The sequence below is a fragment of the Lepidochelys olivacea genome (assembly GCF_965140295.1).
Source record: "Lepidochelys olivacea isolate rLepOli2 genome assembly, chromosome: 25".
Lineage (NCBI taxonomy): Eukaryota > Metazoa > Chordata > Testudines > Cheloniidae > Lepidochelys > Lepidochelys olivacea.
The window spans coordinates 17,225,059-17,346,954 of NC_140435.1; the positions used below are offsets into that span (position 1 = coordinate 17,225,059).

Below are 121,896 nucleotides of genomic sequence, written 5' to 3' on the forward strand. Positions count from 1 at the left end.
AGAGTGGGGTGGGGGGGATCCCGCTGTGCCGCTGCAATCCGTTCCCCGCTGCCAGCTGAAATGCCATTAGCCGTCTATTTGTTTTGCTTTGCTACGTCCCTGAGTCTCATTATGCTCCTGGCAGTGAGATCGCATGTGAAAAATGAAGTGCCCGGCCCCTTGTTTAATTTGCAATCAGAATTACATTCCCAGGGGGAGGACGCTGGGGAAGTGGGGGGCTCCAGCCCACAGGGGGCGGCAGTGTCTCTTCATAAAGGAGATGGAAGAGCATGGGGCTACCTTGGGGTCAAAGCCAGGCCCAGGGGGGGTGGGAGGGGGCAAAGATCCTTGGCGAGGCTGGGAGAGCTGGAGAGGGAAAGGCCTTAGAATGGCTAGTCAGGGATTCTCCCTCTGCTGGGGGGCCCAGCTGCCAGGATCCTCAGCTGTGCCCCCCCCACCACCTAGTCATCATCCTGCTCTGCCCCAGTGGCCACCAGCCCCCTCATCTCACTCTGCCCTGGCTCCCTTTCCTCACCTTGGCCCCCCAACCCCTTGCTCTGGCCTGGCCATGCTGCAGCCCGGCCTCCTGGCAGGTTGGTTGTGTTTGAAATAGCAACACCCAGGGGCCCCCAAATAACCCCTTGCCCCCCAGTAATGGGACCCTAGAACTGACCCTGGATGAGGGCCCCTCTCTTTGGTCCTGCTCCTCAGGGGCTCTGTCCAAGCCCTTCTCTGGTGCGTTGGGGCTAAGCCTCCCCGCCCGGCTCCATTCCTTGGTGCTGCCAGGGAGCCAGCTGAAGTAACGGACAAGGACAAGCCCCTGGCCGGTGAACAGTCTAGATCCATCCTCTTTGGAACCCCCTTTCAGACAGTTGAAAGCAGCTGTCAAATCCCCCCTCACTCTTTTCTTCTGCAGACTAAATAACCCCAGTTCCCTCAGCCTCTCCTCCATTTCCATGAGGACACCAGGGAAGGCCCCACTCCCACTGCAGCAGCTGTTCACTGCGGCTGCAAAGCAAGGAAGCAGGGCAGGGATTTAAAGGGGGAGCAGCTCCTCGCCGAGCTGGAATGGGGATTTTTCATGGCGTCGGGAAATCTGCAGCAGAGGCAAAATGCGCCCTGGAAAGGAGCCGAGTGGGCAGTTGCCAGCACGCTGGGGGTCGCAGGCAGGGACACGAGCAGTGCAGCCGCATGGTATGGGGCAGGGGGCCTGGACCCCAGGATAACACACACACACATGCTGCAGCTGATCCAGAGCTGCTCCAGGCCGGGTCCCCCTGCACAGACATCACTGAGCAGGTTTGCTAGGGGAGCAGGACTGGCCCAGCCCTTGTTTTTCTTGGCTCCAATTCCCCAGGCTCCAGAGAGCGCGTGGCGGGAGGGGTTCTAATATCAGGGGTCCTCCGAGGGGATCGCGCCCTCAAACTCTTGGTCTCTTTTACATGGTGCAGAGGACACGAAAGGCGTGGGAATAACCCTGGGGCCGTCTCTGCATGACTATCTGCTGCTGCTGTGCCTGGTCGCTGGGATCCCCCTCCTGCTCCGTTGCCTGGTGCAGAGCCCACCTTTGTGCACCTCGGGTGCCCTCCATCAGCAGACTGGATACCGCATGAGGCTACCAGAAGCTCAGAGTGAATTTCCCCACCTCACATATGGGGAAACTGAGGCACAGAGAGGTGATGGGACTGACCCCAGGGGACCCAGAGACACATGATCAGGACAGTTCTCCCCCAGCCTCTAGGATCCCAGGAGCATCTGCCCTGTGCGGATGTGCTAGTCCAGATTGTAACTTGTGGTCCCAGTAGGAGAGAGCCCTGCCAAGAACCGGGGATGATCAGCCCAGGGATGGGGCAGCGGTGCTGGCAAAATGCACACTCACCGAGATCCCATTATCCATCCCAGGCTCGTTAATTGCGCTGTTGGCTCTGCCGGTGCCCGTAGGCAGAATAGCATCTCCAGTTAGCAAAGCAAGCGGTCATTAATGGTCAAGGATACACTGACATCTGCTCAGAATTGGAGCTTTTGTCCTTCATTGCCGTGCTGTGCTCCAAGTATCCCCAGACTGCTGGCAACTTAGGCTAGTGCCAAGGAACACCATCCTGCTCGGGGAACCAGCCACCCACTGCCGATGGGGCCCGCTGCGTGATAGAGACACGGGCCTGCTAGGGGAACCAGTCACCCGCTGCCCATGGGGCCCGCTGAGTGATAGAGACACGAGCCTGCTAGGGGAACTAGCCATTCGCTGCCGATGGGACCCGCTGCGTGACAGAGATACGGGCTTGCTAGGGGAACTAGCCATTCGCTGCTGATGGGACCCGCTGCATGACAGAGATACGGGCTTGCTAGGGGAACTAGCCACCCACTGTCGATGGGGCCCGCTGCGTGATAGAGACACGAGCCTGCTAGGGGAACTAGCCATTCGCTGCTGATGGGACCCGCTGCATGACAGAGATACGGGCCTGCTAGGGGAACTAGCCATTCACTGCCCATGGGGCCCGCTGCGTGATAGAGACACGGGCCTGCTAGGGGAACTAGCCATTCACTGCCCATGGGGCCCGCTGCGTGATAGAGACACGGGCCTGTGCTGCACAGTCTGGCTCTACAGCCAGGTCTCAGCTTTCCCAGGCTCCCTTCTCCCGCACATTAAATAGGAACATGGGACTTGCCAGATGGGATCAGCAACAGGGTCCAACCCAGGCCAGCCCAGTATTCTGTCTCTAACAGTGGCTGGCACCAGCTGTTCCAGGGGATGGTGCAAGGGGCCCTGCCATGACGGGACAACCTGCCCCTGGGGGAAGACCTCTCCTGATCCCTCAATCAGAGACTGAAGTAGGAGGCTTCATATCCCTTGTGGGGGGAAACTCCTGGCCCCAGGAAGCCCATGGGATTCTTGCCCTTAATTTCTCTGGGGCCAGGATTTCACCCTGGGGGGTGTTACACTGAGTTCTGACTCTGCATGATCACGCTATGTAAATGTCAGAACTCTTTGACGAATCCTGCTGAGCGAATCCCCTTGGCCTCAGCGCTACCTTGTGACAGTGAGTTCCACAGGCCAACTGTGCGCTGTGCTGAAAAAGAACATCCCTACATCGGTTTGAAATTAGCCACCTGTCCGTCTTATTACACTCCCCATTTTGCGCCCTGTGGTGAGATCCAGCCATCATGGGCTGAAGGGAACATCCTTCCCAGCTCAGCTGTGTCTGGGCTGGAGCAATCCGACTGGCAAGAGTGAGCCCATTCTCTGCCTCACCCCACTAGAAGAGACTGGTTTGTGGCCTTAGTTGCACGGTTCTAATCATAGAATCATAGAATATCAGGGTTGGAAGGGACCTCAGGAGGTCATCTAGTCCAACCCCCTGCTCAAAGCAGGACCAATCCCCAACTAAATCATCCCAGCCAGGGCTTTGTCAAGCCTGACCTTAAAAACTTCTAAGGAAGGAGATTCCCCCACCTCCCTAGGTAATGCATTCCAGTGCTTCACCGCCCTCCTAGTGAAAAAGTTTTTCCCAATATCCAACCTAGACCTCCCCCACTGCAACTTGAGACCATTACTCCTCGTTCTGTCATCTGCTACCACTGAGAACAGTCTAGATCCATCCTCTTTGGAACCCCCTTTCTGATAGTTGAAAGCAGCTATCAAATCCCCCCTCATTCTTCTCTTCTGCAGACTAAACAATCCCAGTTCCCTCAGCCTCTCCTCATAACTCATGTGTTCCAGTCCCCTAACCATTTTTGTTGCCCTCTGCTGGACTCTTTCCAATTTTTCCACATCCTTCTTGTAGTGTGGGTCCCAAACTGGACACAGTACTCCAGATGAGGCCTCACCAATGTTGAACAGAGGGGAACGATCACGTCCCTCGATCTGCTGGCAATGCCCCTACTTATACAGCCCAAAATGCCATTGGCCTTCTTGGCAACAAGGGCACACTGTTGACTCATATCCAGCTTCTCGTCCACTGTAATCCCTAGGTCCTTTTCTGCAGAACTGCTGCCGAGCCATTCGGTCCCTAGTCTGTAGCGGTGCATGGGATTCTTCCGTCCTAAGTGCAGGACTCTGCACTTGGCCTTGTTGAACCTCCTCAGATTAATAAGATAATTATAATGATATCCCCTAATCTGTCTCTTTCCAGGGGGAGATATTAGTCTCTGCTCTAGAGAGCTCCTTCCCAGCACAGAGAGCTGCTTGTGAAATGCCGCCGCATTATTACTATGATCATCCTATTTAGCAAAGATCATTAATTACGGAACTGCGTTCCCTAGCGGCTCCATGATGACTGGTCAGCGGGCACGGAAGGCAGTGAATCCTGCCCGGTCTGCGCCCCCCAAAGCATCTTGTCCCCGAGATTGATACCCCAAGTTTGGCAATGGCAGAGGGACAGTCCTGCTGGGATAATTGCGGGGAGAAAGGAGCAAGGGGGTCAGGGCAGGGCATGGGGTCGAAGGATGCCAGCACTGCTGTGATGCGACTGCTCTGGGCAGTGCCAGTCTGCCCCTGTTGAGCAGTACTTGTCTGCATGGTGCTTTGCAAACAGAAGCTGAATAATTCTCCCCGTTTCCCTGGGTGGGGGGTCTTGCTGTCATCAATCTCTCTATCACAGGGCTGCCTCAAGGCCCTGACTGAGATTGGGGCCTGGCTGCTCTGGGGGCTGCACCGACAGGATGAGAGACAGCGCCTGCCCCAGAAAGCACGTTACCGACCGTCCTCTAAGTATTGCTACAGATGGGGAAATTGAGGCACATAATGACCATAAGAACGGCCACACTGGGTCAGACCAAAGGTCCATCTGACCCAGGATCCTATCTTCTGACAATGGCTGGTGCCAGGTGCTTTGGAGGGAATGAAGAGAACAGGGCAATTATTGAGTGACCCATCCTCTGGTGTCCAGTCCCAGCTCCTGGCAATTGTTAAGTGCCTTGCCTAGGGTCTCCTGGGGAGGCAGTGGTGGGATCGGGATTAGAACACAGGGGCTCCTGGCTCCCAGCCCTGTGCTCTGGCCATTAGAATGGGCTCCAGGATTCCCCTGATCCCCTCAGGGTGGCTGAGCCATGTCTGCTTTGGTGGGAGCCAGGAGACCCCTTGTGTCAGGGGGCTTGAACACCAGAAACCGTGGGGGGTTTTCTGACCGTGGAGCCACCAGTTGCTGTCACTGGCCCAGGGCAGCACCGGGCATGTGGCCTCCCCTGCAGTCCCATCCGCTCCATGACGCTGACAGTGACACTGTGGAATAGAGCTGAAGGGAGCAGGTGCAGGACCCAGGGAGAGGAAGCTCTGGCCCAGATCTGAGTTTACTGGGGTGGGGAGACTCCAGTTTAACCCTCCCTGAAATCCCGGCTGTGAGGCTGAAGGCTCATTTTCTTGTGGCTGGCGACTGGGTTAACTGAGTGAGTCCAGTGCAGCATCTGGCCACCTCTCCCCTGACACAGCATCACTTCCCCCCGCCCACACCCTGCCCACGCCCTGCCCTCCGCCCCCAGGGCATGCGCTGTCTCTTCCGTCATGAATCACATCCCTGGGCATGGTTTGACCACGTCCCCCACAATGCACTGCAGCCCCCGCGACAGGTCAGCTGCTTCCTCAGTCTGCCAGTGCGGCCCAGAAAATCAAGGCGAAGGGCCAGTTTGCAGAGGCCCTGTCCCTTTGAGGGAGGAGGTTCTGAACAGCCCCTGTGCTGCGGTCAGCTCTCCCCTTCAGTGTTTACAGCTAATTAATCGAAAAGGGCACAACACCCACGTCTGGTTTGGAAACCGCTCGCTGCGCCAGCCCGGGGGTTGCCCAGCAAAGCTCAGGCATTGAGACCCCGGCACACAGAAGACACCGGTGCTGGCTTCCTGGGCACTCGGCTTCCCGGTCAATAGTTAGCCCCCATCAGCTCCCTTCCAGCAAAGAAAAGCCTCTTGAGCTGCCTGCACAGCCGCCCCTAAGCAACGCGGATTCCTGGGGCTGGGGGGTGGGGCTTTTTGTGTTATCGGCACTATTGTTCCTCACATATGGACTGGATCCTGCCAGGTGCTGGGCACCCTCCCACTGACTTCAATGAGAGCTCAGAGCTCTTGCGGCCTTGAAGGATTAGGTCCTTCCAGAATGGTTTCAGTGTCCTTACCAGGATGGAGATGCTAAGCACCGATCTTGCAGGTGCACCCGGGCCCCACGGACCTAGCAACAGAACCCCAGCCAGCTCCTTGTTAAACACCAGCTTTTCTATTAGCTGTTTTATAAAATGAAAACTACCCCCCGACGGGCTGCTAAGTGCCGGGCTGGAACGCAGCCTGGAATCCCTGCCACAGGAGCCTCTCTGTTCACTTTCAACCGCCTTTTGAGCGGCTCTCGCTGGAGGAGAAAACTAAGCAGCTGCATTTACTGTCCGCATTGTTCCTAGAGAGCACCGAGCTGGAGCGAGACTTCCTGGAAATGGGGATGATTAGCACAGAGAAAATAGCTGTTTGCAAACATGACTTAGCCCTCCCCAGCCACTCTGAACGAGGCGGGGTGGGGTGGGGCCTCAGTATCGTCTTCTGGGGTTGCCAACTCTGCCTGAAGCTATTCCAGGAGATTTCCCCCCCAGAAAACTGACGTAAAGCTGTTTTCTTAAAATATCCTATTAAAATCTCCCGGTTGCTTTCAATAGTCGCTGGGAGATGGATGCCGATTCCGGGAGACTCCAGCCCAAACCTGGAGTGTTGGCAACCCTATTGTCTTCCTGGTTTTACAGGTGGGGACAGGGAGGCCTGGAGTGGAGAAATGGCTTGGCCAAAGCCACAAAAGGACTCAGGGGTGGAACTGGGACAAGAGCTGCAGAATTCTTAGCTCCACGCCTGCCAGGAGCACAAAGAGAGCAAAGATCTAATTCACGGGTGCCCCGCACAATGTAAAATGATGCAGCCCATAGTAACATGGGTGCCAGTTGTTGCCATTCTGATCTGGCACAGGGTGACGGTGCCCTGGGTTCTCTGGTGACAGGGAATTGGCTACGTGGAATTCAGTGTTTTGGGCCCATTCAATCCTTCGTCTCTCTGGGTATGCCTACACTGCTTACTAAGCCTGGGCCTGTGGGACCCGGGCTTGTGGGCTTGGTGTTTCCAAGCCCATGCTTGGGTGTCCTGGGTTTACAATGCTGGACCCGGGTCTCAGAACTGCGCTAACATGTCTGCACTGCATTAGGCAGACCTTCTGGCTTGGGCCTGCGGCTAGACCTGCATCCACACTACACGATGACAGGGCTTGGACCCAAGTCACGGCAGGACTTAGACTCTGACCCACCCTTCTAGCAGGGGTCTAGGACCTGGGTACTGACCGCTTAGTGACTTGAGTCAGATTGATTGGTATGTGCATGGAATGGGGGTGCGGACTCAAACCAGAGTCAGAGCCTGCACTTAGTGTGCAGTGTAGACATCCCCTCTGTCAATCAGTGCCAGCTTCAATAGTGGCAGAACAGAGACCTAGCAAACTCATCTCACCCAGGCCACTGATACAGCCACTGGCAGGACTGAGAATTCTCTCTCTCAGCTGCTTGGCTGGCTGCTGCTTGCTCACTCAGGGGCTAACTGATCACCAGATGCGGGGCCCGGAAGGAATTTGCCCCCAGGTCAGGTTGGCAGGAACCGTGGGGTGTTTTCACCTTTCTTTTTAGCATGGGGTGGGTATTGCCTGCTGTGGTCACCTGGGCATATCTCACCTAAGCAGTTCCCTGCCATGTGCTGTGGCAGGGCCCTCAGGCATTGGCAGCACCGTGGTCCCTCCCGTTCTTTGCCTGTGGTGTGGGTCTCCTGAGGGCTGTAATTCTTTGGCCCTATTCTGGTTGTTGGCTTGGGGCAGGGATGCTGGGTGTGGCGGTGGCTGGTGATACATAGGTGAGATGATCTGCTGGTCCCGTCTGCCCTTAAACTCAGACTCTGTGACAGAAACAACTTTCATCCAGATGATCCACCGCTCCCCACGTGGGGGAGTTTTCTCCCTGCAAAAGGAGATGTACCTCACCCCCACCCACGGGGCCTTGCAGCAGTCATGGTGCTGGGACGTTGCTTTCCCTGCAATCAGCATCAGAGGGGTAATTTTCTCCTGCAGGCAAAAAATAGATTTGCATGGCAATCCTGGGGCTGACAGCTCTGTGTCTGCATACAGACAGCCTGTAAAACACTGGGGGAACAGCCATCTGCCTGTAAATGTCCATCATAAAATGCTGTGTTGTCCATAAAAAATAGTCCCTGGGAAGCAGAGCTGCTTTCTGGCTGCTCTCTCCGGCTTTTATTGGGCGCAGGGTGTTGGGTTCCGTTATCCTTTTTAGTTTATAGCAGGGGAAACAGTAACATGGGATGTAGGTGTGAAATTGACTAGGAACTTTGCCCTCCTTTTATTAAGGGCCCAACCCAGCGCCCACTGAAGGCAAGGAAAAGTCCTGTGTCATTTTCAAGTGGCTTTGAGGAAGGCTCTAGGATCCAGACCCTGGTTTCAGGTTTTCCTTGATGTCTTTGCTTTTTATGCCAACAAAGCATTGTCAAAAAATAACGTAAACGGTGGGTGTCTGGAGCAATGCGGCAGCCACTCATCACTGGATTGTTTGTCTCTAGCTTGGCAGCTCCAGATAATAAGCATTGAATGTGATATTTTTTGTGCACAGCTTTGAATTTGCCATTGCAGGCACTGGCCATCCCCAGTTTCCAGATGCCAGGTTGGGAGATGTCTATTTATCGTGAGCACTCTCTAAACTGGTCAGAATAACAGATAATTTGCTGAGAAGGCTTTGGAGAGGAAATTACTGGCGGGTGAAAGGCACCAGGGTGATGGAAGACCTTGGTTCTTTTTTTCCTTCCCCTTTTGCCTCAGTGTTTAAGTGAAGCTCACGCTGGATCAGAAAAATGACAGGGAGCCCCCAGAAAACCCAGAGCAGAAGTTAAAATGCCGGGGCTGCAGCAAAGACACAATAGATCAGACGGACTGTCTGTGAAGGGGCTGCTGGCTATTTAAAAAGTTAATTTCACCTGCCTTTCCCAGCAGAGATATCGGTGGGAGGAACCGCGGGCTGCCACTCAGATAGGGCCAAGGATGGGGCTCCAGAGGTAGCAGACCCAGCCCCAGTGTGTGATTAGCCGAGCTACAGTTAAGATGCTTTCCCTTCGACCCAGCTTCCAAAGCAAAATAAGGGGGAGGGCGGATGAAGAGTTACAAGGAGCATCGTCTACTGCTGAGACCAGCTTACCCTGGGGGAGCGACACTGCCCAGAGTGGCTTGGCCCAGGGTAGGTAACGACCAGCTCAGCCCTGCGGGAGATGATGCCCAGCCCAGCCCATTGCTGCTCCTTCCAGTTCACCCCCAGGCAGGCTGTGCTGGGCAGCTGGAGCCTACGGCCCATGGCCGTCCCATGCAGCGTTCTGGTGAAAGCAATGGGCTAGCTATGTAAGCAGCAAGTCCTGGATGCAGACTAGGGGCTGTGCTAATGGACTGAGCCCCACAGCAGGGTCAGGGCCAGAACGGGCAAATACACCAGAGCAGACTGTCTAAGGGGCTGTAGGGATGCACCCACTCCTAAGCTCTAAGTGGGAGCTGTGCTCTATGCACAGGATGAGTACAGTCTGGGCAGAGCCAGGGCAAGCGTCCCGCAAGCATTGTCCATTAGGTGCCTCAGCCTCTATGGGCCACAAGGGTGCACCCCCTGGATGGTCCATTCAGACCTTGGTGGGTCTGCCACGTGAACCCCAGAACACCAGGAGCTGGGCTGAGAGCCACCAAACCCAGTTCAAGTTGGCCATGAAATGGCAGTGAGCGATTTCCAGCCATTACTGACCCTAGCTGAATTGGAACAGAGTCTCGGGTCTAAACTTAAACCAGGAATCTGGAGCTGTTCACCCACCACTTGACAGGCAGGGAAGATGGTCTGGGGCTTTGGAGCCCTGGGCTGGAGTCCTGGTGCTGCACAGACTCACTGTTCGTTAATTTCTCTGAGCCTCAATAATGCTTTTTGTCTGTTTTGTTTGTGAGCTTTTGGAGGGCAGGCCTGTCCCTTGATGTGTATCTGCAGTACCCAGCACAATGGGACTCTGATCTGGGTCAGGGTAGGGACTGTCTCTCGCCGTGTGTATCTGCAGAACCCAGCACAATGAGGCTCTGATCTCTGTCAGAGTCTGGAGGTGCTACCATGCCACAGCGATAAGAGGGGTCCTGGGGCTGGCTCACAGCAATTGAGCTTGCCAGTCAGAAGACCTGACCACTGCTCGGTGCCAATACGTTTGCCATAAAGGCACTGTTATTGTTAAAGACTTCTTTTTGCTTCTGCAAGAATGTTTTCTTTTAAAAGGAACCTGAGCCAAATGAGCCCTTAATTACCAGCATATTAAGAGCTGCCTCCTAAAGGAGGAAGAGAATAAAAAGGCAACCTTCCATTCTGCACAGTTGTCATAGAAAAAACGAGGACAAAACACACATCAGAAGTGGCTCAATTAGCAATCTCTAGGAGCTGGGTGGGGTTTTTTTCCTCCGCTGCACTCCAAGCTGCTGACATGATGGATAAATAGTCCTGAAAAGTTGCTAATTGAACAGATTTCAAACATGATTGCCAGATATTTTGCAACTCCCAGGCCTTCATTACTATGCAAATTCTGCTCGCTTGGCGCTGGGGATTGGGCGGAGGGGGGGGGTGTGAATCACCAGGGAGAAGGGACAATGTCTCTCAGTGGGGGATGGGCAGCAGGGAAGAAGGAAAGAAGGTAGTAAAATTAGGGGGAAGGTTTATAACAGATCCTGGGAAATTTAAGGAAATTGCTCCAGCACCTGGCTAAAGCCCCTTTACTACACTCTGGCAGCATAAAGGGGAGAATCCCCCCTGCGCAGCGCTCTGCTCCCAGTCCCTGGCCAAGCAGGGCCCTGGGCATGGCCAGAGGGCACTGCACTCTGGCTATTCTCTGCATCTCAGCAGCCATGGGGAGTGGAGTGCAAGGCAGAGTAGCCCTGAGGTGGCTCTAACTGATACCAGAAGCCAGGCAGGGCCCTGCAGTGCCCCAGAACGTGGGCAGCACAAAGTCCCACTCCAAGCCCAGGGAAAAGGGAACAGAGAATCAGCCCCCCACCCCACCCCAGCTGGAATCTGGTCCGTAGCCCCATGAAGCTTCCCCTCCTGCCATTGCATGCACGTCTCCCCAGCGAGGCCCCGTGGGAGCTGGGATTGGCCGCGCCAGGGACTGGCTGCCGACGGCTCAGGCAGCAGGTTTCTCACCTTCCCCGTCCTGGCTCAGGGGGCAGGAATCCCACAGCCAGCGAGCGCCCTCTAATCTGAGCCGACAGACGCTGCCCCGAGCAACCGTCTCTCCCCATTAGCCTCTGCTGAGGGACACGAGCACGGGCTCGGGAGTGGCACTCTGTGGCGGTTTCCCTTAAGCGGCTGGGAAGGGGCCCTGGCTCTGCTGTGTGTATGTGTGTGTGCGAGTGGGGGGTTACACCAGCTTTAGGGGAAGTAAACACCGCCCTAGGTGAGCATGGGGAGAGCTGGGCTGGAAGGGCCGATCTCCCCTCTGGCAGCAGAGTGTCCGGGAGGCACGTGTGCTCTGGCAGAGGGGTGATGCCTGAGCTGGGGGTCCGATCGAAGGACTGGGCGCTCCTGAGCCCGAAGCCTGGCTCTGCCACCAGCTCCCCCTGTGGCTCAGAATGTGCCCGGGCCCCCTTCTTGCTCAGCCAGGCCTCCCCGGGAAGAGCCCTTTCTCTTGGCCTGGGCACTACCCCAGGCACTTTTGCCTCCCGCACGCGCCAGAGAGCCAGAGCCCCAGTGGCTTCAAGTTCTTGTAATCGTGGAGAAAAGCTTGAAAATGGATCCCCTAAAGACTCTACACCCCAAAGGCAAACGAAAAAGACCCAGCGTTTAGTATGGTTAAAGTCTCATGATTTGATTTTGGGGGGACTTCTGATATTTGCAAGCTTGGAGCTGGCTGGCACAGCAACAGAGCGGCGGTAAAGCTGTGGCCCATGGGAGAACACGGTGCGTAGGGTGTCGGATCCCAATCTGCGAAACAGGGAGCAGCTTTCCTCCTGCTCGGCAAGGCTGGGGCCGAGTCAGGGGCTTGGGAGCCCGTGCTCGGTATTGCTGTTCGTTCATTAAATTCATCTGAATTTAAAATTTTGCTTCGCAGATTGGAACAAAGTGGCACATTCCAGGGTTAATAATTCACCTAGCACAGAAATCCATCCCCCCCCCCCCCCGGCAAAACCAGCTGGGTTAACCCCCTGGGACACGCTCCTGTCCATCCCAATAAGACCCCTAGCAGGCCGGTGCAGAGCGCCCATCCTTGCTTGTCTCAGATGTCGGCAGTGCTGCACATTGCTTGACAAGCCCTTGGCCTGGCTGCCGAACTTTGCTAACTCAGAGATCGTTAAGCTGAATAAACTTGATTGCTGCTTCCCTCTCATCAAGCATGTTTTTTTCTTTTTTCTCCTTGATCTGACATGAACCTCATTCTCAGCCCTCAGCTCTCCCCTGCTGGGGCCACCTTCAAAATTCCTCCAGATGCTCTGTCCATTCTCCACTGCCGGCCACTCCTCCGCAGCCTGGCTCAGGGAGGGGAAAGGAACTGAGGCCCAAGGACTCACAGTCTTTAATGATCTCGGGGATGTTAACCTTGGTGTCCTTCCCCACCCCCACTCCAGCTCCCTGCTGCAGTGTCAAGCGGATGCAATTCTCCTCTTTTTCAGCCCTAAGCGGCTGTTTTGTTAAGCCCAGGCAGGCCGCACCCCAAGGTGGCTATGGGTACCTTGCATGCAGGTATATGCAATCGATAAACACTTTGGGATCTTTGGGGATGAAAGACATTATAACCCTGTAAGCCAGCATTGCCTCTCTCCTCATGGGCAGGGGCACATCGGCCTCCCCTGGGCATCCCAGCTGCCATCTTGCAGCTCCCCTGGGCCGCAGCACTCCCACAGCTGCTTGAATCGATGCCACAGGCCTGGCTTGACTGATGCATTTTGCCATCACCCTGCACTGTGAACTCTGCTTCCCCCAGAAGACACCCCCAGTCCAGCATCTGTGGCCTCAGCTCTCCAGACCAGCTGTCTGCTCCCGCCGGGGAGGGGCCATCAGAGCACCCTGAGTGGGCAGCAGTATTCATCACTGGATCTGGGGGTACGTAAAACTGTTCCCCCCAACTCCAGCCCAGGTGGCTGGGGACTGGCTCCATTATCAGCTGGTGCTGTTGGGTGGCCTTTGTGAAATGGGGGGGCTGGGCCCACTTCAGTTCCCAACTCCCCTGACAAATTGGCTGTGACCACCTTCCTCATTAGCAGCCTCAGTCCATGGACCAGAGGCTGGCTCGCCGTGCTTCGGACTTGAAGCCCGTTGGTTGAGCAGTGGTGTGAATGGGCGCCTGTGTGTGTGTGCACGCCACTGGGAGTGTGCACGTGAGGCTCTGTGCATATGTATGCGTGCACCTGTGTACGTTTGTATGTGGGTCTGTGCGTGCATGCGTGTGTGTACAAGCCTGCACCACCCACGCCCTGCTGCACTGTCTGATGGTCCCTGGCTGGCTCATCCGGCTCCTGTAAGCAGTGGGAAGATGATGCCTAACAAACCAAGCATGGACGCAGCACCAGGGGCTGACAGGGGATCTGGGGTATCGGTTACTGCTGCATTCGACGCAGTGCTGCACAAGAGGCTCACCAGAGAGTCCAGTCATGGGTGAGCAGCTCTGGCAAGGATGTGCCTGGCCCAGCCATGGCAGGCAGTGGGCAGCTCCACAGGGGTTGGGCTTGGGTCTGATTTAGCTCATTCCACACGTCAGTGACCTGGAAGAAAGGAGCAGGCAGGACAGGGCTGCCGGGGAAGGGGGGGCGGAGTGAGCGCTAAGTGCCGGGGGCAGACAGGGGGCTCCCGGACACAGACATGCCCTGTGTGTCTCTTGAGCTGGGCACCTGTATCCGCCACTAACACCGAAGGCTCAGCATTGCTGTGGGTTTGGCCTCCTGAGAGGTGCTGTGGAAGCATAAGACTGTCGGTCTGTGCGTCTGTCAGTGCTACGCTCTGGGGAATGATGTCTCCACGGCTGCATTCCCCTGGCTCCAACTGAGAGGCAGCATAGCCCAATGGGCAGGGCATGGGCTGGGGGCTCCGGAGAACTGAGGTCTAATCCCCTCTCTGCTGCAGGAGGACCTCGGGCAAGTCTGTCGCCCCCTCCAAGCCTCTGTCTATTTAAATTGTCCGTTCTGGGTCTGAGCAGCACCGGGCACTGCAGGGCCTCTGGGTGCTACTGTAATACGTGTGCCAGCAGTTCTCAGTGGCTGTGGGCAGGCAGCACCCCAGGATCAAAGCTGAGCAGGAAGTACCAAGGCAGCTGTGATGTCTTGGGCCTGGCTGGCTCCTTGGGCAGGAGATTCCATTGCCCCAGCTGTTACCAGGTCATGGTCAATGCTGAGCAGAGCTGAGAATCCCAGCTAGGCCTGTAAGAGATCCCCTCCCTACCTTACGGCTGTGAAGTTGCTGGGGGTGGGGGGCGGTTATCCTCTCCAATTAGCAGCAAGTCTGTGGCCGAGGGTCAGCGATCCTCATGGACTGGTGCTGCTCCTGCAGTCTGGTTAATTATTCCACCGCTCATTAACTGTGCGGCTTTCTTGCTTTGTTAATTTGCTCACTGCCAGTGACTAGGTGCATGGCACATTGGCCACCAGATGACGTCCATTTAGTGCCCTGTGCTGTGTTGTCGTCGTCCCCACCTCTTCCCCCCGTGCAGGGCACTGCCTAGTGTCTGTGCTCCCTGGCTCAGCGAGCTAGAGCCATCTCCCTGCAGTGCCCCAGGGCTGGCTGGAGAGGGCACAGGCCAGCTTGCCAAACACCATGGGGGCGTGGTCCAAAGCACAGGGCCGATGCACCAGCCTGGGAAGCAAGACTTCAGTCAGACTTAGGCCCCATGCTGGCTCGGTGCAGAAAAGGCCCTGACCAGCCGTTGTCCCTCACCGAGGGCCGCCAACGCTGGAGATGCACAGCCCCTGACTTGTGTCAGAGGCTGGGCCCTTCCAGACGCGTTGTGTCAGGACAATTCAGTGCTGGAGCCCCGAGATGGGACACGATGGAAGTGAGCTGTGGGAGTCAGAGGTGGCTGGGAGCTGGGGAGCAGGCTGAGCCTGCTAGGAGCCCACTTGCCCCCTGGCTCCCCATTGCAGCCCTGCAGGCCCTAGGCCACGTGTGACATACCACGGACCACACCCAGCTCCCACGTCAGCCAGCCACTGAGTCCTGTTGCAGAATGGGGACGGTGACCGGGATTTGGATTGGGCAGAGCTCAAGCACTTGTGATTTTCAAGAGCGGACCCTGAGTAGGGAGGCCTCCAGTTTCTCTGAGCCCAGCGTGAGCTGTCTGATTTTTCTGAGGCACTGTGTGTGTGTGCGTGTACACACACGTGTGTGGGGGGACTCCAGTTGTGGTCACCGGGGACCCAAGGGTGATTGCCCCAGACCCCAAGCCCTGGACTCAGCCTTGGCCTGGGTCCATTCGTGCTGATCACACGAGGAGGAAAGCTTTGGGGTGGGGGTCGATTTGCTTTTTGCTTTTCAGCAAGCCCAGGCAGGCTGCGTGCACTCAGAGCGTGACTCATCCAGACACAGCGACGGGGGGGGGAAACCTGGAGGCTCGGGAGTGCTGCGGATAATGCGTTTGGGTTTGGTTTTGATTTCCTCTCGCAGCGCGTCGGCTGGGAAGATTGCCTAAGGCAGGGGGGTTCTGGGGACTGGCGATCAAGTGCCTGGAGCTGACTCATTGTATTCCAAGGGCGCCTCTGCAAAGCTGCAGGTAAATTGGAGAAGTGAGAATGCACCATATGCCAGGGAAGGTTAATTTTAGACAGCTGCTGCTGGTGCCTGTGTGTAAGCGTGTGTGTGGGGTGATTATTTCTCTCTTTCGCAGTTGTTCCCTGCTTCTCCGCCACCGCTGGCTGCTCTGCCCCGGCAGGTCCCAGTTTAATAATGTGCAGCAGCGAACTGGGGCAAATCCAGGTGTTGCCTCCAGATGTGGCTGCGCTTTTGTTGGCTGAGATGCAGCCAGACAGAGGAAGAAAAGGGGCCGGGCAATTACCTGGCCTGCTGGCTTTTCTCTGCTGTGGGCCACCAGTGCCACCTACTGCCCAGGCCCAGCCTGTGGCCAACCCGTCCCTAGCAGGCCCTGCGGTTCAAAGGCCGAATTCCTGCCTCCCCAGGTTCAGATCTGTGCTGGTGTGATCCCACTGAAGTAAGTGGATGAATTCGGGCTCGGGGGGAATAGGAGAGGCATGGTGCCTCTGTTTGGTGAATACTTCGAGCCAGGTGAGAGCCTGCAGTGCTCCTGCTTGAGAGTGAGGGGAGGCAGGTGTCGGTCCCGAGGGCTCTCGAGAAGTTTCTGTATCTAGAATATTTGAATAAAGAGGAGGGGTCCCATGCAATGCCCCACAACCACGAGTTCTTGGCAGGGACTGAACCGGTGCTAAAAACAGGGCCTCCAGCACTTTAGCAGAAGGAGAGACTCTATTAGCCGCTCCCAGTAGTAGGCTGTAATCCTCATAGGAGGACCAGCCTCTAAGGGGTGACCAGCAATGAGCATAGAACCAGTGGGTTACACTGGCTTTGCCTTTCTCTGGATAAGGGTTGGCGCAGGGTGGGGGGTATTTGATGCGGTCTGATTGCTCTTCAGGGAGGTGCTGGGGGCTCTTTGCTGGGTTCCTGTGGGACCAGACATTTAGCCTGACCCCTCCCCATGGCAAGGTATTGGGGACCCCTCCCTCCATTCAGCCCTGACATTTGAATCCAGTGGTTGCCTGCTGCCCCTGACCTGGCAGTCCTGCAAACCTGAGCTGGCTGGCTGAGGTTGGTGGGGCCGGACGGTGAGATCTATGCACCGGTGATGAGGGCAGCTCACAGCTTAGGAAAGGGAAAACCTTCGAACTCCCCTCTCTGTCTGGGCTCCTGGGGCCTCGGAGGGCAGAGCCGGAGCATTTCCTGCTCAGATTGCACCAGCAGCCGGCAGGGCACATGCCCCAGATGTGATGGCAAAGATGGCGTGGGATGAGGTGAGTTGTAAAGGCTTGAGGTAGTAGTGCTGATTGTCATGGGCACACATCACCAATATACGTGCAAACTCCCATTCACAAACATATGCACACACCCTCCCTCTACTCCCCCGCATGGCAGTACACAAACACACACACACACTTACCCTGGTGCACACTCCGCAAGCCACTGGCAGCCACTGGCCCCACCACGTGGTTCAAAGGAAGTGACATGCAGCCACCTATTTCCAAGGAGTGCCGCGCCTCCCGCACCGTCCAGACAAGACTGTTGTGGATCGGTTCTGAGCCCGTCTCAGTCTCCGGTGACTGGGTTGCAGCGAGAGCTTAGCGGGGTCTTGGCCATGTAATTCCCAGTGTAACAAACGCTCAATGGGTGCCATTTCCCCCCAGGTTCTCCCCCAGCCCTTGGCTCACAGCAATCCAGGGTGCCCGTTTGCGTGTCGGGACGCAGCTCCACATCCTGGATTGTTGATGCTCAGCTTCCCCGGTGCTCAATCAACTTGTGCCTCCAGCTTCGATTTCCCATTGGCTAACAGGCAATTTGACCAGCTGGCCCAGGCCCTGGCAGCGCCTCCCCCAGTGGAGACCACTCCGGCCTCATCTCGTTGGCCAGCCCTCGCGTGCAAGTGGCAGGTGTTGGCAGAACTCCACATTGTCCCTCGCTGGCAGCACCACTTGGGAACCTTCTGCTGAGGAAGAGGAATTCCCCTGTGGTTGGGCTGGGAATCAGGAGAGCTGGGGTCGGTTTCTGGCTCTGCCACAGAACCCTCGGTCAAGTCACTGGGCCTTGCTCCAGGTGTGAAACGGGATAATAATCCTTCCTTCGTCCCAGACATCAGGGGCTGGGTTCCCCAGTCTGCTGAGTGAACCTGCACTGGCTGGCAGTTGCCATTGGGAAATTCTGGTAGAAGTGGCTCTTCTGGAACCCCCATAGGGAGGAGGGGGTGTGTGGCGGGGAGAGAACCCTTTATCCGTGGCATAAATTAAATCTGTCCCCTGCAGGACGATCTGGTGGGACAGAGTTTGGGGAGCACTGGAATGGAAACATCCTCCAGGATCAATCTCTGCCTCTCAGTTCTGCTTCTGTCTTTGGCTCTCTGGTCATTCATTCCTGTGCAACCGAGTCCTTAGTGCCTGAGGGATCTGTCGGGAATGCTGGCTGCACAGACCCCTTTTGATCAGCTCTAGGAAGGATATTTCCTCCCCTCCCCTCCTGTTCTCCTTACTCCAACCATCCTGGAGTGTTGAGGGGGGCCCTGGTGTGGAGGGTGGGAGTGCTTAGACAGTGACAGTGCTTAGAGTGGCAGGATGAGGGATGCTGCAAAATAAGAGGTTGTATTTGCAACATTAAGTGACACCCGACAAATGTCTAACCTGGGAACTGAAGGAACTGGGACATTCCTTGATTGGCTGGGGTCATTATGTTCAAGCAATTTCCAGATCATCATTTCAATTTGTTTAATTCCTTCCCTGATTGTTCTGCTCTGAGTAATTCCCCTGCCATCATGCTGCATGTAATGGGCCATTACAGAGCCTTCCCCAGGAGGCTGGTGTACACTTCCACAATCACTGGGTGGCTGCGTGGAACAGGATTACACTCCGGGAGCTGGCCCCAGAAGTCAGAAAGCAGCCAGTGAGATGAGCCCTGTGTGCATTCTCCCCCGGCGCAGCACCAGGAACCCCCAAAGCTGTGCAATAGTAACCATAAACATTCCTGAGCTCTGCAGACAGAGGAAGAGGGCTCTGCCATGAGCCACATTTGGAGCCCTTTCTTTGCAGCTGTAAGCACTAGAGACCATTAAGGGGTTGTAAAATTAAATTTGACTTCGACTTAAAGTGATGGGCCAAAGCACTGGAAAGACAATCTAGCTGCTCATAAACCACCCGCCCTGGCTCTGTCTGACACCTGCCGTCATGATCACAAACATGTTTAGGAAAAACTGCCCCGGTGCCTGTTTAATGCGGAGCAAAAATGTTTCCATTTTTCCCCACTTTGTTCCTCCAAAATGTCCCATGTGTCTGGTCACCCAGGCTGGGATTGGCTGCTCAGGGCGAGGACAGGGCACAGGAAGAAATGCACCGGCTTCCCCGGGATTTCTCCCTTCTTGTTCACCTTCTGTGGGATTGCATCCGCCCGCACACACCGCACGCCTGGGGTCTCGGTCGTGCACGCGCAGCGAGCTGTGCTCAGACACTTTCCAGCGCGTGGCGGGCACGGGCGCCAGGGGCCCCTCCACTCACAGGCGGAGAGGCCTTGCGGTAGCTGCATTTCGCAAGGCGCTTTCTGGCGGGCAGGGAGTTGCGCAGCTTGGGGCTGACGGTGAAACGCTTCCAGGGCAACGTTTGCAGCCTTCAGCCAGAGGCCGCTTTCTCACGACACTCGCGTCCTCCTCTTGCATCCAGTCTGCTCCGGCCCTGGCCCGGTTCGGTGAGCTTTCCAGGCGTGGCAGCGTCTTGTCACCTTCTTCTGCGCGCCGGGGGAGCAGCATTACCCCCATTTAAGTCAGGGACACAGGCTGGTTCAAGCCAGAAGTGGGAAGTCGGGACTGCTGAAGACCACCCTTTGCTGCTCTAAGCACCAGTCCACACTCCATCCCAAAGGCAGGCACAGAACCCAGGAGTCCTGGCACCAAGCCCCCCCACACACACACGCCCTTTAATAGCTTTCTCACAGTGGCGTCCTGGAGGCAATGAAATGGTCCTGGAGGATTCGCATATGACATTGAGGGTCCCCTGCAGGGCTTAGTTTGCGCCAGGGCCTGCCAGGGCTGAGCCCCGGCACCTTTGGGCTTGGCGGTTCGCGGCCCCCCGGCACCTCTGGGTTTGCTGCATGTTATGAAAGCAAAAAAATTCCGTGGCCCAGCACCTCTTTCGTTACAAAGTCAGCTGGGTCCCGGCTTGCTCCGGCTGCGCTAGGGACAGCCTGGTACTAGGTGAGCTGTGAGCGGTCTAATGCCTAAAGCGGGGGCGGTGACCCGGGAGTCTCGGGTTCTCCGCCCACCTCTGACAGCCTGGCCCTTTTGGCCGGGGTAGGAGGACTGAGAGCCAGGACGCCTGGGTTCCTTTGCTAGCCTTGACAGGGGAGTGGGCACTGGGACGGCCCGGAGGGGGCTTGGAGTCCTGTGTGCTCCAAACTAGCTGCGTGACCGTGGCGGAGTCACCGGCCGCCCCCTCCCAGCGGGAAGGCAGGGTTGGAGCCCCCCATCCGGAGGCGGGGACAGAGGGGCCCGAACCGGCGCAGCGCTCCCCACGGGGCTGTGTCTCTTTAAGAGTCCCCGGCAGCCCCAGGAAGCAGTTCAGGGCTTCCTGAGCAGCCCCGCCCCGGCCGGCGTGCGCCTCCCTCCGGTAGCCGGCCCATTTCCCCGGGGCGCACGGCGAGGGCGCAGCCTGCAGCGCGCTCGGGAGCCGGGGTAGGTCCGCGGGAGGCCAGGGGGCGCTTCCTTCTCTAATCCCGGGTTCTGCCTTGGAGCTGGGCGGGGGGCTTTGGTGACCCCCTGAGCGCTGAGCTGGGACGGGGGCGCACAGCGTCTGAGGCCAGAGACCATTGGGGTCAGCTCCTCCTGGGGCCCCAGCCTTTCCCCCAGAGCTAGGGTGAGGAGACAGCAAATGTGAAAAATCGGGATGGGGGTGGGGGGTAATAGAAGCCTATATAAGAAAAAGACTCCAAAATCGGGACTGTCCCTGTAAAATCGGGACATCTGGTCACCCTACCCGGAGCTGATCTTTTAGGAAAACATCCCGTGCGATTTAAGCATTGGCCGTGATGGAGAATGCAGCCCCCCGCCCTTGGTAAATTCCACTGGTTAATTTACTGCCCGCCCCCTTAGCCGCCTGCGGCTATGTCTACACTATCACTTTTGTCAATCGGGGTGTGAATAAACACCCCCGAGGGACGTACGTTTCACCGACAGACACGCCCGAGTGGGCAGCGCAATGTAGGCGGGAGACGCTGTCCTGTGGATGTAGCTGGGGCCGCTCATTGGGGTGGTTTAATGTAAGTGGAGCCCTCTCCCACCGCCAGGGAGCGGCTACATGGGAGACCTCACAGCGATGGAGCTGTAAGGTCTGTAGTGGAGACATATCTTGCTTCAACTTCCCGCCCTTTTTTCCTGTGTTAGATCTTTCCCTGCTAGACTGAAGAGCCCCTTATTAAATGTTTGTTCCTCAGGTAGATAATGACACACTGGGACCAACACCCCCCTTCACCTTCTCTGTTAAGCTAAATAGACTGAGCTCCAGTGGAGTCTATCGCTCTAAGGCAGGTTTTCTAACCCTTTAATCTCTCTTGTGACTCTTCTCTGAGCCCTCTCCAATGTGTCACTATCCTTCCTGAATTTGTGGGCACCGGAACTGGACACAGGATTCCAGCCCTGGTTGCACCAGCACCAAATACAGAGACAAAAATATCCTCTCTCCTCCTACTCCAGAGTCCCCTGTTTGTGTATCCCAGGATCGCATTCGCTCTTATACCCACAGTGGCAGGGCAGGAATCCGTGTTCAGCTGACTATTCACCATGACCCTCAGATCTTTTTCAGCATCCTTGCTTCCCGGGATAGACTCCCGCCCCCCCTTAGGCTTGTTATTGATTTTACGCAGAAGGGCTCAGAGGCTGCGGTGGATAAAACCCAAGTACGTGATGCTAAACCCCTGGGGACGCTCTCAGCATGGCTGCGCTAGGAGCTGGCATTTTCCAGTTTTGGTCTGAGCCTGAAAGTGGATTTTTTTGGGGGGGGCGGGGGATTATTAGGGTACATTACATTGGTGCCCAGAGGTGCCAACTAAGAGAGAGCGTGGGGGTGGGGGGAGGTAGGTATGGAAAAGATCGTTCCAGCATTTTATTGAGTTCATTGAGTTAAATGAACACCGGGATGGAAATCCTCCAGTTCTCTGCTTGGCGGAAATAGCTGGGCGGTGTTTTGTGCATGGATTGTTAATGTTCTCAGGGTGATTTCTTTGCCCGAGAGGTGCCGGGTTTTCAGCCTCTGTTTGTTTTCGTGCTGCCTCCTCTTGTTTGCACGCAGTCCGTGATTAACTGTTTTGTTTGGGTGATGTTTTAATCTTATTTCTGTTTGGGGGTTGCAGATGGTGGGTTGGATCAAAATAGGATCTAGGCAAGTGCTTCACATGGGCCCCAATCTCTGCAGGTGGGCTCCTGTACCTGCTTGCAGCCCCACTGACTTCAGGTTCTGCCCTGTGCAGGACTGGGGTCGTGGTACTGACCCAGGGTGGGGCAGCCTCTGCAGTGACCCACACGGTACCGCACATCGTTCCCGACCCCCCAGCCAAGGCACGGCTGGCTGGCTAAGGCTACTGTGTGCATAGTGCTACCTGTCTCCTGGAGACTCTGCAACTGATTCTGGGGAGTGTTTCCTTCATTTCAGGACCCGGGTTCTGTGACGTTACCAGAGCAGCAAACAGAGCAGGGCAGAGAACGGATTCTCTTTCCCGTCTGAACCCCGCAACTCTGCTGCGGCCCCATTATCAGGCGCCCCTCCATCGCAGGCTGCACCTAGGTGCTTTGGCACCGAACCTCATCAGTGGCGTGTGCTGGAGAGGAGCGATACTTCCAGCAGCGCCATGCCCACGGCACCCTTGATCTGCAGTGAGACTGTGAGCAGGTGAGTTTTCCTTTCTGCCTCCCGAAGAACCCACTGCCCTGAATTTTTCCATGCTGTAGTGAACTTGTCCTTGGTGGACGAGTCAGAGTAGGGGGGGGGCGCGGGAAGGTAAATCCCGCCAGCCTCTGAGAAAGTGAACTCTCGGGGGGCTGGTTTCCCCTGGTGTACCTGTCAGCCCTGGGTCAGAGCACTCACGGATTATGGCTTATTTGTTAATGCCAGCAGCTGGCTACGCTCTCCACACACAGATCTGAAGCCCAGAGGAGCTAAAGGACTTGGAGAGGCTCTTGTTGTTACCACCTGGTGGCTCTCTGCTGCTCTGAGTGAACCAAGCTTGATGGCTCTCAGCCTCGTTCCTGCTCAGCGAATGCTCCTGAAGCCGCTTGTTATCGGGGTCGGCAGAGACGGGTGGCTCCTGAACTCCCCTTCCCGCCCTCGGAGGGGCTCTGAAGGGTCCGTGTTGTGGGGGACGGGGGTCCGGGGCAGCTTGTTCTGCTGTCAGCATTGCACCTGCTCTGTGGGATTCAGGCTCTGGGGCTGCGTAGTTGGCACCTTTCCCAAACACCTGGCTCCATCCCAGAGGGGTTTGTTCTGCCTGGTCTTGTTGGTGCAGAGCCCGTTGTTCTAGACGGTCTCCTGAGAAGCTTGGCCTTGTGTCTGTGGATACCAGGGCTCACCGTGGGAGTGGGGCGCTCTCTGTACTGGGCATCAGAGCCCCGTCCCCTAGCATCACCCCTCGCGAGTCTGGTTTCTGTCCCTGCAGAGTGAGCTCCGTGCTCAACCGGGACACCAAGCAGTTCGGGAAGAAGCACATGTTCGACGCGAGCGAGGAGACCTGCTGGAACTCGGACCAGGTGAGCTGCACGGATGACCCCCTGTGCTTGCTCTGTCAGGGCAACCATGGGAAATGGAGTGACGGCACGTCCCCCCGCTGGAGCAGACGTCCCGTCTGAGAATCAGGGAAGGGAGTTCTACCGGCCCAGCTTACGTGGGGGCTATTGCTGAGCACGGAATGGCTGCCAGGCTTGCCTCCCCGGGCTCTGCCGCTGTGGCATTGCTGTCTTAAGCACTCCACTGCGCTGGGTACATGCTGTACTGCGCTCTGCTGTGCCCTAGCTCTGCCCCGGGGACTAACCATGGCGGGGGGCACTTTAACCGGTGCTCACTCCCACCTTTATGGGCCTTACAGGGCTCCCTGCGGAATCCGCCCGTGCTGGGTGTAACAGGGTGGCCCCTATGGAAGCTGACTGTAACCTGTGCTCCCATTTCATTCCTGGCTCCAGGGCTCCTCCCAGTGGGTGATGCTGGAATTTCCACAGACTGTCAAGGTGTCCCAACTCCAGATTCAGTTCCAGGGTGGATTTGCAAGCCAGCTGTGTACACTGGAAGGTAAAGAGCCTCCCCCGCTGGGGAACAACGTGTGGCATTCTGTGCCATTCATCATGTCGATTGCAGGGTCACTCATCTTTCAGGAATTGGAAGGGCTCTAATTACAGGATAGAGGCAGACTGGGGCTCAGACAATGTTCTACTGATGCTGCGGTCATGCCAGATGAACTGAACAACAACTAATCCAGAGAAAGATCTGTGGCCGATGCACTATAATTATTTTCTGTTGTGAATGCACTTTTCTGGTGCCTTTCATGTGAAAGCACCTTCCCAAAGAGTCTGCGACACACTGGATCGCAAATCCACAGCACGGCGTGTTCACTTCTGCAGCTCAGTTCCTGGCAGTATATCCAGATGCAGAGGATTGCATTGAACTAGATGTTACAGTATCGACTGTATTTAATTCAGCGTACATCTCTGTGTGGAATGTCTTTCCCCAGTGCTGGTGTGTGGGAGAACTTTGGTTCAATTTTTGAATTCACAGGGCTAGGCTGGTTGCATTTTATAACCAGGAAAACAGAAGCAACTTGTCTAGGCAAGAGTAATGAGGGCTATACGGGTACCTGGACAGATAGCACTGGAGAGATTAAGTGGCAGAACGAGGACTGAAACCCAGTTCTTGGCCTGACCCCCAGTCCTGAACTAAAGCTATAGGGGTGGGATTTTTCAGAAGCACCAAAGACACTTGGACATCCAGTTCCCAGCGTAGATCCAGTGATCATGCTAATCTAACTCTGCAACCAGCACAGACATTTCCATCCTCTCCTCTTGCTTCTTAGGTGGCAGAAAAGGTGAAGAACTTGTGAAGATATCAGACTTCTACCCTGAAGACATCAATGCCCTGCAGATATCCTTTCATTCTCACTGGGGGCTAGGTCTTCTAAGCGTATGCACCACGTGTCACAGGTGGCATGTGACCAGGATTCGTCACCAGATTTGGTCTGTTAGTCGGATCGTTAGCGTCCCTGGCTAGGGCAATGTGAATCCTGATCCCTGGGAACCCCTGGGGGCTAGGTTAGAATGGCTCTTCCATAGAAGAAAGCACCACTGTCATCACTTGGTCTGACTTCCTGTGTGGCACAGGCCACAAGACTTGGAGAATCTACCGCAGCCCTGCGGGAGTTATTTCAATGCTGCACAACGTCAATAGGGCAGGGTCTGTCTAACACGGGCCTGGCGAGAGGCAGGTGGCCTTAAATCTGTTGGAGCAGTTGCTGGATGGAATCCTTGCACTCTGTGCAGTGTGCAGGAGGGTAGCAGGGAAGCTGGGGGATGTGAAGTGAACCCCAGTTTTGGTGAGAATATAGCGCGTGCCCTAGCTCCCTACCTGCATTGATTGGGTTGTGCTGGGTGAGTGACTCTCTTGCTGTACTGGAAGTTGTGTGTGTGTCATGTACCCCATTGCCCTTGTTTCTTCCTTTACTGCTCCATCCACAGCTTCAGGACAGAAGAAACAATGCTGGATAAATTGAAAATCACCTTTGAGAACAGCACGGATTTCTTTGGGAGAATCATCGTGTATCACCTCAGCGTCCTCGGGGAAAAGCTCTAACTTGGGACAGGAATGGCAGAACTGCAGCTCATCACCCCGAATGGATTTGTTCCCCTGGTGTTTGATCAGCCGGCACTCTGCCTTCCCACCCTGTCCAATAGGGCCCAGTGGCATGAACTGGCACGAGGTGGCATATTTGCCTTGGCAGACAGCGCCTCTTATGAGGGAGGAGAGATGCCAGACTTGTTCTGCAATTGAAATGTAGCCACTTGGAAGTAAACCAGGGAACGCTCAGACAGAAAACAGCGCTGGGCATTAACAGAACAAGGCTGAGATCCTGCCCTCTCCCCACCCAGCTGCGGCCTCTCAGCGGGATCTAAAGCCCCTGGGCGCACACCGTGGTGCTCATGGGCTGCCAGAATAGTGCAGACCAGTGCATGACAATCCACATGCTGTAATCTAGTGGCTTATCACGTGATGAAGCTCATGTTTAATGGCTGAATAAATGCTTCCCGCCTCCCGGACCACACTGGATTTGGGGCAAGCGAGTGGTTCTGTTCTGTAGAGATTAAACTAATCACATACTGAATTTGGAAACTGCCTCCTTCCCCCCAGCTCGGGCCCACTCTGCCCGTCCAGTGGGGTCACAGAGGTGGCAGCTCCAGGCTTTGTTCAGGAAGTGGTGTTGAAGAGCTGGGAAGTGGATGTTCCCCCAGGAACACCTGCTTCCTCAGGGTTCCTGCTCTCAGGGTGCAGCCCATGCAGCCTGGTGAGTTTCAGACCCTTGTCAGGCGTGAGAATTCCACTCTGCTCTTTCCTGGTAGGGTGAGGGCTCAGCTGCTCCAGCAAACTGATCAGCCTTTGGCCCAGGTGGGGAGGGTGGCAGGTGCCAGGGGACAGCTGGGATCATGCACTCAAGGGCTTTCAGAGAGAGTGGGGATAATCCTGCTCCTATAGGAAAGAGAACTAAGAAATATCACGGGGCTGCTTCCTACATGGTAGGACTAATGGCACCTGTCATGGCTCGCCTCAAGCCTCTAACACTCAGCTGTGATGGAGAATGGGGCTAGCTGCCCTCATCTCTGCAGGGGGCGAGATAAGACTAGCAGTAAATTTACCAGAGGGCCTGTGCCCAGTTGTCCAAAATATCATGAGTACTTCCATAAAAACACAATCAGCCACCATTCAACTCTCTCCAGGCCTTTTACTCGTGGGGAATGGCATATGGGGGAAACAATGCCACTGAGCCCAATGATCAAGGCTGCCTGCCCCAGAGCGTCCTGTGTCAGCATTGGGGCAATGCACGATCTGCTGAATGCCTGCAGTACCTCAGCCCATCTGCATGCAGCCTCTGTGCTGTTTGGTAAAGGGCCCGAGCAACAATGAGTGTAAGTAGCAGAAGATTCCCCCGTTGGGGTTTTTTTTTTTTCTTTTGGGCGGGGGAGGAGGGGTCCTGATTCTGGTACTGAGCCCAGCCCCCATCACAGAGGCCAGATTCCCTTAGAGCTCGTTTCTAATCGAAATCCATTTATACCAATCACCCTAAGCCAACCCGTTCCCACTTAGGACACTCTCCAGTTCTCTCTCTGAAATGGGTCGTTTCTGTTATTTTGTTTTTAAACACGACGACAATCCCATTTCTCTAAAGCCGCTCTCCCCAAAGCCTCATCGTGTAACTTCAGCACTCGCAGGAAAAGCGATAAACAAGCCACCACAACCAGGTAGATTAGCCGGGTTCTGGTTCGTTTGGTTTTGCCGTTATTCGACACTGTAGTCCCTTGGTTAAGTGAGGCAGCGTGCTAGTTATGTGCAAGAAGCTTTCCTGTCTAATACAAGTTAGGTTTCTTTGGGTTCAAAGCTAATGGCTTTGCATATAAGTCAGGTGGTTTTTCTTCTAACTGAAGTCCTGGCTTCAACTGCAGCTGGCAGAGGGTGGCGTTGCACACAAGCATGGACCAGGCCATGGCTACCTATTGACGCGTCTACAGCACCTTCAACGGTCTCATGCCACTTATGTGATGCAGGGGCTGGTGCAGATGGGCTGGGGGAGGTTTCCTCGCAGCAATGGACACTGAAGGAGAAAATGCGGGAGCTCAGCTTGGACCATGTGGACTTCAACGCTGGTGGCTGGATGCTGTCGATGAGCAGACAGAGCTGTGCGCAGAGATGAGCCAACTGGACGGATGGAGGCGGCATGGAGCTGTCTGCAGAGGGAGCCCTAGAGGGCCTGCACTGAGAACTAAAGAGGGAGGTACCTCTGACCCCAGCACTGAAAGGGATGAATGGAAAAAGGAAGACAGCTGGTGGGGAAGAGTCAAGAGGATGGTGTTTGATGGGGGAAGCTAAAATAGGAATGCAGAAAGGGGTGGAAGTGGGGGGTGGTGGTGGCAGGGACAGGTGGGGAGGTTGCAGGTGATGAACAGGAAAGGACCCTCAGTGTGGGGGGCTGGGAGCATGTGTTGATCGTGTCCGGGAGGAAGCTGCGGGGGGAAGGAAGTCTGCTCCCTGGGGAAGCTCTGAACAATGCTGCGAAGATGCAGCTTGGTCGCTGGAGGGGGCCAGGCCGAAACCGCGGCTAACGCTTCCTGCAACGTGCATGGGGTGGCCAACGGTCCAGCAGCGCGTGCACTGGTCCCAGCGGTCCGACGCAGCAGCTGCCGGAAGGAGAGATGGTGGCTTGCTCACCGGGGCTGCCATGCAGGCCAGGACAGAACAGCGGCTCAGGGCTTCCCTGGGATCACACAGGGACGCCTTGTTTTAATCACAGTTGAACTAGAGCGGATAACTGGCCCTTCAAAGAGGTGAGATTTGACACACATGCAGCCTTGGCGAGGGCTGGGGGTGTGTGTGTGATCTAACCATCTACTAACATGTCAAGGGCATAAACCTCAATCAGTGTCATGGGGGGGGGGGACTGGCCCTTTAAGGGGATTTGCAGCCCCACTTGTAACTAATTAGCTGCCTCCCAGCTGATGCTGCAAGGTCCGAAGATACAAGCAGCATGTTTCTCTCCTCCAAAGATACAACAGCTGCCAGGGAGGAACCTGCGTGAAGAACAGTTGCTGGGTGTAGCTGTATTTCTCCCCAAGCACCATGGGGGAGGGAAGCCCCTAGCCCGCCGGGGCTGCTAGTGGGACAAGACTCCCAGGGCTGCTGCCTGTTCTGTCCACGCTGGGCGTGATGGTAAGTGCAGCAGGGAGTTGTTGATGAACAGCTGGTATGAACAGCAAGGTGGGCGAGGGCTTTGGTTAGAGCAGCTAACAGAGTTTCACCCAGGGAGGTAGGGAATTGTTGAGCAGTCTCCCCCCCAACCTGCTTCCACCAGAGCTGGATGCAGTGTGATCAGCATGCTGTGCCCTGACCTGAACTCTCCCTAAGCCACTGCAAGAAGCATGGTCACTGGCTGGGGCGTGGGCCGGGGGAAGAGGGCTGCTCCAGCAGGGCAGACTTTATGGCCTCCCTTTCGAAGGCGGCATGGTTCATCCTCGCCCCATCTGAGGAACAGGCAGCATCCCCGAGAGCATTTCACTGGGCAAGCCCCAGTTCCCAGCACAACCCCCACCCCGCGGCTATCGCATTCAGGCAGAGCTGCTTTAGGCAACGTTTACTACACACACAGAGGGGGCAGAGGGAGGCGGCTTGCAGTCTTGTTTGCAGCAGAAATGCAGCTACCTGGACAATTCAGTGTCTCGCTGTGTGTGGGATGCTTCTCCTTTACGCCCGGCCTGGAGAGTAAATAGCTCCTCATCAGGGATTTCCTCCCAGCCCGGCTTCTAAAGCTCCCTCCACGCCGGCTCGGCCAGATCTGCTGCAGGAGCGTCAGCCCTTGGAAAGAGACAGCGCATCTGGCCACCTTGTTCCCATGCAGCATCCGGAGAGCTGACCGAGAGAGCAAAGCCCTGGTTCCTTCAGCCAGGGAGCACGAGCCAGCGTCACTCCGGTTTCTTGGTCTGAAACAGCTTGAGGATGTGGTTCTCAATAACCTGTTGAACTAACGGGCACAAAGAGAAGAGACACCAGTAAAGTTTCAAACAGGCACGGCTGGAGTGCGGCCAGCTTATATGGCAGCAACCACTGGGGTTCGGTTTCCAGTATCCCCTTGGAAGTTGGCAATTTAGACTTGTTTCTGTTTGGCTGACCACTTACAGCACCCAACCCCTCCCTGGCTTGGCCCCTGTGAGCAGCTGGGTGTGAGCTGTGTCCCATTAACGCCCTCTCTAGAGAATCTGATTTTCTGGGCCAAATTCAGCAAGCAGCAAAGTGGGACGAGCCTGTGTCCGTGCAGATTAGGGAACGCCCCGGGTGGCACTCAGCACTGAGGAACCGCACTGGAGCGGAGCAGGGTTCAGTTCCAACCCCCACATTCTAGACAGTCCGAAGGGCAGGACACTTGCCTTTCTTGTGTCCCAATGCCACAGCCAGATCCATGGGGGTGTAGCCAGAGTCTGCTTCCGTTGTCAGATCAGCACCGCGAGCTGAAAGCAGACAGGAGCACGTGCTCAGGGGTTGATCCCTCTCTACACAGACAACTCAACTAACTCTAGTGGGCAACGGGCTCTAGGGCCGGCCTGGATGCTTTGATCTGCCCCGGATGGGGCTGGGCGACCACTCCGGGGAAACAGCAGGACCATTGTATATGCTCGGAGTTTAGATGCCAGGGCTGAATGACTTGGCGAGTGACACCCAGGCTTTGCCTATCTTGGCCATTCCATGCAGAGACCCAGGACAAGGAGCAAGCAATGGAAAGCTGCTGCAGCTTTGGATCTCAGGAGCTCTGGCTTTGGCCCATCTGTCATGTGTTACTATTTGTCCAGGGATCCACATCACCTTCTGATATCCAAATAACTCCATGCCTCTCCCCACGTCAGCTGCCCCAGGTTAGCACTTCCAGGCAGAGTTAGCAGTGAACAGTTACTTAAAAACCAGCATGTGAAAGTCTGTCTCATTACCTAGTAAAGCCTCGACACACTTCACATGGTTGCCACGCACAGCATACAGCAATGGGGTGCCTCCGTTCTGCAGGGAGACAGGAGAAGGCAGCCCTGAGCGCGCCCCCCAAATTTCACCTGGATGCCAAACACTCAGATACCTTCAGAACTCGAAGTTTCACAGGGTGTCATGCGGCAGCAGCTGTGGGGTGGGCTCAGCTGGCCAGCCAGCTCCCACCACCCACCCGCCATACCAGCGCCCCGAGCAAGTCGCACCAGAAGAACTGTGTAAACGAAGCACTCGATTCTGCTGCTCTTCAGGCTGAGCGGGGAGCTCTGTCTGAGGGGGTGAGATCTCAGAGGCATACCAGGCCTGCCCTTGGGCCACGTCTCTTGGTTGTGACTCGCTGGGCTGGCTGGAGTTTTGATTTTTCAAGGCTCTGCATTCTCTGGAGCTTTAGGTGGATTAGAAGTTTACTTTAAAAGTCATTTTATTTCTAAATGCTTTGGCTTGTAGTTTGTAAAACCTCCCCAGAGAATGAGCAATTTGCCTGTCTGAAGAGGCCACTTTAAAGTCTCCCTAAGTTCCCCAGGACGGGCAGTTCATGTCTTTAAAGAACTCTCTCCACCAGACAAATTATTTTGGCTGGTCCCTCCAGGGGGCATTCAAGACACTACTGTCCTGTGTGGAATCTTAACTGAAAACAGACCAACAGGCTTGATAGGGGCCAATGAATTTCTCCCCAGCTTGGCAATGGTGTTTCTTTTTAAAATTAATTTCTTTAACCTCAGTCATAAGCAGTATATAGATATTTTTTTAAAGCCAACCTTTAGCAACAGCAAAAGCCCAGGATGGCTGTTACAGAGAGTGATATTGGCAATAAGCAACAGTGCATTTACCCAGTCATATATATTGATATCTACGTCTCTTTCCAGCAGCATGATCACGATGTCAGTGTATCCTCCGGTGCTGGCCAGCGACAAAGCGCTCTCCCGCTCCTTTGCCAGTACATGGGGGTCAGCGCCCTAGGAACAGGACAAGGGGTAAACCAGCAATGCAGAAGAAAGCAGGTCACACACAAGGGCACTGGGATGGTCAACACTCTGTTTGCTCACGGTTTCCACTGCGTGATGTGCCACTTCGCCAGCACGCGCATGCCCAGGCTTATCCGCTCACCTGGGCGGCTCCAATTCACAGGTGTGTTGTCTGAACTCTGAGATCAGACTGAACCGGCTGGGCATTGCTTCCCAGCATGCCGGATTCTTTTCTGTAGGGCAGAAACGACGAGGGCTTCCCATCCCACTTAAAGAAACTGGATATTGGAAAAGCCCCACGCAGCTACCGAGACCGTCTCCCTATAGTATAGGTCATTCGTAGATTCATAAATTCCAAGGCCCGAAGGACCACCATGATCACCTAGTCTGAGCTCCTGGACAGCATGGGTCAGAGAACGTCTCCAAAATAATTCCGAGAGCAGATCTTTTAGAAAAACATCCAATCTTGACTGAAAACATGTCCGTACCAGAGAACCCATCACGACCTCAGTAAGTTGTTCCAATGGTTAATTACCCTCCCTGTCAAAAATGTATGCCTGATTTCCAGTCTGAATTTGTCTAGCTTCTACTTCCAGCCACTGGATGGTGTTTGACCTTTCTCTGCTCCATTAAAGAGCCCATTATGAAATACAATAAAAGCGGTGTTATCCAGCCCTGTACCAACCGGAAAGCTCTATAAACCGGAATTTCTAATCTCCGTAGAAAGTCTGGTTTATAGTCCCGGTTGGAGCGGAGCCGCCAGGCTCCCTGCCTGGCTCCACATGACGCCCTGGAAACAGCGACATGTCCCTGCTGCTCCTAGGCAGAGGAACGGCCATGAGGGGTTTGGAGTGCAGGAGGACGCGCGGGGTTAGGGTGTTGGATCCGGGGTGCGCTTACCTTGGGCAGCTCCCCGCAAGCAGTGATGTGTCCCGGCTGCTGCTAGGCGGAGGTGTGGCAGGCGGCTCTGCCCCAAGTGCTGGCTCAGCAGCTCCCATTGGCCAGGAACTGCGGCCAATGGGAGCTGCGGGGGTGGCGCCTGCGGGTGGAGGCAGCATGCAGACCTGCCTGCCGCACCTCCGCCTAGGAGCAGCCGGGACAGGTCGCCGCTTGCAGGGAGCCGCCCAAGGTGAGCGCCCCGCGGATCCAGCACCCTGAGACCCCTCCTATGCCCCAACCCCCTACCCCAAGCCCCATCCCTCACCCAAATTCCCACCCCCTCCCATGCCCCAACCCACTGCCCCACACCCAAACTCCCTCCCTCTTAGTTAACCGGGACTTTTCACTTATCAGCACCGCCCATTCCCCCAACATGCTGAATAAAACAGCTTTTACTGTATTTGTTTCCGGGGTAGATACTTAGACTGTGATCAAGTCACTTCTTAACCTTCTTTTTGTTAAAATAAATATATTGAGCTCCTGGAGTCTGTCACTATCAGGCAGGTTTTCTAATCCTTTAACCATTCTTGTGGCTCTTCTCTGAACCCTCTCCAATTTATCAACCAACTTCTGGGGTGGCAGTTTCCCCCTGGATTAAACACCCCATGCAGCAAGGAATTTTGCTTTATCCAAAAGCTAGCAATAAACCCTCCACTGCTTCAGGAACGTAACTGACAAATTTCTAAAACGCCCCAATCACATGGGGGTGCAGCCCAAGGACAATGCAGCACGGAGTTTATTAAACGTAAAAATACTGGTGGATTATGCAGCCCAGTGATAAGGCGGATCTCAAATTACCAATATGCAGATCTTTAATTACAAACAGCTATTGCGAGTCACAAGATAAGGCTCTTTACGCTCCTGACTTAGCCCACAGATGGCCTGAGCAGAACTCTCAGATAACAGAGGTTACGTTAACCTGGCAAAATTGTTTTTCTATCCGTTTTGTTCCCCTGGAAAAAAATCAGCTGATAAATCCATCAGTAAAAACCACCCTTCTGTGAAGACCTGAGAGGGAGATGGCATGGCCGGCTGCCTGGCTGGCCGTCTGTCTGTCTGTCTGAATTGCCCTGGGGTCGGCAGAGGCTTTTCAGCTACAATGATCTTGCTGTCAGATTGATACCATAACTAGCGCAATGGGAAGAGATGTTGGGGGGGGGGGGGAGATGGGTGCTCAAAGTGTAGGAGCAAGTTTTGTTACCAGCTTTCCAGGGTTAAGTACAACAGAGGTGGCCCCTTCCACCCAGAGCGGGTGGGGGAGAGCAAGGGAAAGCACTTTGCTTTGTTCCATCAAAACATGGCTGACTACGCCCAGCGGTTGCCAGGCGCATCTACACACTGTGCTTTGTGGCCAGGAGAGGTCAGCGCAGGGCACTCAATTTTGGGAGAAATCCAGAGGGGCATCTTTGCCCAACCACCGGCCAATACAACCCCCCAGGCTGGCGCTGGGCTCTTACCCGGTCTAGCAGATGACGGACTGTTTCAATCTCCCCGAAGGCAGAGGCCCAGATCAGAGGAGTGAAGCCTCTCTCATCAGGTTTGTTCACCAAGTTCTCCCCTGAACAGACAAGAACACAGAGCCTTGTACATATGTACCATCCACCATTTGCTCCCGTGGTTACAAGAACTCGGCCTTCCAGAGGGCTTTGCAGTCATAAGAATATTCCTCTCCACCCCCTGGATGTGGTTCAGTAGCATTAGCTGCATTTCGCACATGGGGAAACTGAGGCACGGACCAGCAGAGTGACTTGCTCAAGGTCACAGAGCAGGAGAAGAGGTCAGAGGGGTTCCTGGCTGCCACTCCTATGCTCAGGCCACATGTCACCTGTCCCCCACTGCTCCCCGGGGAGCATTTGTGTCCTTAAAAAAATTCAGGGCTTCCAAAGAGAGAGGCGTTTCCCAGTTCGATCATGTACCACTCTGTCTATTGCTCTCTTGGGCCTGGAACACTGGCTCAGAGCCTGGCCCCAGGAAGGAAGAGAACAACAAGGCTCCAGGAGGGATATGGGGGAAGGAAAACAAATTGAGAAGCAAGAAGATAATGAAGGGAAAATACAAAATGAATTTTAGAGAAGAATTGGTGCTACAAAGTAGGGGAGCACTACCTGATCCCTGGGGAAGAAGGGGTTAATCTCAGCCTCCCCTTAGCCTGCCTCTGTGCAAGGCTATCTACTGGCTACTTGAAAGATGGGTCGTTATCAGTGGGGGAGAAGAATACTACCCTGCTGATGCTCCAACCAGAGGAGTCCGGGGTTCTGTGAACTGGGCTTGGCTTCCAGTTAGAATGAGCCTCCCTTGAGGAAAACCTGTGATGGCACCTGGGGTTTGTTCCTGCTAAATTCTCACACCAGGTATTCAGTGCAATAAACGCAAAGGGAGGGCTGGAGCTGGGGAGAGGCTCTGACCTTGCAGCTCCCGCTGTGGCCTCCTTTGGCAGTCTGACCATTTGCCATGTCTCTAGCCTCTCACTCAGAGTCAAACTTCACAAGGCAGCTCCCTTGTGATTGATGTGCTATAGCGTGTCTCACGCTTCACTACTCCAGGAGAGGCCTCTTGAAGCAATGGGGGAGAGCCAGCCAGGTACGTGCTTAGGACTCTGTGCAGCCATTAAAGTTCTACATCAAAAACTTAAATTGTCCCTAAAAACCAGGATAAAGTGGGGGAAGGAGACTGAGAGACAGACTTGCAGTTCGATGCACACACCTTTTCTGAGATACTCTTTCAGCTGACTGAGTTCACCCTGAGCCGCCAACTGGTGGATGGACAAAGCTAGCGTTGGAAAGGAAACAAAATCTTAGAATTACATGTTCCCCTGACTGCTTAGTATTTGCTGTCTGGAGATACAGGTAAGTACGTGGTACAGCCTATGCAAGATCATAGCTGTCCTAAGCAGGATGTTGCATTATGGCTTCACATTCTGTGCTCTGGTGGGAGTGCGAGGTAGAATCAACTGAGCCAAAATGGATGAATTAGGAGTTGGGGTTTTTTTTCTCCTCACTAATCCTGCTCAGAAAACTTGCTCTCACTGAAACGGGATCTTATAATAAACATTATTGGGATAAAGATCACATCTTTAAAAACAACAACAACAAAAACCCCTTTACTTATTAATAGCTCTACTCCCGGCCATCACAACAAAAATAATTCTGAGATCCCATTGTAGGGCCACGTGCTGCAGATGCCAATGCCCCCATGTGTAACTTCCCACTGAGTCACTGCAACTATTCATGCATATTAGTTACACACGTGTCTAAATGTCCGCAGGACTGAGGCCTGGCCTTTTACCACCAGTGCTGCTGCTTGGCATCAATTTGCACAATTTGCCCCAAACTGATTGTCTTTAGCTAGTTTTGCATTCACGTCCCTCTGTACTAGCTTTACCCTGCAATGGCTGGGGTGCAGAAACCGCAGGGATGTTCACCTCTGAACAAAAACAATCATGGATTTTTGTTTTTTAGTTTCATACAAACATTTCTATGTTGACATTTCAGTTTTATAAACATGTTGTTTTTAAAAATTTATCTGTTCAACCTAATCTTTAACTAGCGGAGTGGCCCATTAATAAGAGGCAAATACAAACAACACAAATACAATAAAATATCAGACCCGATCTTGTCTGAAAGATTTACAACGATGTTCACAGCTACTGGGGAGCTATAAAAACATGGGGAAATGGCTCTTTTTTCCTACCATCACTTACCAGGCTAGTTGTTTTAAAACTACCTTGCTAATTGTTAACTAGTGCAGGCGAGGAGCGCTGACATATAATTAAAACAAATGGGACACAGTAAAAATGCTCTGGGAACAATTTCACTGTAAGAAGGAAATGCAAGGACAGTGTTCTGCTGGATGCCCTGATTAATACCCCATTGTGGAAACACTGGTAGTTCCCCATGTGACTTGCAGGAGAACAAGGAGGAAGAGTGGACATCTACTGGTATCTTAGCCGCCAAAGCTTCTCTCTCCTCTGCCCTGGCTGAAAAACTCAAAGCTCCCCCACAGGGCTGAGGGGACAGCCTAGCGCGGTGTTTCTCAGTGACCGGTCTTTGGACCGGTGCCGGTCCCCGAGATCTCCCTGACACAGTTTAGGAAGGCAGCAAGCTGGTCCCTGGTATCAAAAAAGGTTGAGAGACACTGGCCTTAGCACACAAGCGTCTTTCCCGTTGGAAGCGGCACCTCTGAGTGTGTGATCTTGCAGCCCTGGGATACTCACTGTCAAGAGTTGCTGGGAGGGCAGAAATCTCGTTGCCTCTCTGTCTGTTTGTCAGGGTGGTCGAGTGCTTCAGCGATGTACCTGCCTCATTTCAAAAAAAAAAAAAGAGTTGAAGTGGTGACATGTTGCAGAGCAGAACTGGGGTTAGCTCCACCTGAGGGAGATTTCACCAACAAGGGGCAGATAGCACAAAAATCTATCCCGCAGGATTCTGGGATGGTCACTGTGAGGCCTACTCAGCGTGAAGCGAGGGAAGCAGCTACAAGCGTGACGGAGGACTCTGTGTTCGGAATATCGCAGGGTCAATCGTCCGTGGGGCTCGCGGTTTGTTATCACCCAGGAAGTTCTCAGCCATTCTGACTTTACAGAAGACACTGGGGGCGGCATGGGTGTTCAGCCACAGTAAAGCATGTGTCCATGCCAAAGCAGGAGACCTAGACCATTGTGATATCAGAGGTAACCATATTGTGAGGCAGCCACCTAGCCTGAGAGATGGACGCAGGTGTTGAGGGGGCAGGGAGGCACGAGGAGTCCAAGGGGGAAGACTAGACTGGCTAGACGAGGAGACTGGACTGGGGGGGGGGGGAGGGCGAAGAGGGGACAGGGACAAGCTGGACGGGACAGAGGCAGAAGGCTTTGTGTCCATTACAGCACATTCCCCTCTAGACCATGGAAGTTCCCTGGCTCTCAATGTTCCTTTGCTGTTAGCAAACAGCTGTGATTCCCAGGGTATTTTTTCCACAGGCCCCCGGCCTTATTTACTGCATAGGCTGGATGTACTTGGGTTGTGCAGAGGAGGCTGTTGTCTGCAAGGCCCCTGTCTCATTTGTTGCAGAAGCTGGCAAGTGGGCAGTGAAGGAGGCAGGGGACTGCAGGAAGAGCGTGCAGGGTCTCATGGTTCAGGCGGTTGAATGCAGCCCTGGAGAACTGGATTCTACCACCACCTCTGCCACAGAGTTCCCGTGTGATGCTGGATAAGTCACTTACATCAGACTTTACACAGGTGGCCACTTATTGTGCCCGCCTCGTTTCCTGGGAGCCCACTCTGAGCCCCTGGGGTCTGTCACACCGAAGAGCGGAACCCTCACAGCTCCAATTGAAGTCAATGGGTGCAGTTCTTTGAATGTCTGAAATGTTCTTTAATGCTAAGGACTCTGAAAAATCAGCCCTAGCCATTTCAGTTTGGGCACCCACAATTATTGGATCTTATTCTCTCTCTGCTTCAGTTCCCCGCCTGTAATACGGTAACAACAAACCCCTCAGCTCACAGGGGTGTTATGAAGCCCAATTCATTAAGGTTTGTAAAACACTCCAATACCATAGTGAACAGAACTGCAGGTAATATTGCAGAAAAGCCCATGAGGAAATTATTATTCTGTATTCAGAGCAGGGTTAGAATAGTGTGCAGTAAATAAGGCCTGGGGCCACACACCGAACAGCGAGAAGAAAGCAGAATATTGAATAGCTGCTCATTTGCTTAGCAACAGCCATCCTGAGCACTGCATGAGGCAGGGTTTCTATGTTAAAATAGCATGTGACCATGTAATTAAATACTGTGTCATAATGCACATGCACACAGCAGGCACTTCCTAACTTCTGAAAGCTTGAATTTCTAACCTGAATGTTTATTTACCATATTTTAATGCAATTTCCTAAGGTCTTTAAAAAGGAAAACTTGGAAAAATAAACATACCACCCAAAAAAATCCATGATCTTTGGATTCACAGCATTGTCCTCTACTCTGTGAGCTAATGGAGTAACTGGCAGCACTAGAAAGCTATTATCTTCTATGTGGCCCTGCCCCTAGAGGGGGACAAGACACACCTTTTGTTAGTGGGATTCACAGTTATTTGCTGAACACCAAAGAAATGCCAAGACTACGGAGTCTTGGATCACTGCCTTTCACAGCAGACATTGTGCCTCTGAGTTTGAGATCTTGAAGACCTGCAATACTCACTGTCGAGGGTTGCTGGGAGGGCAGAGACCTCGTTGCCTCTCTGTCTGTTTGTCAGGGTGGTCGAGTGCTTCAGGGAAACACCTGCTTTGTTTAAAAAAAAAAAAAAGTTAAACACTGGTTGAGAATGGGAGGGAGAGTTTTCTTGTTGAAGAACAGAATCTGGGCTAGTGATGTTTCCCAAAAAGGGACTGATAGTATATAACATAATGCAATGACCAAGATTACACAGCACCCATTTTCCAAGCACTACACGTTTACTAGCTAGCCCTTAGGGAATAAATACATCTTCCTCCCTGTTTTACAGAGAGGAACCAGACTGGAGTTTAAGGCCCAAATCTTCAAAAGTAGCTGTTGGCTTTTGGGTGCCCAGCTTGAGATACTGGGGCCTGTGTTTTCCATCAGTGCCACTCCCTTAGAAGTCAATGAAGGCTGCACCGGTAAATGCCAGGCCTGAGGGGTCTCAAACAAAAACCCACAAACTGTGACATTCACAAATCCATGACCACTTTTGCTACCTTTGACCTGAGTGACTTGGTCAAGGCTGCACAGAGCTACGATTAGAATTCAGGAGCTTCGAGTTCCCAGTCCTATGTTCACTCCTCTAATAACATAACCCAGATGTCCTGACCCCCACGCTCCTGCTCCAACCACGGTAGACTTTGCTGCTGCTTCTCACTTGTACCTTTGTGGAACAGCTGTCCCAGAGGCGGAGGGTCCTTTGGGTGTTACTTGTGCACTGCTTGTACGAAGGCACCACTTACTATCAATTTGTTCCTCTGTTATTTGAATTCTAGAAGTGGGTTTAGTTCACAGCTGCTGGCCAGAGTCCCCCTGGGGTGGGCTTTATAAGCCCAGGAAGTATGTAAAGGGATGGGTTAATAAAGTGGCATAGAGATTTCCAGACAAAATTCTTCCTTCACTCCCTCTTCTTCTCTCCTAAGAGCACAGTGAGGGATTTTCCTCCGCTGCTGGGTTTATCTCCCACTCATGGTGCCCAGTGACTACCAGCTTCTGGATTCATTCCTCCCAGCCAATTCCCACCCTACCAACCCCAAGGAACTAACCAGTTTGTGCAGCAAGGCCTTGGTCAAGATCTGGATTGGAATCATCCTGAGTGCCTGGATACAAATGTAGATGCACTGTCGCTGAGCTGTTCTCATCCCCACCAGCAGCCTTGTCCAGATCTCTTGGTGGGATATCTTCCATCGTTATGTTCCTTCAGGCACTTAGCAGTGCTTCTGCTGCTTACAGAGCCCTCCACAGAGGGGTTGGTGACGGTTTTTTCGCCTTCCCCGGATACAGCTGCTGTTACTTTCCAGTCCTTAATATTTCCTTATGTAACAGACAAAATATCTTTTACAGAGATGGACGTAGGCCTATGTATGCACACTCCTACCAGGGAATGGGCTTCCGAAGAGCTTGACCAGAGTGAAACTCCCCGTGTAACTAATAACTTATTAAAGCAGGAACCCAGCTGGAGATTGCAGGGTATGTGCTGCAAATACAGTTAAAAGTGGATCTGTTCTGCAGAGCCTGTCTGTGGGCATAATCCGGAGCCAATTGAAATCAAGAGGAGTTCTGGCACTGGGTTAAAGGGGATTAGGATTGGGAAAAATCAGAGATTTGTGCCCGCACACTCGCTGGTGCACTTCTCCAGGCCAAATCACTTGCTCTCAGCGCTGAGTCTTGAGCAAGTCAGTGTAGTTCAGAAACTCGGGAGTTCATTTGTGAAGTCCTATTATGCCAATTACTAACTACACGTAGTGGTAGCTGTGTGGCTCCCAGGGTATTAGAGAGACAAGGTGGGGGAGACCATATCTTATCTTATAGTTGGTCCAATTAAAGATATGACCTCACCCACCCTGGCTCTCTAGTTACTCTCCGAGATACTTATATGGCACCCATTACTACAGTATGTGAGCACCTCACCATCTTTAAATGCAGTTTGTCCCCCCTCCCCCTTCTGTAAAGGCATGCAATTCATCCCATTATACAGATGGGAAAACTGAGGCACAGAGAAGCCAAGTGACTTGCCCAATGCCATGCAGGAAGTCTTTGACAGAACTAGGAATTGAACCTGGGGCTCCCAAGTCCCAGGAGTCAGTACCCAAAAATTGGACTCTCAGGATTTCCAGCTCCAACCATCAGACTCACTTTGGCCTCTTGCACGGAAGAGTTTACATTAACGTCCCCAGGCCCCTGTAGAAATGCTTCTAGGTCAACACAAGAAATCGCCAAGGGAAGGAAAAACCTTCCAGTGGCAACAGTTGAGTTTAACGGCACTTCACTAGCAAAGCGCCCAAGTTGTGCAAAGCCTGGACCCCAATCCTAACCCCTCCCCTGGGCCAGCCCCAGGCTGCATCTTAGGCCCACATCAGGCGTGCAGAGGACACTAGTCAGCGAGTCCCAGCCCCTTGGGGAGGCGACTCCCAGCCCAGATTGGCTCAGTGCTTGCTGGCTGGGGCCATGGGGAGCTGCTGGCTCCAGACCCTCCATTGCAGTAACTTGCAAAGCCTGGCCACGCAGCCAATCCATCTGCCAGAGGGCAAGGACTCCGCTAATGGGTATGGTCCCCTTGGGCATGTGGGCACCTGTTGGCACCTCCCACTGCAAGGGGGAAGGCAGGGCCTAGCGGAGCTGAAGGCAGCATGGGCATCGCCCCCTTCCTGCCCCCAAGCCACAACCTGGCGAGCTGCACCAACTTCTCTCTTTGCATCCGCTCCCCACGCCCCCCAGCGACCCTTCCCCGCCTGCTGCACTGTCTACCCGCTTCTCGCGCCCAGACCGAGCCCCGCGCTGCCCTCGCGGCTGGAGGGCACCCACCGCCTCCTTGCACCCGGCCGGGCCAGCGCAGCTCCCCCGGGCCCCCCTCTTTCCCCTTCCTCACTCCGAACTGAAAGTAACTTTTGTTGTCCCACAATGCACCTGAGCCCCGCGGCGGCGGCTGCTGGTGCAGAGCCGGAGCCCGCCTGGCCCTTTAAGAGTTCCGGTGGGGCTGCAATGGGGAGAGCAGCTCTGAGTGGGGCGCGTGCATTGCCAAACCGGGGTGCGGGGGAGAAGGCTGCTCTGCACCGGCTTGGCACCCCTATCAGCTGACCCGGTGTGGGAAGGGCTTCGCACGCAGCCTGGCTTTAAAGGGACAGTCCCTCTCTTTCGGACCTTGCCATGCAGCCCCGTAGCAAGGGGTGACAGCGGGGTTGCCATCCGGCTGGAGATGCACAGATGTCAAGGGTGTGTGTGTGTGTGTGTGTGGTGTTTATACTGACAGTAGCCAGACTCGCTTTCCCCGTTCTTGCAGGATAGGTCTGTGGACTCCCTGGGGGTGGAAATAGTACTAAATCTGGACTGATGATGGGCCCTTATTAATGCTTGAACTGGTGCGGTCTGTGCAAACTGCCCGGAGAGCTCAAACCAGATTGATACAAACCCAGAATTTAGCTTTGAAACCTTCGCTCTCTGGGCTCCCTGGATCCACTAAAATCTGTCACCTGGATTATTGCTGTTTGTAACACACTCTTGCCCGGAGGTGCCAGTTGTTGGTTCCCATTGCGGCAGGTGCTGGAGGAAGCCAGGCCTTCAGCTAGCATGGGAGGGCGGCATGGGCAGGAGACAGGGCGGGTGTGGTTCTAGTTTAGATGCCAAGGTGCCTGGATTCCAGATCTTGTTTATTAGTATTGCATCCTGCACAGGGCGAAAACTAGTCCCACTCCCTGCCAGTCCTCTCTGTCATTTGCTGCTGCTTCCAGCTGCTCTGTGATGTTAAGAACAACTGTTCTGCCCTCCCTGCTAGGGGGTCTCCTTAAGCTTTCTTTTGGGCACCCTCCTTTCCTCACACCAGTTGGTGAACAGCTTCCTGGGGAGTCTGTGTTGGTCTCCAGAGTACATGCCCTACGTATGTCGAGCACTTCCTTCTGATTCTAGTGGAGACGAGCTGCTGATTGGTGATTTCTTGTCTCTCTCTGTGGGTGATGAAATCTTCCCATACAATGCCCAGGATATTTCATAGGCACTTATTTTCAAAGGTGTCTAGTTTTCTGTCTAACGTTTTGGTAGATGTTCTGCTCTTGCATCTGTATGTTAGCACTGAAATTACATTTGAGTTAAAAATCTCTTTACCAATTGCTAATTAAAATCTCCACTGAAAATCCCTCCTCTCCCCCACGTCATAATCCATGTGTGTTCTGTCTGGGGAATCGGAATAATGGTATGTTGCCCTTCTTTCTGTCCTGGGATCTCAGAGCTTTATGTACTTATTGAATGAAGGTGGGTAATGGCAGATTACTTCTCTGCTATTCTGCTTCTTGGATCATCTCATCGGATTCTCACTGCTGGGTCTCGTGCCTCCAGTGTGAGACATGCAAGCATCTCACTCCACAAGAATATAAACAACCCCCTTTCTCTCTCTAGCGACCAGCACTGCAGATCAGGCAATGAGTAGCTATTACGTGATTGCCTAGACTGTGAACCCCACACACATCACCCCCTCCTCAAAGAAAATCCAAATGGCAGAGGTGGGGGGAATGCTGGGGGGGATGAGAATCCTGCCAGACAGTATCTCCAGAGAAACAGAACTACTCGTAAGCAATTTCCCCCTCTCTAAAGACTCCATCTGGTCCGGATTCTCACCGGTGGATCATATGTACAGCCAACTGACCAAATAACACAGGCCAAAGAAATCCTTTATGAGGCTGAGAGAGTTTGGCACACTCTGTACAAGGTGCAGGATCACAGTGCAATGCTCCCTAGAGGCCGGGGCCATGCAGAATTGCTTAGTGCATATACAGCGAGTGACCTATGGTGCCCCTGGGCATATGTCTGCCATTGAAGCACCTTGAGGCAAGACATATCAGCTGCTCTCCTTAGACTGAAAGAGTCTTGACCTTGTCAGGCCAGCCAGGTCACAGCAGTGTAAAGTGCCGTCAAACAAGCAAGGTCATGCGGAGCACTGGTGCCTACTCGCCCCTCTGTACAATGCTGGTGACGCCAGTTGCCCCCTCCTGCCTCAGTGCACAGGGGAGTCACTAAGTCCCCGCATACAAGGGGGACAGTGGTAGGGGCAGGGGCGATGGGAAGAACCCCTCCACCCCCATACTATTATCACCAGGGGTAGCAGCCTGGGCCTTTCCACTTGGCCCTGGTCCATGGCAATGGGGAAGGGGGTCATGCTCTGAGGGCACCGTTGCACCAATCTCGTGATTTTTTTGGAACGTGACTCATGAGTTCTGACCACTTGGCATTAGCAGCACTAGGAGGCTCCGGATGAAATCAGGGGACCTGGAAACGCTGTGGGCTTGCCCCAGCATCTGCGTTCCTTCCAGGTGGGGGCCCCCAAGGGGTAAGCAGGGGCAGAATTTACAACAGCCGTCGTGATAACCCTGCACATTTAATTCTAGCGCATTCGGGGGCAGAGACACTGTCCCATTATGCCTGCCACAGAAAACCCCTACCTCTTGGGGCTGGCAGACAGAAGCAGGGCTGGCAGCTGGGGGTTGCTGGGGTGGGGAAGTCACACCCTATGGGGCCACACAGCTGGGAGGGGAGGGTCCCACAGGGAAGGCGTCGCTCACTGGCCCCAGATGGTAGCGGCCTAGGGAATGTGCAGTACACAGGGGCGGGCGAGGGAGCAAGAGAAGAGGCGGAACCTCCGCGGCGCCGCGCGGGTTCCGGAGGGGCCGTTTCGAGCGCTGCACCGCGGAGCCGGAAGTTGCCCCTGGCTGGGGTTCCGGGCTGGCTTCGGCGTCTGCTACCCCCCGCCCGCGATGGAGGAGACCGAGATGCAGCTCAAGGTGAAAAAAGGTAAATGGCGGCGCCACGGCTTCCGGCGGGGGCCGTGATGGGCGGGGCACGGGGCGGGTCAGAGGGCCCCAGGAAATGCCCGGCGATGGGGGGGGTGAGGCCCTTGTAGGGCCTCCCATAGGTGGGATGGGGGAGGGTATTTCCAGAGCCCCAGGGCAGCCCCCTAGGGGGGTATAGGGCCCCAGCTTGCCCTCCTGGGTGGCCATAGGGCCTTCTCCGTATTGGGGCAGGGCAGTTATGGAGCCCCAGGTCAGCCCCGTGGTTCGTGCACTTGTAGGGTTTCTGTGTGGCCCCCGTGGGTGGGTGGTGCGGGGCTGACAGTTATAGCCTAACTGCCCCCCGACCACGGCTACTTTGTGTCTCTTCTCCAGATAAATCTTGATTTTTTTTGACCCGTCCTAAGCTGACCTTCCTGCAGCGAGGAGTTCCACAGACTGCTCCTGTGGCTCATTTAAAGAGCTTTTTTTTTTTAAAAGATACATTTTAAAATGTTTGTTTTGACTTTTTATTTCAGTAGACTGCCTTGACCTCTTGCAGTGTATTAAATCCATGGCTGTCTGACTTGCTGCAGGTCTGTGGTTAGCAGGCAGAGCCTTTGCATGTGAATTAAAACAAGAGGAAGGATTTGGTTAAAAGAATCTCCCTGGGGTTTTTTGATTTAGCTACTGATTTAGCTGCACCAGTGCAGATATGACTTATGTTGCTGCAGCCCAGTTTGAAGCAGACACCTGGAAATTGGGATAAGATGCACTAGTGCAACTTTTTTTGCACTGGTATAAACCATGTCTATGTTGTTGGTTTGCACTGGTGACTAAAACCCCAGTGTTGACAAGGCCTGAACAAGTAACACTTCTGGGCTTTGGTGTTTTGTGGGCATTTGGAAATATACAAAGGCAGCTGAAATGAAGCGGCAGGATGTGCAACAAAAGCTCTAGGCCAGAGATTGAATGTGTCTGTAAAAGCGTCTTGCCACAGAGATCCCCAAACGTGTGAGTCTGGAAGTAAAAGGGATTTCATAGGAAATGCCAGACTGGATCAGACCCAGCATCCATCTAGTTCAGTATCCTGTCTGTGACAGTGGCCAGTGTCTGATGCTTCAGAGAAAGATATAAGAACCTCCCAGTAGCAGATGCGGGCCTGCCTTATATCTTATCTTGATTTCTAATAATTAGAAATTGGCTTAAATCGGAGGCTTGAGGTTTAATATCTCTTCCAAAATTTTTATTAGCATTAACTATTATAACCGTGGATATTCTTGCTGTCCAGACAACTGTCCAATCCCCTTTTGAATCTCACATTCCAGTGCCCTACCATCCAAGGGTCTGTTCATCTGTGCTTAATAACAGTCACATAGATGCTACTTCCTCTTTCTCTCCCCTCCTTGCCATAGCACATTGTGTGAGTCCCAACACAAACATGGCCTCATATCTGCACGTCAGATGAGTAGTGGGTGTCTGTGTCCTTTTTGGAACGTGTAGTTGGCACGTGGCTACAACGTGTTTTGCAAAGCTTAGAATTTATCTACATCTGTATTCAAGCAGTTTGGAAAGTTGGCTAACAGAAAACACTGCAATAACTGAACACTTACAAATGAAACAAAAGCTGAGAGCAGGGGAAGCAAAGCTATTTGCCTTAAAAGGAACTTGTTTTTTTTTTTAAAAATGTATTCAGTTCCAAAAGATCAGCCAGCTCACGCTATGCGTGGGCTCAGGACTAGTTGAGCCATAAACCAGTGTATTTAAATATGGCAAAAAATACCCACTACTTACTTTTGCTGTGATTAAAAAAAAAAAAAAATAAAAAATCTACATCCACTATTGAAAGGTTACTCCTGAAAACCCTCTCTGATCTTTCTGTTTCAGATAGCTATGATTTATAAGGGGCTGTAGGTGGATATGGGGCATTGCAAACCCCCAAAGAGGAGGCACTCTCTTCCCCGCAAAAGCTTGCAATCTAATTCACAGGATATGGAGCTTGTGAGCCAGAAGGCAGGGTTCACGTCTCCCCTTTGTGTATGGAGTCAGGCACACTGTCTGTGCTCATAAATAAAACCTTTTAAATCACAAGAAAGGTGTTGTCAATTATTTGTATTGCGGTCGTGTTTAGCGCCAAGACCAGGGCCCCATTGTGCCAGATGCTGTACAAACACATAGTGAGAGCGTGCTCCAGAAAGAGACAGATTCAGGGTGAGAAGGGAAAGGGGTGGATGCAGAGAGGGGATGTGACTTTCCCAGGGTCCCACAGTAGGTCAAGAGCTGGGAATAGACTTCAGGTCTCCTGTGCCCTGGTCCAGTGCCCTACTCACTAGACCGTACTGCCTCTCTAAAGAACATTGTGGGGATATCCATAGGGGAAGGTTTCCTAAAGGTATTGTGCTATTATGAGGAAGAGAGTGGTGTCAGTTTGCCCCAAGCACAGGGGGTGGTGAGAAAGATAGTGCAATGCTAGGAATGGAAGGAGAGGAGGATTGGGAGAAGGATGGGGGAGATCACAGAGGTGGTGGGTGTGACGCACAGCCTTCAGGATTGAGAGCTTGAAAGTAATGCAGCACTTTCAAGAAACAGCATTCAGTGGCTTTAAAAGCTGGTCATGGAGACATCAGCTGGGCTGGAAGGGAATTTGTTTACCTCCTGCCTCAAAGCAGTTTGCTGGGTTTTAAAGCCATTGTGCCCTAGCTGTCTAGGGCTTTTTCTGGCAGGGCAGTCTGTGGTCCAGAGCCATGTCCATACAATGGGTTTGTCACACTGACTGCATGCTACTGTGTGTTCATGGCATACTCCGTTAGGATCCCCATGGGGGCTGTTGAGATGTAAGAAGCATGATGCATGGAACTGGGTGAGCAGCCGGAAGGGAAGCTCAAACCCGAGGTCAGTCTAGATTTCTGTGATGTCAGTACCCCGATTTGCTCCCAGGCTGCTTGGGCACTCCACACAGGAACCAGAGCTAACTTTCCCCTTTAAGATTAATTTAAGGCTCTGCTAATCTGCTGGTTTGGCTAAAATGCCCCAGAATCTGTTCAAAGATGTTACTGATCCCAGAAAAGCCAGTGGTCTTACAGGACTGCCGGTGACCTCCCTGAATGATCTGTGGCTAGCAAACCTGGAAGAGCCAGCAGATTCCAGAGCCCCAGAGGGTATGGTAAACCCTGCTGCTGTGCTGTGAGTCTGGGGGGAAAGGTTCTGAACAGAAATAAGTGCTTTGTTTGATTTTGCGTTAAAGTATCTGCTGATAGGCTAGAAGTGTCAAAGGGGTTTGGAGCTCTGCCTTCTCCCCGTTTTATTCCCATTTTAAATAATGCAGCTGTTTTGCTTATTTTAGTTACAGACAAATTCACGGAGAGCATGTACATCCTGGCCAACGAGCCGTCTGTGGCACTGTACCGGCTGCAGGAGCATGTCAGGCGCTCACTTCCGGAACTCGCCCAGCACAAGGTGAGAGCCAGTCTGGGTCAGGAGTCCAGGGCTGGCAGGAACAGGGTGCAAGCTGCCTTTCTTCCCATGACACTAGCACCCCTGGCCATTTTTTCCTGACTCTGTGAGGTGGGAGAGAACAGGATAATCAAGTCAAGATGGGAGTACGGTGTAATGGTTAGAGGAAAGGGGTTGGGAGCCAGAGCTCCTGGGTTCTATCAGATCTGCTACTGAATTGTTCTGTGGCTTGGGAGAGTCGCTTTGCTGCTCCGTGCCTCAGTTTCCACATCTGTAAAATTGAGATGGTATGACTGGACTTCCAGGGCTTCTGTGAGACTTATCTAATTAATGTTTGTACAGCACTTTGAGAACTTCGGATGAAAGGATCCTCAGAAGGGCAAAGTCGTGTAACATAATAAGCTGCTTCAGATAGTTGCTGGCAGTAGTAGACCCAAAGTGACCAGAACCCCTTGGCCCTCTAATGACTGCATTTTGCACTGCCAGGGGGGAGCCTAGAGTACTGTGTTGGGTTTCGATTCCTTACTTCCTGGACCAGTGAAGGCTGGGGGTTGTCTAGGAGCGATGTGTTTCCCCCGCGTCAGCTTGAATCTAGGAGAGGTGACATGCCTTTCCAAGTTCACGCCCTGAGACAGTAGCAGAGCCAAGAGAAGAACCCAGGAATCTGACTGCCATCCCTTGGCTCTAACCACTGGGTGACAGCCCCTCCATTCCATACATGGAGACAAAATAAAATGAGCTACCTGCCTTGTTTGGAGAGAGGGGAGATCTTAAATCTCATTTCCCCTGGCTGTGCTGCAAGGTGTTTTTATTTCCTGCATAAAATATGGGGAGAGAAACAAGTAAAAAGAGCCCACCAGAGGCAAAGGACACTAATGAATCGCAGCCCACAGCTGCGCTTCCCCTTTCCTCCAAAGCACGGAGTGCTGACACTTTAATGCTAGCCCTGGTGTCCTTCTCCCTTTTCTGCCAGTCATGATTCATTAGGAGTGATGTCTCGTGAATAGATTACTGCTCCATGTGTATGCTAATGCACTGTCAGTCCTCATTTCTCACCTTTGCTTTACAACCTTAGTTTCCAAATTAACCCGGATTGTGGCACTTTATTATTCACTTATTTATTAACTATTTATGTATGTTTCTGTGTGCAGAGGTATATAGAGATATGTACATATGTGTAGTGCAACATTGATCTGGTCACATCACCAGGGTGTGCGGGACATGTTTGTAATACAATTCCCGAGTTGTCACTCACCTTGATTTAATCAGAATAGGCCCAATTTCAGGGAGTGTGTCCTGAACAAAAGAAAACTGAGCAGATTGTATGACAAGCCATGCAGAGGGAAGAGCTTGGGTGCCAGCATTGAACAGTTTGTGCCAAAAAAGGTAGGGGGGCACTGAAACCCTACTGGAAAAGACAGCAGGGTGAATGCTCGAGACACACAGAATGTTGTTAGGCAGTGGGAGCGGGGGGCGTTGAGGGGAGCCTTCTCAATCTTTAATTTACTGACTTCCTCAGCTAGCTGGGGTTGTCTTCATGATTATCCTCAAAACTGAGTGACCTTTCTGGAGGTTGCTTGAGTTCACGTTTGTAGCTACTTGCCGTCCCTCCTATTTTTAGCCAAGATAGCTGTCTTTTTTCACTTTCCTCCCACAGAAAGAAGACTCTCATCTAGCCAGATTTCAGTGACCCAGAGGGCCTTGTCCCTATTTCTGCCCATGCTAGTGTCACAGCTATAAGTATTCACAAGCAGGAATTGAGGCCTTGATGCTCTGCTTGATCCCTCTCCTGCGTTGGCCACCAGTCCTGACTCAGGAGTGACTTTTGCCTGAAAAGGGAGGAAAATAATTTACCTAGTACCTCTGTGAAGGCAGCAGATGAATGTCAGATTGCTCTTCTTTGTCCTCTGCTGGCCAGTATAGATGGGATTTAATAGGTCTCGTCTAGTTCCAGGTCATATGGTTCTCTGGAGATATGGCCTTAGAGATTCCCAGAGAGTTTAAATAGGAATAAACTGTTGGGGGTGATTTAGGAGGAAAGGTTGGTGCAGGGAGAAGGTCACCTCTGTGACTTTCAGTGATTTGATTAAAAATAAGCTTAAACCTTCATCCATCTCAAGCTCTCCAGGCAGACTTAACACCTCGCTGATAAGATACAGCAAGATGCAGGGCCCAGGGTGCCTCGCTGTGTCTGAGCTGCATTGCTAAGCTCTGCTCTTGTGCTGCACAAAGCCGCCTTTTTGGATTTCCCCTGATCTTTCAGGGGTGTAGAACTCCTCGTTAATTTACTGCTGAGCGACCACAATTCATCATTAGTGCTATCGCATATCATTAGCTGGCTTTAGCTGTTAAACCCCACGCAAGGAGATGTCCTGGGAATTCTGAGAGAGGACGTTGTGAAAAGATTAAAAAGACAGGAGCACGTCGGAAAGGCTCTTTTTCCTAATTAAGAACATGAAAGCCCCAGGAAGTAGTGAGAATGCTAGGAACAGACGTGGCCTGGCCTCAGATACAAGGCAACCTTGGAAACCTACTAGTGCTAGGGGATGTTGGGGCCAAAGCAAAGCCGCTCTCTGGAGGGTTGTAGCTTTGTAATTTCCTCTGTTCATCCCCCTAACCCTCTACCTCAGCCACTGTGTCAGCCCAGCCCAGCTCTGTCACCTTTTACTCTTACTCTGTTGGCTTCACAAGTAACTAGAGCAGAGCTAAGCAGAGCAGTGTGGAGCCTGGTTAGTACTTGCACTGAAAATCTTCCAGGTTTGCTAGCCATAGATCATTCAGGGAGGTCACCTGCAGTCCTGTAAGACCACTGGCTTTTCTGGAATCAGTAACATCTTTGAACAGACTCTGGGGCATTTTAGCCAGCAGATTCCAGAGCCCCAGAGGGTATGGTAAACCCTCCTGCTGTGTTGTGAGTCTGGGGGGAAAGGTTCTGAACAGAAATAAGTGCTTAGCTTGATTTTGCTTTACTGTATCTGCTGATAGGCTAGAAGTGTCAAAGGGGTTTGGAGCTTTGCCTTCTCCCCGTGTTGGGGATTCATATACTGGGGTACTTTTCCCTTAGAGTCCATAGTGAGCCTGTGTACCAGAATGGTGCTAAGCAACACGGTGCTGCCGGTTTGGGGTAAGAGCCATTGTGACCACTAGTGATCATTAACGATCCCCTGGCACTTTTTGCAAAGACAAGAGGTTGCTGGGTAAAATTTTCAATGGTGTCTAAATGACTTAGCTAGTTCTGTAAATTTTACCTATTAAGCCTACAAGTTCTGGCCAAATTTAAGCATGGATAATTCCTATCTTCCCCCCTCACTAAATTCATCTGTCTTTTCATTGTGCTTTGCTTTTTTCACTTTCTGTTCTTAGCTGTTCCATAGTGTTGCTGTGTGCTGTTACGTCCCACACCAGAGTTGCTGCTTATCAGATTTGCATGAAGTGATCCTATGCATAGTATGTGTAGCACTTACTGAGCCCTTGAGATGAAAGGAACTATAGGAATGTGCATTATTATTATTAATAGTATAAGTCTTTACTTATGCTCTGGCTCCGTGCGCACTGGGATTTCTTAGCAGACTGGAGGATGGAAAAGTCTGTTTGCAAGCAGGCTGTAAAAATGTTCACCAGAGCAGTTCCTGTGAGATTCCTGAATTGTGAAAGACGCTGATTGTCTGCTTTTCTCTTGGGGCTCTGGGTTGGAGTTGATGGGGACTGGGTCAGCTCGGATGGTAGCCGCACCAGCTGGAATGGACATGCCACCTGCGTGGAATGCTTTGGAACTTCCAGATGATCGGTAGCATTCGCTTTAGCAGCTCGTTGGTTCATCTGCCTCACCTTGACTCTCAGCTGTGTCATGGACGCATTCACAGCCAAGAGAAATTTTGCCAGATTGTGCAAAGTATTTAGCTCCAGGCAGCAGCTCCTTTTAAAAACAAAACCAGTGCACTCTTAGTCTGAGTATAGCTCTCAGAAAAAGCCCCAGCAGCGATGCTAACCTGTAAAATGGGAGAGGGACTCAGAATGTGATTCCCAGCAAAAAGCAGCAGAGGGCAAAGGTTGAAGTGATGTGGGATTCATTTTCTTAATGTGCACAACGTGTACCGTAACCTCAGCTTTGAATTCAGCCTGCCTCCTGTCAGTTCCCAGCTATAAACAATGAGACCTCAAGGCTGTGTGAGACAGGGGGACATGGGAACCTACAAGGAAGGCGACATCTGGCTGTCGGATGTTGCAGTGGATGGCAGTGAATTAAATGTTACACAGAATTTAAGACCTATGTGTGGTATTTATCATTGTCTGAGTAGTGCATTTCCAGTCAAGCCATGATATGTGATCTTACCAGCGCTATAGCGCTTTACAAAGGAAGGAAAACAGCATTTTACATATAGGGAAACTGAGGCCTAGAGAGGTAAAATGACTTGCCCAAGATCACTCAGCGTGTCAGTAAGACAGCCAGGAGCAGAACTGCCAACCTGCTACTCTAACCACTGAACTGCAATGTCTCCCTGCTAGACCACAGGTGGCCTTTTCTTCAGGTGTTCCCTATGCTTATGTAGTGTGTCGGTGAATGGGCTGCATTGGTGCTAGCTGTGTGTGTGATGTGGGTTGTATGTCTGTCTAGTACATAGGGGCACCTTCACTTTTCCTGACAAGAAGTTTCATTCTGTGTTCCCTGTGATCTGCCTTTCAGGCTGACATGCAGAGCTGGGAGGAGCAGAGTCAAGGAGCCATCTATACCGTGGAGTATGCCTGCAGGTACAGCAGGGTGCTGGGAGAGCTTTGAAGTTTGCACTTCTCTGGGGCAGCAGCCCTTCCTTTTTCAAACCTATGGTAAATCAAAGGAGCTGGTGAGGAGGCTCAGTTCGTTCTCCCCCTCCACCCCCATCCTGGTGATTTCACAGTACAGGTGTGTTTTCACTCCCATTGAAAGCACCGTTCAGCTCACTGTGTCGTGCCCAAGGTTTTCCCTGCTCCTGATGGCTAGTGATGAGAAGCTGTGTTGGTTATTTTGGGGGTCAGTTGCTTTGGGGGAAGGGGAAATATTTTAAGAACTAAACGTTAACTCCTATTTTCAAACCCGGCAGGTCAAAGCCAGGCACCTGCACACATGGGTCCTTCGATAAAGGGGGCCTGCCTTCCAGAAAGGCTGAGCTCCCTCAACTCTTCCTGGTGTAATGGGAGTAATCCAGCCACTTGTGTTTAGGAGCCTTATTATGGATTCACTCTAGGCACTTTGACTTGGACATTTTGGCCTCTGATTTAAAACCCAATCAATCCCAAACCCTTCCGTTTATGGGTGTTGCTTGGCTGCTCTCACACACAAGATTCTGTAAGAGCTTCCTGCCCGCCCATTCCACCAGCACAAGACCCAGTTCATCCTTCCCAGCCGAGCCATTCACACCACTGCAAAGTAAGTGTCAAGCAGCAGAAATCAGAATGGTGGCAGTTTGCACTCGCTTGGCACTGGTGTAGGTGCAGGGCAGTGATGAACTGAGCCCACAGCTGGCACTAAGTGGCCCCATCTCAGCAGAGAGTCAGGCCTGCGGAACGCTGACAGCAGGCACAGCTCTCTGAAATGTTACTGTTAGGTCTCGTTCTTTTCATTGAGTCTGATGCACCCTTTGTTGAGGGCAATACAAACCTGCCAGTCTCTCCCAAGAAATCCACCCCTTAGGTAGTGTTTGAAGATGCAAAATTCCATATGTAGCTGTAACTCCTTCTTAGCCATCCCCTCACTGGCGTGCATGTATATTCTAAACCCGTGAAGCTCTCAAAGGTATTAACTGCATCCCCTGTTCCACCTGGTCTGTTTCAGCGCCATAAAGAACATGATGGACAGCAGCGTGTATTTCGAGAGCATCGACAGGCTGCTCAAGCATGCCATCACTGTGAAGGATCAGCTGAATTCTGCTCAGGGCCGCAGGTAGCTCGGGAGTCTGACACCCTGAATTCTGATAACTGCCCTACCGCTTTATAGGAATGACTGTTCTGTGACTGCTGAAGGCTTCACTAGCTGTAACTCTGCAAACTACAGACAAGCCAAGCAGTTACACCCGTAATGTGACTCTGTGCTATTATTTAAAAGAATAAGCTCCTTGCCTTGCAGTGAAACTCCGGTTCACTTTACTTTAGGAAGAAAACCCTCTTGTTTACAACATGTTTCCTGCAAAATAACTTATTTCCATACATTTAAAGAAGGGAGTCGGGGGGGGGCTCTTTGGCTAATATGTAGCATTTTTGTGCAGTGTTAAATATATTTGTAGCATGGTGAGGGCCATAATAATAAATGAATGTTTTAGCGCTGAAGAAAGGAGTGTATGGCCAAGCAGGGTCCCCACCCGGATGGGATACTGTTCATTAGGTTGTTTGCGGGGCTCTGTCTGTGGATGGGATTTGCCACTAGTCAGTGTAGCTGGAGGATGCATTTTGCTGTTTGCAGCAAAAGGAAAGCTACTCCAGCATCTGCCAGTAGATGGGCTGAGTCTAGTATGTTCAGTCCATCGCCCCAAGAGCCTTAATGGCATGAGTGTCAGGGGCTTTGTGGAAGTGAAACTCACAAATGCTGCTCCATATACCTAACAGCTTTGAATTTTCTGTTGCAAGCACATGGCTAAAGCATGCAGAATGCCCGGTTCTGTGCCAAGTGACTTTCTGTGCTAGATGTTTGTGGCTACGACCTCTTGTATTTTGCCATGTTTCCAACTTTCCTGGGGCCATGCCTAATTTACACACAGTGGAGCAAATTCCAACAGCAGTTAGAAGTGAGGCCACAGAGACTGTGGGTCTTGACATCCCAGGAGGCAGGTATGGGGGCCATGTAGCCTCCATTGGCTACCCCCCTGTATTAAAGATGGGCATGTCCAATGGCTACAGTTAGAATTCCATGAGCCACACTTGCCCCTACATTGCAGATGGAGGGCTCCAGACTCAAAGGCTGTAGATGAGGAAGCCCTGGTGCTGCACGCTCCCATGTATACTGCTGTCCTTATCTCCTGGTGGATGTGATTGTTTTCTTACAGCGCTGCTGCCCTGCAAGCCCCGAATCCGCCAGCCAGTTCCTGATTTCAGACCAGACTGGCCTTTTTCATCCAGCCCAGGTCAGTGATCTCTTTGGCCAGCTGGAAGGGTGAGAAATCTTCCACCCTTAAACTTTCTGGCCGGTCTGTGTGAGGTTTCTTAGAAGACTATTCCCCTTCAAACTGAAAGGCACTGCAGCAAAGGGCAATGATATTGGCTAGATGTAGTCCTTCCTACGTCAGTGGGAAGTGGTGGTTAATTTTGGAATGCACACGTCCCAGATCCTCAAAGGTAGTTAGGCACCCCAAAGACCTTCTTTAGACACCATAAAGAAGTGGGATGGGAAAAAGGCCTGCACACAGCTTGGCAGTTGGAAAGGGGTGTTGCTTAAGTTTTGTTTTTTCATTGGCGCCGACAACTCCATGTTTCTTTTCAGTGGAAAGGAATTTAACAAGCAGGTCATTTTTCCAGGGCTGGGAAGAAAGGGGCATAAGGGGGTTTGAGATCAGAAAAAAGGTTTTAGCCTGGCATTTCCTGAGAGTGGTGAATGACCCCAAACAATCACACCCCACTTCAAAGAGATAAACTCTGTATTTTAGCCATCGCTGTGTGCTCAGGAACACAGCTGTGTTTTAATAGCGTGATGCACAAGGTTTGTTAATCCAGAAATGTGGCCTCTGTCTCCACTCGCTCCTTGCAAGGCTACACCCATTGCTGTCCTAAAGCTAGCACCCAAATAATGAGACCAGGAGTCAGAATAAATAAATTGCGCTGCTGCTTTGGGCAACCTGGAATGAACCTTGCAGCTGGCAGGGCAGGAAACATGGCTTTAAAAAAACCCTGATTTTACTTATTGCCAGGTCATTGTGCTAGGACTCCTGGTATGAAACACTTGGAAATCAATGGAGTTATAACAGTGAAAGTCACACAATGGTGAATCAGACTCCGTTTAAAGAACTGGGTGGGTCTCACGGTAACCAGCACCATCTGTTGTATTTTTATTTTTTATTGTGCATTTCTCTCTCTCTCGTACTAGTCACGCAGTTGCACCAAACAGGGCTCTTGTTTCACTTGCTCCAGCTCTGTCAATCCTAGCCCTGTCTGTGTAACCACCAATCTCCTGGCAACCCCCACTGCATTTGTCACCAGGATTATCCTTTTCAGTGGGGAAACCAGCAGTAGGGCCAAGTGAACAAAGATCTTGTTCCCTTGCATATGTCCTTTGTAGGCAATTAAAGAACAAGGAAAAGTGAACACAAAGGCTGTTGTTTATGTGCAGGGCCATGTTTCTGGCAAGCAGCAGCTGCCTGCATTCAGACACAGCTGTTCATGCTGGAGCAAAGGTTTTGCCACAGGAAGTGATCTTGTTGACTGAGTTGTGTCTGTGCCCAGTCCTGGAGACAGTAAGGAACCTTGGGCAAGGCCAGGTCAGTGAGCAACGGGCCCTGCTCTCTCACGCCCACCTTCCAACCTCCTCTCCCTCAGTCTAACTCTCCAGCTGCGTCTTCTTCTACCCCTCCCATCAGTGGCTGGTTTTTCCTCTCTGAGTGGAATAGCAATCTCTGCTTCACCATAACATACAGCAGCTGCGTTGGGTGGTGAGTCTGCCATATGAACTGTCTAAACCCCCGTAGTGCTAGCAAAGGAACAACAGGAGCAGGCTGGAGAGGGACCAGCAAGGACAAAAAGCTTGGGGTACAGAGGGGAGCTGGGCTGTGGGAGAAGGCAGCACACAGGATGGCCACTCTCCTATGGCTGATACTGGCTGTTTTTTTGCCCTCTTTTCTCTCACACAACATGCAGCTAATGCCATTCTGCCTTACTGAGCCAGTTCCTGTCTGCCCCTCCCAGCTCAGGCCGACCTGGGAGGAAAGGGGTGATGGGGACTTTGAAGTGCAGCTCTAATTAGACAAGTGACGCTACCGCTCACCCCCACTCCCTTTCCTGCACTTTGGTACCTCTCTGTCCTGCAGAGCTGTCATGGGCCCTGTTCTGTCTCCTGCATCACCCGAGTTGCCAGGGTAGGAGCTTTACTCACAGGAGGGCGATGCAAGAGACAGAATGCAGCAGGCTGTAGTTTTTACGGAGCCACCTTTCAACTCTAATTGCCCACTACAATCATTAGGCTGGTTAACGGCAACTCCAGCCCAGCTGGGAAGGAGCTCTGATATAATCCTCCAGACTTCAGGAGGAGTAAGATATAATTTTAAAACTCTGCACCCCTCTCAAGCCCCTCCATCTCAGTGCAGTCCGGACAGGAGGGACGCCAAGTCCCTTTTATTTGGGTGGGACAGTAGATTTCCCCTCGCCCAATGTCTTGTCGAGTTCCTGGGCAGGTATCTTAGCTGTTCAGGTGGGGACGGAGCGGGGAGTGGCCCATGTGAAAGGCTAAAGGGAGATGCAGATCTTGGCAGCATTGGGATGAGACTTCCCCACTCCAGCCTTCACACCAAAGTTGAATCCTTCCCGGAGGCTCCTGGCTTCCGCGACAAAATATTCCTCATCTCCTGGGTGACGCTGTTCCAGGGCTTGCCCTGCACCTGCAGCAGGCCTGGCTCTGCCGACAGCGTCCTGTGTGTCCGGGGAAGGTTGCAGCAATCTTTCTCAGACAGGGGCCTATGGCTTCCTGGCAAGGTGAAGCTGCCTCTGGCTGATGAGGCAAGGTGGGGCTTCTGCTCTATGTATGGTGGGTAGGAGAACTCTCGGTGGATCTCTGGCCGCGGGCGGGCTGCAGCCATGTTCTTGCTGTTGTTGAGGTCACTGGCCGGGGTGTCACTGCGCCGGGCAGAGTCGTTTTCGTAGAGGGTGCGGCAGAGCTCAGACTGGCTGCGCCGTGAGGCTTGGGAGGCCCTGATGAGGGCGTGCGTCACCGTGATCAGCAGGACAATGATCCCGGAGGACAGGATGCAGGCACTGGTTATGCCGGTCTCGATTTCAAACAGCAGCAGCATGTAGATGGAGAGAGCTGGAGGGGAAGGAGAGCAAGGCAGAAATAAGAAGGCCAGTAGTCTGACACACAAGGGAAACAAGTCCTGGGCCAAGCCCACCTCTTGTGGCTGAGCAAGTGCCGAGCTCTTCGGGAGAGATGTCCCGTTTTGATTGAACGTCCCATCTCAATCTGAGCGAAAGCAGTTTCCTTCACTCTGCGACTGCCTCATGAGCCCGATTCTGGACTTCACTTACCCACAGGGCCCATTTCTGGGTGGGGAGGGGGTATTTTCAAAGGCGCCCAAGTTCCCAGTCCTCAAAGGTATTTAGGCACCTAGCTCCCTTGTGGATCTGGATCTAAGTGAGTTAGGAACTTGAGTCCTGTTTAGCTGGGTGCTTTGGAAATCCCCCCTCATTGAGGCATGCACAGTACCCGGCACGTTCCTGAGGCTTAACCGGTGACTAATCCCTGTGTGCTCTGCCCGCCTGTTCTTGGTGTTTGCTTTTCCTCTGTGCTGCTCTTCTGCTCACTCTTTACCAGCAGCTGGCGCCTGGCCATGCCCACACTGCCTGTTAAATAGTTGGATTAAATTTTTTATTTTGAAATCTTAAAAAAAGAAAAATATAGTGTCTGAATGCCCCACTCCTGAAAGGGCTCCATTAACAGAGCCGCAGCCTGGCCCCTGAAGCCTGGCATCCAGCTCATCAGAGATACAGATAGGGGCAGAAAGGGACTTTCCCTGGGTCCGGGTTATCCCACCCCGACAGCACTCTTACACTTTCCCTTGAGGCAGCTGGCAGCGGCCACAGTTGGAGACGGGAACCTAGGTTAGCTGGACCTTGGGCTGATCCAGCCTGGCAATTCCTTTGCTCCTAGAGGCAGCGAGAGGGGTTATCCACAGTGCTATCACATGGGGGGAGTCCTGGCTGTGCCACATTGAGCCTCCAAGGTGCTCGTCAGTCATGACACTTGCTAGTGAGCTCTCTGCTATTTTCTTGCAGCACTGGATGGCCTGGGTGCCAAGAGAGGACGCTGCCCACACGCCTTGTCTTTGGGGACATGCAGGGATGAGAGCTGCCTACTCCTTTTAAAAGCTTCTGAAGCCAAAGCCACAAGCGATTAGCCAGGAGTGGTGTGTAAAGGCCCAGTGGAGGACTGGGATCTCCTTGGGCAGATGTTGTGGCTCTAGGTGATGTTCTAGATCCCCCTAGCTCATTGACTAATGGCCCTGTTTGTGTAAAGCCAGGGGCTGGGTTTGGGGACTTGCCTGTCACAGCCACACCTGTCACAGGCTCCAGGGAGAACGGAGGTGTGCTCTCCCCACCAATCTCCGGGAGAAAGCCAGCACCGTGGAGGGGCATCATGGGGGTATTGGTGGGGGGTGTCCAGCCTCTCCCTCATAAGACAAATGGCAGAAGCATTACAGTATCTCAAAAACCAGGTCACAAAGTCTTTTAAAACTACTTGCTATTGTCCCCCTTTCCCCCTGCTCCCCCGAATCCCAAAACACCACAGCTGCCTTCTGCTCCTTTCTCAGTGTTATGGCCTCTTCAAAGGGAGAAACTGAGGCAGAGAGAAGCTAAGTGTCTTGGCCATGATTGCACAGCAGGTCTGGCTGTGGCCCCTCTTAGTGTAAGATCTGAGCACTTCCCAGCCTCCCATGAGCCATGAGAGGGCTCTTATCCCTGGTCTACAGATAGGAACTGGGACCCAGAGAGATGAAAACCCAGATCCTCAAATGTAGTTAGGCACCTAATCCCCCTTGAGCTCACTGATCTGGCCTAAGTGACTAGCCCAAGGTCTCGCAGGGAGCCTCCGGCATAGCAGGGAATTGAAGCCAGCTGGCCCTAGTCCTGGCACAGCACTGCTGCACCATCCTTCCTTGGGCACAGCCCTGCCCGGTGTCATGCTCAGGGTCTGTTGGCTGAAGGGCTGTCCAGAAGTTACACTGCAGCCAGGCTGCAAACAGGATTCCGGTCCCACCACTGCAGGAATAAACCTGGACTCAGGAACCTGGGGACGCCAGCTGGGAAGCAAGCGATCCTGGCAGCCTGACCTATAAATAGGTTTTCAGCAACCTCCAAAGCACCGGGGGGAGGCAGGTGCCAGAGCATTCTCGATGAAATGCGTGAGTTCTGTGTGGGGCCGAGCCCTCCCTCCCGGCGGAATGAGATCCCAGCGTTTGCAGAGAAATGAAAATGCTTGCCTGCTAAATAGACGGAAACACCGCAGCAGAACAAGCCAATGGCAAGGTGCCGAATCATCCGGCTGTCCAACAGGAACCAGTCAGCTCTGCAAAACAGGAGAGAGAAACACTTCAGTGGTAAACTAGAGCAGTATCTAGTGATGCCCACTGCCTTTATCCCAGTGCAGTATCATTTTAATCTGATCAGAAACAGCTCTACCAGAGGCCTTTCCTGCACCTGCAAGGGGATTGACTCTGTCCCCTAGTGACCCTAAGATCTTATATTCTCTGAGGCTATATAAAGCAGTGCAGAGCTTCTATACCAAGGCTCCAATATTCAAATCAATCTAAGAGGCTGGGGTTTGGATCTAGTTCGATGGCCCAGGCTAGTGGTTTCTACATGCTGTAAAGCACCTCAGTCCAAAAATCTGGACTTGGGGTGAAAAGTGCATTGGCTGCGGGTTCTAGAGCGTCTCAGAGATGCTGTGATGCATTTTAAGCCCTAAACTTGCCTCCTAGGGAGCCGAATTCTCCTCTCAGCCATGTGCATGGGGCCATCTCCTCTGGTCTCTGCGGCACAGAACACTGATGTTGCTGGAAGTGTCACGTGCAGGGGGAGCCATGTAACTAAGCCCAGATCTGCTGTGGAGCTTGGAGAGGAGAGGATTGCCTGGGCAGTTCTACTGCGATGAGGGGCAAGGCTGTCTTCATTTCAATATCTTTCCTTTCGGTCCCCCCACCCACTGATTTGTTGGCTGAGAAATGAAAACCAAAGACAGACAACCCACAGTTGATGAATGAGCTTGAGGTTCAGCCAGCCAGCAGAGGGAGCCCACATTCACCACCTTTCCAAACACGGATGATGCAACTACATAACAGAAGCAAACAAAGCAAGAGCCGTATTTGCTCAGCATTTCTGCAGGGAGGGAGATAAACCTAAAGAGGCTGCAAGATGGAAAAGAAGGCAGAAGCTGGTGGGAGAAAGAAATATTTCAACACTTCTTAAAGACTATTGCAAGAAATGAAGAGCAAAGAAACAAGATGATGCGTTAGTCCATAAGTCTATCGCCCTTTAAAAGAGCATGAAAGGGTGAAGTGCTGTTGCAGTGAACTAAGCAAAGCCAGGTTGCATTTTCATTCTCGGTGCTGAATTGCTTTGCTTAACGAGCTGTGTTAATTTAGATTCACATTTTGGAAGGGGGGTGACCTTCTTTCTGAACGGTGCATAAAACATCAAAGGCCAGCTCCTATCCAGGCACGTATTCCATGCTCCTCACGGTAGTATCTGAGCCCTTCCACTTGATAGATTCAGCTTATTCCAATTGTGACACTGGATGGTTTCTGTGGGCGCACAGACTCCCTTGAGACTTGCCAGGAGCCCTGCTATTAGACGTTAGTGAGCATGCACTCAATAGCTGTTCTTGTCCACCCTGCGAAAGCTGCTTGAGATTGTTTGTTCCCTTCATTACAGCTGAGGTGACCTACAGAACCTCAGCACTCCTCTTATGGCACTTCATGGGCCATCATCACCGAAGGAAGCCCGCACGTCAGCCTCTTGTTAATTGTGAGAGCAGAACATAGTCATGAAAGGAGGTGACAATGGGAAAAGGACACAAAGTGCTGTAGGCTTAAGCATGGTTAAAGGTTGTGATTGAAAGATGCTCCAGCACAACTGTCTCTGTAGGAGACAAGGAAAGGATTGTGTAGCTCATCCCGGAGAGACAGGTGGCGGATTGTGATGTTGGAATGACTGACACAGGGAGCGGTTTTCACATTGCTGAGCGGGATGGGTTGGCAACCCCTGGGGAGTGGCGCTCTGTATCTGTTCTGAGCAATACACGCACACACACCCTCCTTGGCAATGCGTGCGGTGGCTTTGACACTGAGTAACTGCCCCAGGGGTTGAAGGGCACCTCAGTCTCCTAGGTCCAGCAGTCCTTGGCCTCAAAAATTGGTGGCAAAGGGGCCAGTTAGTGCTGATAGTGGTGGTTATCTTTGTAATGTGGACATCTGTCCATTGGGAATTGACTTGAGACCTAACAACTCGTGACATGCAAGAACCACTGGATTGCCTTCAGCCGGGAATGAGTCTGGGTCTTTGTTCTGAAGTGAGCAAGTGTCTTACCTCGCCTTCTCCCTCCATCACTTCCCTCTTTGGCAAGGACTTGGGAGGGTCAGTGAGATCAGGTGCTGGGAAAAACTACCCAGGAGAGTTTGATCTCTGGCACTCAGCCCTGCTGGTTCAGAAGGGCTGGTCAACCTATGGTGTGTGTGTAGGAGTCCTCTAGACCCCCCCAATCTGAGAAAGCAGGAGAGTAACAGCTCTGCTTGCCTCTGGAGTAACTGCATAAGGAACAAGTGAGAGACAAGGGACTTTAACTCAGTTCTCTAGCCACCAGCTGATGAAAGCAGTGATAAGTCCACTTGAGGACCAGCCACCTCATAGGCAACACCAACGATGCTCTGGCCAGCGTGACCAAAATTGCACAATGCTTTTCTGCAGAATCTGGCTACCTAGGGTTTGCAGGCATGAAAAAGGCAATGGGGGAAAGCCTCCAAATGCTGTCCCTAGAACTGCCCCCGTAGGGAACGGCCCTTCCCCTGGCTGGGATGTTACAAGGTGGAGGAGATGGAGGCCACAGGGTCTGTTCTGTGCTGAACTCCTGGGATGTCTGGGTCTGCCTAGTGCTGGGAGTTTGCAGTCAGGAGCTGTTAATAGAACTTGGAAGGGCTCCTGCTCCTCGTTCATTGTTGGGGAAGAGAAGCCACTTTGTTTTATTAATTACATGATTTGGGAGATTAGCAGGGGGGAGGAACAGCCTTTGTTTAGAGCAGGCTGGGGCTATTGAGCGCAGAGCTGGAAACTGGAGCAGTAATTCAGCGTGACAGGCCCAACGTGGGAAAGCCTCCTGCTACGTGAGCAGATCCCCTAATGAAACCGGAGCCCCAGCTCCCTGCTCCCCTCGGGGGATAGGGCTGTCCCGCAGAGATGGAGATGGGCAGGATGAAAACACAAGTTCCAACATGGGGAGACAATAGCTAATTGCATATCAATGGGGGAGAAGGGGCTGTGAGAATTAACCCTTCACAGGCTGGCATTTTTTAGACTAACAGTATTTTCCATTCTAGGATCTCAAAGCAATTTGCAAACAAACATTATTTGAGTGTCACAACCCTACCGCCCCCCCTCCCCAAGTAGGGGTATAACCCCCACATTACAGATGGGGAGACTGAGGCACAGAGAAGTGATGTGCCTTGCTCAGGATCACCCAGCAAGAGTGGCAGAGAGAACAGGACCCAGGAGTCCTGATTCCAAGGCCTCTGTTCTAACCACACTGCCTTCTCTCAGCCCTCCAGGCCACTCAGCTCTCGAGACGCCCATGCCCTGAGCAGCAGGGTGAAGAAATAACAGCCTCTCACCTTGCTTAAGAACTGTGGTGGGGTGGGGGGTGCGAAGCTAATTTAGGACAAACTATTTAAGCCAAATTGGTTGTGGGGGGCTTTCCTGGAGCCTGGCCCAGTGGCAGCAAGGTGCATGGCCCAAGCACTGGGATTGGATTGGAGGATGGATCTAAATCCCAGGTCACCACCTCTGGTGCACTGGCTCCAGCTGTCCCTTAGGTGGGAAGCCCTTTGCTGAATGGCATCGTCAGAGCCGCTCTCTGCTGCCCCCCAAGCTGTTCTTTTGCCCTCGTGGGCTCAGAATAAATTACTGACAATTAAAAGAACCTGGGACATTCTCAACTTTTATACAGGGAAATCCAGAACCTTTCTGTATTCTGGTGTTAGAAGCAGGCTGAGTCCAGCTAGACGGGTCACAGAAACAGCCTCTGAATTTCCTTAGCTCTTTTAATTTCGAGCTTCTTAATCACATCAGTTAATTAAGTCTCTCATCCCACTGAGACAGATAGTTACTGTCCCTGTTCTACAAACGGGAAACTGAGGCACAAAGAGGAGAAGTAGCTTGCTTCAGGGTCACAAGGTGATTCAGTGGCAGGGCTGAAAATAGAACCCAGGAGTCCTGTATCCCAGTTTGCTGAGCTCAGATGGGCCGCTGCAGCTTGGGTCTGTTTCATTTCCCCTCACAGCGAGGCCACTGTCTGCAGCCGAAGAGGATTATTCTGCCCCTTGGGGATGTGGGATCAGGTGAGTGCCCTGTTTCCATTGTCTGAGGCCTTGCCTTTAGATGCTTAACCCTGTGTAAGATGCACCTGTAGTTAGCTAGGGCTCTCCTCCCAGCCCTTCCCAAGCGGTTGCACTCGGTCTCCCCTACGCAGAAACATGGCAGAGAGCTATGGCTGGCAAGCTCAGAGCTTAACAAGGAACAGAAACAGGAGCAATTGGGACTGGAGCTGGTGAGGGATAGGAGAACCCCCGTCACCCCAGCAGGGTTCAAACGGCAACACCTGCGGGCAGAGTGGGGCAACAGGCAGCCTATGTCACAGAATGGCCTGTGACTGCAGCAAACCAGCCAAATGGTGGCGAGGCACCTGCTCTGCTGAGACCCAAAGGCTCTTGAGTACTGTGCCCAGGACATGAGCAGCCATGTTTAGCCCTGCTTCCTTCTCCCACCAGCACACTAGGTACAAACTCGTCCTGTCAGCCAGTGCTGTGTTCCCATTACCCAGCCAGCCCCTCTTCTACAACCATCTGTCTCTCACTTTGGTTTTAATGGGAGCAGTTTGCACTAGGCTGTAAGCTTGACTAGAAGCCCTACAATAAAGACATGCTTCTTCTGGAGCATCCAAGGGTCTTCACAAACACGGATTAACTGAACCTTGCCACTTGTGTGGGAGGAAGGTGACAGGGGTCTTTAGCTCAGTGGTCTCCAAACTGGGCTGCGCGCACCCCAGGGGGTGCGTGGCAGCAGGAATGCTGCCGGACAGCACTCCGCCATTTTTTCAGTTCGGCGGCAGCTCTGCACATCCATGGCTGGTGTTCCCCTCCGGCGGTGCATCTGCGGCAAGTCTTCCAGTCTTCCGTCGGCGGCGCATCTCCTGCAGGTCTACTGGTCTTCACCCTGGGGGTGCACGAGCCAAAAAGTTTGGAGACCACTGCTTTAGCTCTCCGAGATGAGGCCTAGAAAGGGGACGTGACTTGCCCAGGGTCACACAGCCAGAGAGTGGCAGAGCTGAGAGTAGAACCCAGGAGTCCTGAGTCTCCATCTCCTCTATCCATTAGTGACATTCCATCCCTGTAAGCAAGGATCGAATTACTTCAGGATCATTCTGGTGTGATTAATAGATTTTTAAAAGCCAGAAGGGACTGCTGGGATCATCGAGTCTGGCCTTCTGACAGCACAGGCCAGAGAATTTCACTCATCACTCTCTTTTTTGCATCAGGCCCATAACTTCTGGTTGAGCTAGAGCATCTCTTTTATAAAGACAGCCAGTCCCCAAGTCATGGAGACTCCCCGATACCTGGAGGTGTAGGGAAGCTGTTTCAATAGTTTAGTGAAGGTAGGATAAGAAATAATGGGCTTACTTTGCAGCAAGGGAGATTTAGGTTAGATATTAGGACAAACTTTCTAGTTATGAGGGTAGTTAAACTCTGAAACAGGCTTCCAAGGGAGATTGTGGAATCCCTGTAATCTGAGATTTTTTTAGAACAGGTTGGACAAACACTTTTCAGGGATGGCCTAGGGTTCCTTGGTCCTGCCTCAGTGCAGGGGGCTGGACGTGATGATCTCTCGAGGCCCCTTCCAGCCCAACATTTATGTTTCTAAGATTACCCGCACTGTACAAATTGGGCACCTTATTCCTAGTCTGAAGTTATCTAGCTTCAGCATCTAGCCATTGGATCTTGTTCTGCCTTTGCTAAAGTCAAGTCCCTTCTGCTATCAGAAATCTTCCCATTACAGATTCTGATCAAGTCACCTCAACCGCCTCTCCGTTAAACTAAGTAAACTGGGCGTCTTTGGTCTCTCTCTGTGAGGCAGGTTTTCCAGACCTTGTATTGTTCTTGTAGCTCTTTTCTGAACCTTTCCAACTTACCAACTTTCTCCCTAAAGACTGGACACCAGAACCACTCTCGCCAATGCCGTACCCAAGGGTAAGAACATCTGCCTACATCCACTCAGTGTTTTAATGCATAGACGTTCTAGGATTGTACTTGCTCTCCTAGCCACCATATGGCAAATAACTAACTGAACATGAGCTTGCAATGACCCCTAAATCCCTTAATGAATCATTGCTTTTCAAAATACAGCCCCCAATCCTGGAAGTGTGACTTGCATTCTTCACACCTAGATGTATGACCTTGCATTTAGCTATCTAATTAGCTGATTGACCTGTTTCAGTTTTAATGGGGGATTTCACAGGTGAATTGCAGAGCTTTGAAAATAAATAAAACTTTTAAGAACTGAACTCAGTATTAGGTGCTGGGTCAAATTTACAGATGGTCAGGAATTTTGCCATCAATGTTTTTTCCAATGGAAAATGTGGTTTCCACAAAATCAGACTTTTCAACAGGACAATTTTAGTTTTGCAGAAGTGGTTCAATTTTCTGCTGGGAAAGTCAAATTAAGTTTTGGTTTGAATTGGATGGACCCAAACTGAAATATTTTTGGATTGTTGAACTGACCCAAAACGTTTAGTTTTTCATTAGTTCAACATTAAACTGTATTTCCCTATTATGCAGTTTGTCATATGGGAGTTGTAATTTGGGTCCCATTGTTTGCTATGGGCTGGACTCCCTGGTCCAACTACATATTCCATGATGCAATGCAGTTTTCCCTCCAACTCAGCGGTATGGTCCACCACAAGTGATGCGGCTGGAGACACAGGCTGGGAGATGTAATCTACCAAGGGAGCCTGGCCCACAAGTTTCAGAGTAACAGCCGTGTTACTCTGTATTCACAAAAAGAAAAGGAGTACTTGTGGCACCTTAGAGACTAACCACAAGGCAGAACAGGGTCATGTGGCTTTTGAACTACAACTCCCATGAGGCAATGTGCCCCCACAAGGAAATGAAGTTTAACGTTCAACAGACTTCAGTGAAGCTTTTCAGATTGGTGTAACAATCCACAACAAAATATTTTGATTCGAGAAATGTCAGTTTCATTTTGATTGGAAAGGCCAAAACAACATGTTTCGTCATTTCCAAATTGACCTTTTTTGAAATTCTTTGTTCCACGAAAAATTTAGATGTGTAACATTTTGTCTCGATGTAGGATGAAAACAAAATGTTGAAATATTGGAATTTCCTGCAGGATGGAAATTCTGAATTTCACTCAGCTGTAGTCCAATTGATCCCTAGTGTGAATCCACTGAAGTCCGTGGAGTTAGTTACACCGAGGGACCTATACATGCAGACGTCGATAAATTTTCAAACCAAATATTTGCAAATCGCTTTCTCTTTTTACGTCCCAGCCAAGGTGAGGTGTATGTGTTTGGCCAAAACCAGCCCTGCATCAACCATGCAGGTGACGCAGTGAACCCAGGCAGGGTTCCTGGCAGGCGAAGGAAAGAGGCAGTGTTCAGAAATGTTTTTGCAGATGTAAATGTGCTGGCAATTATTAAGTCGACACGTGTCTCTGGGTTAATGATTTGGGGGTCTTTAGTCGTATTCCTGTGCAGGTTGCCTTTAAAAACACCCAGACACCAATCAAGAGAATCCAGCTTGCCAATTCCTAAAAAATGGGGGGTGGGATGACTTATAAACACTGCAAATAAGAACAGAATTTTGGGCAAGATCTCCAGCTGGGGTAAACAGATGCAGGATCTGGCCAGCTGGCCTTCTTTTCTGACTTTGCACTTCCTACTATAGAATCTGCTAAGTATCTGGGATGCTAATGAATTGCAGTGTTAGCTGTGGGTGTGAGAGGCGGCAGGGGAAGGGCAGGGTATAAACCCTAAGATATCTTCTGTGTCAGTGTAGGTTTGAAGCTGTGGTGCCTTGAGGGCTGGCTGGGCATGGGGTGCTGGCTCCCCTCTCGTCCAGCTGCTTCTACAGGTGCCCAGGCTCTTCACTGCAAATGAGCCAGCAACAGCAGCTAGAAACACGGAAGAGGAGCTAAGCTGAGCCACTGCTAGCAGTCAATGGGCCTGGGACTACCAGCCACCCCTGGCAATCAGGATTCCTGGGTTCTCTGCCACTGACTCACTCTGTGACTTTAGGGCATGCCATTTAATCTCTGTACCTCAGTTTTCCTGTAAAACAGCTCTCATAGCATTTAGGCTCTTGGATGCCTCAGTTCATTGATGTGCTAAAACTGCTTTGAGATCCTCAGGTGGAAAGCACTACAGAAGTTTAAAATAGCCAGTGCTCAGCTAATGTATTGCCCCTCTCCCCCAGTCTACAAGGGATTGGGTGTGCTAATGTCTCCGCTAGCCCTCTGCTGATGCTCCAATGTGGTCTCTCTCAGGCAAGCATTGCTGTCTAAAGACTGGATTACATATTACAAGCCAGATCCTCAGCTGGTTTCAGTTGGCATCCCTCCACTGAAGTCAACGGAGCGACACTAATTTACACCAGCTGAGCATCTGGCCCTGGTTATTTATGCAAGTGCTGGGGAAGTTAAATACTGTGTTAATGTAACCAGATATAAAGGCAGCTGTAAATTTGCTCAGGTAGTCAATAAAGTTGCTAAGCACAAATACACACACATGGTATTAAATGGGTTACAATCCACAACCAGACACTCACAAGATGAATGTTGGCATAGTCAGGTAGCTAATAATGATGCTAAGCAATGTAGCTCATCCAGGAACTTATCTGGCCCCCATCCGTATGCTCTCCTGTGAAGCAGGGCAGGGCTGGGATCCCCATTATAAAATGGGGAAACTGAGGCAAAGATCCAGTTACTTGGCAGTGTCAGAGCAGGGAGTTGGAACCCAGATCTCCTGAGTCCTGGACCAGGGCCACTGTTAAAAAGACAGGGAGTGGGAATTGCATGGGTGGATTCTGGGCAAGTGGGAGATGGCAGGCTGCCGGGCCTGGCAGTGTAGTTCAGTGACTGGCTTTGATGTGGGCTCAGCTCAAAGGGCTCTTTGGGGGACTCTGCATCCTGCAGAAGTTGCATGAAGCTGCAGAGGAGGCTGGAGCGGAGGGGAGAGAGCTCCCATTTACCCCTTGCCAAGGAAGGTCTTTAGCATCTCGGAGTCCTCCTGCCCCTCCCCTCTGCACACCTATCCCGGGCAATCTGGGCGCCTTTAAACAGGTCAACTCCTCCAGGGGCTCCGCACGCAAAGTTCCCCAGCGGGAGGGTGACGATGCCCGGCCCCAGGGGTTCAATTCCTCCCGACTGGCAGGGGACAGAGCCCGGGGGCCTGGACCCAAGATGCTCCCCGCCCCTTTCCCCTTCCAGCACCAGGGGACCCTGCGATGAGCCCAAGCCAAACGCATCCTCCCCCGCCCAGCCGCTGCTCACCTGTCCGGCTCCGGGTCTCCCCGGCCCACCTCGGCGCTGAAGTAGCTTTGCAGGAGACAGAGCAGGAGGCAGCTGAGGTTGAGCACCAGGCACAGGGCGGCCAGCACGGCCGAGACCGGCCGCAGCACCCCCGCCACCCGCTCCGAGACGGCGCTGGGGGAGCCGGCCTGGGCTCGGCCCGCCTGGAGCTGGAAGAGGAGGATGGAGGCGAGCACCGCCATGAGGGCTGCCAGGGTGCCGAAGAGCAGGAGCACGGCCAGGGAGCGCTGGGTGTAGACGGAGGGCATCGCGGGGCGGGGAGATAAAAGAGGGTCCCAAAAAGTTTTGCTAAACTTTCCTCCCCCCCCGCGCGCCCTGAGCCGAGCCGCGGGGACCGGGGAGCGGCGGCTGCCGAGCCCGGAGCTGTCCCGGGAGGCGCTGAGCTCCACGCGCGCTGCAGCTGATCTCGCCCCCCCAGTGCCGAGCTGTGTCTCACCCCGCCCGCGGAGCCCGGCGGTGCTAATCGCGCTGGAGCTTGTCTCTCTCGCGCACACACCTCTGCCCACGTGATGTTTCTATTAATTAGGGATTTCAAACTTTCCTGGCGATGGAGCGAAGCTCCCTGCGCGAAGGAGGCGTTTTCTCCAGCCTGGGAGCGAGGGCTGCCTGCCCCCTCCTCGTGTGCAGTTTGCGTCTGCTCAATTTCACTCCAACTCTCTGCCCTGCCCAGCTAGCTGCGTGGAAAGAAAAGCTGGTGTTTTAAAGGGGGAGCTAGACAGAATCTGTGTTGAAAGAGCCAGCTAGCCCTGCACTTGCCCTCTCTGCTTCAAAAATCTTTTTTCAATCCAGCCAGGCCTTGTAGGATGCAGCTGTGTGCTGCTGGTGAAAATCTGTTTTGCAGAGAAAGGTTTGTTTGTTTTGTTAAAAGGAGAATAAGGCTGGAATGTTCTTGATGGGACCTTTAATTTTGGGACCCAGGATCTGCTCGCAGTTACCCCAGCTTTTACAGCACTGTAGTTCTATCCAGTTTAGCTGAGTCACTTCTGTTTGACATCAGCGAAACAGACGGCAGAACGGACCCCTTCGTTTTTAAAAATCAAGGGCCAGATTCAGAGGTGGTGTAAATTAGCATAACTCTGGATAGAGGTATGTTGATTTACACCAACTCCAAATCTTGCTCCAGACACCTATGGTCTCCTGATCCAAAACTCATTGAAGTCCAGGGAAAGTTTCCCGTTGATTTCAACGGGCTTTGGATCAGGTACCGTGGATCAGGATTTGACACCCATTTAGCCAGTGCACTGGGCTCTTCCACAAATCTGGCTCTTGATGGCTCAGTGAGAGCTGCTAAGCGAGGAGCTCTTGAAAACCTGGCCTAGTAGTCTTCAATGGAGCCCTACAGTTTGTTCCTGGCTAGTGAAGGAGAATTTGGACCTGGTTCACCATTAAAGTCAGTGGAGTCCCATTGGTCTTAGGTCAGAATCAGGCCTAGGGCCTTTAGCGTAATTGAGCCAGAAGGCAGCGTCAAGAACCTTTGGCCTGTGTAGGAAGTGGGGTCAGTGTTACCTTCGGTTGGTTTGTTTTATCTATAACGGGCCAGATCCTCAGAGGGGTAAATCAGGGAATATCTGTTGGCTTCACCAGAGCAATGTGGATTTGCATCAGCTGAGGACCCCTGACCCATGTGCCTTTCTGTGTTGAAGGGGGAGGAGAGAGATGATATTCAGATGTCCAGGCTGCCACCTGGACCCCTGGCTGCCTGTGCAATGCACAGTGGCATCTCCAGCTCCTCTCTCCCTCTCACATTCTTCCATGTGTCTCTTTGTGCAGCCCTTAAGCTTCTCTCTGAAGTTTCTTGTCCACATTTTTTCCCTGCTATTCCCATGGCGACTCAGCTAACCCCGATTTCCTGTATGGTGAGAAAAGGCTCTCAAGTTCATGAAGGACTTGGATCAACCCTATTATCATAACTCAAAGGTCTAGGGCTCAGCACTTCTGCATAGCTAAGTGCCTGTGAGTAAATAGCCCCAGTGGACACCGGGTGATATTTAGTCCTGGGGAGGAGGATGGGGTAGGAAGAATGGAAAATCTGTCCTGACTCCTTTGTGAGAACAACACAATAGCCTAATCTGCCTTCCATTGGTAGTGATACAGCCAGTCATCTGGGCTCCTGAATGTATCGGGAGGATCTCAAAGCACTTTGCAAGCCATGGGCTCCATTCTGTAGTCCACAATCAGGCAAAACTCCTACGGTCTTGAACATGTTTTGCTTGGTTAAAGACTAAAATGCAGCCATCTCTGGGGAGGAGCATGGGAGCTGCCTACTAGCTTGCAGTGACACTTCAGTGTCATTTAGAAACGGAAAGGATTAATACAACGTATACGTCAAACTCCAGAGGGAATTTAAAGGCAGAACTGGGTTATTCAAATGGGAACTTGGTCAGGAATGTTCCATGCTTGGGTGGGTTCCGGTTGTGGGTGTGGTACTTGTGGCAAAAGGTGTCCAGTTCCTGCAGATACTAGCAGCTATTTCAGGAGGCACTGAGGGATAAGCCACTATTTCCATGTCTGTTTCCCTGCAGGTTGTATGTATTGTCTTTCCATGTGTCCTGTGCAGCATTAAGAAAGCCACAGAACCATCATGTACAGTAGGGGGCAACTGGAAGGAACTGCGGCTGTGGAGGTAGCAGGGAGAGCAATACAGCAGTGCACAGACAATCCAGGAAGTTTTTGGAAAGTGCAGGGGACAATTTCCTGGTGCAAGTGCTGGAGGAACCAACTAGGGGCGGAGCTCTTCTTGACCTGCTGCTCACAAACCGGGAAGAATTAGTAGGGGAAGCAAAAGTGGATGGGAACCTGGGAGGCAGTGACCAGGAGATGGTCGAGTTCAGGATCCTGACACAAGGAAGAAAGGAAAGCAGCAGAATACGGACCCTGGACTTGAGAAAAGCAGACTTTGACTTCCTCAGGGAACTGATGGACAAGATCCCCTGGGAGAATAACATGAGGGGGAAAGGAGTCCAGGAGAGCTGGCTGTATTTTAAAGAATCCTTATTGAGGTTACAGGGACAAACCATCCCTATGTGTAGAAAGAATAGTAAATATGGCAGGCGACCAGCTTGGCTTGACAGTGAAATCCTTGCTGATCTTAAACACAAAAAAGAGGCTTACAAGAAGTGGAAGATTGGACAAATGACCAGGGATGAGTATATAAATATTGCTCAGGCATGTAGGAATGGAATCAGGAAGGCTAAATCACACCTGGAGTTGCAGCTAGCGAGGGATGTTAAGAGAAGGGTTTCTTCAGTATGTTGGCAATAAGAAGAAAGCCAAGGAAAGTGTGGGCCCCTTACTAAATGAGGGAGGCAACCTAGTGACAGAGGATGTGGAAAAAGCTAATGTACTCAATGCTTTTTTTGCCTCTGTCTTCACGAACAAGGTCAGCTCCCAGACTACTGCACTGGGCAGCACAGCGTGGGGAGGAGGTGGCCAGCCCTCTGTGAAGGAAGAAGTGGTTCGGGACTATTTAGAAAAACTGGACATGCACAAGTCCATGGGGCCGGATGCGTTGCATCCGAGAGTGCTAAAGGAATTGGCAGATGTGATTGCAGAGCCATTGGCCATTATCTTTGAAAACTCACGGCGATCGGGGGAAGTCCCGGAAGATTGGAAAAAGGCTAATGTAGTGCCCATCTTTAAAAAAGGGAAGAAGGATGATCCTGGGAACTACAGGCCGGTCAGCCTTACCTCAGTCCCCGGAAAAATCATGGAGGATGTCCTCAAGGAATCAATTCTGAAGCACTTAGATGAGAGGAAAGTGATCAGGAACAGTCAGCATGGATTCACCAAGGGAAAGTCATGCCTGACTAATCTAATTGCCTTCTATGATGAGATAACTGGCTCTGTGGATGAAGGGAAAGAAGGGGACGTGTTATTCCTCGACTTTAGCAAAGCTTTTGACACGGTCTCCCACAGTATTCTTGTCAGCAAGTTAAAGAAGTATGGGCTGGATGGATTCACTACAAGGTGGGTAGAAAGTTGGCTAGATTGTCGGGCTCAACAGGTAGTGATCAATGGCTCCATGTATAGTTGGCAGCCAGTATCTAGCGGAGTGCCCCAAGGGTCGGTTCTGGGGCCGGTTTTGTTCAATATCTTCATTAATGATCTGGAGGATGGTGTGGATTGCACCCTCAGCAAGTTTGCAGACGACACTAAACTGGGAGGAGTGGTAGATACGCTGGAGGGTAGGGATAGGATACAGAGGGACCTAGACAAATTGGAGGATTGGGCCAAAAGAAATCTGATGAGGTTCAACAAGGACAAGTGCAGAGTCCTGCACTTAGGACGGAAGAATCCAATGCACCGCTACAGACTAGGGACCGAATGGCTAGGCAGCAGTTCTGCAGAGAAGGACCTAGGGGTGACAGTGGACGAGAAGCTGGATATGAGTCAACAGTGTGCCCTTGTTGCCAAGAAGGCCAATGGCATTTTGGGGTGTATAAGTAGGGGCATTGCCAGCAGATCGAGGGACGTGATCGTTCCCCTCTATTCGACATTGGTGAGGCCTCATCTGGAGTACTGTGTCCAGTTTTGGGCCCCACACTACAAGAAGGGTGTGGATAAATTGGAGAGAGTCCAGCAAAGGGCAACAAAAATGATTAGGGGACTGGAACACATGAGTTATGAGGAGAGGCTGAGGGAACTGGGATTGTTTAGTCTATGGAAGAGAAGAATGAGGGGGGGATTTGATAGCTGCTTTTAACTACCTGAAAGGTGGATCCAAAGAGGATGGCTCTAGACTATTCTCAGTGACAGCAGATGACAGGACAAGGAGTATGGTCTCAAGTTGCAGTGGGGGAGGTTTAGGTTGGATATTAGGAAAAACTTTTTCACTAGGAGGGTGGTGAAACACTGGAATGCATTACCTAGGGAGGTGGTGGAATCCCCTTCCTTAGAAGTTTTTAAGGTCAGGCTTGACAAAGCCCTGGCTGGGATGATTTAATTGGGGATCGGTCCTGCTTTGAGCAGGGGGTTGGACTAGATGGCCTCCAGAGGTCCCTTCCAACTCTGTTATTCTATGATTCTATGACTTCTCCAGAATCAGTGGCTCTATAAATACCATTTTCCATTGCTCGTTGTATTTTTAGCAGGGGCCTTTGCCTGTACTGGGTATGTTTCTGCATGGCCCTCCTGCCCCATAGCGGCAGCATCACGGGTTTAGAAGCAGAACCAGGCGTGGGGGAGGGTGCAGAAGGGAGCAGGCAGAGTGGGTCAGTTGATAAAGGCTGGGGGGATTGGATGTTTGGACTCAGGAATTCCACTGCTTTACCAATCCCTTCAAGCTGCCTGGCGCTGCAAAAACCGGGCTAGAAATGTGACAAGGAGAGAGGCTGTGGGGAAACTCCCAGGGCTTTTGGCTGGGCCGGTCTCATGAATTTCCGCTGCTCGTGGGCCTGCTCGGAGCCTGGAAACACAGAAGCAGGAGCAATAGCAGCAGTCAAATGTCTCGTGCTTCCTGCGAGTTTGAGGGCAGCTTTGGGGTGCTGGTTATTTGATCTAAATGGATTCACCTGCCCTGTCATTCACCAAATCCCCCAGCACTTCAAGCTGCTCTGTGAGAAACCGGAATGAAAGCAGAGAGGAATTCTGGGAATGGGTTTCCCTCCTCTGTCTTTTCCCGTTGGTTGCATGATCTTGTGCTTAAACCCATTGCAATGCTCTATTTGCCTTGCTCAGCAGCGCCGGCTGAGACCTGCCCTCTGTCCCCACTACATATGACAGTTTCACTCCAAGGGGGGCATTTTTTGCAGGTCCCCAAAACAAGTGGGTAAATACTTCTGTCAGTCCCCTTCTCCCTTCCTACTCTGTGCAGATGAGATGTCTGCAGATTAGACTGCACCCTAATGCAAGGGAAGGGGACTACCCACAGCTTTGTTTTGTGTCTGTTTTTCTCATGCTTTTTCTCCCTTCCCACCTCGTCCCCTTTGTACCAGGTGTTAATTGCAAATGAACACTGCAGCTTGGGTGTCGTATTCCTGTTACTGATTAACTGGAAGCTGTAGAGAAAGAGGTGGGTTCAGGCATCAGCTGCCCAGCCAGGAGTCTACACGTGAGGAGCAGGGTCACCTCTGGCACGCCAGGGGCCAGAGCCCCAAAGGGTCTCTCATGCTCCCAGTGAGGCAGGTGAAATGTCTGAATGCTGTACAGCACCACACAGAGGCATCTGTGCACACAGCTCTTTGGGAGGACACAAAAATCAGGGGCACTGACTGCCCCTGCCAGGAACCCTTTGCTGGTTTCAGAGCGGTAGCCGTGTTAGTCTGTATCAGCAAAAACAACGAGGAGTCCTTGTGGCACCTTAGAGACCAACAAATTTATTTGGGCATAAGCTTTCATGGGCTAGAACCCACTTCATCAGATGCATGGAGTGGAAAATACAGTAGCAGGTATAAATACACAGCACATGAAAAGATGGGAGTTGCCCTTTGGATGCTGCAGCAGTGGACACACAGGCATTCTCCTTAGCATGAACTGACCTAGGTATTTATATCGCCAGAATCACCAGTGTCCAAGCTCTGTCATTTAGCTGGCAGTCTGGAACTCCATAAGGAACAGCAACCCTTTGCAGCGGGGAAATCACTGGGTGGCGATGGCGACTCCTGTCCCATGAGATGTGGCTGTGACCAGCCGTTGTGACACAGGATGTGACAGGGCCTTACTCCTGCTGTGTGGGTGCCCGTTGTGTGGGCCCTTGGATGTGTATAATGAAGACTGACTCTCGGTACATTTCTGATTTTCCCCATGCTCTCCTCCTAGTTGCTTTTTCTGCTGTGCCCACAGCAATTTCCACCTCATTAAGCGCTAGAATAAATTGCCTAGGGAGGTTGTGGAATCTCCATCGTTGGAGATTTTTAACAGCAGGTTAGACAAACAGCTGTCAGGGATGGTCTAGCTAATACTTAGTCCTGCCTTGAGTGCAGGGGACTGGACTAGATGGTCTCTTGAGGTCCCTTCCAGTCCTACAATTCTATGATTCTCCAAGAGTCTGGTGCATTTCATTTGGACTTCCTTGCGGTACCAAATACAGTGCTTTGCTGCTTACCCTCACACCTGTTTGAGACCACTTTGCACTTGGGGGTGGGGGTATTTTGCACCCAGGAGGTTTAGGAGCACGGTGACTCTCAGTGGAACTCATGCTTAGGTTCTTTTGAAAATCAGACCCTTGACAGACATCTCTTCTTGCTGCTACACACAGCCTGGGGTATTATTACTAGTCTATTAAAAATGTCAGGAGCGAGCAAGGGAAGAGAGCCCTCAAGATACATCACTGAGCAGTGAGGCTAAAAAATGACAGGTCGGGACCTTGGCGTTCACTCAACAAAAGGCCCACTAGAGCCGACGGGTTTGCTATCTCTTATAAATATCTCTGAGAAGCAGCAGTGCCTTTCCCCTTGGGATAGCCCTCCTGGCTGATGCTCCCAGGAAATCACATTCTTCAGTGTGAAAGCATCCTTCCTCCTAGCAAGGCTGACCCTTCAGCAGAGAGCGGGATGTTTTTATTGCCCATAAAGAAAAGGAGGACTTGTGGCACCTTAGAGACTAACCAATTTATTTGAGCATAAGCTTTCTTAAGCTACAGTGAAGTGAAGTGAGCTGTAGCTCACGAAAGCTTATGCTCAAATAAATTGGTTAGTCTCTAAGGTGCCACAAGTCCTCCTTTTCTTTTTGCGAATACAGACTAACACAGCTGTTACTCTGAAACCTGTCTTTATTGCCCATAGTTCACTAGGAGTTTTGGCTGATCCCAGAAACAGATCCATGGTCCTGGTTCTGCGGGGTTGTGTCTCTTCGGGGGGTGAAACTCGTCTTCCTGTTGTGTGATCCCTGGAAACACATGTAAACATATTCCAATCACTCTGACTGAGCAGAATCCACAAGCTCTGAGCTGTGAACTACTGGAATGCTGAATAAGCAGGAAGGATGGTGCGATGCTTAGGACACTGGCCTGGGCATTTGGAAACCTGCCACAGATTTCCTGTGTGATCTTGGGCAAGTCTCGTTGTGTCCCTGGTCCCGTCTGTACAATGGGGATATCAAGAGCTGTTGGGAGGATAAATACCTTAAAGATTGCAAAGGGCTCAGATACTCTGGTGATGGGGGCCAGAGAAGTACCTAGACATAGAATGGGGATGCCCAGAGTGCTGTTTACAGGGAGCCTTGGCCAAAGTTCTTTCATTCCTAAAAGGATCCTCTGTAAATCCTAGCCCAGGAAATAACTAGCACAAATACTTCCCACTTGACTTCTTCAGCGTATGTCACAAATATTAGCATTGCTGGGGGATGGGCCATTTTATAGAATAGGAAAAGTGAGGCCAAGAGGTTATGAGATGCGTCCAAGGCCACTGATGGAGTCAGTGTGGGGAGCAGGGGTGCTGGAGCTCTGTAGGCACCTCCTCCTTTCTTTGCACGGTTAGGCCATGTTTGTCTCAGAATGAATCTGCAGAGGAAATGTTGTTCGAAGGCTGGGGGTTCAGTCATCGTTATTGTCCTGGCATCATGTCATGCCCCCGGATCGAAGATGTGCCAAGGAAGACACTTGCTGCTGAGATACTTGACACGATCCATCCACCTTTTAGGCGGTCTGACTCTGGGTCTGTAGGCAACCCAGTTTCCTAGCATCATCCATCATCTGACTTACACAGGCCTTGTCCAAGCTGCCTCTGGTTGAAACCTCTCCCCCTGAAGCTGCAGTGATCTGGTTTGTATGCCAGGATGGAACTATGCTGCAGTAACACCTGATGTGTCAGTATCCTGTTCACCTGCTTAGAGAATAGGATTGTATATTGGGGGGGAGGGCTGATTCTGGTGTAGTCACTTACACACTGGTACAAGTGACTACTCACGGTGTAGGGCAGAATCAGGCCCAGTGCCTTTCAGATTCTACCCCTCTCCATCCCCCCTGCAATGAGCAGGTGGGTGGCTGGGGCCAAAGGCAGCAACCATTGTGGGCCCAGTGGCATCTCACACACAATATTGGATCATGCTTTACTGAGAGGAGGAACGTTGGCTGGGACTCCAGGCTTGTCTCTGACTCTTTTCTAAATGTACCACATAATCGCTCTGTCCATGCAGGTAACCCACCAGAGACAGGGAGGGAGCTCAATTTAATGCCTTATAGTGATAGACTCAAGGAGCTAGATCTATTTAGTTTAATAAAGAGAAGGCCAAGGGGTGACTTGATCACAGTCTGTAAGTACCTACAGGAGGAACAAAATTTGACAATGGGCTCTTCGGTTCAGCAGACAAAGGTCTAACAAGATCCAGTGGCTGGAAGTTGAAGCTAGATAAATTCAGATTGGAAATAAGGTGCAAATTTTCAACAGTGAGGGTAATGAATCACTGGAACAACTTACCAAGAGCTGTGGTGGATTCTCCATCACTGATACTTTTTAAATCCAGATGGGATGTTTTTCTAAACAATCTGTTCTAGTTCAAACAGGAATTAATTCAGGGAAGGCTGAAGTTCTGTAGGCGGTCACACTTTTCGTTTCTGGCGATACAGCCATTGACAGCCTCTGGAGGCCCCTTCCAGCCCTGCATTTCTGTGACTGCACAAAGCTGTGGCTTGCATTGTACCATCAGCATGTGGGTGTGAGCCTCAGTCTTCATGGGAGATTTGAACCTGTGACTTCCTAGCTGAGAGGCAACAATGCTACTAATTGTGTCAGTGTAGAATTGGTCTCACCTGGGTGTGTAGCACGGTACCAGCCTGCCTCTTTCCACCTCTGCCCAGCAAAAATAAGGTTCTTGGACTATGTTGGAAGCCAGCCTGCTGACTTTGGCAGGAAGTCTGTTTTAGCTCCTGTTAATTTCCAGGCCTCCCTACATTTTTGCCCCGGGGGGATTTCAGCTCCTTGGCCTGTGTTATTGTGACATGGCCCAAGGTCATAGACCCATAAGCCTGTGCTATTTATTTCCCATCCCCTTCACTGCCATCTGCCTCCTGCACCAGACAGCAGAGCCAGGGCTGTCTGGGACAGTCAGTGGCAAGATGGGAGCAGAGCCTCCGAGTCTGCCTGAAGAAGTCTCAGTGATTTGGGAATATTTGGGAATATTTGTCAGAGATTCTGGTGGCCCTGGGGCATGCCAAGATTTACTCCATTGCTGTCCAAGTTAACAGCCCAGGGTCCGGCAGCCCATGGGAGGGCGGGTTTAGCAAAGTGACCAGTGGTCAATTGGATTTGCTTCTTTCTGACTCTAGCTGCGCTGCTTCTCTTGCGCAGTTCGGCCACGGGTCACAGAACCCTCTGGCAAAGAAAGGCCACGACCCAGAGGCTCCAGGGCATTTTGGCACAGAGAGCGCCCCCCCCGGAGGGAGAGCCTAAATGGGATGTTGTCCGAGTTCTTCTGGGTTTGGCCAAGGCTGAGAACACGGCGTGTAAAACAATCTAGGGGGACAGACTAGCTGGTGCGTGGCAGGGCTACTCCATATCCTGTCCTGGTAGGTGCCTGGAGTCAACCAGTGCAACTCCGTTGGAATCAGTGGAGCTGCGCCTGATTGAATGGCAGGGATAAGTTTATCTCACTAACTATAAGCACCACAGTCTGCTACTGACTCTCTCCTCCTTTCTGGATCAGCCCCTTTTCTACCCCTTCTGCCCTCTATCGTGCATGAAAACCCGCTTCCCTATTCTGAGTCTGGGCCTCTTTCGAGGTGGGTTAAGGCCAAACATTTGCTTAGCTCACTTCTCGGGGGAAAACTCCCAGCAGTGAGGGGCCCCTGATAGGCATCTTAGCTGTCTTCATCTTGCTAATTTATCTCCGTGATCTGCTGGCTCTCACTGAAGAGCAAAGATCTAGAGACAGGAAAGACCTCAAGAGGGAGCCAAAAGCTTCTGAGCACAAGCTCCAAGCACCAAAAGGCAGGAAGAGCAGAGACTGGGACTTGCAATGAAATGACTGGCCAGAGCTTTCTGAAAAAGCAGCATTCCCAGGCCACTAGATCGACAAAGCAGAGAGAGTTTTCACCAGCCCACCATCCCCACCCACAGCCTAATGGCACAAATATTGCAGCTAGCAACCAGCTCTGACCCTCAGGGACACACCTCCGGGCCACCCCAGGTGTCCACATTGCTGTGCCCCCTTTGCTGGCAGGCTAAGGAGAGATCAGACTGCCTGCTGTGGGTCATAGGGATTGAACTCCGGAATCTCAGGCCTGCAAGGGCAGGGGCATCTCAGTGCAGGTCAGAGGCAATGGGGTTCTCTCCAGGCCAGAGGCTTATTCTGTGGTCCAAGCAGCTCTTAGGAGACCCCAGGATACAAGGTGTCATTCCACACATGCTGACATATCCTCTGCACTCCCTCCCCTTCCAGGATCAATTAAGATTATGAGCGATGCTAATTAACACCCTGCTAATTGCACTCTGCAGCCCTCTATAGATCACAAGATTTATAAGCAGACAGCAGCCACAGGCCTAGGAAAGATGCTGCTCTTGTGTACCCAGAGCTGCCTGTAAGGTGAGCCTCTCCCAGTGCTCAGGATGGAGAGACCTTCCACCTTGCTCCCCTTTCACTCTCCCTGCTGCTCCCAGGACTGCTCCTTCATCCTGGGGCAGTTCATGGCCTCTCGGGAGGATCCCACAGAGTTCACCCAGTATCTGTGTTCAGGACATGGCCATGAGTGGCTAGGACCAAAGCCCAGCAGGAGAGCTGACTGTTGCTAGACATGCTGGACATGCCAGCATAGCAGGAGGGATGGACCCAGCAATCTAGGGTGCCCTCCTCATCGTGAGCGTCTGAGGGCAGCAGGCAGAGAAAGGTCCACACCCCGGCAGAGCTCTGAGTGGCAGCCAGACTTCCCTCCGCTCAGCAAGGTGATACTTGTGATTCAGAGTTCAGCAGTTTGAAACATTGCACCGACCGTTGCCTCTGCTCCCTCTTCCCCTGCCTCCGCTACCACCCGTTCAGGGCAAGAGAGCAGCCCCCGGGGCCCGTTCAGTCTCTGCCGTGACTTCCTATAGGGAAGCTGCCTTGTGCCACTGGCAGGTCTTTTCTGTGGACATCTGCCTGGCTGGGAATTGGACTGAGCTCCATCCGCTGACGTCACATAGGCCACCTTTCAGTTGTTTGGCATTTGGTCACTACCAGCACACCAGCTGGATTTGGACTGGTGACTTAGAGGTGTCCCTTCCCCTAAATCCTGGGCCACCCAGTCTCCCCATCACTAACCTTTCTAAGGAAGGGTCAACAGACCCTATTTTGGCCTTTGGAAGGGTTGGTTTGGGATGTCCCATAGGAATTTTGCCCTGTTGTTTATCTACCCAAGTTTATTTGCTACATGTGGAAATTGGATGAGTCTCAAAGCCATTGCGATAATGTGCCCGTGTCCTTTAGAGTTTTACTTTCAGGGCTGGGAAGTTTGGGTGAATGGGTAAGGGCATTCATTATGCACAGACTCTCCCTGGAGGCAGGAGCCATGTCAGCCCAGTGTGCCCTGCGTGGAGCTGGGGAGAGAGTTTATTTCCTGACAAGCCCTTTCTAATCCAGCATCCCACCTGGTAGCTAGGCAGCTCCTATCGCGTAACTAGAGCCTAGAAGTTGCATCAGTTCCATTTAGCTGATGTAAACAGGGGTGTTCTCCAGGGCCCCCAGTGCTCCCCCAAGGCTTCTGAATCCAGCTGCCAGGACAGCTCCTTACTGCTGTCTGGAGCAGAGCTGGAGCCGTGCTGAATGCCCTGTGCTGGGGAATGGGAAGTGCCTTTCTGGCCAAACCCGTCAGCGTCCAACAGCACTCAGTGTAGCTTGCGAGGCCAGTGCAGACACACATTTCCTTCCTGGGGGGTAAGCAGGGTCTGCCGGACGATGGCCAGCAAACCAGCTGCTTTGGGTTTGTATGGCCTGGGACAAACCTATTCTCGCTTCTGCCTCATGGGATTGCACCTCCCCCAGACTGCAGGTCTGCGAACGCCCGAGGACTCAAAGTGAAACTCCACCAAAAGCCCCAGTTCCTTTCCCCCAGCCAGCCCCACCCTGAACTTCACCAGCCTCAGCCCAAATTTCAGGGTTGTAACCACATCTGAACCAAGAGTGATCACATATATTACAGTCACACCCAGAGGCACAACAGCCATCAGAACACCGCTGAGTAGGTGCTGCGCAGACACAAAGGGCTACCCAGTCCCTGTCCCAAAGAGCTCACAGTCTGCGTAGACAAAGGGTAAGAGGGGAAATCGAGGCAGAGAGAAGGGAAGTGACTTACCCAAGGTCACCCAGCAGGTCAGTGGCAGAGCTGGGAGTAGAACCCAGGTCTCCTACACCCTTGTCCAGGAACGAAGGTCCATTTCAGTTGCTCTCGGGCATCACCTGGTTGACTTCCCAGCTCTTGTAAGAAGCCTTGTCTGGAGCAGAAGCCAAGAGTTGGGCCCAGCTTTGCTTTCACACAGATGGGGGATTATTTCATTCACCAGCAACATACTGCCCTGGGAAGTCCAAACTTCCCTCAACTCTCAAATCCTCTGTAAAGTTCCCTGTCACCCAGCCCTGGCTCCCTTTGGGGCCTGTCGGCATTGGGGATCTTTGCACTGGTGTCACTGTGCTGATGCAAACCCCCAGTGTTAGAAGCACTTGATTGCTTTCAGACTGGAATAAGCTGCCTGGGTGGAAGTCTTGGGTCATGCTGGTGCAGCACATCTGCCCTGGGGGTGTAGCTACCTCAAAGCAAATATCCACCGTACTGATAGACCCTTGGGCTTGCTGTTTGGTTCAGACTTTTTGTTCCATGTGTGCTTGACATTCGTGTACTGATTGCCATCCAGCTAGTGGCCAGATGCCAGAGGGGTGGAAACCCTCTTGGCCCCAGGCTGGACCTGCAAGCCTGAAATGAATGAGGGCTCATTGAGGAGGTGATTGCACCAGAAAAGCCAAAGGGGAAATGATCCCGGGGCCTGAGCTGATCTGGTCAGGAGCTGTGCTGTGAAGTCACTCTGTGTGGCTTGAAAATGGTGCCTTGGGGGGGTCTCACATGCAGGCCATCTTCTTTTACTAGACAGCTGGGGGGAAATGTACCACTGGGAGAGTAGGGCTAAGAAACCAATCAGCCCTGTTATCCCCATGTGTCAGCGAAGTGGGCAGGGCAAATTTTGCTGGTGCTAAAGTTTCTTGCTGTGACTCTTCTCCCAGATCGAATCACAGGCCATGAATTGAGACTGGTGTCAGGGTAGAATTTTGCCATTTCTTTGCATTCGAGGTGGAGGGATGTTTTGCTGTCCAGAACTGACAAACTTTTTGCCTCTCTCCAGATTCTAAGCACCGGTCCTCGGGCGGCGGGTGGGAGATTCACCGCTCATGGTGGGAGTGATCATGGTGAGGTTTCACACAGATTTTATCTGCTTTTAACCTGATTAAAAGCAGCATTAGAAAGAGGCTGCCTGGGAAAAGCAGTCATGGATTGTAATATCCATCCCATCTGGGGCAGGATTCATCTACCCTACAACATTCCCTCCAAAAACCTTGCCCCACTGTGTCCCCCCCAAACCTACCCTAGGGCAAGATCACCGGTAGGACTCAGAGAGGAGTTTGAGACATTCATGGAGATTTGCTTTTGTTTGATGTCCCATCACGAGAGATGCTCAGGGCTCATTCTTGATCAGCTCCAGATTAGGTCCTAGCAGGATTCCAACAGGCCTCTCTGCAACAGCTTCCCCTCTCATAATATGAGGATAATGAGACTGACCTTCCTTCATGGTGCATTGTGAGATCCAGGGATGAAAAGCCCTGGCTGAGAGCTAAAAATGAATGGGGCACACCTTGTACTCAGCTTCTGTTTATAAAGGGTTAATAAAGGATTAGTAGATGTTTCTATAAATGGCTGATCAATTACCACAGGTCACTAGGTTACTTACAACCACAGTTGTAACCATCTGTATCACCTTCTACTCATGTCTAGCATGCTTCTATCCCCTAGACGTGTGACCTATTATTGTCATTAGAAAGGCTCAGTCAGTCTGCTAGTAATGCTGTGTAAAGTGTGAGGGTCAGAGATGAATGATGCAATAATACAAATAATAATTAATAATCATGAAACAGTTGTGTTAGGCACTATTAAACCTGGCCAGTGCAGGGTTGTTCCTTACACTGGGCCCGATTTTCCCATAGCCCTGCACCATTTCCAGTAATTTACCCCAGTGCAGTCTGAGTGTAAAACGCAGCTGTTCTGATCTGACAACACTTTGCACTGTTGTAAGTGTCTGCACAAGTTGGAGGGCAAAAGAGAATCTGGCCCATTAGATGTAGTGCTTTACCTAGCTGAGTTTTAAATGTCTCTGGCCCTAGAGAGAGATGCACTGATAAATACCCTATAACATTCAGAAGGGAGATTTCAGCAGTTTCAGCCTCAGCTATTCCACTGTGACTTTGCCCTGGATTATTTAGATCTCACTATTGTGAGGCCTTGATTGCAGTTTAGAACAATAAGCCACTAAAAATGGTTTGTGGCAATAATTAGCTCAGGCTTTGCCTTCGCTCTGGGCATATCCCTGGGAAGCCGGCTGGATCTTCCCTCACTGGAGAGCAGCAGCTTTCTGTTTGGTCACTCAGCCCATCTCTGGCACCCTCACAAAATGTACTTTTAAAAAACCCCTGTCCATGTTGCATTACTTTCTGGGCCCCAGAGGGGAGGAGGGGGTGGTGCCAGGCCAGGTCCAGGGTGTGTCTGGGACTGGACCTGAAAGCAAAGCGGAAGGGTATGGGTAGGAAATGGCTTTAATTGAAGATAATAAGGAAGTGTCGGTGTTTGTTTCTGCATGTGTATTATTATTTACATGTATTATGGTAGCACCGAAGACCCCCAGTTATGCCCCAGGACCCCAGTGTGCTAGGCACTGTGTGAACATAGACCAGAAAGAGAGTCTGTGCCCCAAAGAGCTTCCAGGTTCAGTAGGCCCATGCAATTGTGTCTGTCGGGGATTTAGTTCAAAGAATCGTGTGGCCCTTAGCACTGTGAAAGGGGTCGGACTGACAGCTCTGAAGCACAGAGCCCTGTTTGCACCACCATGGCACAACACAGATGGTGTCAGGGCAAACTGCCCTCTTCGTCCACAACCTCCCCTCCGCCACCCGCCGCATTGCCTCAGCTTGTGAGTCCACTTTTAGGAAGGACAGGGGAAGTCAGGCCTGAGGGCGGCTCAGACCTGGATGTCAGCTCAGACTGCTGCCAAGGAGACAGTTATTCTGGCATTCCTGTTGTGAGGTTGGTCCTTGTCGTGGGCTGAGATCCCACCAACTCATTGCAGAGTGTCTGGCAGAATTTGAATGAGTGGCCGACAGGTGAAAGGCTCCACCTCCCGTTCCTGAGTTGGAGGCTCTGTTGTGGTACCAACAAAGACCACATTGTTTGTGGGAAGGGGAGGGCCCTATCATTCCTTTGCTTGGTGGCCAACCCCATGTCACACAGCGAAGAGTGCCAGGGTAGAAAGGAGGAGATTGGCTGCCAGGCGTTTTGGCATGGGCCCTGCTGGAAGGGGAAGGGAAGTCAGAATGGAGGGGGTTGGAGTGGGGCTTAAAGAAGGAGCAGAAATCCCAGGTGCTGATAAGATTTTCTGCTTGTTTCCAGCATTTTCTGGGTCTTGACTGTGTGTGTGTGGGGGGGATCATTTAAAATGTAACAAAGTCAAAGAACAATAAGGCCCTGGCATTTGTGTCACCCTCCCCAGGGTGTTTTCAAATCTGGATTACACCTCATAGCCCCCCCTTTCCCCCCCCCACACTTGCTGTATAGGGAAGCTGCATTACACCCACTGTAGAGATGGGGAAACTAAGGCAGAGAGAGGGATTTGCTCTAGGTCTTGACTTCTATTTAATTCCAGAGCTGACAAGAGAACCCAGGTGTCCTGAGTTCCAACCCCTCTGCTCTAACTACCAGACCACACTCTCTCCCACTCAGAGGAAAGCACCCAGGAGTCCTGAGTCCAGTCCTCTGCTCTAAGCAATAAAATCTGTGTCCCACCCATTTCCAGTGCTATAAGCTGCCCAGTAAACCTAATCAAGTGAAGCACAAGGGCCAGATTCTGCACTGTGATGCCAAAGACATTTCACAGGGGGTCAGTCAGCCTTGGGTTTGGCCCCCAATGTGTAAAGCTGTGGACTCTGGCAGAGTTCAGATTCCCGACCAGCTGCTTGACAATGGCTCTGTGGCATTCATGATGTATATGTAAGCAGGGCTTTGGAGCGGAGCCCAGAGCCGGAGCACGGAGCAGCTCCGGAGCAGTGGAGCTGCAGGTTTTTGCCTGGATCTGGAGCAGAGCCGGAGCACAGCTCCAAAGCCCTGTATGTAAGAGGGGCTGCCAACTGCAAGGCTGATGCATTGATTCACTGAGACGTGGGGGTAAAAGTACGGAGATAATCGCAGCACGTCTATTGTCCCTGGAAACTCCAGGCATGAGAAGAGCTGGCCCAGATTTTCAGTGATCTCTCTGATTTGGGGCCTGTGACGCATGGATCCCTGGTTCGTTTTAATAGTGACTCCCTGGAAACAGACACCCTTCAGCAGCCTGGGCGCTTTGTAACAGACATGCCAAACCTGCCAAAAAAACCTGCAGAAACTGGGCTTGTTTTTGGCTTAATTGGCTTGTGAGTTGCTTGTTGGCTAGTTTTTGGCTTGTAGCTTGTTGCTTGTTTGGCTTGTAGCTTATTGTAGCTTGTTGCTTCTTTTCTTGATCGGCTCCCAGTAAGCAGGGCTAAGGGGGAGAGCAAGCAGGGGCAAGGGGGGGAGAGAGTCAGGGGTGCACAGCATGCCCACCACTGTCCCAGACTGCAGGCCGGGGGGATCTAGTCACGTAGAGTGTTGGGGTTTTTAGGGACTGGCTTGTTTTGAAATGGGATTTGCTTGATTTTTGGCTTATTGTGAAAGTTGGGGTGCTTATTTACTGCTTGAAAATTAGCAAGTGTGCTTTGTAGCTACTAGTTCCACTGCTCATCCTTCAAGCTTCCTCTGACACTCCCTCACATGATGTCACCACGGCACATCTGCCCCCACTCAGGTTTCCTCCTACCGCGGATCAGTATTATTATTAATCATGTTGATTATGGTAGTGCCAAAGAATGGAGCCCCATTGTGCCAGGTGCTGTACAAACATGGCATTGCAGATGGTCACTGCCCCACAGATCTTACAATCTAAATCAGACAGCCACAGGGCAGGAGGGGAAACAGAGGGGCAGAAAGGGAGGGATTCACCCAAGGTCAGAGGTGGGCATAGAGCCCCATTCTCCTGGCTCCCTGGGGCTGGGGGAAGGAATATAACACACAGGCAGAGGGAGCAACTGTCATGTTAGTTCCACACTATTTTTTGACGGGGGAGAGGGGAGGTTGTCACTTGGGCGGGGTGGGGGGGAATAAGTTACATGGAAGGGAAGGGGAAGGAGTGGGACGGGGCAGGTGTGGAGTTAAGTTCATGTGACTAGGCTGCGTGGGAGGGGAAGGGTTGGAGCGAACAGCCAGTGAGCTGCAAGGGAAAGTCCAGTGTGGCTTCCTGTGGGAAGTTCTCTGAAATGACCAGAGGTCCTTGCTTTGGCTGGACCCCAGACCCAGGACCCTCCAGATCCAGAAATCCCTCCCCGACCCCTGATCCAGAACCCGTCCCCCTGGATCCAGGCCCCAAGGTCCAGAGCCTCCAGCCCCCTGGATCCAGCCCTCTCCCCGGCACACAACCCGCCCCAGCCGCAGGAGTCATTCATGAGCGGGTCCCAGCTGCCTTGCCACAGCGCCGTCACGGTGAGGGGCGGAGCTATGACAGACACTTTTCCAGCTAGCCGCCAATTGAAACACCGCCCGGCCGTTCTATGCAAATAGCCTGCCGGAGCTTCTCCAATCAGCGGGGCGGGAGGGGGCGTGGCTATGCAAAGGACGGTCCGTGCCGCCCGGGAGCCAGAGGCAGCAGCGAGCAGGGCAGCCGGAGCCGCTGTGACTTTTCAAGCGACTTTTGCAGTTCGGCTCCCGCCAGCCAGTGACAGCGCCGGGCCGGGCCGAGCCGGGGCGGGGCTGCGCTTAGCCTCCTCGCCACCCAGCCGGGGCCGCCGCCCTGCGGGAGCGGAGCAGCCGGGAAGGTTCGGGGCAAAGCCACTGACCAGGTGTGTGGGTGAATGGGGGGCTCCTTGGGCTGGGGGCACCCTGCGCCCCTGCAGGGTGCCCAGGGACGGATGCATGGAGGCGGGGAGATGATATCTGATACCCGGGGCAGCGGCGCTTCCTCGCCTACCACATCCAGTCCCCGCGGACGTTAGGCCGGGCGTACCTGTCTCTGCCGGGGTCAGCTGCAGACCACCTGCCCCCCGGGAGCCTTTAACTTCCTCCCCCACGTCTGCAGGACGCAGCATCTTCCCTGGTCTCTTCTGCCCGTCCCCGAGGTGCGCGGCTCCCTCTGGGTGAAGGCTGGGGAGGGTCCGAGCCTGGCATCCCAGGAGGCGCACACACGAGTTAGGACCTTTGGTGATACCTAGCCAGGCGCTGAGCCAGGAGGGCATTCACACCCGTTTCCTTTTGCCACGCAGATGCGGGTGGGGGTGGGGTTGATGCTGATTCTCCTTTGCAGAGCTCGCTTCCCCGTGCCCAAGAGGTATATGATGTGATTTATGCCTCAGGGTTCAGAGTGATCGGAGGGCAGAGGGACTAGTGGGGGTGGGGGGGTTGCTAAAGCCCAGTCTATGTTCCCTGTGGGTAAACTACAGAAATGCGATGGCACAGAAAGTTTGAGCCCTTGGTGGCCAGGCGCTGTCACTGAAACTATCCGAGGGACAGTGATGGCACAGGGCAGCCTGCCTGCTCCAGCATCACCGAGATACCCCGGGGAGCTGGGGTGATCCTTTTAAAATGCCATGCCTGGTCCCATCTCCTGAGCCTGCCCTGCAGGAGAAGGTTTTAACCATTAATCGCACATTTCCTCGCTGTCATCCCTACAGCTATGGCTGGGCTTTGGAGACCTACAGCCAACATTTCCACTAGTGACCCGGATTTTCCATGCCTTCCCTTTTGGGCAGCCCTGTAATGAGAAACCCAGGCCAAGATTTTCACTAAGTGGGGCCCCTGGTTAGCCTCCTATATTGTATGCAGGCATCTAAGGGAGCAGCCGGATTGTCAGAAGTGCTAACACCCAGTATCGCCGGTGGGACTGCCTGGGAGCTGCTGGGTGCCTCTGGAAATCTGGCTATTTAGGTAGGCGGCTCTCGTCAACTTTGGCTGGCGTTTGGTTGCTCAGCTGCTCTGGAAATCCAGAACAAGGGTCTCTAGTTGGGCATCCAAAGTCAGTGCTATGAAAGAGGATCCAGTATTTAAACTATGTGAAGGTTGGACTGAGCAGGAAGTGGTCCAATAGAAAGGGGCCTGGCTGGGCACTTCTGGGACCCTGGTTCTGCCACTCACTGCTGTGTGACTTTAGTCAAGTCACTCCCCCTCTCTATTCCTCCTCCTGGTCTCTACCCATCAAGTCTATTTAGACTGTAAACTCTTTGGGGCAGGGGCTGTCTCTTACTTAGGATGAAATCCTGGCTATTAAAATCAGTGGGAGTTTTGTGATTGATTGTAATAGGGCTGGGGTTTCACCTGTTTACACAGTGCCTAGTGCAATGGGGCTCCAGTCTCAATCGGGACCTCTAGGTGCTACTGTTTCAGAAAGCTGGAGGCATTTCTGAGGCTACCAGATTTGCTGCTAAGTGCTGGGAGTCAAAGGGACAGCCAGAGGTATTGTAGCCATGCCAAGGCCTTGTAGCTGTGTGTTTGGGTACTACTTAAAGTTTTGCTGAAATGGCCTGTTGTTTTATGGATTGTGTTCTAAAAAAAGTCTGTGGTTAGCTTTGCGCTTCACAGTTATTTTTACTTTTGTGTCTGCTCAGAGAGGAACGTCTGAGTTTAACCCAAAAGTGCAGATTGTCGTAAAAACACAGTGCCCCTCTGTTAGTGCCATTTGCCATGGGTCTCCAAGCACCTTAGAGACCATAACTAATCAGCTAGGCCTCTCGACCTCCCTGGTCAGCTCTGCCACACCCATTGTACAGCAGGGTAAACTGAGGTACAAAAGGTTGACGGTATTTGCTCAAAATCACAGATATGCTAAGGCAGCAGCAGATCTGACTCCCAGACTCCTGCTCCGACCACTAAACAAGACTGTCTGTCTCCCACTGTACACTACGCATCACTGCTACTGCGAAACTCAGATCACAGAGCAGTTGCTCTCCAAAGAATAACCTTCATGTCCTTTGACTTCCTTGGCATTATCTAAACACACAGCATGTAGCGTGTTGTAGCAGTAGGGGCTGAGTTGCCTTTGCTTCCTCCAGGTGTAGGTCTGGCCCCAGATGACTTACAGGTATCACAGGAAAACATTGAGGTCAAAGGTTCTTTATACTGATTCACTGATTTATTTTTTTTCCCTTGATTTCAAATGCCATCTGCTGCACTGGGCACTTCCAGTGGTAATTAAAACACACACTAGAAAACCATGCTCCCCACCTCACCTCCATAGCAATACTGACTCCCTTCTCCAAGCATCCTGCCACGCAGCCCTGACTTGAACTCCAAGGAAAAAGGGTGGCTTTGCAGGCAGTCTGGCCTCTGGCAGGCTAAAGGTCAGATACCTAAGGCCCTGATCCTGTCTCACGCTCACCTAGAGCTACCCCTAAAGCCTGTGCTGAGTCCCATTGACTTCAGAGGGACGCAGGATCAAGGTTTCATTCTGCTTTAATTTATCATCGTGGGTTGTGCTGCACAAAGAATATTGCACGTGCCCAAGAATCCACTTATAGGATGTATTAAGTTGCTGGTGGGACCAGCTTTGCTTCCCTGAGCAAGTGTTTACCTAGGGTCTGTGTTAGGTGGGCCCAGAATCTGGTCCACGGTCCTCTGTTTATTATAGGTATATGAAGTTTCCAGCAGAAGCCCCCGCTTGTCTGGTACAAGTGCATCTTATTACCTTAAACTTCCTCCCTGGGGACAGGTCCAGCAAATCTTCTGCTGTATTCTGCTGCCCACCTGCAATTGATTTCCGGCAAGACCCTGTCCCCGAGAGCTTTACTCTTATAGTGATGGAAAGTTTCCTAGGGCTGCTAACTTTAGAGAGGGGTTTTCACGGGTAAGAAATTAATTTTGCAGCTTGCTGGTGAGATCTGTGCAGCGTTTGGAAGGCAAGAACCTCCTGCTTCAGAGCTTAAACCAAACCCTAGCTATTAGACACCAGGATGACACCTCGTAGGTCCCATTATCCCTCATCTGCTTCTGCAGGGTTCCTATACCTACCCCTAAAGCATCTGATGCTAGCCACTGTCAAAGACAGGATAGACAACTAGATGGGCCAGTGGGCTGACCCAGTCCAGCAATCCCTGCATTCCTATCAGTGAATCAAACTGGTTACAAATCGCATGCAGTTCAGCTGCACTCTGTGTACTGGGGAGACTTACGTTTAATCTTGTGCCTGCAGGATCAGAGCAGCTGACTTGGGGACTGAATTGGGGTGGGAGAGAGTGGATGACTCTGGGACTGTCCTGGGAAATTCTGGGCACCCTGGGGCAAAGGGAGGCAGTCAAGGCTGGCAGGCCTCAAATTTGACTTAAACTTAAAATAGTGTTTGGGGAAAAAAATATTTCCTCCCCCTCCCACACCTTGAAAAATCTCTTTGGTTCCTCAGCTGAGTGCCCCCTTTTCACCTCTCCCAGGACACTGGCCCAGCCAGTATCTGTGGCAGCTCACCCTGTGACACACAGCACCTGGCTCTTTCAGTGCTGGGGCCTTGCCCAGCATGACACCCTGGAGTGAGCAGGGAGCAGCTTCTGCTGGAGACCAGGCTGGAACAAGGAGCTGTCCCTATATCCCTATAGGGACCATGAGACTCAGGTTCTGTGTCTTGAGGAGGCCCACGAGGTGAAGTGGAGAAACATGCAGCCTTCAACAGGGGTCTGCATGTAAAGACATGGAGTGAAATCCTGGCCCTGTTAAAGTCCAGGGCCAAACTGCCATTGGTGTTAAAGTGGCCCAGGATTTCACCCATGGAGCTGAGCAGAGGAGCCCCAAGCTCAAGGCGAGTTTGCAGTGATCAGGACAACCCAGGAGGATTCGCTCTGCGGGGCTCCTGAGGGAGGCGGGAAGTCTGATCAGCCAATGCTGGTCGGGGTGGTGGAGGGGCAGAGAATGAGGCTGGGCACCAAGGTGATGGGTGCATTAGAAACAGGCAGCCAGGGGGTGCTGGGAGCAGAGAGCTAGGCAGAGATCTCTGCTGTAAGCTGGCTGGCAGATGGGCTGTATGGCTGAAGCCACAGGAGAGAGAGGGAAGTGAAGGAGGTGTCAGGGCTGCGCAGAGGAAGGGAGGGTGAGGAGGGGAGCTGGGAAAGGCAGGAGGAGAGGACCAGAGTTTGGGGGTTGGATAAGCTTCATCACCAAACTTCTAAGGGTTCCCTCCCCCGCACACCCCGTGACTGGTGACCTAGCTAGTAACAAACTAGCCCATGGCCCAGCGCCCATAACCTTACGATAACAAACCAGTGTGATGACCCATACACCTCTAACACATTGATGTGCTCAGCCCCTGGCCAGAACTCTACAACAAACAAAACAAAACTACCGGCTGAAACATAGAAGGTCCCTGGTGCGCTATGTGCTGTACAAACACAGAACAAAAAGACAGTCCCTGTCCCAAAGATCTAATACTCTGAGGTTGTGTCTACACTACACGCTAGGGGTGTGATTCTTTTGCTCACGTACATGTGCTCGCGCTAGTGTGAGTATGAATAGCGGTGTAGCTGTGCTCGCGGGGGAGCAGCAGAGGAGGTGTGGCTGAGCTGTGCCGAGTACACGCCTGCCTGAAACCAGTGGGTACGTACTTGGCATGGCTCAGCCATGCCTCTGCTGCCACTACTCATGCGACCACGGCTGCATGGCTAGCTCAAGTATGTGTTCACAAGGAGGAAAATCGCACCCCTAGCTCGCCGTGTGAAGGCAGCCGAAGTGTGTGTGTGTGTTTATTTGGGTGCGTGTGTTTCATCCATTTCTAAAAAGACCAAGCCTTCTCCTTCTGGTACAATAGAATCCTTCCTGCTTTGAGCAGGGAGTTGGACTAGATGACCTCCTCAGGTCTCTTCCAACCCTAATCTTCTATGATTCCATCGCAGTTATTTTTGTAACAGAAAATACTCCGCCCTCTGCAGAAGTTTCACTGTAAGTGATTTGCAATGAGGCAACCGTGATGCATCGAAACAATGTGGGACTTTCATTCTGCATCACTGTCAGCATAGCTGGGCTCCTCTGTGCAGGCACCCCTGTGTGACCAGTGCAACACTTCACTGCACTTCTGAATGTGTGTAGCCATCCAGCAGCCCCTGCTGAGGAACAAGTGGTGGTGGTGGGAGACGGGATTCCGTTTTGCTGGCTGTTGATCCATACGATGGATCAGGATTTTAAGAGAGAGACTGTGGTAGGGGAAGAGCCAAGATTGCTCAGTCTATAGAGGTCTCCTGTGTGGGGGATGATGGATTTTGAAAAGGCTTTTTGGACCTGATTTTTAAAGGATTCTGCAAAAAAAAGTAAATGTGAATGCAAATCACATGTGCCCTGTTAGCCAGTCTGGCTCACAACCTGGGCTGTGGGTAGACGCAGGTGTCCCATGCAATACCCTGACCTCCTCTGATATTTTGCTCTTTTATTATTAAGTGCTCCCACTTTGTTTCGTCAGACTGAAATATTTGGGGGTTCTGTCAAGCGCAAAATGGGCTCCAGTTTCTTTAAAAGAAGGGAATAAAAGGATTGATGTGTATCTAGGGCCTATCACCCAAAGATCCTACAACTATAAAAGGTGATTGCTTTGCCCACTGCTGAAATGCAGCCACTTCAGGGTTGTTTCCCAGCTTCTCTGTAACAGCGCACAACAGTGCTACACAGCAGTCTCAGGGAGGCAGTGAAGGGTGTGCCCTGTATCCAGACTGAAGTGGGTGGGATTCTTAGGGAGGCAGAATGTAATTAGCATGTTGGAATTTGGCCAGGGCCCCACGATTAATGCCCTGGCTCTTGTGAAAATTTCTGGTGCTGCTTGAACATGTGTGTGTGAGAGCGAGAGAGAGTCCTTGCTGGAAGACAGAATATGTGCGGTCAGTGCATTTAACACTAGTCAAACTCCCAGGATCTGATCTGTGAGGTCTAAGCCCCATCTGTGCAGTAAAGCTATTAGATTCAAATGTTTTAGCATCTGCAGAAGTCGCTTTAATTTTTTTTTTCGTAGGCTGGAATCTCAGTAGCACTGATTTCCCCCCTCTCTCTATCTGCACAGTTCTGAGCTACATTTCAGACTCTCTGGTTGATTCTGGTTTGTTGTTTAAACAAGCTATAAAAAGCAGGAAGCCCTGTCAAACTCTAGCAAAAATGCTGGTAAACTTTGACTTTTCCTGAGCTGGACTTGGGATGCTGTTTGCATTATGAGGCCTCAGAAACTGAGAGCAACCGTCCCTTTGGGACTGTCAAGAGAAAGGAGCTCTGCTGGGTTGCAACATCTCTGGGATATGAAGGGACAGTTCAGCAGAGTCATTGTGCGGGGGATAGGAGCTAGGCAGGGATAAAGTGCTGCTTTAAGCCGAATTCGGTGTGAAACTCACATTAGGAGATGAAGCCCCAGGTGCAAAGAAGCCGATCAATACCAGAACTTTCCCGGGGTGTACGGAGGGTTCAGATCTGGGTTTGATTCAGGCCCAACTCAACTAGTCAGCCCCCAAATGAAGCCAAAGATCCGTTTGGCATGATCGCCAGGATTTACCGGTTTTGGCTGGGAGTTGTCTCCCTCTGTCCGGGCTGGTGAAGGAGACTAGAGCTGCTTGGGAAATCACTTGTTTTTCCCAGCAAAATATTTTGACGAAAATTATTTTTTTTCTCATTTTTGTCAACATTTTTCTTTGTCATTTTGAGGGGTTCTTTTGTAAAAACAAAACAAAAACAACAACCCCCCAAAACTCCAGGCCCCCCTCCAACAAGAATTAGTTTAAAACCAAAAAATCTTCAGGTTTGGGGGTTTTGACAAAAACCTGAACACTTGTGGCAAAAAAATTACATTTTTACTGAAAATTGCTTGTTTTTTCATAAATGCCGTTTTCCACTGAAGCAATATTTTGATGGAAGAATGTTGACCCAGCTGTAAAAGAGACACTGGTTTGATTTGCCAAAAAGTTGCTTTTTGCAGATGTCACAGAAATGCCCGTTTTTGGCATTTCAGCATCGGGCGTGTTAGGGAATATCCTGAGTGTGTGTCTCTTCTTGTTCTACCTTTCCCCCTGCCCAGCCCTCAATGTCAGAGCTGTAATCCTGGGATCTTAACAACAGGGAGAAACATGCAATTTCATCTCTTTCCACCCATAAGAGAGAGAAATGAGCTAAGAGAAAACTCCCCTGGCTGAATCCCACTTGGTGCTCTCCCTGGCTTTGCTGGAGAAATGCGGGCACAATGCAGGGTTTACTGGGCAAGTAGTTTGAAAACCAGAACTGCTGATCATGACAGTTGGTCACCAGGTGACACACTTGCAAAAGTAAAGCCACTCTTGGCTAGACACCAGACTCATGTCTGTCACGTCCTGGTCTCTTCAGTCGGTGGGGAGCATTTCAATGGACAACCAAATAGCTGAGAGTTTTCTGCCGAGGATGGTGCCGTGTTATTTTGATAGGAGCTGTGGGATTCCGCAGGCCTTGAATTACCCTCCTGGCTGTTTTTGCTGCAGTTAGTTGGTTACCGCAGGGGATGGAGAGGGGCTTGGTGCCTCGCATCCATCCCTAGAGACAGGACTCCCTTCCTTTCTATTCTTGTGGTTTGCTCATTTTTTCTCGAGTGGTTTCCTGCAGAGGAGCTGCTGATTTTCTCTTTGTTGTTTTGTTTCTTTTCACACCAGAGGTGGCTTTTGTTTCAATATCCTGCTTTTCCTGGGTGATCTGCTAAAGCTCCAGGATCGGCAGAGGAAAAAACCTGCAACCCACTAAAGGAATTGGGATTAAAGATAAATAAAAATCTCCCCTGGCCCTCCCAGACAGGGACCCCAGCTCCTGTGGGGATGTACAATCCAATTCATTGTTGCCTTCACCTTGCACAATCATTCCCACCAGTGCAAAATGCTTCCGGTCTGATCTGGAAGCCAGTTACACCCCACTTTGCGCTGGTGTAAATCATGGGTAAATCAAGGATGAATTGGGGCCCCCAAATCCTCCAAAAATATAGGATCTGACTTTTGTTTTTAAAGGTGACTGGGGATTTAGGCTGCCTACGTTTTTGGACACCCTGGATGGGACAGCTGAAAGGGACCCGGTGTTCAATGCTGAGCACCTGCCCCTCAAAACTCAGGTGCCTCGAGCTTGGCGTCCAAACATCGAGGTGCCCCAAAATTGATGAGTCATTTGTAAATGTTTTAGACATGTTTTCTGTCCCCAAACTATGCAGCAGTATGCGGGAGCTGCCCAGGGCCTGATCTCTTTGCTAAACTCTTCATGGGACCCTATCTGGGTTGGGGAGGCTGAGATCTGGGGGAGATTGGGTAGGAGTTCTGGATCCAAGTGAAAGCTGTTGAGCTGGGTCCACTCAAACTCGATACAGAGGGTGCAATGCCCCAAGGACCAGAGTTGGCACCGCAGCGCCCACAAATTCCAGGGGATCAAACCTATGGAGCTTTTCCCATTATGGTCACCAAAATGTGAGCAGGGTTTACATCTACAGGGCGTCCCTGGCTCCGCTCCTTGCTACCTGTGACAACGGGACTTTGCTGCAACCCATGGAAAACCATTGCTCTCCTCAGGGGGCTCAGGCGCATCTCACAGCACTAATTAGGGCTTCAGATAGGAAGCTGATGCACTCTGCTGCGATGCAAATGACCCATCCATGCACACTAGATCTTCAGAGTTAATATTAATCCTCGTGGCAGCAGCAAGGCCATGGAATGATGGGTCGCGAGTTTCGGGACTCCTATGATGTTTCCCTGTCCCTGTAGAGCAAAGCTCAGAGCGAGGGGCAGAAGGCCTTGGAGCTGGGGCACGACTGTGTGTGAAGAGCTGCAAAAACTACAGCGCACATGAGAGTCAGCTTTGGTCAATGGACCTGTCAGCACAGGGGGTGGGGGGCACGTTGATCAGAATCACGCCTGCGTTTGACATCAGCCGGTTCGAACTGAGGGTGGAGACGGGTTCCAGCGGGGACTCAGGTGGAGTAGCAGAGGGATAGTGGGGGCTGGGGTGGCATTCGGCCCCGGATCCCCATGACCCAAGAGGCTAGAGAGAGCCAGGCCCAGCCTTTTTAAGCTTCAAGGACGTGCCCCGAGCTGTGTGGGGCAGCAGGGTGGAGCGCATGGTCCCTGGGGCTCCTGCTGGATGGGGGCACTGAGGCAAAATGAATCCACTCTCTGCAGTTTGCTGAGTCAGCATCCTGCCTTCAGGTTGTGTTCCGCCAGTTAGAGGAAGTTCTCATGATGTAATGCTTCCATCTTCCACTCTGTTGGCTGAGTGTGATGTCATTCAGTGAGAACTGGGTGGGAGGAGCTCCTCTGGAGCCAATCTGGAAAGGGTTGAGCGCTAGCTCAGACCAGGCACCAGTTTGTGTCCTGGAATGGAGCTGTTAGGAACTGCCTCCCCCGGCCCCCAACTTTTTACCCCAACTCGCTCAGAATTCCTGCTCCTCCAAATGCACCACGGATGAGCCTTTCTGGAGGGAATTAAAGGATGGGAGAGGCCACAGGATAGCACGAAAGCCACCCTCACTCATGCCCCCTGTGAGACGCCCCCTGCGAGACACCCCCAGCCCTCCGCACACCCGTCTCCGGGCGCTGAATGGCACGTTGAACGGAGACGTGCATTGTCTGCCAGACCCAGCCCACCCATCTGCTCACACCCCGCTTTGTCCTTTTACCCCTGGCCGTGTTTCAAGGCCACGGCCATCGTCATCGATAGACTTCACGCTCAGAGCCGGGGAGGCTGGGGTGAGCGAGCATGTGTGACTGCCGAGTGCTATTGTTATTCTCGGATGGGGCCGGTCCCTGGCTCCTCGGAGCAGTAGCCCTGCAGCCAACGCCCTGGGGGACTGTATGTGGCTGTGAAATGGCGCGGCCGCAGGGCCCAGACAATGCCTTTTGAAAATAGGCTTCCGAAGGGCTGCTCAAACCAGAGCCCTCGGGACACCTCCGTCCGGGGAAGGGGGAAGTAGACAGAGCAGCTAAAAGGAGACGCTCTAGCATATTCTGAGTCTCCAGAGCAGAAGTGATTCAGCTTGCATCCGGGCTCCATTTTGGCCAAACCCACCGAGGGATTTATGGCCTCTGAGCTCGACCGGAATCTTAGCTGGACAAAATCAAGTCAGCAACAGGCCCTGCAGCTGTTTGTCTGGTAAAGTGGAAAGCCGCGTCTGCTCCGGGCACAGGGGCTGGGGTTAGCTGCCCCCGTGCAAGCCCCTAGGTGTTGACACAATTTATACGGGTGAAACTCGATAAGCTGCACAGGTGCGAGTGGCGCTGCCTTGGTGGGAATCGTGTCTGCACGAGGGGCTTGCATTAGAGTTTTGTATCAGCAGCTTAAGTTCCAGGGCCCAATGCTCAACTGGTGTAAATCAGTTTACACCAGTTGGTGCCTGCTGCCTTCGGAGCAGACGAGGCCTATGTCTGCTGCACAGGGCTGGGCTGGGAGCTCTGGAGTGTGGTGTCTCCTGGGACTGGCTCAAGAGGTTGACCTGAGCCATGGTAGCTGGGAGCTCTCATCCCAGCTCCGGCACCGACTCCTCAGTGCACAAGGTGCTTCTCCCTCTGTGGGCCTCGGTGACCCCAAGTGCGCAAGGCGGAAGGTATTTGTCTAATGCACAAGGGTGCCATGAAGGGTCTATGACCTTTGTAAAGTGCTGCTAACAAGGAGAGCTGAGGCCAGCCTTGGCGTAACCCCATCACACCCGTAAGAGTCACAGCAGGGAGGGGAAGGATTAGGGCTCAGGAGTAATATTGGCCCCAGAACAGCTACATCACAGGGAACAGGCTTCCCCACTCCACGTACCTCTGAGCCACAGCCACCTCCTCCCAGTGCGGAGCGGTGAGCTGGTCCTCAGGACCCTCTTCCAATTAACACTCGCCCGGAAGGTGGCTGCTGTGATGGGCATGGGCTGAGACCCCCCGAGCTCGTTCCAGGTAGGGGCCTCCCTTCAGCAGAGAATGATGCTGGGTCTCTAAGACCCGGAGTCTGAAGGTGATAAAAGTGACTAATTCTCGTTGAAAGTCAGTGGGACTTGGGGCCTGCCCGTGCTGCAGCAGGAGGCATGGCGGCAGCTCAGGTGGGCAGGCCCAGGCCAGCTTTAAGCTAGCTAGCGTGGCTACCAAGAGCAGGAGAGACATGGCTGGTGCGGGCCAGGCACTGAGGAGGTACCCACGGTTCCAGTCTGTGCTCTTGGGGCGTTGCTGCCGATTTTCATAGACTATCAGGGTGGGAAGGGACCTCAGGAGGTCGTCTAGTCCAACCCCCTGCTCAAAGCAGGACCGACCCCCAACTAAATCATCCCAGCCAGGGCTTTCTCAAGCCTGACCTTTCGCCCTGCTTGCACAGGTGTGCTAACCCGAGCTGCGCCCACACCTCTGATTGCAGAGTGGAGATACCGGCAGGCGTCTCGGTTGCTTTGGGCATTCGCCACCGCCTTCACTTATGCCTTGCAACCCTGAGCAGAGCAGTACTCAGCGCCTTTAGCCATCTGGGCCCATCTGAGCTGGGCTGGCTGGATTAGAACCAGTGACCAGCCCCGTCCCTTCTGTCCCCGCTTCTTGGTACGGTACATTTCATGGGGAGTCTACCTCCCTGCTCCTCCCCCCCGATTCACACTCAGCCTGTCCCTTTTGCACCATCTCTCTGGCTCCCTGCTGCCTGCCCTGGCCCTGTTTGAATGGCAGCAGCTCAGGGGGCGTAACTTCCAAAGCCGGGGTGCACTGGGGTGATGCTCTTCTGCACCTCAGAGCAAGGGGCTCCCCTCCGACGTGAGTCGCTCTTTGATTGGCAGCCAGGTGGCCCCCTCCCCCCAAGTCCTCAGTGGCAGTCTCTCTAATGAGGAAGCTGTTTGCCTGGCAGCAGGGGAGAAGGCTGCAATTAGAAGCAGCAAGGTTTCCCTTGGGGTCTATTCCCCACCCGCTCCCCTCAGTCCATGTTGCTGCCAAGGGGTTTTACGGAGCTGGGGTCCCCGAGGCTGGGGGACATTCCAGGCACACTTGGGGCTTGGGGCAGAACATCGCACCCTGCTGCTTTTTCACACCCCTCTGCGTTCGTCTTCAATCCCCGCCCTGCCCTATCCCGGTCACCACACCCCTTCTTTGCCCCGGCTCCCAAACAATTCATGCCCTGTGTAATTTGACCCCCTGCCACTGGGCATCAGTGAGCAAGTGTTGGAGTGGGGGGCTGCTGAGATGCTCCCAGCATGCACTGGGATAAGCAAAAGTCTAGGGGGAGAGGCAGTAGGGCTTCCAGGATGAACTCAGTCAGGGAGGTTCTTAGCATTCACTTTGGAGGACTCGTGGTCCATTCAATCCATGGCCTCTCTGCTGAAACTGCTCGGTTCGTGCCAATTGCAGTCTAGGTGATGCAGTGAGGGTCCTAGCTAGCCCTTTGTCCAATGGGAGCTGGAGTGTGATCCACCAGCCCACAGAACAGCATTGGAACGGCACGAGTTATTCCTGAGCTGGGGCTGGACTGAAAGTGGCAGCCTGGAGGTGAAATGCTCTAAGCCCAGCCATGCATTGAACACCCGCTGCAAGTATCTGCCAGCACTCAGAGCTACGGGCTGCCCAGCAGGAGCAAGTCTGGAGTCCTTGGCACATCTACACATCGGTTGACGCTTGGAGGATCCTGCAGCCTGAAAGCCATGGAGCTGCAAGGTGAGGTTCAGAGAGCAGTTACTCCCAATAATCTGCCGCACCCTGCTGCCTGGAGATGGGAAAGGCAGCCCGGGCCTCTGCCTTTCGTGCGCACAATGGGATAATTGCCTGAGCACTAATGCTGCTTATCTGCTTATCAGCCAGGCAGGCGGGTGAAGCAATTAAAATCTGGAGTGAAAACATCTCCCTCTTTAATACCTGATGGAGCAAAGCCAACAGGAATACAGCCCTGGGGCCCATTGGGAAAGTGAACCAGAAACCTCACCGCAGTGACATGAGCTCGCCACAACATTAAAACAAGAGCGAAACCTCGGGCCTGCTCCAGACCACAAGAGGAAGAGGACAATGGAACAAGGAATGATCTTCAGGGGATACCCACTCCCTCCCACACTCATAAATGGCCACACTGGTCTGGTACCCTTCCGCCCAGTTCCAGGGTACCAGCGCAGACCCACCAACAGCCTGGTATGGCAGGAAGGTAGGAAATGGGTGGACAGGCCGGAGGTTTGATCCCAGGGAGGTGGGATTTCTGAGGCATGAGCCGCAGATTGTGTGCAGGGTCCTGGCTCTCCTGTCACTGATTTGCCCAAGCTGCGCCAGTGAACCAGCGGGTCCCAGCGCAGTTACAAGGCTGCTGCATGGCCAGGCTGTGCGAGCGGCCAGACCTGTGGCTTTGCACCGGGGGCTACGCTGAATGGAAGAAGGAGGGGGTACGCTCACTGCACCAGGCAGACTCAAGAAGGAAGGGAGAGCAGAGGGGGATGCTGCTCACCAGGAGAGGATGAGAAGCTCCCCTCTGCTTTTAGCACAGCGTAGGAGCTTCAGTCTGCCCCCTTCCTCCCCCGCCGCCTCTTGCACCCTGATGGGGGAAGGGATGTAAAGGGCAGGGCAAGCTGCCGGGTGTTGTCATGGCACAAGAAGGTACATGCAGCTCTGCTGACTGGTGCTTCCCAAGTGTCCAGCGCAACCCCCTGCCTCTCCCACCAGCTAACACAGGGGTTTGCAGCAAATATCCTGCACTAGCTACACAGCTGGTCCTTGGCACCAGGGTGCTGGGGCTGCTCATGCTCATGAACGGATTTTTCTCTTCCCGACCCCAGGGAAGGGCGACCAGGGTGCTGGCCTGGGAGCTGAGAGAGCCACATTCAGTCCCCAGCTCTGCCCCAGGCTCCTGCTGGGACTCCTCCCTGCGTGGTGGGAGTGAGAGCAGGCTGCGGGCCTGGCAGGGGCCCTACGTTCTGGACTGGGAGGTGCTCAGATCCTGTGACAGGAGGGGCCAGGTCTGCACAGCATTTTGGAGCAAGCCTCCCAGTCTGGGCTGACAGCTACGGGGAGCTGCCAGCACCTGGAAGTTGCGGCTGGTGCTGGACTGCAAGCTCTGAAGCCGAGGGATGTTGTAGCTTTGGAGCCCACCCCCTTCCAAGCGCTGTCTCCACGGCTATTTTCAGAGCACTAGCACGAGCCCTGCTAGCCCAAGTCTGTCGGCCCCGCGACTCGCTCCCACTCGCTCCCAAATGCCATGTGGACAAACGCTGGAAAGTGAACTCCTGCTCTGAGACCCAGGGTGCTCATGGTCACACAGAACATCTCTGTGAGAGGCAGGCATTGAAACCGGCTCTCCTGATTCCCAGTCCAGTGCCCTCTCCGTCAGGCCACCCTTCCCTGCCCCACTCCCTTGCCTCTGGACCGACTAGCTCTCCTCCTCCTCCTCTGCTTCACCCCCCTCCGGGAGCCAAGTGGTGACTTTGCTTCTGGTGGGAAATCGCCCTTTTCCCAGGCTGCCGTGTGTTTTCCTGGTGCACATGCAGGACCCAGCTGATTTCACAAACCTCGGCCCCATCTGGCCTGTTGGTCTAGATCAGAGACACCCCACAGGCAGCCAGGCCCCACCCCTGCTGCCCCTTGCTGCCTGAGCATCAGTGAAGCTGCAGCAAAGCGGCTCCCTCTGCCCTGTAATGAGCTGCTCGGGGAGGCGGCTGATGAAACCAGCCTGCTTGTTGCATGAGCCCTCCCCATCTGCGTTATTCAGTGAATACCCTGTAGGTGATGGGAGCTGTGGGGTGGGGAGAGAGATGCAATGCCCAGGGATCGAGGCAGGACTGCGATTAAGATCCATCCTCTCTGCTCTTTGTCCTCGTGCCCCTTTAGCTGCCCTGGGTTGGAGTTCAGCTGCTCTTGGCTTTAATTTGCCTTGTCACTAAATACCCTAGGCCAGGCCCCGTGTGGCTCTGCTGAAGTCCAGGGCACGCTGCGCTGGAGATCCCGGCCTGGCTGGCATCGCCCCAGGGCTGCACCACTCCCGCTCTCCAGCGACATCCCATCCCTGCGTGGTGGCTGCTGTAACTTCCCCTTTCCTCACTTTAGACTCCACGTCTCCTCCCCCTCTTGCAGCGCTCTTGTTGTGATGCTAGCAGACCCTGCAGTTGCTGGTGGGTCGGGGGCCAGGGGACGTGACCTGTCACTCACAGGGCATGGGGTCATTTGAATCCCTTCCTTCACTGGGTTCTCCTGCTCTGCGGGAGAGGAAAGCCCGGCCCCAGAACAGGGTGGGCACAGGAAAACCTCTGGGATTTCCATGCCTTCGTGACCTTTAACTCGCTCCACTGGCCCTTGAGATGGAGGGATTGGTCCTTCCTAAACCCACTGACAACCAGCTACTATTTGTGTGATTGAATAGTAATATGATACATTTATCTAGGGCCTTTATCTCAAAGGAGGTCAAGGTGCTTTGCAAGAGTAGCAGGGAGATGCAGCCACCTCTGGGGAACAGCAGAGAGACGAAGGGAAATGTTTGGCCAAGGATAGAGAGGCAAAGGCCTAATTTGCAGGTCTAGCACCTGGGGGGTTGGGATGTCTGTGCAGGGCAGTGCTGTGCCCAGGAGGTCAGTTACCTGTACTGGAGTCCATGGGCCGTCCTCTGAGCTGGCCCTACTAGGAATAGAACATTGGGTCCAGGGAGGCTGGGCAGCTCAAGCCTGGGATCTGATTTCTGGTGGTCGTCTTGTCCCTGTATACCGGCTAGGCTCGGGGCTTGAGGCAAGCAGCCCAGGGCACAGTGGGCATGCTGGGGTGAAGAGTTTGCATGTAGAGGAGAAGCTGGAGGAGGCAAGAGTGGGGTGGACCTTCATGCTGGGGCTGGTGCAGTCTTGCAAAGCCCCACAGGGAGCCAGTGCAGCAGGGGGGCAACTTAGGGCAGCCTCGAGGCTGCTTTAGTCTGCGCTACCAGCCGCTGACTCTGGTGTCACAAACTGCATCCCCTCTACCCTGAACTGGCTCAGCAATGGCTCTGCCCCCTGATGCTTAGATAGCCCACTCCTCCCAAGCCGTCCCCTGTGTCCTTATAGCTTCTGGCCTGCCTGAGCCTGTGTTAAAGTGACCCACTGGCTCGAAGGGCGGAGGGGCAGATGCAGTCTGATAGGGGAGGAAGGAGGGACCAGCACACACAGGATTAAGTGAGGGGAGAGAGGAAGCCCTTGGGTGAGGGGGGAGAATTAATTAGCTGCTGTTACTTTAGATCTCCAGGCCAGATGCTCTCTGATGTCAGAGGGGCCCTTTGCCACCTCTCCGCAGATGCCACCAGAGTGATCCCTCCTGAGTGTTTGTAGGTGCTGGCAGGAACGGGGCTTGGAACTGGACCCACTCACTGTGGAGGGTTTTTTACCCTGTGCCTTTGGCCCAAAAGCATATTTAGACCCTGACGGTGATAGGAATGGAGAGCCAGGAGCATGCCGAGCATATAAACTCCTCCGGGTCTCCGGAGCTGACCAGCTCTGTAGGAGAGGAGGATTGTTTGGCTGGGGATGGGGCTTACGGAGTTTACAAGCACCCGGCTTGTGGAGCTTATAACCTAGTGGCTTTGCCTCCTCTTGTGTCCTTCCCCTGCTGGTTCTCTGGCTGAGGGGTGGGCTCTTCTGTGGGCTCTTCTGTTTATAACTCTGCAGGTTCCCTTTGAAAATCAATATGATGAGGTGACCCCAAGCAATGGCACGAGAATAAACATGCCAGACTCAGTAGCTTTGTGCAGGATCTGAGTCCCTCGTTTATCGTGGGATTGATTGCCTTGGTGTGGCTATGCCAACGCCATTCTCCTGGTGCAAATGCACTGCAGTAGTGCAAGCGAGGACACCGTGAGTCATGCTGGTGCAAGCCCCACTGGGAACAAATATAACGTGTCTATGTAATGGCCACCAGTTTGGCCAATCAGCCTTAAGCTTAGCCACAGGAGGCTGCAACAGACCTGCACCTCAATGACTTGGCTCAGAAGGGGACATGTAGCATTGGAGTGAGCTGCGTCTGCAGTAAGTGTTTGAACCGCAGTGCAGTGTCACTAGCCTAGACCTGCTCTGAGGGCCTGACTCCCCACGGCCTTGCATCCTGCGCAGCCTGGATGTAAAAGGCCACCACTCCTGGCCCTGCACCCTTGCTTTTCACCAGTGCAAGCAATTGCACCCAGGCAGGGCTACTGAAAGCCAGGTCCCTTCGCCCTTCGCAAGCAGGAGTAAGTTGGGAAACCTCCTGAAGTTTTCACCAGGGAATATCTGACTTTTTCCGGTAAGTCCCTTCCCACCGGAGCCGGAGGTCCCTAGCGCTGGGGTATTCTCGTCACCCTGGGCATACCTTCATGTCATGCGTGGGCTGAGGACATAGAATGGCAGTCGGGTCGTGGGAACTACAGCATAATTTCCTTCCATAAATTAAAATTAGTTTTGATCAGCTAAATATAGCAGCCGAGGAAGAGGGTAAATGGCCAGGGCTTGTGAGAAGGAAGCGGGATGAGAAATGGCATTCGAGTGAATGAAGGGTGGTGTGGGATGAGCCAGCCCCAGCATTTCCACCCCACCCAGAGCTTTGGGAAAAGTCCCAGTCGCTGCATTCAGGGGAAGGGGGCATGGGTGGATTTTCTGCACAGTGCCTCTGGGGAGCTGGGAGCAGAGCTAGGGATGCTTCAACAAAGGACCATTCCCCTGGGAGTTCTGGCCTGGGAGCAACCTGCAGAGGTCCCCAGATCGAGGGTCAGACTGAGGAGGTTTGGGGAGTTTCTGTACACAGCTCTCAAGCCCAAACTGACCCAGGTCTAAATCCAAAATAGGAAGGAAGGTTTGGAGATGCCTGGAAGAAATGAATACAAGAATCCCTGCCTCCAAGTATCTTCCTGCCAGCTGCACCCTGGTCCTTTCTCTGTCGGTTTCCCTCCACCCTATCCCCTGGGGTTAGCAGCAGGTCAGCATGCACAGACTCCTTCCCCCACTTGGGGAGAGCTGGTCCACTCTGGCTGGTTTGCTTGCCCCATGGTGGTATAGTGGGTCCCAGCACTGAGGGATTTGCTGGGTCTGTCCCCAGACTGTTGTATAGCTGTATAGTATTCTGGGACTCCTGCAGCTCCTCTCCCGTAGTGCTCAGGGTCTCGTGGGAGGTGTAATATTGTGGGATGGAAGAAACAGCTGAACTAGGGAAGTTGGGAAGCTCGTGGCTTCCTGGCCATGCTGAAAACCCCCACAAGTAGCACCGATTCAGCTGGACCTAGAATCATAGAAATATCCGGCTGGAGGGGACCTTGAGAAGTCACTGAGCCCAGCCCCCTGCGCTGAGGCAGGACCAAGTAACCCTAGACCAGCCCTGACAGGGGTTTGTCCAACCTGTTCTAAAAAACCTCCTGTGACGGGATTCCACCACCTCCCTGGGGAGCCTGGTCCAGAGTTTAATGACCCGGAGAGTTAGAACATTTCCCTAATGTCTAACCTAAATCTCCCCTGCTGCAGATTAGCCCATTGCTCCTTGTCCTGCCTTCAGTGGGCGTGGAGACCAATTGATCACTGTCCCCTGTATAGCAGCCCTTCACAGATTTGATGACTGTTCTCTGCTCCCCCCAGCAGGTTTCTTTTCTCAAGACTAAACATGCCCAGGGTTTTTAGCCTTTCCTCAGAGGGCAGATTTCTTACCCTGTTATCAGTTTTGTTGCTCTCCTCTAAACTCTCTCCAGTTTATCCCCATCTTTCCTAAAGCGCGGAGCCCAGAACTGGACACAGGACCCCAGCAGTGCCGAGCAGACCTCCCATGTCTCACATCTAACACATCTGTTATACACCCCAGAATATCAGATGTTCTCCTAGCTGCATTGCATTGCTGACTCATATTCAATCTGTGATCCACTGTAACCCCCAGCTCCCTTTCAGAAGTGTGACAACCCAGCCATTCTGTAGTTGTGCGTTTGATTTTTCCTTCCTAAGTGAAGTGAATTTCATCTTGTTGATTTCAGACATTTCTCTAAGTTGTCAAGATCATTTTGAATTCTAATCCTGTTCTCCAAACTGCTTGCACCCCTCCCAGTTTGGTGTCAGCCACAGATTTTATAAGTATAATCTCCACTTCGTTATGCAAGTCATTAATGGAGGTATTGAGAAGTACCAGAGCCAGGCCCGACCCCTGCAGCACCCCACCAGATACCCCTCTCCGTTTGACAGTGAACTGTGGATAACTACTCTTTGAGTACTTGTGGCACCTTAGAGACTAACATGTATTTGAGCATAAGCTTTCGTGAGCTACATGAAGTGAGCTGTAGCTCACAAAAGCTCATGCTCAAATAAATTGGTTAGTCTCTAAGGTGCCACAAGTCCTCCTGTTCTTTTTGCGGATACAGACTAACACGGCTGCTACTCTGAAACCTATTCTTTGAGTGTCTTTCAACCACTTCCACTCGTACCTTATAGTCATTTCATCTAGACCAGTGGTTCTCAACCAGGGGCACACGTACCCCTGGGGGTACACAGAGGTCTTCCATGGGGTACATCAACGCAACTAGATACTTGCCTAATTTTACAACATCTCTACAAAGCAAGCACTAGAGAAGTCAGGACAGACTAAAATTTCCGACAGACGTTGACTTGTTGATACTGCTCTGTAGACTATGCACTGAAATGTCAGGACAATATTTATATTCCAGATGATTTATTTTAGAATTCTATGGTCAAAATGAGAAAGGAAGCAATTTGTCAGTAATAGGGTGCTGTGATACTTTTGTATTTCTGTGTCTGACTTTGTAAGCAAATAGTTTGTAAGTGAGGTGAAACTTGGGGGTACGCAAGACAAATCAGACTCCCGAAAGGGGGACAGTCGTCTGGAAAGGTTGAGAGCCACTGATCTACACCTCGTTTCCCTAGTTTGCATATGAGACTGTCATGACCTGCACTATTGCCCTCCCCCCCCAGGGTCATGACCAGCTGCTACAACCAACGCTCCTGGCAGCTGCTGCATGTGGAGGCCGGGGGCTTGTTAGGGATACTTGCAACACCTCTTTTACTTCAGCTCAAGCCAACTGGCTGCCATTGGGCCCATGGAGCCAGAGCTGAAACTGGTTTGGTCCTGTGTACACTAGCACTTTGGCCACTTTCAGCACAACTTCGTGGGGATTCATCATCGCAACAAGTCGATTTCTTAGCGTGGGCCAGGACCTTCACTGGAGTCAACTCACACCAGGGTCAGTACCAGGGACCTACTTAATGGAATTGACAAGATTTCAGGACCCAGGAGTCCTGCAGGAGTTAGTCATATCCTAAGGGGGATATGAAAGAAGAAAAGGGTCCCTGTTCTTTGGGGCAGCAGGGAGATTTGGGGTCTTTCTCTCTTCTGCCTTCCTGATCCCACCCCCACATGTCTAACAAACACACACAATGAAAGAAGTGGGTGGTTTGCATTTTACAACTTCTCATGCAACCACTTCCTGACCTGAACATGTCTGAGGTCAAATTTAGTCTGTATGTGAAAAAAAAAAAAAAAAAGTTGCTTAAAAAAAATTGTAAACCCCCTCCACCCCCCCATCCCCCGCCGCAACCTAAAAACGTCCCCTTTGTCCTATGGAGAACCCCCCCCCTCCCCCCAGCCAGGTCAGTGTTCCTCTGTAACCGTTCTCCAAATAACCTAGACTCGGGAGTCAGTAATAAAAAGCTGCAGCAGATTATCTGGTGCAGCTCAAGAGGAAGCACACTGCTATTCTACACTGGGGCTGGAGTTTTGAAATGCAAAGATTCCCTCTTCTGGGGACTCTGGGTTAATAAGGCATTTTCAACTGCCTCGGGAGGTTAGGTGTCCAAGTCCCATTGAATGTCAACAGGCATTGGGTGGAGTTCAGCGAGACCCCCTTGGAGACCCTCACCTTGTGGGGTAGAGGGATTGACGCCGCTGGTTGTACATTGCCAATGATTTTTATGGGCATTTTGAAAAATGAAATATTTTTTGTCAAAATTCCCCAAGAAAAGTTTTCAAGTTTTTGATTAGCTGAAAATCATTTTTGGTTTGGATTCTGTTTTTTCATTGAAAAATTTCATCAAAAGTGATTTTCCCCCCTGAAAATGTCCTTTTGTGAACTCCATTGCCAGCTCGCTCTGGTGCTTGGCAGAGCATTCTAGGCCTCCAACCCAGAAGCGAATGGATCCAAAGCATCTCGGCCTAGGAACTGGCTCTCTTGGAGAGCTGTGTTAACCCCAGGATCACCTTCTCCACCCAGGTCAGGTTTGGATTTAGATCCGAGCCCCCACCTCATGGCCCAATGATGGTAGGCTCAGAAACCTGGATCCTGTGGTTCTTAGCACTATTTGCAAAGCCTGGTCTAACGCTCAGTGGGCTGCTATCAATGCAGATGCATCAGTAACCATTTCTTTCTCTATTCCAGCATCCCCTCAAAACAAGCAGTGAAAAATGGGCCGGAAAAAAATACAGATTAGTCGAATTTTGGACCAGCGCAACCGTCAGGTAATCCCCAGCCCCAGGGCCCATCCAGAAACTGGTCTGGGAAACACCGGAGGTTGGGCAAAGGAGTTTGGATTCAACGGTGGGGAAAGGTGCAAGATTGTTGGCTCTGGAAATGTAGCGCGCACAGAGGCAGAGTAAACTGCTCCTGCACTGCATCCCTTAGGCACTGAGCCTCCAGCCTTGCCCGGCAGGAACCCCCAATGAGATGCTTAGACTTGCATTAGCATGGACTCTGCACGCTCATTTGGCAACTAGACCCAAGACCATCAGACAGGGGCAATGTCCAATCCCTACCAACCGTGAGCAGGATTGGAGTCACGGGGAGATGTGCTGTGTAGCCCACCACAGTGCCCTGAGCCAGCCAGTTCCTCAGCCTGGGGCTGGGCTTGACCCAGCGACCTAGTGGTAGCAGCCTCCAAAGGCTATTCCCAATGCACTGCAGCCTCTTGCCCGTCGCGTGTTACGGAGGGTTGGCCCAGGATGTGCCCCGGGTCGTTATGACAGCCATTGATGTGATGCATCTCCTCGAGCGCTGTGAGGAGCATGCAGCGTGCGTGGCCGCAGCTGATGCCGGGTCACCCTTGCTCACGTGACCTGAGGTCCATAAAAGCTGCAGGCAGCACGAGAGCCAGTGATGCCACGGGGCAGAGGTTTGCCTGGCAGTTCCAAGGCAGTGGGCACCGTGCCACCAATGCTATTCCAGAGCGGCGTCTGGAGAACACCTCCCAGAGAGCTCAGTTGTGTACCTAATGAGAGACGATATTTATAATGGCGCTGAGAAGCCACCAGCAGCAGCTGGCTAGCAGGAGGGGCACTAATTTAGCCCTTTCGTTGGGCGTGGCTGCTCCAGGTTCTGCCGGGCTGCATTCTCCCAGAGGACACTGTCCGTTCTGGGTGAGGGCTGGTGCAGATAGACACCCAGAAGCTCATCTGCTTAACTGAAAGAGCTGCACCTCAGCGGCCCCAGTCCTTCACGGTCATTTACCCCAGCGCCAGGTGGGTGCGAAAGGCTCCCCCGTCACTGGTATAAATGGCTACACAAGGAGCAGGGCGGTGGAGAACCGCGCCCAAGGTTCGAGCTGCTTGGGAATTTTTCAGTGAAACGAGGTTTTGTTGGAAAATGCCGATTTGCAGACTCCAATTGGCAATGCCCATGCTCTCTAGAGCTCTGATCCACTGAGAGCATGTCAGCTCTTAGAACGGGCTGCGGAAGCCATTGCTGCCCCCTTCGGTGCATCTGTGCACAGAGGGACGTGTTGTAGCCAGGCCGGGATGATACGGGGACTTGGCTGCTCTAGGACAAAGGGTGTGTTCTGGCCGTGTGACAGCCAACCCGTGGTCACTAACCCCCGGGACCACCCTAGTGAGGAGAAGTCTGCAGGTCCCACACCCATTGCTGCGTGGGATAAAGCCACCCTTCCCCCTAGGGCTTGCCTCACCCTGCTAGCGCGGCAAACTGCCTCGTCTACACTAGGATCTTACCACCGTTTTTCTAAGGCTTGGTAAAAATACGCCCTTTGTCCTAGCATGGCAGTGCTGTGTGTGCGTGCATGTGTGGGTGGTCACAGCGGTTGTGCAAACTGGACACGCTGGGGGTGTGTGCAGCACTTACCAAGGGGAGGCTCAGGCTAAGCGCCGAGCGCCGAATTTAGTTCTCAGTGCTCTGAGGTCGGTGCTAATTATACTCCCAGCTGACGGCGGGTCCTGTGTTGTCAGCCACACACGCACAGGGCCAGATTTTCAGACGCGCTTCCCACGCTGGGCGTCAGGCCACTGAGTGCCTGCGTCCCAGTAGGAGCAGCGGGGGCCGAGATGCCTACGTGGCAGTGGAGGTCTGTGGAAGGGGTGCCCAGCACCTGCGAATCTGGCCCCAAGCACTCGGAGAAATACGTCCTGCCACTGCGTCCCGGCAGGGGGGCATTGGTGTGACCCCACTCATGTCAGGGGAGTTACGCGGGTGTCAGTCTGGAGGCCAGTCCAGTGCAGCAGTCTGCAGGGCCGGCGCTCTGGTGCCTTGTGCTTGCCCTGAGCCCTGTGCCCGCCCCTCAGGTGACCTTCACCAAGCGCAAGTTCGGGCTGATGAAGAAGGCCTACGAGCTGAGCGTGCTGTGTGACTGCGAGATCGCCCTCATCATCTTCAACAGCACCAACCGCCTCTTCCAGTACGCCAGCACCGACATGGACAAGGTGCTGCTCAAGTACACGGAGTACAGCGAGCCGCACGAGAGCCGCACCAACTCTGACATCCTGGAGGTAACACCACCTGGGCTCGCAGGGGGCTGCAGGGCAGAACTGATGCTGGTTCCAGGGCAATTAGAAAGGCAAAGCAGCCAAGCTGGCCCGGCAGGCAGCTGCTGAGCAGCCTCTGCATGAAATGAGTTTTGCAAGGTCTCAGCCTAGATCCTAGCAGACAGATGACCACTGGCAGTAACTGACCAACCCCTTGCTGGCAGCCCCAGCCGAGAGGCCAGGTGGGGAGTGGGCCTTGGAGACGCAACTGCAATGGGGCAGGCAGGGAAGGACACAGTTGTGCTCCACATGTCCCTCCTGCCCCAAGGCAAAGCCTGAGTGTGCAGGGAGTGGGTGAGGGGGCAGCTGCTGTATCTGTGCCAGGGTCTGGGGGGAAGGAAGCTGTGAGGAGAATGCAAAGCGAGGGGTGGGGCAGGGCGAGGGGGCAGTAGTGGGAGTGGGGAGGGGCAGGGCGAGGAGACCCTGGGCACTTTCCCCCCACTCTGCCTGCCAAGGGAATCCCTGCTGGGCCTCCTCGCTCACAGGCTCCTTCCCTGCCAGACGCTGAAGCGGAAGGGCCTGGGGCTGGAAAGCCAGGAGCTGGAGCTGGACGAAGGGCTGGACCCCATGGAGAAGGTCCGGAAGCTGAACGAGGGGATGGACCTGACGGTGGCGCGGCCCAGGCTCTACGTGAGTGGCCGGATCCCCGTTCCCTGCATGGGATTGAGACCATGGCGATGCCTTGGCATGGCAAAGATCCACTCATTGCCCTTCCCCCACCCACCGGGGCTGCCTGGCAAGGTGATCCCCTCCCCCACGGGCCCCACTGTGACCCCCACGTCCCTGCTCTCCCTTTCCAGTCGTCAGCCCCTCTGCCCAGCCACGAAGCAGCCTACGCGGGCACACCGCCCTCTGGGAGCGACGGAGGGCTCAGCAGTGCCAACGGGTCCCCGCAGCACCAGAGCCGCCTGCCTGCGTTCAAGTCAGCGATTCCCAGGCACGGCCAGCCTTCGGGGCGCTCCCCGGGGCCACTGCCTCCAGGTGTGTTCTCCCCGGGTGGCCAAGCACGGGCAGAGGAAGTGGGGCTCAGCCACGGAATCCGGGGGTTGTGGGGGGGAGGGGGTGCTCGGCCACAGAATCTGGGGGTTGTGGGGGCGGGGCTCAGCCATGGAATCCGGGGGACGTGGTTTGGCTTCTAGAGGCAGCACTTGAGTGTTGGGTTGCTCAACACAGCCGCCTTCAGGTTGACGAAGGAGCCAACACCCAGTGAGTGTTACCCAGTCTTTGCCCTTCTGCGGTGGCCTGTGGAAACGGCCGAGTGCCCAGGGCCTGGATCTCCCCTGGTTAAAGTAGCTGGTCAAACCCAAGGGTGTCATGGTCTAGCGGTTAGAGGACCCGGGGCTCTGTAGTCAGGACTCTTGGGTTCTATTCCCAGTTCTGCCACTGACTTGCTATGCGATCGTATGCGAATCTCGTCTCCCTCTGCACCTCGGTTTCCCCGTCTGTACCTTGGGGGATCACGACCCTGCCTCGGGCGGAGAGCAGTCATTCCACTGTGTGGGGGATTTCAATATCTTGGAATCTGGTTTCATTCGATTTTGCAACAAAAGCCAAAAATGTTGGAATTCTCTGTGAAAGGGGAGTGGAGCCCTGGCTGCGGCGTCTGCCTGGCTGGCTACCTGGGAGTCACCGACCCTGGATGGCCTGGAAGCCCAGACTGCTGAGAAGCCGTGAGCATGAGAATCAGGCTTCCAGGCCTTCTAGTGTCCGCTTGCTGTCAGGCTGCCAGGAGCGCTGCTGAGGAGCCAGGCAGGTGAGCTCGCAGGAGCCCAGCCAGTTTCCATTATAACGTTGCTGAAATCGAACCAGCTCCGTTAAACGGTTTGATTCTGACAAACCGGCAGGTTCCGAGGACAAAGTGTTTTGTTGGAACTTTTCCGCCTGGCTGTAATCCTGACCTCTGCAGAGCGCTGGGGGATCCTGAGCTGGAAGGCGCTAGGGACATGCAGAGTGTTTATTACTGTAGCTTCTCCTGGGTAATCAACGAGCTCAAAGAGTGGACAGCAGGGATGGGCTAAGGTGCCGTCAGAGCCTGCAAAGCGACTGTAAAAATGGCCCCGTCTCACTCCATACAGCTGCTTCCTGTGTTTTGCTGAGTCATAAGTGCTGATTTTATGCACACTCACAGGCATGCACATGAACAAGCACCCACCTGCACACTCACACTCACCTGCATGCCCGCTCACACGCGTGCACGTGCGCTCACATGCCCGCTCACACGCGTGCACGCGCGCTCACATGCCCGCTCACACGCGTGCACGCGCGCTCACATGCCCGCTCACACGCGTGCACGCGCGCTCACATGCCCGCTCACACGCGTGCACGCGCGCTCACATGCCCGCTCACACGCGTGCACGCGCGCTCACATGCCCGCTCACACGCGTGCACGCGCGCTCACATGCCCGCTCACACGCGCATGCATTTCTGATGGTGATGGGCATTTCCCAGCTCCCCTGCATTTTGGGGGGGTTTGAAATGTGCCCTGCAATCAGGATCTTCGGTTCCCCTTGGCCCCTTTCCCCAGCTCAGAGGGGTAAGCAGGGCAGGGTGGGGGACAGATGGAAACCTCAGCTGCTCTCAGTACAGTCGGGCTTGGAAGTGACTGTCGGCTGGAAAAAATGACTGAGGCTGACCAGTGGAAACTCCCCGGGCGTGGGGGTGAGGGGAAAGGGGGGTGGGTGACAAGGGTGTTGGTGGGTAACATGTGGCTTTGCTGCGGTCACGTAATGCTGGAGCCCGAACTCCGTGGGCGGGGCTTGTGTGATCTGTGCAGGGCCCTCGCTGCGTGCGGGGAGGTCTGATGTAATGTGCGCCGAGGAGGAGGTTTCCAACCACCCGGCCTGTGGCGGGGTCGCTGATTGGGCCGGATCGCGCTGCACTTTCCCCACGCCGCCCTGCCAGCCCTTGGCCCCGGTCTGGAGGGGCCCAGCCAGCCCTTGGCCTCTGCGCTGGGGCTGCCAGCCAAGAGGACAGTCATGAGGGGGGCCTATGTGATGTGGATTCTTGTCCCTGGGTGCTGGACTGAGACCCCCAGAGCCTGTCAACCAGCCGTGAGAGCGGGGCCCTGCTGCACCCGAGACCCTCTCCTCTGCCTTGGTTGTGGGGGCAGCTGATGGGGGGTTCACCCTGGCTCCTGCTGCCCTCTGTTCCTGAGAGCAGCTCTCTCCATCTTCCCATGTGTTTGTCTGCCCTGGGGCCAGCGGGGAATCAGGGTGTTTGTGGGAGATGCGCAGGGAGTGACGCCCTCCGCCACTGCAGGGCTCCATCGCTCCTCGGCGGGTGAGATAACGGGTGCAGAGTGGGTAGCAGCTCCCAAAGCAGCCCTGGGTGCGGAGCTCACGGGGGGCGAGGAGGAATGGGCGGCAGGGAGCAGCACTGTTGCCCATTCTACGTCTGCGTGTGTTGGACGGGGGGGCTGCCACCCTTGGGAAGCAAAGATCCTGGGAATTCCTGCCATGGGGATGTAGTACCAGCCTGGCATGAGTGCTGCCCGCTGAGCAGGGCTGCAAGTCCCAGGCTCAGAGCCCAGCAGCCGGGCCCACTTTAGCAAATCGTTTCCGTTCCTTGCTGGCGGCGTCATGTCCCCCACACCTGACCCTGGTGTCCCGGCCACAGACCAGGTGCAGTGCTGCTCGGAGGAGCCCCGGGGCCCGGCCTCTCTCAGGAAGTGGGTTTGCAGTCACAGAAGCAGAGGAGGTTTCCGCCAAGCTCCCACCTCCCTCCCCTCACACACACTTCTTAGATGAGTGGCCCTGCTTTCAGGCGCCGCTCCAGGAACTCAGGGCTTTCCGACCTGGCTCGGCCAAGAGACGGCATCCGCTTCCTCCCAAAGGGCCTGGGCGTCACTTCTGCTATCTGGACTGAGACTCCCAGAATCCTTTGCTTTCCAAGGGTGACGTTCACCTCTGTAAAGAGGCCTGGCACGGGGTCTGGGCACTACTGAAGTCCTGCCTGGGCTCCTTGTGCCAGCCCCTGTATCACTAACCCCAAGTATCCAACAATGATGAATCATGAGATTGACTTAAAAATCGTGAGACTTTTCAAGCAGTGATTCAGGGTTTGGGGAGTGTTCTCTCTCTTTGAGCCCTTGGGCTGCGCTTGGGTCACAATTCCCAGCTTCTCTCCACAGACAGCAGGGCTAGACATTTTATATTTTTTAAGGAAAGCTGAGAGCCTCACCTAATCCCCTGACTCCCAGAGCTGGGGCTTTAAGAAAACGACCACGTCTTGCGAGACGCCAGAGTTGGCAGCTCTGCCACCTTCCTAGGTTGTTTTGTAACCAATCCTCCTGCTCAAGTGGCATCTCTTCTCTGCTGGAGGTTGGGTGTGACGACAGCTGGGGACATAGAAAAGTAGCTATGAATTAAACACGACCCTGCTCGGAAGGAGATCTCTCTGGCCATGCCCCACGAACAAGGTCGTCGCCTCCAGTGCACTCGATCCCACTTCTGAAGGGTGAATTTGCCTCAAGGCGTGTTATCCTTATGACTATGCATAGGAAAGAAAGCGCACTGTGCCAGGCGCTGTACATACCCAGAGGGGGGCTCGCAGCTATGCTGTGCCTTATCTCAGACTCCAGTGCATTCACCTGCCATTCCCTGAGCTGGGCTCTCACCCCAGTGCTTCCCAGATGCACTAACCTTGGCCTGCTTCTCCCTGCCTAGGCCTCGGCTACCCTCTCTTCTCCCATGGCAACCTGAACCGAGCCCTGGCTACCAAGACCCCTCCCCCCCTCTACCTAGGGGCAGAAGGCCGCAGGATGGATGTCCACAGCAGTTTGTCCAGCGCCAGGAGTAATCTGACATCAGCGGTAAGTGACACACTCGGTGCGTCTGGTGACGAGGGTCTAGGAAGGGTCCTTCCGAAATACAGATGCCTGTGAGAGGCTGTATTTAATACATGAAATCCCTTGAGAGCTGCCCACTGTGCTGCAGCTTCCCCCACCATCCAGGCAGCAGGGCCCCTGGCTGGCACTGCAGAAGGCTCCCGGGTTGGGTTTAGGAGGAGCAGCACAAGGTTGTCAAGGGGGTAGTGGAGAGGGAAGGGTTAACAGGAGGAGGACACTGTTCTGAGATCTCACGATGCTCCAGCCAGGCTGCGGCTCTGCCAGGGGGTAAATCCGGAGTCGCTCCATGGGTGGATTGCAGCAGCACTGGGCGGATGAGTGAGAGGAGAACCTGCCCCACAGGGTGCAGAGGAGTCAGAGCGTAGGGTGTGCATAGGGGGTAAGGGGGCCGAGCACTCCTTTTGCAGGTAGTTTAGGGATCCCCAGTTTCTTGGTTTGTACTGGGGGAAGCGGGAGGGGGAAGGAGCAAGGCTCCCTTGGGAAAAAAACAGATCTCTGCCCGGCAGCCCCTTCTATGGGGAGCTTGGAGCTCTGGGGGTGAAGAGGGTCAGTGATGAAACCGTGGCTTTGAAATAGCCCAGAGTTTGGGGACGTAGTTCACACTCACTCATTTGCACTCACAATGTGCAGGCACACACACCGTCTGGCACACACATGCAAGTTGCACACTCACCCAGCCACATGCATGCAGACAGGCCTGTCTGCACAGCCAGATACACATGCCCAGTCATGCTCACACAAGCTCACACGCACATGGTCACGCACCTGCCCAGTAACCCATGCATTCTCACACAGCCTTGCACACCCATGCACACTGGACGTTTCCGGGGGGGTGAAATGGGAGGGGATGGAGGAAAACACTCGGCCATTCAGGAGGGAAGCGATCACGGGCCAGGGGTCAGAGTGGCGTGGAGGGGAGCTGGGGAAGGACCCGAGCGGGGTGTTTATTGGAAGCCTGAACAGAGGATGCTTGTTTGTCTCAGCAGCGATCGCTCTACCCTGGCCTGCAGACGGTGAGCCCAGTGCTGCCCACCGGCAACGGCAGCATACCAGCCCATGGGCTAGGGGGCTTCCCCTTCCTCTCCTCAAGCCAAGCAGGTAGGCCCTGGTGGATAGCTCCTAGCCTGACGCCCCCGCTCACCCAGTACCTAGATGTCTCCCCACACCTTGCCAGGGGCTGCAGTTCGGATCTGGGTCGCCCATGACCCTGCAGGGAATCCCCGTCCCAGAGCTGAGCTGGTTTGTGCTCCTCACTCACTGCATGACCTCAGCCTGCAGTGGCTGCTGGACACCCTGGGGAAGGGAGCCAGGCACCCCCAAATGGCCAGATGGGAGCCCCGTGCCCCTGGAATCTCTCCCATGGGCTCAGTCCTGGTGTAAACGACACAGCAGGTGTAAACTGGCTGTGGACACGGAGGTCCCTCCACTTTCACCCGTTAGCCCTTCTCCTCCTGATGTCCGTCTGCTTTCTCACTGGCAGAGTACGGGCCCGGCGAGGCCTCCTCGCACCCTGGCTACCTCCAGCCCAACGCCATTGCCTCCTGGCAGCACCACAGAGACATGACAGCCTCTGCGCACCTGCCGCTAGGGTAAGAACCACGCCCAACTCCCAGCCTCGGCTAGGGGGCTGAGTGGGACTTCTCTCTGGGGGCAGGAGCCTGGGCTCCCATCCCTTCCCCAGCCTCTCTCCCCACAGGCCAGCAGGGCTGGGTGCAGGAGTTAGATCTTCACGACTGCATCCCCCCTCTCCCTTTCCCCATTTCTCTTCCTCCATCTCCTTTCCCCCGCTCCCAACACTGGGTCCCAGGTCCCCAGAGGGTTGGCCAGTGAAGCCCTAGCCCCGCTCTGAGGGTAAAACCCAGACACAGGCTGGGCAGGCGCCTTCTCCTTGTAGCTTCTGGTGCCACCTGGTGGCAGGAGCTCAGCATGGGTTGGTGACGAGATTGGTGCCTTCTGCCTGCTCCCCACCGGGAGTTTGTTACTAGCCGTGTTCCGGACACTGGCAGCCGAACGGAGGGAGCTGGCAGGGGGCCGCTCCGCCAGCGGCTGGCTGCAGCTTCCGGTGGCTCTGGCTGCTGTGCTGTGAACGCTTGGACTGGCAGATACAAGCGCCCTCTCCCTGAACGCAGAGGACAGCACAGCTCCCCCAGCCTGGGCAGCCGCTCCCAGCTCCTCGGCTAGGATGTCCCCAGGGGGAAATTGGACCCACGTCTGCCCCAGGCCTCGGGAGCAGCGACTCTGTGGCATGGGCCCAACAAACCATTGCGATCGCAGCTGGGCACGGATGGCCCTGTTTGGGGGTGGGAGAAAAATGCCCAGGGATTGGTTCGTTTCCAGAGCCCCCAGCTTCCGGGAGAGCCCCGCTCCTGGGAACACCCCCTGCCACCTTATCCCAGCAGGTCCGGGATGTTTGCAAAGCCTATTTAAAACTGGCTGTGCCCAGGGGACGGTGCCCCCCATCGCCTGAGCCAGGCTCCCAGCTGCTCTCCCAGGCGCGTGGGTGGGGGAAGCGCTTGGGAACCTGGTGCCCCAGTGGGTTGCACCTTGTGGGCCGCCAGTTCTAATCTAGCTCCGGCCAGGAGTGAGGAAGTCGTTAGTGTCTGGCGGCTGCTTGGGGAGACGTGTTTGGTGGAGCTCAGTGTCTCCCTGGCACCAACGCTGCCCAGAGAATGGGCACAAACAGGCCACCCCTATCTGCAAGGGCTGCTATGGGCAGCAACTTCCTGCTAGAAGCCGGGGAGCACTTGCAGGGGGGCAGCGTGTGGGAACCTCGGCCCAGGGGGAATAGCGGGCACTGCCAGCACGCTGGCCACATGAGACATTTCAAAGTGGGCGGGGACAAAAGGGGATCTCCCACTAACCTGGCTTGTGGGGTCACCCTGCTGGTGGCTCTTGTAGGGAGGGAACTGGATCGCCCCCCACACACAGCTGGTTAGAAGAGGAGCCGCTCCTCAGTGCAAAGCCCAAGTGGGAGCATGTCAGCAACCCCCATTCCTGAGCCAGGGGATTAAATGGGGGAAATGCCCCCTCCCCCCACAAGCAGATGGGCTGTTGCAGGGTTGGCTATCTGCAGTCCAACTTCCTGCGTGGGATGGGGGGTGGGGGTGGGGGAGGGTGGGAAATTCAGCCAGGAATAAGAGGACATTTTTTTAAAGATCGGCAAACTTTCCCCCCTACCCCCCAACCCCAGCCAATGAGGGAGTGCTCCGAATCCTGGTCAATGGAGCGGGTCAGTTCCGGTTGCCTTGGGATGGAGGCAGGAGTCCGAGAGCAGCCACAACTTAGCTGCTTGGGGCCGAGAGATCCCCTGGTGGCTTCCTCCTTCGGAGTCTCCCTCTGGCTCCCAGCCTGGCTCACGCCCTCCTCTTTCCTTCCCCAGGGCGGCCGGCAGAGGGCTCCCCACCGAAGAGGCAGCCCCAGCCCCCAGCAGCTCTCCCCAGCACCAGGCCATCAGCATCAAGTCCGAACGGGTCTCCCCTGTGGTCAGCTGCAGGTCAGCCACCCCCCAGCACTCCCTGAGCGGCCTGTCCTCCCTCAGCGACGTCCCCAGAGGGCCCGGGGACCCGCCCCAGCGAGACGAGTATGCCAAGGCCTATCACTACCCGCTGGTCCTGTCCCGGCCGCTGGCGGAGGAGCAGCAGGGGGGCGTCCCGGTGCGGCGCCTGCAAGTGACGGACGTTTGGCAGAGATAGTGGGGCCGGCTGTCCGGGGTGGGGGGTCACCCGCGCTGTTTGCGTGTACGTACCGGCAGTGGCAGACCCAGTCTGTCCCATGCCTCCTCTTCTGCTCAGAAGCACTTGTACCTTTCTCCTGGGGTCCCCTGCAGCCACAACCACCCACAGGCAGGAGGTGGTACCACAGAGCATGGCTGAGTGCTGCGGGAGGCGGGGGGATCCCAGAACCCCATGGGTAGTGACCCCCTCGCTGCCTAGCCCCAGAACCCCATGGGCTATGAGTGCTTGGGGGAGCCCCCTTTTTGCCCAGCCCCAGAACCCCATGGGCTATGAGTGCTTGGGGGAGCCCCCTTTTTGCCCAGCCACAAAACCCCATAGGCTGTGAGTGCCTGTGGAGTGACCCCCTGGTGCCCTGCCCCAGAATCCCCTGGGCTCAGAGTGCCCACGGGGAGCTCCCTCTCTCGGTTTGAAATACATCCCTACCCTCTTTCCCTCCAACTCTCTGATTTCATGTTAATCACATGTTTGGGTGGAAGGTCTGTTCCTCTGAGCTGGGCTGGGGCTCCCGTGAGCAAGGGGCACCCCCCCACCCTCGCCTGCCCCCCACCTCTGCTCCTAATGCCCCAGACCAGCTGCAGGTGCCTCAGAAGCTCCTGTCTGTCTTGTTAACCGTGCCCACGTCAACACCTCCCAGCCTTCTGCCAGCACCAGTGCAGTGGGGCACAGCCGTGGCATGCCAGCGCGGGCGGGCACTGGCCTTTGAACCCTGCGCAGCGCAGGCTGGGAAGGTCTGCGTTAGAGCTGCCCCCCCGTGGATTCGCAGTGTTCAGGTGCCACTCTGGATTATTTTCTATTTATTATGTTATATCCAGCCGCAGGTTCAACCAATAAAGATTTGGGTTTGTCCGGCCCCCCGGGGTGATCTTATTGCCCAAGCGGCTGGGATAACGCTGGCTGGAAGAACGGCATGTGAGGTGCGTGGGGAGTGGGGTGGGTTTCCTCTCTCCTCTCCCCCCTCCCCCCCACAATCAAGTTAACAGCACCTGAATGTGGGGGCGGGGGGGGGAGAGGAGACCAGCGGGGCGTTGACAGCCCCGGGGCGTGTTTGACTGTCACACAGAGCCCTGGACAGCCCCAGGGACGTAACCTGGCATCTCTGCATTTCGCAGGCACCGAACCCCACTTCTCACAAATACTTCCGGGGGTGACACAGC

General features: G+C 53.2%; 4 protein-coding genes across 13 annotated transcripts; 2 read left to right on the plus strand and 2 right to left on the minus strand.

Annotated features, from left to right (window-relative positions):
* Positions 1 to 15,716: 15,716 nt before the first annotated feature.
* Positions 15,717 to 26,017, plus strand: NR2C2AP (nuclear receptor 2C2 associated protein). 2 transcript variants are annotated; one of them, XM_084614885.1, is made up of 6 exons: positions 15,717 to 15,735; positions 22,367 to 22,603; positions 23,367 to 23,457; positions 23,887 to 23,992; positions 24,771 to 24,838; positions 25,427 to 26,017. In XM_084614885.1, the coding sequence occupies exons 2-6, from the start codon at positions 22,563 to 22,565 to the stop codon at positions 25,541 to 25,543; spliced, it is 423 nt and encodes a 140-aa protein (XP_084471011.1). In that variant the 5' UTR covers positions 15,717 to 15,735; positions 22,367 to 22,562; the 3' UTR covers positions 25,544 to 26,017. The 2 variants fall into 2 exon arrangements, with proteins under 2 accessions (XP_084471011.1, XP_084471010.1); XM_084614884.1 differs by lacking the exon at positions 15,717 to 15,735 and adding an exon at positions 20,050 to 20,394.
* A 3,055-nt stretch (positions 26,018 to 29,072) lies between these two features.
* Positions 29,073 to 41,642, minus strand: RFXANK (regulatory factor X associated ankyrin containing protein). Of its 3 annotated transcripts, none has more exons than XM_084614888.1 (10): positions 41,481 to 41,642; positions 39,620 to 39,887; positions 38,556 to 38,636; positions 36,599 to 36,679; positions 35,089 to 35,154; positions 33,843 to 33,943; positions 31,312 to 31,437; positions 30,433 to 30,499; positions 29,878 to 29,958; positions 29,073 to 29,474 (listed from the first exon to the last, which is right to left on the minus strand). In XM_084614888.1, exons 2-10 carry the CDS (start codon positions 39,759 to 39,761, stop codon positions 29,416 to 29,418), a joined length of 804 nt encoding a protein of 267 aa, XP_084471014.1. In that variant the 5' UTR covers positions 39,762 to 39,887; positions 41,481 to 41,642; the 3' UTR covers positions 29,073 to 29,415. The 3 variants fall into 3 exon arrangements, with proteins under 3 accessions (XP_084471014.1, XP_084471012.1, XP_084471013.1); XM_084614886.1 differs by having other exon boundaries at positions 38,556 to 38,639; XM_084614887.1 differs by having other exon boundaries at positions 38,556 to 38,639; positions 41,379 to 41,498.
* A 2,607-nt stretch (positions 41,643 to 44,249) lies between these two features.
* On the plus strand, positions 44,250 to 121,592 carry LOC311512989 (BLOC-1-related complex subunit 8-like). Of its 7 annotated transcripts, none has more exons than XM_084614503.1 (10): positions 53,589 to 53,696; positions 54,793 to 54,870; positions 109,794 to 109,873; positions 111,923 to 112,126; positions 112,664 to 112,792; positions 112,963 to 113,143; positions 116,827 to 116,972; positions 117,992 to 118,106; positions 118,489 to 118,597; positions 120,388 to 121,592. In XM_084614503.1, the coding sequence occupies exons 3-10, from the start codon at positions 109,820 to 109,822 to the stop codon at positions 120,698 to 120,700; spliced, it is 1,251 nt and encodes a 416-aa protein (XP_084470629.1). In that variant the 5' UTR covers positions 53,589 to 53,696; positions 54,793 to 54,870; positions 109,794 to 109,819; the 3' UTR covers positions 120,701 to 121,592. The 7 variants fall into 7 exon arrangements, with proteins under 7 accessions (XP_084470634.1, XP_084470635.1, XP_084470629.1 ...); XM_084614507.1 differs by having other exon boundaries at positions 117,995 to 118,106; XM_084614504.1 differs by lacking the exons at positions 53,589 to 53,696; positions 54,793 to 54,870 and adding an exon at positions 71,839 to 73,279.
* TMEM221 (transmembrane protein 221) lies at positions 55,776 to 69,944 on the minus strand. Its single transcript, XM_084614510.1, has 3 exons — positions 69,275 to 69,944; positions 59,926 to 60,011; positions 55,776 to 57,755 (listed from the first exon to the last, which is right to left on the minus strand). Exons 1-3 carry the CDS (start codon positions 69,559 to 69,561, stop codon positions 57,235 to 57,237), a joined length of 894 nt encoding a protein of 297 aa, XP_084470636.1. The 5' UTR covers positions 69,562 to 69,944; the 3' UTR covers positions 55,776 to 57,234.
* Positions 121,593 to 121,896: the final 304 nt, after the last annotated feature.

Coding starts and splice junctions, on each gene's coding strand:
- RFXANK (XM_084614886.1), bottom strand. CDS start 39,761: ATGGAAGATATCCCACCAAGAGATCTGGACAAGGCTGCTGGTGGGGAT. Junction 35,155..36,598: donor CCTCCCAGCAACTCTTGACA/GTGAGTATCCCA, acceptor TTCCAACGCTAG/CTTTGTCCATCCACCAGTTG. Junction 29,959..30,432: donor GTGTGTCGAGGCTTTACTAG/GTAATGAGACAG, acceptor GTCTGCTTTCAG/CTCGCGGTGCTGATCTGACA.
- NR2C2AP (XM_084614885.1), top strand. CDS start 22,563: ATGCCCACGGCACCCTTGATCTGCAGTGAGACTGTGAGCAG. Junction 22,604..23,366: donor TGCAGTGAGACTGTGAGCAG/GTGAGTTTTCCT, acceptor CTGTCCCTGCAG/AGTGAGCTCCGTGCTCAACC. Junction 23,993..24,770: donor CCAGCTGTGTACACTGGAAG/GTAAAGAGCCTC, acceptor CTTGCTTCTTAG/GTGGCAGAAAAGGTGAAGAA.
- LOC311512989 (XM_084614503.1), top strand. CDS start 109,820: ATGGGCCGGAAAAAAATACAGATTAGTCGAATTTTGGACCAGCGCAAC. Junction 109,874..111,922: donor TGGACCAGCGCAACCGTCAG/GTAATCCCCAGC, acceptor CCCGCCCCTCAG/GTGACCTTCACCAAGCGCAA. Junction 116,973..117,991: donor GGAGTAATCTGACATCAGCG/GTAAGTGACACA, acceptor TGTTTGTCTCAG/CAGCGATCGCTCTACCCTGG.
- TMEM221 (XM_084614510.1), bottom strand. CDS start 69,561: ATGCCCTCCGTCTACACCCAGCGCTCCCTGGCCGTGCTCCTGCTCTTC. Junction 60,012..69,274: donor GGAGACCCGGAGCCGGACAG/GTGAGCAGCGGC, acceptor CCTGTTTTGCAG/AGCTGACTGGTTCCTGTTGG. Junction 57,756..59,925: donor TGTTTCCGTCTATTTAGCAG/GCAAGCATTTTC, acceptor CTTCCCCTCCAG/CTCTCTCCATCTACATGCTG.